The following is a 113541-nucleotide window of genomic DNA, read 5'->3' as shown; positions in this document are numbered from 1 at the left end:
TTGCTTGACATTTGCAAAACGCACACGTGTGGTGTCAGAGTTAAGTAGCACTCAGAGAGTATTGTGTATAAAGTAAGTGTAAACAATAGAGGTTTTTCCTTTACAATCTTACAAGGCAAGACTGAAGGCAGGAGAGAGAAAGCACAGTGGGCTGCTTGCTCAGAAGGCTTCAGTAGGAGAGCTTGGGGGGAACCTTCCAGAAAAGAGAAGAGGGCCTGGGGCTCTCCTGGTATAAAGGAAATGACACAAGGAATAAGAGAGGAAGGAACCCAGACTTCCACCTCTGCTGCACATCAGCCCCGGAAAACCAGCGGTCATCAGTGCTCATCGACCAGCCCACAGCCCAGCGGAGGAGAACTGACTTCCCAAATAGTCTCTCTTGGTAAAATCAATTTTCCCCTTGAAAATTGTTAATTTACCTCTTAAAAAACATAACCTCCATGACTTCATACTAGAAAACCCAACCAAAAGTTCAAGGAGGGTAGTAGTAACTTTGAGTCTTCCTTGTTCTGTATCTGTGACCCCAGTCCCACCTAGAAGCACTGACTCTGTGCAATGGATCAACTTCCACCAAAGGCACCCTTGACTCCTCTCAGCTGTCTGGCTTCAACCTGGCAGCTGCACCACAAAGATGTTCAAAGGAAAGGCGGGGGCGGGCGGGCGGGGAGGTGAGGGGGGAAACCCTCTGGTTAAGAACCAACCTCCAGACACTTCCCTGGTGGCCCAGTGGTTAAGACTCTATGCTTCCACTGCAGGGGCACAGGTTTGAGTCCTCCCTCGTCAGGGAACTAAGATCCTGAGTGCCCCGTAGTGTGGCCAAAAAAAATAAAATGAAATAACCTCCACAGTCTTTATTGAGAATGAAGAGCCATGGGCCGCTATGAATTATTACATCTTTCTACAGCTGTTCCCTTTTAAATATTTATCCTGGCAAACACCACCACCGTTTTTTACAACTTATTTTAATTGTGTGACTATTAAGCAAACCAAACCGTAAAATCAGCTCTCAGTGCTGAGATTTATGTGATTCATAGACCAGAGCTTATTAAAAAGGGAATCCACAGAGTGCAAACTAGCTTCACGAGTCCCCCCACGCTGTCTCTAGGCAGGTGTGAAGCCTTTTCCCTATTACTGCCTATGGCTTCCAAGCTTCCACAGTGGGTGGCATAAAAAAGAACACAGTCTACACAGTTCCCTGACTTTTTTTTTTTTTTTCCTCCTTTTGAACAATCCTGATGGGTGAAAACCGGAGGTCGGGGATGCTACAGTCTTAAAGGGGATGGGCAGAAGCTCTAAGAGACTCTCAAACAGGATCACTCCCCTGGAAGATTTAGGATCAAGGTCTCAGGGAAGGACTTAAGCATGGCATTTTGAATCACCAGCAAGCATCCTGCATATCGGGGGTTCCCATGGGGCTCAGAGGTGAAGAATCCACCCGCAATGCAGGAGATGTAGGTTTGATCCCTGGGTCAAGAAGATTCCCTGGAGGAGGGCACAGCAACCCACCCCAGTATTCTTGCCCAGGAAATCCCAGGGAGAGAGGAGCCTGGCGGGCTCCAGTCCATGGGGTCGCAAAGTCAGACTTGACTTAGCAACCAAACAACAACAACAATCCTACATATTTGCTACCAAGGTCCTTCTTCTTCTTCTTTTTTTCTTTGACATGCTGCATAGCTTGCAGGATCTTAGTTCCCCCACCAGGTATTGAACCCACGCCCTCAGCAGTGAAGGCGGAGTCCTAATCACTGGACCTCCAGGGAATTCCCCCAAAGTCCTTCTTGATTTGGATCATGGAACTGCTTTGAGACTCCAGTAGAAGTTCTCCCTCCAAAAATACACTACGCACAAATATTTATATAAAACTGCAAGGGGTTCAAGGACACCCCTGAGCCTATCCACAGATCCCATATGGGTCCACGAGCCTAGGTTATTACTGCTTTCACTGTTACCACCCAAGCTGCCCCCATTTCTCCCTTTCACGGTCATCAACTAACTCATTTTCCAGTTTCTCGACACAGCAGGCAGAGTGACAGCAATGTTGTTAAAACCTCATCAGATCATGTTACTTCCCTGCTCAATGTTACCCACTAGTTTCCCATTTCACCTGCAATAAAACAGCTTCTTTACTGGCGCAGAGGTTAAAGCATCTGCCTGCAATGTGGGATACCTGGGCTAGATCCCTGGGTCAGGAAGATCCCCTGGAGAAGGAAATGGCAACCCACTCCAGTATTCTTGCCTGGAGAACCCCATGGTCAGAAGAGCTTGGTGGGCTACAGTCCACGGTCGCAAAGAGTCGGACATGACTGAGCGACTTCACTTTACAGTGGTTTACAGGCCAGGGTCTGTCTTCAGATCTCCTGCTGATCTCATCTCCAGTACTTCTCAGCCTTAACTCTTGCTGCTCTAGACACACCCATCTCCCTGTGATCTCTCAAAAGGACAGGCACAAGCTGGCCCTGGGCCTTTACTTGCTACTCCCTCTCCACCTGGCTCCCTCCTTCATTCCTTCCGGTGTAGCCAACTGTCACTTCGTTGGCAAAGCTTTCCAGATTAAAACTCTGCAGTGCCATGAATGTATCCAGGCTGGGGAGTCAGGGGGAATGTACATCTTCTGAAATACCTCCAAGCACCAAACAGGTTGCTGTATCTGAAACACTGTATTTGAAACTGTGACCTACAGGAACTCACTGGCAGTCTAGTGGTTAGGACTCTGTGCTTTTATTGCTGAGGGCCTCCATTTGATCTCTGAGGCCCTAAGGTTGGAGAATGAAAATACCACAAGCCATACTTCCCTGGTGGTCCAGTGGTTAAGAATCTGCCTACCAATACAGGAGGCACGAGTTCAATCCCTGGTCTGGGAAGATTCCATATCCTGTGGGGTAACTAAACCCATGGGCCACAACTACTGAGCCCACCCTCTAGAGCCTGTGCTCTGCAGTAAGAGAAGCCACCCCAGTGAGAAGCCCCCACTGTCCACAGTTTGAGAAAGCCCACGAGCAGCAACGAATACCCACACAGCTGGGCATATAATATTAATAACTGTTTATTAATTAAATATAATAATGATAATTTAATAATCACTGAATAATAAAATCTTGTTGAAACTAATAATAATTTCAAAAATAAAAAGTCCCACAAGCCTATGCACTGCACAGCCAAACCCAGGAATCAAACTGGGATCTCTTGCATTGCACGCGGATGTTTTACCAGCTGAGCCACTAGGGAAGCCTGATTTACAGTATTAATAATATTGTAAATCAAAATACAATAACTTATAATATTAATGATAATTTAATAATTATTGAATAACAAAATACTGCTAAAATTATAAAAAGTCCAACAACCCGACCCAGTGCAGCCAAAAAAAAAAAAGAAAAAATAATAGTAATAATAAATGTGCAATCCCTATCCCGCCCTGCCTGACACCTCCTGTCCATCTCTTCTTTCTTTTTGTTCATAACACCCATCATCGTGTCTGACTCTTGTGACCCCAGCCCGCCAGGGTACTCTGTCCATGGGATTCTCCAGGCAAGAATACTGCAGTGGGTTGCCATTTCCTTCTCCAGGGGATCTTCCTGACCCAAGAACCGAACTCAGGTCTCCAGCATCTTTCCTGCTGAGCTACAAGCGACTATGAACGTGCCTTTTCCTTACTGTTTTCTATCTATCTCCCACACTAACCAGTTAGCTCCAGGAGGGCAGAGATTTTTGTCTGCTTTGTTTCAGTGCTATATTCCAGTGTTTGGAATAGTGTCTAAGCCAGAGTAGGCGCTCAATCAATACTTGACAGACTGATGACTAACTGAATGATTAAACTCTGCAGCACCATGAATGTATCCAGGCTGGGGAGTCGGGGGGAATGCATATTTTCTGAAATACCTCCAAGTGCCAAACAATTTGCTAGTTAATATATGTCATCTCGTTTAATTGCCACACACAATCCTAAGGGATAGTTTTATCCCCATTTCACCACGAAAACTGAGCCCCTGAGAAGTTAAAATAAATGAAAGTTATACACAGCCAGCAGTGGAACATAATTCAAACCTAAGTCTGTATGACTCCAAAGTCCCCCTATTCCCATCACACATCACCTCCTTCTCCTTGGTGGCAGCTCCCACTTCTCCAAGGTCAGGCAACAGCCAGCTTTCACACTTCATTCAACTGTATCTGGCATCTGAGTCAAAGATCATTAAGGGGTTCCTTGGAGCTCTAATCAAGCTTAATATTTATTTTTTTTAACATGCACGTATTTGTTTTTGGCTGTGCTGGGTCTACATTGCTGCCAGGGGGCTTTCCCTAGCTGCAGTGAGCGGAGGCTGCTCTCCAGTTGCAGTGCATGGGATTCGCATTGTGATGGCTTTTCCTGTTGCAGAGCATGGGCTCTAAGCCTCTGCTGCTGCTGTCGCTTCAGCCGTGTCCAACTCTTAGCGACCCCATGGACTGTAGCCCACCAGGCTCCTCCATCCATGGGATTTTCCAGGCAAGAGTACTGGAGTGGGGTGCCATTGCCTTCTCCCGGGCTCTAAAGCTTGGGCTCAGTGATTGTGTAACATGGCCTTAGTTGCCCTGAGGCATGTAGGATCTTCCTGGACCAGGGATGGAACCCATGCCTCCTGCACTGGCAGGCAGATTCTTAACCACTGGACCACCAGGGAAGTGCAAGCAGGACATTTAGAGCCTAAGTCTTTTTGCACATTTACATCCAACATGGTCAAAGATACAACATAATGAACATCCTCCTGAGGGAGGTTTATTACTCTCAGACTCATTCACTCACAGGTTTCCTTCATGTACTCATAAATACTGGCACAGTACCTACCATGCACCAGCTACTGTTCTAGTCACTGAGGATAAAAAGATGCATAAGGTACTGATGTCACAAGTTTGTGTAGTCTGGGTCGTGTTCTGTTGGACAGCACCACAGAAGTGGTGCTGGGGCCACTTGTAATTTGTTTTTGGCCACCTCATGACATCTTAGTTCCCCAGCTAGGGATCCAACCTGTGCCCCCTGCATTGGAAGTGTGTAGTCTTAACCACTGGACCGACACAGAAGTCCCCCTCTCTTGCAGTTTTATATTCTCTCCTCACTGCATTTTCAAAAAACTAAACCGTTAAAATTAATGTGAATAATATACTTATTGAACCTAACATATCGAAAATATGAACACACAATTAACAATGTATCTTACAGTCTTTTTTTGATAATACGTCTTCAAAAATTACTGTGTTTTACACTTAACAGCACATCTTGATTTGGATTTTTTTTTTTTTTTTTTGCCATGCTGCTTGCAGGATTTTAGTTCCCTGACCAGGAATTGAACCAAGGCACAGCAATAAAAGTGCCGAGTCCTAAGCCACTGGACTGCAGGGAACTCCCCATGCATTTTATTTTAATTGAAGTGCAATTGATTTATGTGTTTTGTTAGTTTCAGGTGTATAGCAAAGTGACTCAGTTACAGATACTTATTTTCTCAGATTCTTTTCCATTACAAGACATTGGGTATAGCTTCCTGTGCTATACAGCAGATCCTTCTTGTTTATCTATCTTATATACACTGTGGATACGTTAATCCCAAACTCCTAATTTATCTCTCCCCTCGCCCAGCACATCTCAAAAAGGACTGGCCACATTTCAAGAGCTCAATAGTGATGACAGCATCTAACAGCACAGGGACAGGGAAAAAGTCAGACGCAGTCTAGCAGACTTTCAAAACACTGTAGTAAATGCAGTGACAGAGTTCAGGACTGCTCAACCTCCAGAGTTGGCCTTGAACCTCCAGTGACCTTCCAGCCCCAGACCTGTTCATGCTGCCATACACAAGAGACTTTGCCCACTTCAAACAGTGACATCATGGCTGGCCTCAACCAACCAAACAATATAACCAAAACAAAATTCATCCTCTTACTCAAAATACCTCCTGCTCTCTCATATTCTATCTCAGTTAATGGCACCATTATCTATCTGTTCATTCAAGTCATCTTTAGACAAATGAGCACTTTACCTGGAAGGTAATTTAAAATTTAAATGCTTATCAAACAATGCATCCATCCCAACTAACTGAGCTTGTCCAGGGCACTTACTTTCATCTCTCACATGGGTCATTACAAGCACCTTTTTTCCTCCCCAGTTTTACTGTGAAGTAACTGACACATGTCACTGTGTAAGTCTAAAGTATACAGCATAGTGGTTTGATATGTTGTTGTTTAGCTACTAAGTAATGTCCAACTCTTTAGGGACCCCATGGACTGTAGCCCACCAGGCTCCTCTGTCCATGGGAATTAATCAAGAATACTGGAGTGGGTTGCCATTTCCTTCTCCATGGTTTGACAGAGATACAATAAAAAACAAAAACAGAAAACTTTCCTTAAAAACGTGAACCTCTTCACGAATTTTTATGGGATCCTTGTATTGTTCAGTCACTAAGTCTTTCGACTCTTTGCAACCCCATGAACTGTAACATACCAGGCTTCCCTGTCCTTCACCACCTCCCAGAATTTGATCAAGCTCACGTCCACTGAGTCAGTGATGCACCCTTGCATGGTGCCATGCTGATCTCTGTGTCATTCCATTTTCATGATCTGCCCAAGCCAGCACTGGTTGACTAATTCCCTCACTGCTTCCTAAGGCCCTTAATGGCTCTCCATCCTCTACATAACAAAGGGCATGATCTGCCCATAAAATTTTTTGAAAGCACTCCAGGGCATGCGGGATCATACTTCCCCACCAGGGACCCAACCTGCGCCCTCTGCAGTGGAAGCCGGGAGTCTTAAGGACAGGATCTTTTTTACAGACCACAGAATTTTTCCCAGGGTCTGACCTTTGCTTACCTAACAATGCCCAGTTGCTCTATCTTTCCTAAACCGTGAACAAGTTCTCTCACCTCCTCTGAGTTTGCTAACCTTTTGTAAAAACAGCCGTTACAATCTCTCAAAAAGTTGACCTTAAAAAAAAAAAGCTAACCTGAGGTTTAAAATAAATACACTTAAACAACACACCATCAAGGGTTTACTGTACCCATGACTCCTTAATACTGTATCTGTATCTATCCAGTGCCCCTTTTTAATTCAATACTTGCCAAATACTTACCATGTGCTAGCCACAAGACTGAGGGGTACACAAGACTGAGAGAATGCAGAAAAACAATATATCTTTGCTTTCCCCAAGCTCATTACAATATAGTCTCTCAACCAGTACCTTTAAGGACTAGATAATCTCTAACATTAAGAGCCAATGGGGTAAATTGGAAGGGGGTGGGGTAAATTCCCAGAAGTTGAGAACAGGATGCGCCTCAGGGCGCCGCCACATCCTGGGACCTCCGCTTTCTCCCGCCGCAGTGGCACTTCGCGAACCAACCGCAAAGACCAACACCTAAGCCCTGGGCCTCACTCTGAGCACCCGCGCCACCTCCCACGTGGCAGGAAAGGGGCGGGGACGCGTGGCGCGGCTGCGGGAGGGCGGGGCCTGAGCCTCTGCGCCTGCGTGCTGCAGCCAGCTCGAGGACCCGGATTTAAAGAGACAGGCACGACAACCGTCTTGGCTGCGCGCGGCATGTGGGCGCCTGGTCCGAGGCCTGAGGTGGCGCCGGAGCCGGGAAGGCAGGTGAGGAGGCGGCGCGGCGGAGCCGGCCTGCGGGAAAGGGGGGCGGCCGGAGTGCGGGGCTCGGCGCGGCCCGGGAGCCAGCCCCCTGGTCTCCTCCCCCGCCCGCCGGCTCGCAGAGCCCCGGGGCACACCCTCCGTGACGTGGCGGCCCCCCGGGAGCCCGCGGGGGTTGGCTCCCGGGACCCCCGCGGCCCCACGCCGGGGAGGCAGGGCGCCCCAGCGGGGCTCCTCTGGCCGGGTCCGCCCAGCCGCCGCCCGAGTCGGTGCACTGCGGGCGGAGCTCGGGAGTCTTTCTCTTCCCGCCGCGTCCCCTTGAGCCCAGCCCGGGGCTGTGCTCTGGACGCCCCTCCGGCTCGCGTCGAGGGCCTCGCCGCCTCCCGCCCTCCCCGCGGCCCCGGCGGGGAGCCGGTGCCCCCTTCCGAAAGGGGAGGCCCCTCCGGGAGCAGCGGCCGCGGGGCTCTCACTTCCCGGCCCGGCTGCGTTCGAGCCTCAACGGTTTCGCTTCTCGGCTGCCTTTGAGGAAATGCTGAGTGGCGGCCGCGGGGGGCCTGTGAGCCAGGCAGGGTTCCCCAAACGGCTCTGTGCCTCCTGGTGGCCCAGCGCCTCCCAGACCCTGCGGAGGGGAGGGCGCGGCTAGGTGCCCTCCCCCCGGCTCCTGGAGTCCTGGAGGCGGCTTTTCATAAATCGCTCTGCAGGAAGGTGGTGGACCCTAATGTTTTTTGTTTTTTTCTTGAGCGCCTCTTACGGGCCTGCTCTGCTTTCACATACTCTGTGGTTCAGCATCTAGGGGTTACAGAGCCCTTTGTGAAGTTTCTTGAAAATGTTGACTGTTTCTCCCCCGAAACGTACAAGGCTGAATGCGCACCTTTTGTATACATTTGCAAGGGAGTTCAGAGCCCTACCCCCCACTCCAATTCGCCCATCCACGGACCCAGTGTCATTTTCCCCCTTCCCTTGAGGTAGATGTTTTCCTTGTCTTAGGAATAAGGAAGCGGACTCGGGGAAGTTAAGGGAAATTCTCAAAAGATAACATAGTCCCAGAACTGCACGGTCACACTTGTGCTCGCGTCTCTGATTCCCATTTACCTGCTGTTCTCTGCATCACGTCTCACTTCAGCGAGTAAAGCCTGCTTTTCGTTATCACCCGCAAGCAATTTGACGACAAAGCCGGGTGCAGGCTGAAAGTAACTCCCAGTCTGTTGAAAGTTGAAACTGGGAGGATACTTTAGAAAATAAGGATAAAAGAAAGTGGGGGGATACTATGTGGATATGGTCCTTGTTTCCATGTGAATTGATTGAGCTCCTTTGATTCTTGCTGTCCAGTTACTTAAGCATTTCCAGATTGAAGTTGCAGAGTTATAACTCGGCTAATTGCACACAGGGAACCTTTGCTTAAAGGATAATCGCTTCATTGACTATATAAGGGTTTTATTCTTAGAATGACAACTCTCTGAGTTAGGTACTATTATTGTCCACATTTTACAGTTGAGGAAATTGAGGAACTGAGAGATTAAGGAAATTACCAAGGTCTTCTGGCCAGTGAGCTAGGATTTGAAACCATGGGGTTAGGTTTTAGGCTCCATTTAATTGCCTCTCAAGATAGGGCTTCTGATTAAATCCCAAATCTATATAGTGGCTTAATTATTTTCTGAGGATAACAGATATTTTATATTTCACATTAAAGACTTCTTGAAAATAATGTCTTTTTTTTTTTTTTTTTAAGCTGCACCACTTGGCTTTCGAGATCTCAGTTCCTCCTCCAGGGTTTGAACCCTGGCCATGGCAGTAAAAGGACTGAGTCCTAACCACTAGGCTACCAGGGAACTCCCAATGTAATTTTTCTTGATGATTAAAAAGAAACTTTAGAATCTTATTATGCTAAAGGGACACGACTGAGCGACTGAACTGAACTGAAGGCTAAAGGGTCACCATCCATTTTAAGGCTTAGGGTTTACTGGTGGCCTGAGAAAGGGTTTTATGTTACTTGAATTTTCTCGATTGTGATTTACTAGGTGGGCTGCCATCTATGGGGTCGCACAGAGTCGTGCACGACTGAAGCGACTTAGCACAGCAGCAGCAGATATACATTAAATAATATCTAAATGTTCAATTAGGTAATTGAACATCCTGTTGCAGACTGAATTTTCCTGTACTGGAATTGTTCATCCTGTAGGCAATAAATCTTTCATACCTGGTCTTCCCTGGTGGTCCTGTGGTTAAGACTCCGAGCTTCCACTGCAGGAGGCGCCAGTACGATTTCTGTTCAGGGATCAGACAGCAGCCAAAAAAAAAATCCTTCATACTTTAGGAAATGTTTGGTTGATCAGCATGGATCATTGTGTTATGATGTCAGCCTTTGAGGAAATTAGAAGCTCCTCTGTAACTCACTTTTCTGCCTCTCCCCCTTCTGTGCAGCTGTATGACTTTGGCTTTTAAGATCCTCTTCCCACCAACTCTCCGTGTACTCAGGAAAAAAGAACTGTGCCTATTCCGAGAACATCACCGGCCTGACATAAGACACTTTGGCCGGTGGTCAGAGACAGTTTTTTGTGGACACCACCTCCTCCAGAGAAGAAAGCCTGTTCCATCCTTCCAGGAAAGCAACCTGAGACCACGTGCCACCTGCCTTGTTTACTTGCCAGGGTCGCATGTGGGACTCTGCAGTGGCCCCTGTGAGATGGCAGAGCAACGCTTCTGTGTGGACTACGCCAAGCGTGGCACGGCTGGCTGCAAAAAATGCAAGGAAAAGATTGTCAAGGGCGTATGCCGAATCGGCAAAGTGGTGCCCAATCCCTTTTCAGAGTCAGGGGGCGATATGAAAGAGTGGTACCACATTAAATGCATGTTTGAGAAACTGGAGCGGGCCCGGGCCACCACAAAAAAAATTGAGGACCTCACCGAGCTGGAAGGCTGGGAAGAGCTGGAAGAGAACGAGAAAGAGCAGATAAGTCAGCACATTGCAGGTGGGCTGGAGAATACTGCTTTCTCATCTTACTGGCTCTGAGAGGCCACGAGATGAGAGTAGAGCCCAATTTCTTTCATCCTATCTTTAAGTTTATTGTTCAGAAATAACTTCAAACTCAGGAATTTTGCAAGAATAAAAATAGTACATAGTACAAAGAATGCTCATGTTCACCTTTTTTTTTTTTTTTCTGGCTGTGCTGTGAGGCTTGTGGGATTTTAGTTCTCTGACCAGGGATTAAACCCAGGTCCTCAGCAGTGAGAGTGCAGAGTCCTAACCCCTGCACCTCCAGGGAATTCCCTCAGATTTACCTGTTAACATTTTGCTCTCTGCTTTATCATTTGTGTTCATGTTTGTGCTCACTCTTTCGCTCTCTTTGTTACTCTCTCCTTCCACACAGGTGACTTTTTTTCCCCCAGAACCATTTGGGCATGCATCATGGTCCTTTGCCTTTAAATACTTCAATGTGTATATCTTAAGAATAGGATATCGTGACTGTAATACAGCTATCAACCAGTAAATTTATCTTTGATATAATGCTTTAATCTATCGTCTGTATTCTAGTTTTGTCAGTTGATCAGATAATTTATAACTTTTCTCTCCTTTCAGTATGGAATCCTGATACAAGATCAGGTATTGCACTGAGTTGTCGAGTCTGGCCTCCTTTAATCTGGAACATATCCGAGGTCTTTGTTTTCTTTCATGACATTGACATTTTTGAAGAAAAGAGTACCTACACTACTCCCTTTTCTCTCTCAACTTATTTTCTGTATGGACTCAGATTGCTACTTTTTCCTGGTGGCTTATCATTGTCCTGTACTTCATTAATTTGGTGCTAAATTGCCCCATATTTGGTCAGTTGGGAACCCCTTTGAGCTAGTTTTTGTCCTTGATGTCCAGATCACTTTTTAAAAATTGTTTTAAAGTACTCCCTTGCTTTCTGGCCTAACAGTATGCTCGCTCTTAGGATTACCTATCTCAGCCGTGAAATCAGCCGTTTCTCTGAAGAGTCCTTGTTCCTGTTAGTGGGGGAAATGGCATTAGAGACAAAAATGTTGATGCTCTGTGCCCTGAGTGCATGAGGTATCCTTGCTTCTGGGCCCTTTCAGCAGACAGAACTGGAAAATACGTGTTTGTATATACACAAAAACATATATGTGCACATACACGTGTATTCCAATGTATGCATATTTTAGAAATCTGACACTGATAAATCCAATTAGTCCTTTCTGACCTTCAGTGTCTTTGTAATATGTCTTCAGTTTAGTTCTAGTCAGTATAGGGGGACTAGAATGGACCTCTGTCCTTTTTCTTTGAGAGGAAAATGACTTCAGGGAGAAAACTAATACATTTTTTTTTCCAGCCTCCCTCCCGCCCTGCCCAGCCTTAGCCATTGGCTTCACCCTTTATTACTTCCGGACCCAGCTCATTCAGAGGAAGAAAAATACGAGGGAGAGTTAAACTGTCACACAGCTCAAATACTCAGCAGCTGCAAGTTTTCCTGCACGTACCAGATCAACATGATCTGTTTATCCAACTTCATTTTACTTTCTTGTTTATCTTTAAATTGGGGCTAATTCCATAAGCTGAGGTCCTCACATTTTATCTGTTGACACATGATTTCTGACTTCCTCTGAATAATCTGAAGGTTATATGTGAGATAGGGGTGGAGAGTATTGATGAATATTTAAGTTACTAATAAAAGTAAAGAATAACTGGGTCTTTTGTCCCTAGAACACCTTCTCCCCAATACCCTAATACCTATTACTTCCAGTCAAGACGACCAGCCAGCCAGCAGTCACCTTTCAATTAATACCATGGTAGTAACTTACCTAGCCAGGCTGTAAGAGCAATTGATAGAGTCTTTGAAAGCTTTCTCAGGGATTTTTCACTGAAAGATATTTTCCCTTCTTTTTGGGGTCCTACAGATCTGTCTTCCAAGGCAACAAGCACACCAAAGAAGAAAGCTGTTGTCCAGGCTAAGTTGACAGCCACTGGCCAGGTAGCATCTCCAGTGAAAGGTGCCTCATTTGTCACCAATTCCAATCCCCGGAAGTTTTCTGGCTTTTCAGGTAAGATAGGTTAGGGCTACGTGAGCTGTTGCAGTCCTTTTAATTAGGTATCCCGGGAGACCAAAATTTGGTACTCTGGTTAAGAGTGACCATTCTGTGCCATCTAGCCTGCTTAATACAGTTGACTATTAAACACCACAGGCGTTAGGGGCTCCAAATCCCCTGCGCAGTTGAAATTCTTTATCCGAGGTTCCACTTTCTGCATGGTTCCACCATACCCTCAGTTCTGCATCCCTGGATTCAGTCAATTGCGGATTGTATAGTACTTATTTGCTATTGAAAAACTGTGTGTGTAAGTGGACCCATGCAGTTCAAACCCATGTTTTTCAAGAGTCAACTGTAATTTGCTTTCATCTGAGCAGAGAGGTAATGGTCAGCTAATTCTCAGCAACCCACAATGTATAGCATTTCTTTGTATATTTTAATCTCTGTTGCAGCAAAAAGATGTTTGTTCTTTCAAGACTTTTTTCCCCTTGAAGTAGCTTACATGGATCAGACATTATTACAACCTGCTGTTTACTTCCTTGTTTGGGGTTTTTTTTTGTTTTTTTTTTTTAACATTCTTTTACTTATTTGGCTGCGCCATGTCTTAGTGTGGCACACGGGATCGTTCCTCTTTGCTGTGGAATGCAGCATCTTTAGTTTTGGCATTTGAACTCTTAGTTGTAGCCTGTGGGATCCAGTTCCCTGACCAGGGATCAAACCTCAGCCCCCTGCATTGGGAGCATGGAGTCTTAGCCACTGGACCACCAGAGAAGTCCCATCTTTGCTTTTTGATAATGGAAGAATCGTGAGGAATTGCATCCCTCCACTCGCCCAAATCGGAGATGAAAGTAGAGGAGCGAGATGTCCTGCATGTCCTTGTGTAGCAGACGGTGTTGGGCTGGGGCTTTTGCCTGTGTGGTTCCATTTGTTCTTCATTTAACGTTGGGGAGTACTTTTATTAGGCCCATTTTATGAATGAGGAGACCAGTGCTCAGCATCATTATGGAGTTTCTAATAGTTACACTGAAGTCTGTTTAACTTCAATACCTGTGCTTTTTTACCCTCCACCTTGTTACCTGTTTTATTTGGACACATTCTTTTGACTGCCTCAGCTAAAGAAAATAAAGTCAAAACTCAGGAGCTCAGAAGTTGTTTGAGGAGATTGCTCTGTATGAGTAAAAAAAGCCCGGACTTGAGGTCAGAAGACCTGGGTCCTGGTCTGAGCCTCTGTGGCGTCATCTGTGAAGTGGGAATGGCAGCACCTGCCTTGTGGACCCCACGGTGTCTCACAAGAATAAAGAAGAGAAAGTTGCAAAAACAGTGCCTGACTCTACGATTTTTTATCATTTTTAAACTCTGACGTTTCCTTGGTTTTTGCCTAGTGGTCAGCCAAAGATAGAAATATGGAAGAGTTCAGGTGTATTTCTGGAATAGCCTGGTTCTCAGGAGGGAATTTCAGGGAGGGCGGGTGTTCTATTTCTTCCAAGCTGCCGAACAGTGACACTTTGGAGATTTTGTCCCTTAAAGTCCTTTAAATGCCAGGTCAGAGATGAGGATAGATTTCTAATTTACAAACCCCAGGCAAGAAGACACTTGTATCAGCAGACAGCGTGGTAATGGCTGTCTGCTGCAAGCTTTCAGGGTGAAATTTACTTTGTAAATGGTCACAAGGAGGTAACAGGCTCACTTGTTTGGGTGTCTGGAGAAAAGTCCCCCTTGTTGCCTACCTTTTTTCAAGCTTTTATTTATGTATTTGTCTGTGTTGGTCTTAGTTGCAGCCTGTGGGATCTGGTTCCATGGCCAGGGATCAAACCTGGGCCCCTGCACTGGGAACACGGAGTCTTGGCCACAGGACCACCAGGGAAGTTCCAAATCTAGAACTTTCCGTTATTGTTGTTGTTGTTAGTCGCTCCATCGTGTCTTAACTCTTTGTGACCCCATGGACTGTAGCCTGCTGGGTTCCTCTGTCCACAGGGATTTCCAGATAAGAATGCTGAGCGGGTTGCCATTTCCTTCTCCAGGGAGTCCCTTCTGACCCAGGGATTGAACCCATGTCTCCTGCAAGTCTCCTGCATTGCAGGCAGATTCCTTACCACTGAGCCACAGGGGAAGCCTCCTTTTGTTTTTATAAGAAGAAAGAAGAAAAAGTGGTGATGGGGGTGATGGGGAGGGGCAGGGGGCTAGTGGCGAGCGACTGGGAATGCTTCTCTCCTCAGGCCTTGGTCTCCTCACCAATAAGAAGAGGTTGAACTAGATCATCTTTAAGGTTTCTTCCAGTTCCAACAATCTGCAGTAGCAGTAGTTTCAGAGTAACTAAGGCGTCCCTGATTTCTTTTTCCTTCCTGATTCCAACTTTTCTGGGTTCAGCTTTACAGTTGTTCGGAAATCATCCTGACCACTCTTGGCTTGAAAATGGCCCTTGTTCTTCAGTAAGCACTCATGTAAGAAATACACATCAGCTGGTCCTTTGCTTCAGTGTGAGGTGGTTGTTTCTTTACTCTTAATAGCTGTGAGATTTGAGGAAATCACTTGACCTCTGTTTTTTCACCCACAAAATAGTCCAATGATATCTACTCCCAAAGGGCTCTTTGGGGAGATTAAGTGAAGCTACACATAGAGAACAGCAGAGTGCCTATTAGTTTCTCTTGCTTCCTTTTCAGCAAGGCAAAACGAATCATCTCTCCCTTTTTGTCTCTCCAACAGCCAAACCCAACAACTCTGGGGAAGCCCACTCCAGCCCTACCCCTAAGACCCCTAAGACAAGTCTGTCCTCAAGCAAATGTGACCCGAAACACAAGGATTGTCTGCTGCGTGAGTTTCGGAAGTTGTGTGCCATGGTGGCTGAAAATCCTAGCTACAACACGAAAACCCAGATTATCCAGGACTTCCTTCAGAAAGGCTCAGCAGGAGGTGGGCCTCTAGCATCCTGGATGGGCTTCTCTCGAGAGCTCAGAGTCATGGCCAGCTTTATGGGCACGTGAACTGACAGTTGCACAGGCCTCGTGCTTGGTTTAATGCTCTGCTATATTGCTGTCTTGAAATTCACTGTGTAGCCAGGTCTGTTCCAAACACACGGGCATCTTTCTTCCTTCCTTACTCTGCCCCCTAGGAGGCCAGAAGAACCTATCCCATTCGACCAAAAGGAAAATTCACTCTCCTGTTTGATTTGGGTTTTGTGAGACACTTGCACAGCTTGAAATATAATCTCCCAACTGTGTTCTTTTTCATTCGTCTAAAAAATGATCGTTGAACATCTGTGATGTGCCCATCACTGGGAACACAACAGTGAAAGTCATGGCTCTGCCCTGCAGGAGTTCATCCAGGGGCTACGGGGAGGCAGACACACAGACCCCCAGCTGCCGAATGCCATGGCCTCTGCTGCCGTGGTGAAACGCACACCCTCCCCTGAGGGCCTGTGCATCGAGGCCAGCAATGCAGACATCTCTTTTGGTTCTTTGAGTTTATGTATTTATTTGTTTAAGCTCCATGTCTCAAGAAAGGTTTCTTCTGTCTCCTCCAGATGGTTTCCACGGTGACGTGTACCTAACAGTGAAGCTGCTGCTGCCGGGTGTTATTAAGAGTGTTTACAACTTGAATGATAAGCAGATTGTGAAGCTTTTCAGCCGCATTTTTAACTGCAACTCAGATGACATGACACGAGACCTAGAGCAGGTCAGAGAAAGGGGAGGGTAGGTGGATTCCAAGTGGGGTTCTGCGGAGCCAGTCACCTGCACTCTTTTTTTTCCTGGGAGAGCACATACTGTTTCAGAAAACTGAAACCCACTTGAGCAAGCTTTCATTATGAGAGGAGTTGAATGGGAGGCTACAGCTGTTAGTTTCACCAGGTTCTGAAGACTGGACTTAGATTACTGCTGAGCCTGAGAGAAAAACCTAGACTTCGAGGGTGGACCTTCGACTTCCCACTCTCTCTCCAGGGGCTCTTGTTCTAGACCTTTATTTGGCCTTACCATGTGGCATGTATTAATAGGGTCTTGGTTCCCTAAAAGGGATCGAACCTGTGACCCCTGTGTTGGAAGCTCAGCGTCTTAGCCACTAGCAGGGAATTCCCTCTGGGCCCTGTTTTCTCCTTGCTTTTTTTCCCCTTGTAACTTGGGCTTGCCATTCAGTTTTGGTTTGTTCATGACTCCAGCCTTGACATCTAGAAAGTTGCTGTCCAAACACCCCCGTAATCTGATGACTGTGTCTGTCTCGTAGTTCAGATTCTAACAGGACTCACATTGGCTTGACCCTGCATTAGTTCTTAGGTCACTTCTCAGCTGAGGCAGGCGGCCAGATCCTGTGGTGGATGGAGGTGCCCTTTCCAGGAGCTGTGGGTGGGATACATTCTCTAAACAGTGAAGTCGATATTTGTGAGTTTCGGACAGGAGCGGTGATTGAAATCTCTAATTCACCTGTAGTCATGAGGGCTTGGGGGTTATATATGGCCACTTTGGGGTTGCTGCATGGTATTTTGGTTTTTGGAGACAGGGTGACGTGTCAGAGACAATCAGAGTCTTCTTTGAGCAGAGCAAGTCTTTCCCTCCAGCTGCCAAGAGCCTCCTTACCATCCAGGAGGTGGACGAATTCCTCCTGCGGCTCTCCAAGCTCACCAAGGAGGATGAGCAGCAACAGGCCCTGCAGGATATCGCCTCCAGGTGGGGCACTGCCCACTGGGGATGGGCCTGGGGAGACAGAATCACTAGGAGGGAAGGTGTGGGAGTCCAGAACTTTGTCAGTTGCATGTGCCTCATCCCTCTAGGTGTACAGCCAATGACCTTAAGTGCATCATCAGGCTGATCAAGCATGACCTGAAGATGAACTCAGGGGCAAAACACGTGTAAGTACCAAGTCCTCGATGGTGGAAGCTGCCCACTCCCTGTGTTGTCAGCTGGTGTCGGAGACTTGGAAGCCCCGATTTGGGTTTGAGTCCTGATTCTGCCGCCGTCCTTCCTGTGGGACCCGTCAGTTGACCTAGCTCAGCCTCCATTTTCTCATGTTAAAGGGAGATAATAGTACCCTTTTCACAGAGTTGTTAGAATCAAACACAGGGAATATGTCCAATAAGTATGAGTTGCTTGCCCACGCCAGTCACCTCTTTGGTAGGGCAGCATCCAGGTAGCATGGTATCTCAAAAGAGCTGAGTTTTCCAAGATCTTTTTCTCCTGTGACAGTCTTTAGACAATAGGACATAACTGCTTCCCCATATATTGGGATTCATGGGTCCCAATATATGGGGAAGCGGTTATGTCCTGTTGTTGCTGGACATGATATGTTGCAGCATATTGCTGCTATCTAGAGCAGTAAGGTCAAGAACAGTGGTGTTTGTTTCCTTGCCCCTGTCGGCCTCGGCAGGCTAGATGCGCTAGACCCCAATGCCTATGAAGCCTTCAAAGCCTCACGCAACCTGCAGGATGTGGTGGAGCGGGTCCTCCGCAACGAGCAGGAGGTGGAGAAGGAGCCAGGCCAGAGACGAGCTCTGAGTGTCCAGGCCTCTCTGATGACCCCAGTGCAGCCCATGCTGGTAAGGACGTTGCTCTTGCCCTGCTTTCTGCTCCTGTGTGAGGTTACTACCCTTCCCTGTGAGATCTGAGAGGGTATGATAGTGAAGGCCCCGCAAGAAAGATGGCTGGAAGATTTGGGGGAAGGAAAAGTAGAGTTGCAGGGGGTGTTTCTCCTGGGGGAGTCTGGCAGAGGGGGAGATAGTGTGAGCAGTGGAAAAACCTGAGAACTCAGCCATCTCTGCCCTCAGCCAGCTGTGGAATCTTAGGTGAGGTCCTTAGTCTCTCTTGATCCTTTTTTCTTACGTGAATGGTGTCTGAAGTGTCTACCCTGAGCAGTTCATCTGTCATCTTTCCTGAAGTCAGGGGGATGTGTGCAGTAACTCCTGAGTCTCTGTGACATGCCCCAAAGTAGCTCTGAGAGTTGGTGACAGAGCCAGCCTTCATGTGAGGGGGTACTTTGGCTCTCCTTTTTTTTCTGGAATGAGAAGAAGCTTAAGGAATGAAGACCAGCTCTCCTTGGGCCTCTGCTTGTTTCATGATAAATGGGATTTCCTTTCTGGCGTGGGTTTTCCTGTGCAATAGGACAGTCCCCGCCTGCCGCTGTGCCTGCTCTGAGAGCCTTTGTATTGTTTCAGTGGGGTACACTGCTTTCTATGAAACAGCCTTGTGGTGTTTTCCTGAAGTCCTAGTCTAGGGTTCTGTGTTGGGATAGCCAGCACCAAAATAGTAAGATCTCCACTTGAAGGACAGGACCAGTCACCTCCATTAGTAGACTTTCTGATTTTTATAAGAATTTTTTTGGAATCTGTTCCACAGTCTCATTTGATGCATGGCATAACTTATACTGGGCTTCCCTGGTGGCTCAGTGGTAAAGAATCCACCTTCCAATGCAGGAGACGCAGGTTTGATCCCTGGGTCGGGAAGATCCCCTGGAGAAGGAATTGGCAACCTACTCCAGTATTCTTGCCTGGGAAACACCATGGGCAGAGGAGCCTGGCGGGCTACAGTCCATGGGGTCAAAGAGTCAGATACAACTTAGTGACTAAACAGCAACAATCGGTTACACGGCTTCCTGGTTACCACCCAGGCTTTGGAGTTGGGTCTAGATTCACATCTCATTCCTGCCCTTCACTAGCTGTGTCAAAGAAAGTGGGCACATAACCTCTGTGAATTTCCGTTTTCTCATTCATAAAGTGAAAACAATATATCAGAATAGGACGCTGCCCAGCCTTTTCACTCCCTCCTGCCCTGAGGGTGCACTCTGGCTGAGGGGCCCCGGGCTTCACGCTGTCCCTGCCGAGCCACCTCTCTGGGAAGAGCACCTTAAGTCTCCAGGCTTGTCTCCCCCTCCCCTGCCCCCAAGGCTGAGGCCTGCAAGTCCATCGAGTATGCCATGAAGAAGTGTCCAAACGGCATGTTCTCTGAGATCAAGTATGACGGGGAGCGAGTCCAGGTGCATAAGAAGGGGGACCACTTCAGCTACTTCAGCCGCAGTCTCAAGCCCGTCCTGCCACACAAGGTACAGAGCCCTTCCTTTCTGCCAGGACTCTTCTACCTGTCTCTAAGGATCTCAAAGCCTGTGTTCCGTTGCCATTTCAGCTCTGGTGCAAAATAGAATCTGTTTTGTATTTGTTGAATAGAAGAATGTATTGATTTATTCATTTTTGGAATCTTCCAATAATGTGGGGCTGCTCAGGAGGAACAGCCCGAGAGCGTAGCTGGGGGTCAGCCATTGTGGAGCCTAGGGGCAGTGACACCAGGACACCGAGTTTAGCTGGTGCCTGTCGTCTGCCTTTCTAGGTCCTGTGTGCTCCCCCTGAGCTATGTCGTGGCTCGGGTACAAAGAACTGTTAGGCAGTCAGTCATTAATGTATTCAACTTTTTTTTTTTTTTAATGTTGTGTCTGCGCCACACAGCATGCAGTATGTTAGTTCCCCCACCAGGGAGCAAGCCTGTGCGCCCTGCAGTGGGAGCACAGTCTTGTCCACTGGACCACCAGGGAAGTCCCCTGTTCAACAGATGTTTATCAAGGGTTTATACCAGGCGCTGTCGAAGGTAGTGGGCATCCAGCATTTAATGAAAAATTTCAAAAAAGGACGGAAGCTCTGTGCCTCCAGGGGCTTACATTCAGACGTAAACACAGTCCCATGGGGGCTTCTGAGACCCCGGCTTCTGCCCTTAATCAGGGGCATTCAGAACCTTGCCCCTCAGCCCTTCTCAGCTCCCGGGGCCTCTGGGAGCCCTTGGGGGTTGTCCAGGGAAAAGCAGTGGGGACAGCTGGCTCGGGTAGCTGGGGCATGGGTAGCCCTCCTATCCCTGCTCCCCCTTCTGTCTGCTCAGAGTCCCGGGGGAGGGGACGCTCACACCCTTGCCCAGCCTCGCCTGCCTGGGCAATCAGGCAAGGCCGTCAGTTTTGAGTGTTTCTGAGAGCTGAGCAGGACCTCTTTGCGAGCATTAGTGAAGACCCTCCTCATTTTTCTCACTGCTCCTAAGGGAGTCCATTTCTCTCTTTCCCTCCTTTTCCCACTGGTCTGTTCTCCTGCACAAATCCTGCCTGCCCACCTTCCCTCCCTCTGTTCCGTGTTTGTCTGCCTCCCTTCTTCCCCTCATTTTCACCTTCAATCTTTTCCTTTTTCCTGCAAATTCTCTGCAGCCAATAGAAACTGACCCCGAGGTGAGCTGACCTCTTCCAGGGTCTGGGCCGAGGTCCTGAAACAGCTGATTGTTCCTGTCTGGCCAGCTGCCAAGACCTAAGTCTGTTTGCACATCAGCCAGGCTGGCGCTTGTTGTGTTCCGTGTTCCCTCGGGGCCCAGCTTCAGCTCTCTGTGTCCTGGCTCCCTCTGAGTGACCCTTCTGCCTCCAGGTAGCCCACTTTAAGGACTTCATCCCCCGGGCTTTCCCTGGGGGCCACAGCATGATCTTGGACTCTGAGGTGCTCCTGATCGACAACAGGACAGGCAAACCACTGCCCTTTGGGACCCTGGGAGTGCACAAGGTACTGGTTCAGGCCCAGTGAGCAAGAGTGAGTGTGTGCGTGAGTGTGCCTTCAGTCCAGACACAGAGGGCTGTGTCGCTGACTTAGGGTCAAGCTTCATCTTTGGATTGGTACTGACTTTAGCCCTAAGTTTGGGTATGTTTTGTTTTTGTGTTTTGCATAAGAAGAGCTTATAGTGGCACCTGGCTTATAACTGGGTCAGTCTCCACTTAGGATGTGTCTGCCAAGTGCCCTTGTGGCCCAGGGGCTTCACAGCACAAACACGCGTTATGTACCACACACTTCAGAGGGTCTGTGAAAGTGGACTGCTTCTCCCGTGTGTCCCTCATGTACCTGCTACCTCATTTTCCCTTACAGAAAGCTGCCTTCCAGGATGCCAATGTCTGCCTGTTTGTTTTTGATTGTATCTACTTCAATGATGTCAGCTTGATGGATAGGTGAGGAGTCTATTTTTGATTCCTGGGTAGGGAGGCGGGGGCCCGAGATTGGAAAGGAGAGAGGGCAAGGAGCTGGTGCAAGTGCCTCTGGGCCCAGGAGCTGCAGTGGGAAGGAGCGAGAGGGAGCACAATCACTGCACAGCCGGCTCCCCATTCAGTGTTAGGAAGAGCCAGTATGCTGACGAGATCTTGACTCTGAAAGCTTAAGTCAGAGGAAACCCCGCCACCCGAGGCAGAATGGACTCTTGACGAGACACCGACTACGAGCACTGAAGGGTTTCCTTACCTCTTCAGAAGCGCCTCTGGGTGCATAAGGCAGATGAATTTCAGTTCAGAGGCTTTAGTCTTGGGAGAGGCTGACAACCAGAAGCTTGGGATTGTCAGGCTGTGTGGTTGGGACCACCTTCAGGATAACTCACAGTCTTGACCTCTTGAGTCCCAGAAACCATTTGGCCCCCTCCTCCCTTAGAGAGGCATCCCTGCCCCCACCCCCACCCCAGCCTCCAGCCCTGAGTGTGCAGGGGGAGACAGAACTGCCAGGGTAGGAGCTGGGGTTTGGGCTTGAGGTCCTGGGGCCTGTCCGCCTGCTGACCCAAGCACAGCCCACCTGGGGCCTGGAGTGAGACAGGGTGCAGCGAAGGAGAGTCAGGGTTATTTTTCAAACGGGACCAGGGTTTACACAGTCTGTCTGGGCTGAGGAGGTAGAGACAGGACCTATAACAATGAAGTAACTCTGTGCCGCAGCTCATACCATCAGTCTTTGGTCCCAGTGGAGCCCTGGTCATCCTGGGCGGGCAGAACTGATAGGCACGAGGGCCCGGAGCCATGGCAGACCCAGGCCTCTCAGGAAGCCAGTCCATCCTTGTCCCCTCTCCTCAGAGCTGTGGGGAACATCCTGGCCTGACCTCAGCTCTCCTGTCCCCCTCAGGCCTCTGTGTGAGCGGCGGAAGCTTCTTCATGACAACATGGTGGAGATTCCCAACCGGATCATGTTCTCAGAAATGAAACAAGTCACAGTGAGTGAGGATCCCACCCTCGGCAGTGTCCTCGTGATTTGAAAACAAAGCAGAACACCGCATGGGTCAGACGTGGTTGGGAGGATGAGTGTTAGTTATTTTCTTAAGAGGGAGGCTGATGTGGATACGAGCAGACCTTGGAGATACTGTGGGTTTGGTTCTAGACCACCACAGTAAAGCAGTATCACAAGAAAATAAGTCACATAACTTATGAATTCCCAATGCATAGAAAAGTTACATTAACACTCCAGTCTATTAGGTGTGCAATAGCATTATGTCTAAAAAAACAACGTACATACCTTAACTAAAAATACTACTAAAAAATGCTTACCGTTATCTGACATTTTGTTAAAAAAAAAAAAAAAAGGAAAATACAGTATCTGCAAAATGTGGTAAAGCAAAGCACAGTAAGACAGGCTCTGCCGGTGTTCGTGTGCTGGTCCCCACCTGGCAGGGCAGGGCGTGAGAGGTCCTTCCCAGGTGGGCGCCCAGAGTCGCCGCTGAAGCAGCTCTGGTTGGTCCCTGCTCTGCTGGCCCTTTTGTTCCTTGTATTCAAGTCAGGGTGTTTGCAGCAGGCACTTGGCTAGTGTGTGAGAAGGAACCACCTCTGCCTCGCTTCCATAGCCCTTCTCTGTTCTCACATCAGTCTCAGTGTCTCTCCTGCTCTCCCCCAGAAAGCTTCCGACTTGGTGGACATGATCAACAGGGTGATCCAAGAGGGGCTGGAAGGGCTGGTGCTGAAGGACGTGAAGGTAAGTTGGTCACATCCTTTGCTTTCTTCCGCCCTGGCCAGGACGTGGCTGTGGCAGTTTGAGGTGCTGGCGGGGGTGCCTTCGCAGGATTCTGGATGTAAAGGCTGGGTTTGTTTTTGTGTCCTGAGTGCCTTGATGGAGTGGGAGGGCACTGCGACGGATCCAGGGTGTCTTGAGAGCAGGTAAAAAAGCCCGCCCTTGCAGAGCCTCCATTCTCATTTGTGGTCTCTCTCTTGCTTGCTTCCCCTCAGGGTACATATGAGCCTGGAAAGCGTCATTGGCTGAAAGTGAAGAAAGACTATTTGAACGAGGGTGCCATGGCCGACACAGCTGACCTGGTGGTGCTTGGGGCCTTCTACGGGCAAGGGAGCAAAGGTCAGGGTGGCCTCTGGCCCCTGGGATGGTGCTTCTTTGAAAGGCACCACTCAAGGCATAGGCCGGCCTTTTTCCTGGCTGGACGTGCTAGCACGGCCAGTTATGACGTCTGGAGCTCTGGCTTAGGGGCCCTGACCTTGCCCATGCTGCCTCAGGCAGGAACAGGGAGCGCTGCGGACCCAGGCAGGGAGAGGTCAGGCGAGAGTGCGCTGAGCTCACCGGCCCAAAAAGACACCAGCCACTGTTTCTCCAAGGCCTGGTGGCTTTCTCCTCAGGGAAAATCTCCATTTCTTAACGAGGGGAAGCTGGGGTCTGAGGAACTAGAAGTCGTGGCATCTTTTCCTGGGTGCCAGACGCCATTCAGCTCCTTTTAGCCCAGCATTCAGTGTGACTGTCCCGAATTCACTGAAGTTGGGACTCAAAAGGGTTAACCTCACACGGCTAGTGTGGATCCAGGTGATCTCCAAGGCTCCGACGCCGAGGCCCCAGCCCCTTCCTCCGCAGGCTGCCTCTCACAGGGCCGGCAGGTGCCCCCCCACCCTCAGCCCAGTCCCTCCTCCCCGCAGGTGGCATGATGTCCATCTTCCTCATGGGCTGCTATGACCCGAGCAGCCAGAAGTGGTGCACCGTCACCAAGTGTGCAGGAGGCCACGACGACGCGACGCTCGCCCGCCTGCAGACGGAACTGGACATGGTGAAGATCAGCAAGGTGAGGGGGCCCTGGGGCCCTGGCCTCTGGACCAGCCATCATTTCTGAGACGGGCAGTGTTGTGGGGCATGGCGGGGAAGCTGTAGGTCTCGTTTGTCTGTCTCCACAGAAAAGGGCTGCTGCTTGCATAGGAGCAGTGCTAGGCCCTCAAATCCTCTGAGGACCTACCCTGTGGAAACTGGCCTGTGTGCCGTCCAGGCCACAGCCTCTCTGGGCAGGGAGGATGCCAGGGGTGAGGGGCAGCCTTTTGTGATAAGTCACCTCTTCTCACAAGCCTGCAACCAAGAGCGCGTTTAAGTCCTGTTTTGGCAACAGCCCAGGACAGCATCTTTTCTCCTCTAGGATCCCAGCAAGATACCCAACTGGCTGAAAATCAATAAGATCTACTACCCTGACTTCATCGTTCCAGACCCAAAGGTATTATCCCGTGGCCGGGGGTCCTCCAGCCCCCAAAATGAGCTTGTACATACTCTACTGCCACAGAGACGTCATCTCAGCATCGCTGACAGTCCACCCCAGGATGGGGAGCCAGGGGACAGGCACAGAAAAGACCAGTCAACACTGAGGGGCATCCTCACTAGACAGGAAGGGCCTCTCCTTCCTCGAGTCACACGCGGCCTGGCCCAGTCCTTCCTGCACTGACAGAGAGCTGAGGCCCAGGGAAGAAACAGGGCTCCCTAGGCCACACAGCATCGGCAGTGGGGCTAGAACTTGTCTCCCTGCTGTTACCCACTGCTGTTTCAGTTGTAACTGTGCTCTGTTGCTTTTAGCTGGGCTTCCAGGTGAGGCTCAGTGGTAAAGAATCTGCCTGTCAAGCAGGAGACACAGGTTCAGTCCCTGGATCAGGAAGATCCCCTGGAGGAGGAAATGGCAACCTACTCCAGTATTGTCAGGAGAATCCCATGGACAGGGGAGCCTGGCGGGCTGCAGTCTATGGGGTCACAAAGAGTCAGACGCAACTTAGCAGCTAAACAGCAGCATCAGCATTGCTTTTACCTGATGGGAAGGTGTTTTCTACTTAACCAGTGAATGACCTGACTTCTCCTGACAGAAAGCTGCCGTGTGGGAGATCACAGGGGCTGAATTCTCGAAATCTGAGGCTCACACAGCTGATGGGATCTCCATCCGATTCCCTCGGTGCACCCGAATCCGCGATGATAAGGACTGGAAGTCCGCCACGACCCTCCCCCAACTCAAGGTGCCGGCGACTGGGCTGCGTGTGTCCTGCTCCCCCCTCTCCCGGCTCTGGCACCCAGCGCACCTGACCCCCTGCGTCCTCCCCTTCTCCTTTCTCCAGCATGCTGAGAGGGGCCAGGAGGGCAGTTACTAAAAGGGGAGCAGCGCGGCCCCTGGAGAGAGCTCTGCCTGCACCAGGCCCCCTGGGCAGCCCTGGACCCTGTCTCTCAGCCTCCTGGGCAGGACTTGCCCCCCAGGCTTCAGTCTCCACGTTGCTGAGAAGAACTGGGGAACAGAACAGTGATCTGTGCAGATTACTCCAGAAACTGGGCCAGAGCTAGAAAAGCACCGAGGAGGCCGGCTCCCTTGGCCTGCTGCGGTCCTCCTCCCCTCGTTTTCCTCAGCCCGGGCACCTAAGACACCACACAGACCGCCTGAGCCCCGAGGCTGGGAAAGGAGGGGTAACGCGACATTCTCCCCCTCTCAGGAGCTGTACCAACTGTCCAAGGAGCGCGCGGCCTTCGCCATAACGGCCGGGGACGAGGGGAGCTCCGCCACAGGGGGCAGCAGTGGGGAGAACGAGGGCACCTCAGGGCCGGCTGTGCCTCACAAGGCCCCAAGAGCCTCCCCCAAGCAGCCTCCCACCAGCGCCAAGAAGGCTGGGGGCAAGCCGGGCGGCTGCACCAGCAGAGGTGGTAAGGAGGGAGGGGCTGGGGCACTGAGGAGTGGACAGGGACCCCATCTCCCCGCCCAGCCCTGAGGTCCTGGGACCCCCTGTCCACTGCAGCTGGCATTGGCTGTGTTCCTGCTGTGTGTGCATCCGACGGCTAGCCGCTGATCTGCAGGTTACCCTCCTGCTCTGCACACGTGACAGGGCCCCCGAGACCCCATGGGAGCTGGGGATGAGCCGCCTCTGAGCTCAGGGCTCAGCGGACAGCCCTTCCTGTCTCACCCGTGCTGATATCAGAGGGGCCTGCCCTTCTCTTAGCTCCCCTGACTTCAGGGACCATTATCACTGCTTCTGCCCTCTCGTGGTTCTCACCCTGAGCTCTCGCCTGTAGGCAACCTGCCAGCTGCAGAGCCCTCCCCTGTGAGAGCGGGAGTGAAACGGAAGGCTCCTGATGTGACCCCGTGCCAAGCCAAGGTGAGGGCGAGCGCCCCGTGTTCCCAGCCCTTTGCATTTGGACACTGCGCAATGGGCAATGTGTGGCCAGGCTGACTGCCCGCCCCCGCCCTCCAGCAGCACCCTGGCCTCGGGCAGGGCCGCAGTCCGCTGGCTCCACCCTGTGCCCTCTCGTTGCCTTGCAGAGGCGGCCAGCCAGCAAGCGGAGAGGAAGGAGAGCTGTGCCCACAGGCAGGAGATAGAGCAGCCAACAGGCTGCAGGGACCTGCCCAGCTGCCGGTCCCAAATCCCGGTTGCCATTAAAGGGGAGAAAACCCAGCCTGGGTGTGGGAGTGCAGCCGTGTGAGTTTGTGAACAGGGCCAGCCAGTGAGGAGCGGGAGAGGGCGCTGGTTCAGTTGACCGGCCTCCTCCTCTCCTTTCCTACTCCGTTGTCAGTTTGGTTTGACAACCACTATTGAGCACTTACCAAGGCCAGTAACTCGGTTCCACCCTGGAGGCACTGCTGGCTCAGAGGCAGATAGAGGTGTTGGCATCTGGTCACCACAGGGAGGCTGTGCCACCCCCGCCCCCCGCCCCGAGGCAGTCAGTGTGGAGGTCACGACACCCAGGCCCTGAACCGTCACCATGGCACCCAGAGGACTTTGCAGTCTTTCCCCTGCCTGAAGCCCTGGAGCCCATCAGTCACGAGCAGGGCTCCCGGACCCTCGGCGCGCACAGGACTGCTCGTGGGTCAGGCAGCATTACTCCGGGCCCACAGGCCCTGCCCACCAGTCCTTGGGTGGTTCCTGAGACGTGCGCTTCCCCTTTTCCAGGTCCCTCGTGGGGGACCCGTTCCCTCGCCCTTCTCTTCCTCTCAGCAAGGATGGAAAGGCATGTCGGTCTTGCGTAACCTGGAGTGGCCGGAGGATGGGGGTTTTGGGTTTTTTATCTTTACTTGGCTGTACCAAATCTTAGTTGTGGCACACGGGGTCCTTACTTGTAGCATGTGGGACCTAGTTCCCTGACCAGGGATCAAACTTGGGCCTCTTTCACTGGGAGCTCAGTCTTCGCCACTGGAGCACCCAGGGAAATCCCAGGATGGGGGTTTTAGGCGTTACCTTTTCTCCTGTAAACACTTTCCCGGTGTCCTGACCGCTAGTCTCTGTCTCTCAGCTCCTTCCTGAGCCAACCGCCCCAGCCCAGCCCAGCCCTGACTGCTGTGCGTTTGCAGGTGCTGCTGGACATCTTCACTGGAGTGCGGCTCTACCTGCCGCCCTCCACGCCAGACTTCAGCCGCCTCAGACGCTACTTTGTGGCATTCGATGGGGACCTGGTACAGGAATTTGACGTGGGCTCAGCCACACACGTGCTGGGTGGCGGGGACAGGAACCCCGAGGCCCAGCAGGTCTCCCCCGAGTGGATTTGGGCGTGTATCCGGAAACGGAGGCTGGTGGCTCCTTGCTAGGACTGCCGCCTGCCCCTCCCTCGTGTGTACTCCCGGCCGGGTAGCCGGTTGAACCCAGGGTGGGGGCCGCTATCTTCTCCAAGCTATGCATCTTCCAGAGCCCACCAGCCCCGCCTACTGTCTTCCAGACTGGAGTGAGTTGCTGTGTGCCACCACTGAAGTCAGGTGCCAGTTTACATAGGTCTTTCAGATAGGGTGCTGGTTTTGACCTTTTTTTTCCCCTATGAAAAGCTTTTTAAAAAAAAAAATGGAACCCTCTCAGAGTTATCTGTGTCCTTCCCCAAACACCTCCTGTAATTCTAGTGATTAAGGAATGGAGGGGAGGCTGGCTGTTGAAGTTCCCCTTCTACTTCCAGGCTCCTTTTAAAGTTGTATTTAAAAGAGTATCCTCAGAAATGCTTATAGTGGGCAAAACTTGTATTCCGCCTGGCCATTTTTGCCAGGAATGAAATTGTATCTGAAAGAAAACAAAATGGATTTTTATGTCTCACTTCTCCGTGTTCTCCTATTAAACAGTGTGTGGGTCCTGTTTTGAAGGGAGGGGACCAGGAAGGACGGACAGGGAGGTGGTGTGGGCTCCGGGGCCACGGGCTCAGGAGGAGCTGCCCCTACCCCACCTGCAAACAAGACCAAAAAGCTCTTTAGAAACCCACCTGAGGACAGATCTCCACAGCCTGCTTACAGAGAATGGCTCCTGTGCCACTTGAGGTGGATTTATTTGAATAAAGAGAAAACAATTGAGCATAGACGAGTCCAGTTCAGTAGAACTTTCTATGGCACTGGAAGAAGCGTCCTGGAAACCACTGGCTGACGGGAATCAACCACCTTCAGCTGCTGAGCATGTGAAACGTGCCGGTAACACAACCGAGGAGCTGAATTTACATCTTCATCAGCTTCAAGTCGCATGAGGCTAATGACGCTCACCGTGGACATTGCAGGTACAGACAGAGCTGGTTTGAAGCAAACCCTGAAACTAAACAGCTGTAACCCTAGAGGCATACAGGCCGGAAGTGCGCCTAAATCATGAAGTTGCTGAAAAGAGTAAGTGAACTGAAGGTGCAGCTGCACACATGGTGACCTGGAATTGGGAAGCCCAGGTGTGTGGTCCTGACCCTGCTTGGGAGGGTGGGCCCTGGCCTCTGCCTACAGGGCTGTCACACACCACCACAGCCTCGCGCCCGCGCGTTACTGTGTGCACTCCGGTCTGAGTGCAGGCTGCTCACCTCAGCATCTGGTTCTGAACTGGCTTCCATCTAGTTCTAAGGGTCCATCCTGTTTTTGCTTATCAACAAGTTGGCAGGCTGCTTGTCCGACCCCTGGAAGTGAGGTTGCTCTGGAGCATACCTGAGTCAAGAGGCTAAGCAGGGGCCACTGCCTACCCCCTGCCTTCCAGGGTAATCAGCTAAGGTCGCTTCAGCCTGTCTGACCTGGGTTCCCACCTGCTGCTTGCAGTGTGTGAGGAGGAAAGGAGGGGGCACCCTGACACTAGGCCAGGACATTTGGGGTTTCTGAATGGGCACCATTCAGTCTGGCTTCACTGTGGAGAATAAGACAGTTTTTATTCTATCCTCTGGAGACAAAAGCTGCTGCTCCTCTTGAGCACTGACCTACATAAATTTTCACCCCCTCTCCAGCCTCCTCAGGCCAAGCAGCTGGACAGAGCTCTCCTCCCAGGATTTTGCCTTTGGCTTGGCTGGTCTCCAGAGGGGTGCACCCATGCAGCAGAGGGGGTCGTTTCAGTCATGAGCTCGGCCCCTCCTCACCTCGCTGGGTGTGTTACCTTCAGCTCACCGTTCAAGGTGTGGTTTCCTTCCAGTCTTTCTGATCCATGTTTCTCTTTGCTGCTGAGATTATGTATGATTTTATATCCATGTACTTCACAGACCATAAGCAACATCATCTTAAACCTCCCCAGCAGGGTGCTGGAGGCCTGCCCTCCTTTGAACCTTTGTTTACTTGCTGGTTGGCAGCAGGCAAGAGGTCACCTTGGGTGCTGAATGGGTCAGCCTCCCAGAACAACGAGGACAAAGTGCTGTGGCTCAGCCTTGAGCCTCTACGCCCTTTTGGCAAGATTCCTTCCTTCTCCAGTCACAGGGCAGATCTGCACTCAGTCCGGCTCTCCCAAAGGCTGTGCTCTCAGGAGTCCCCTCCCCTGTGCACCTGCTCTAACAGGCATACCGACCTGCCTGGAGACACAGGGCACCCTGCCCTCGAGGCCGGGCCAACCTCTGAGCCACAGTCCAGCCAACACAGCTGTTCCCACAACTCCAGCCATCTCCCAGGGTCACCTGAAGACACCTGGGCACCCCAGCTGCCCTCAGACTCCTTCCCACCCACATCTTTAAGGTCTGCTTCTACCAGATGGCTGTCCGTGTCTGAACTCTCTTCATGCTGCTATCTGGGTTTGGTCCTTTTTCCCGCCCAGTTCCCATCCTCTTCTAGGCTTTTCCATGTCCAAGGCCACGTGACCCAAGCATCTCCAAAAATAACGCAATCTCACAAGAGCAGGGCTATGTGCATACAGCCTGGGATTAGCCTGTGGCTTGTGAACGCATGTCAGTCTTACCTCTGGCGTCCTCACACTAGATCGGACAGGCATCTATGTTGAAACTTTATTACAAAATTATAAAGCAGAGCTCTGTAACAAAAAATACACAATTGGGTTTGGTCTAACACCCAGGTAAGTCTGAGAAAATCTTAATATAAGCCACTTGAAATAACACATTCACGTCCAAAAGATTTCAACAAATTTATACAATATACATTGAACACTAATTCCTGTACAGCTTATTCTTTCTAGTTTCGATCCAGCTATTCCAATGTATTATGAACCAGTCAGCTGTCCTATCTTTTAAAACAAGTCACAATTGAAATCTCAGAACAATCAGCAAAAGCCAAGGGATAATGGAAGAATTGGATGTTTCCATGGTAATTAAGACCAAGGATCCATGAGGGGCAGGAGAGAGCATCCAAGGATAAAAATCAAGTTTGCTACGTAGGTTAGATAGTAACTGAAATGGGATCTTAAGAATTCCCAGCCTTTATTTGGTGTAGTAATAAAGATACAAAGTGCGGGGGGGGGGGGGGTGCTTAGGGTTAGGTGGTTTTAACACTTGTTCTTCTAAATGGAAACCTTCACCAAAAGGGATTAGAAGACTTAAAGGCAAGTTCTCCTAGAAGAGTAAATGACATCAGTTCTGATTCTGACTGAGGTTACAAACCAACCATCAGGATATTGTTATGTCTAAGAGGGAAACTGGGAGGTAGGGAGTGGTAAGGCCTCAGCAGAGAAAACAAGTTTTAAGCAGGGAAACAGCCAGCTTCTGCCCTGAAGTTATTGCTGGGTTGTCGCTGAGCTGCTATGTGCAGACCTGTTTCACAGTGAAACTAAGGAGTAGCTGAATTCTTTGTTAAACTGGTAGGCACCACAAACTATAGTATTTACTGTCCAGCAGAAAGATGGTGTCTTCACAGGGAAATCTCTATCCCTCCCCCAGTTCCTACAAAGGCTGTAGCCCAGAATCACACTAGGACTTGGTATAATGTCAAGGTAGGTGGTTTAGTGGTTGATGGAGAGAAAGCATTAAGCATATCCTGTACCAACCAACAGGTGCCCTTACAGGTTTCCCACTGCTTTCCAAAGTCATGATTGGTTCTTCTGGTCTGAGAGATCTCAGCTGCACGGGGTGGGGGTAGGGGTGACTGCCAAAGCCCTCAGCTGTCTGAGGGTTTGCATAGCTCATCCAACGGTAATGGTGGCGCACAGAGCTCTTCTGATACTGCACAGAATATATGTTTGTGCTTGGCTAAGCTTCTCCAGCAAACCTGAGCTCTTGCAGTGGTGAAGAGACCCTGAGAGGGCTCAAGAACAACACTCACTCATTGCACGGCCCTTCCTAAAGAGCCAAGGGAATGCTTCTTCCTGACCTGCCCCTAAATCAGCAGGCTGAGAAAGGAAATGGGAGTCGACCTGGGGAACAGAGACGTGCAGCTGTCTGCTCGAGGGCTGATGCCTCCGAGTGCTCAGTCTTACATGCTTGTCTGACTGGAGTAGAGTAAGGCCCTTTGCCTAAGTCTCTGTGTCTTCAAGTGAGACCATGTTTAAAACCTCCATGGGCAAGAGCGACCTCTGCTCAGGGGAAAATCGTTTAAGGCTGTCCACTGGAGACGTCAAAGCCAAGCAGACAGCCACTGCTTCCACCCAACGCTTTCCCTTTTCCTCATCAACTGAGGATGGCACAAAGTCAGACCCCAGGAGGAGAAGCAGAGGTGACCCACGTACTGTCACACAGACTGGAATCTCCCAGCAGTCTGAAAGCCAGATGCTTTGCTGACTCCCAAGGTCAGCTCGGGAGAGGGATAGCTTCCCATCCCAGCGCTTAAGGAAGCAACTCTTAATGACTGAAGGTTTTCCAATTGCATTTGCGTTTCATTTCTCACCAGAAATAAGTTTACTGGTCCAAATTGCTGTCCCTGGGAGGATCACTATTGGTCTGGTAAACTACCATCTTTTTGGTCTAAAGAAACAAATGAATTTTAGGTAAGGTATCAAGAGACTTTAGCAAAGGTCAGTTAAAGCACAGAGAGCCACAGAGACCAGAAATGAATCCAGATGTGCCGGGGAGGAGGAGAGCCGTTCCCACCAGGACTCCTGGTGGGTGAAACCGAGGAATGCCGCTCAGGGGGGTGGGCGGGCTACAGGAGGAGGAGTGAGACTGTTTAGGTTTGCAGAGGAAGGGAGGAAGATGTGGTCGAAATCCTGGAAAGTCCTCTCCATCAGTTACCATCGTCACCCCAAGATCACCGAAACAGGGACTGGCCTGTGCGACCTGTACCAGTTTCCACTGGCCTGGGGCTCGGCCAGCCGCACAGTGTACCTCTGAAGCAAGACAGGCATGCCCAGAGATGACACAGCATCTTTGCTCGCCCTGGTCTTGGGAACACTGCGCATTTTCTGGTTAGCTTGCCCGTCTGCAAGCCGCCAACTGTGGGCCCAGACACCTGGAGCTCTGTCCCCGTAAGGCACTGCAGAAGCCAGCACAGGCCCTCAGGATCGGAAGACGTGCACGGCCCGGATCACGTACTGCCGGCAGATGGGGCACTCATTCATGCGCTTGCCGCACTTGGTACAGGTGACCATGTGGCCGCACTCCAGCAGAACACAGTCGATGGGCGAGTCCATGCAGATCCGACACAGGTTCTCCTCCAGGCTGGACGGCACTGCTCCCCCTGGACGCAGAGCAGAAAGGAGAGTAAGGGGCACAGCCCCCCAGACCCACACACTTCCCTCAGGGAGAAGGAAACGTCTCCCTAGGAACTAACTCCACCTGCTTGTTTAATCTGCACCTCCATAGGTTAGGCTATAGATTTGAATAGTCGAGCACTTGTAGATCAAAGACATCCCAGAACATGAGAATAAGGCAAAGGCCTCAAAGCTTAGAAAGAAGTAACGTTCAGACAACTGAGGCTGTAATAAGGCCAGGGAGTGCCATGGAGGGACTCGATATTCCCTGAGGCAGAACATGCTGAAAAGATATAAAACTGGCTGAGAAGAGTTTAGGCATCAACAGAATTGTAATGAACTGCTCATGAAGGATCATGAGACTCCTCTGTAAACATACCCCCAACTGAATAAAGAAAGCCGAGGATTGCAGGGCCCCGACCCGCTTCCCCAGGCTTCCTTGGAGGAGATGCCGTGGTGCCAGAGCCCAGCAGAGACTATGGTTCTGTCTTCGCTGCTTCCCACACACACTTCACCCACACCCCTGTGACTGCTCCTCAGTGCTTTCAGAATTCGTGAGTTTGCTCCTTGTCTCCCCCACTAGAAGATGGGCTCCTAAATTCAACAAATGGAATCAATTTCTATTGAGATAATAATATACTTAGTATCTGCTGTGTGCTCTGAGGGCTGATAGTCGTCTTGAATCCCCAAAACCAGTCCTGAGGTGAAAGTGAACGCGTTAGTTTGACTCTTTGTGACCCCATGGACTATCGCCTGACAGGTTTCTCTGTCAATGGTATATTCTCCAGGCAAGAATACTGGAGCAGGTTGTCACTTCTGCCTCCAGGGGACCTTCCTGACCCAGGGATTGAACCCGCGTCTCCTGCACTGGCAGAGTCTTCACTACTGAGCCACCCGGGAAGCCCCAACAAAAACTATGAAGTAGGTACTCACGTTACTCATTTTATGGGTGAGGCAAGTGAAACCAAAGGGTTAAATAGGTTGCCCAAAGATTCAAATCCAGGTAGGCTGGCTTCTAGGAAAGTGGCCTGAGGGCAAGGGCTGTGAAGACAGTACTAACTGCTCAGCGCACAGTTCTCAACAAGGCTAACTTGGCTTGTGCGAGTGGGAAGACACAGTGGGCATGACCTACATCCGGGGTCAGCTGCAGGAACAGAAAAACCTTCATGTACCCAAACCCAAGCCTTCCCAGCATGTTTAAAATGGCAGCCTGAATCAGGTAGCCATAAACAGGGAACTGGTCTTATAACAGCCACCTCTACGGTCCCACAGGCAGCTCTCATACTCCACTGCTTCTGCGCTTTCTTTACCTGTTCCTTGGACTATTCAGAAAGTCAAGAAACACAAGGTGGGCGGGCTGTGAGGCAGTGAAGCCTATTTACTCCTGTGAGGAGCTGGTGGCCCTAACAGGGAACGTTTGGAAACAACTGAACTATATAAACACCCATATATATAAATAGGAATACCTATATATATAATAGGTATGAGCTATATAATAGCTCAACCATAAATATATAGATGAGCTGGAGTAATTTACAGAATTTCATTACAGATTACTTCTGTCAAGATTAACAAATTCATTAACTCAGTTGCCAGCATTCTCCCAGGGAATCAGAAAGACCCCAAGTGGATGGCCAAACTTTGGTATCAGGTGAGGGTCTAGAACTCCAAATGCTCAACTCTTGGGAATGTATCAGCCCGAAGATCGTGCCCCATTCTGAGCAATATGGTGAGAGCTCTTCCCCAAGAAAGGATGTTCTCAGAGTGGTGTAGGGGCCTGAAAAGCACTTTAAAACTTTTTCAGAAGACACTCCAAATTTGTCAGTAAAATGGCTGTAAAGCCTTGAGGCTTTCACAAAAAGGCCTAGCATGTTTTAGAGTGATTGTCTCTGCACTCAGATTCCTGCAGTGCATTCTGGGGGTGCCCAGAGACCTGCGGGTGGTCTTTAACATACAGGCTGGTACATGGCAGCTGAGTGCCACGAAGCACGCTATTCACACAAGGCTCTCAGCTCACCACCCCTGCTTTTCAGTTGGTACCAGAAGCTGATGAACATCCCAAGTGATTTCCCTGAAGGTACACAGAGACCCTCCCACACAGACCAAGATGGAGTGAAAGCTATGGTGCCTGAGCCCCAGGACTATGGGCAATGCACCAGAAGTGCCACCCCTTGGCTTTGCCGAAGATTTTACAGAGGCTGGCTTCTGAGCTCTGACCACCAGAGGCCTGCAGATCAGGCTGCCCGAGGTGTCCTGCCACTCCACCCTTCGCAGGGACGGGGATGGGAATTTCTAAAGATGCTGAGGAGCCCTGGTTCCCAGTGAACATCCCCCCCAGCACCGCTCCCCCACCGGGATGTGGATATGCTCAGAGTTCTCAGACGGCTAACAGGAGTAAGGGCTGAAGGGGAGGAAGGAGAGAAGAGTGAAGGGCCTCAGCCTGATGCCAAACAGGAACAGCTACGTACCGTTTTGGTCTTCAGCGCTGCACACTGCAAAGGGAAGGAAAGAAGGCGTCTGAATATGTTGATGACAAGGAAAGCCTCCAGCCACCCTGGCTGAGTTTACTTCCGAACTCAGGCTGCTCTCCTGCTGGGAACGAGGCCACCCTCCTCAGACCCTCCACACATGGGAGACTCACCCACCGCCCCTGCTGGGGTGTCTTAGAATAAGGGCTTCCACTGCTTTGCCGTGAACAAAACTGCCAGGCAGGAAGGAGATTACACAAGCTCAGTGTTCTTTTTTCCTACCACATCGGAAGCCGGCGTTAAAGTCAAGAAAGGAGGAACAGTCTGCCCTGGTCGGCCAGGGAGTCTGGGTGCGACTCCCCAGAGGAGCCATCTCCTCGTCCCTCCTTTGGGGAGGTTCTGGGGACCATCCAAAAGGGAAGAGCCTGTGATCAGGTGACCAGGCAGATGTCCCCTAACTCTGATGAATCTGAGCTCCTGGGAGAGGAGAACCTGAATCTGACTTCAACCACTGTGAGCAGGCAAGTCAGCACAACATTGACTTGCAGGAGCCCAATCAGCTGGGGAGCGACTGGGTGAAATTTCAGGAAATGCGGAGTTCTAAACTACACTCGTCTCTCTCCTGCAGGGCTTCTCTGCCTTGATTGGTACAGTCTTCATCTTACCATAAATCGGCAGCACGGTCATAATAGCAAGTTTTTTCTTCCCCAAACTCATTTGACCACAGACCTTGTTTTACTCTGCATCACTGAAAATGATACCATGGCAAATGCTTTGGAAAATGAACAGCCCCAGGGCAGGCAGGACACACAGTGTGCCAGCACCTTGGGTACAGAGTTTGAGCATGGCCAGAGGTAGTGGTGAGTCTGACGGGGCGACATACGGCGGGAAAGGCCATGGACTTAGACCCTGAAATCCTCAGAGCCAGCCTCGGCTCTCCAGTGAAGGGAAGATGCTAACAAGGCCTATTTCACAGGCTGCCCTGCAGAGTAAATACACATACACAATGCCTGACCCCCACCCGGGCCCTCAGCTCCAAAGGACAGTTGTTATTAGAGGACGCAAACGCGCAGGGTGGCTGGCCCCTTCCTCAGCTGAAGCGTGGAAATGGAGCAGGCCGCTGTGGCCTCTAATGTGCAGCAGCAGGCGCCCTGTGGCTCTGTGCCGCCGCCGCCCGCACGGCCGCTCACCCAGGTGCTGGAGGCCCTTCTGGTCCTTGTACAGCCGTGTCACCCTCTCCATCAGTTCCCACTTCTCACAGCAGCCCTTGTAGTTGACAAAGTTGCGAGCCAGGATCTCCTTGAGCTGTCGCACGGTGAGACCTTCGATGTCCTCCAGGTCGGTCAGGTCAGAGAGAGAGGCCCTCCGGCCTGGGACAAAGCTGTCCTCTGAGTCGACGGACTGCGAAGGCCAAGATGGGATGGGTGGGCTCCACTCTCCCGCCCCCACCCCGGCTCTCGCTCCCAGGACCCCAGAGCTCTCAAAACTCTGTGCTTTTGGTGACTGGCCTCAAGGGAAGCAGGAATGGGGGCACATGGAGGATTACGTGGCCCCGGCTCTACATCGCAAGACAGACCTCCGTCTCTTCCTGACCCAAGGGCTGTGCTCAGGCCCAGAGGGCCACAGCCCCACCCCCAGTGGCCAGGCGGGAGGAGCAGCACCAGCTAAGGCAGGGGGTTTTGGATCCCAATTGCTCTACTGACTGATGCTGAGCAGCACCCGGCACGATGCTCACCTCTCTGGGCCCGTGTGCCCCAGGCTTCCCATGGAGATTAAACGAGGCAGCACAAGAGACTACCGTGCGTGGTCCGGGTCTTTCTCCCCCGGAGAGAGTTCTGCTTTCCCACAGAAGAAGCCTGCTTCCCACGCAAGCATCCTCTCTGCACACTGGAGACCACAGCTCTGCGGCCCCACGGCAGTGCCCTGAACTCCCTCTCATCTTTCCTCCTGATTATCTGACCTCCTTCTCCTGACAATGGCCACTGTGTGCTGGAAGCAGAGGAAAAGAACAAGACTGGCACAGCGGCACCAGGAGCCTGCCCTCTGGCTGCTCTCCAAGTCAGCAGACTGGAAACCAACGGGCTGTGCCGCTCCGCAGCCTCCACTGGGACACGGACGGCTCCCAAGGTTCACCTGAACACTCACACTAAACGCCACCCCCGCAGACAGGATTTCGGGACTGTCATCACAGCCGGCTCCTCCCCTCTCCCCTGTGAGGCTGCCCAGAGGGTCCTGACATGAACAGCAGTGAGAGCAAAGGCAGACGCACAGACCCACAGGGCCCACCTGGGTCTCGTCCTCAGCAGGGGCTCTGGCTGTGCGCTCCAGGTAGATGGGCTCCTCTTGGTCCTGAGACACATGGCCATTGGCCTGTGGGGAGAGAAAGATGCCATCACATCTGCAGAGCTGTCCCAGGGACGGCATGGGGCTCTTGCCAGCTCACGCCACATCCAAATGCATTCCCATCTCCCCGGGAACCTGGAGTCTTGCATAACAGCATTATAGAAGCCTGACTCTGTCAGGCAGGGAAGCGACATGCATACATTTCAACTCTAGCCAGGATGGCATTAACTACCACTCACCGTCAGTGTCGGCTCAGCTTGCACACTCCCGAGTGGAAGGAAGATCCCACGGCTGCTCCTCTGCCGGACCGCCGTCAAGTCCGTTCCCGACACTGACGCCACAATGCCAGCCCTACAACTTCCACCCACCATCCCTGGTTTTGCACCCAGACCCGTGTCAACTCTTTTCTCCCCAACTGTTCAAACTATGTCTTCGCTTCTGCCACACGAAATCTCCCCGGCTTCCTCATCAGGCCCAGATGAGATCAGTTTCCAGACCCTCACCACCCCACCCGTCTCTCTTCTGGCTAGTCACTCCTCTCATTAGAAATTCTAGAAATATGCTCCAACCAGTAGGGCAGACTATTACTAAGAGCTGTCTTGAAACCCAGTCAAAAATTATTTTAAGGCATCAAATAGTCTATTAGCCTGACACTATATAAGACTAATGCCTATGCTTAAGAAGTTTCATTCGGCTTAGAATTCTAACCTCTCAAAAGGTTTCCTCTGGGTATTCCTTCAGGTTTTGCCAGAGTAGTCACAACTGGGACCCACCTAATCCCAGCACCACTGAAGCCACAAATCCCTTCCTAGATCCTCTCCACCCACTGCTCCCAAACAGGCGAAGGGTCTGGTGTGAGCCCAGAGCAAAGAGGTGTCCAAGCTCACAGGCCTTTTCCACTGGACTCTTCAGAGAACCAGCAAAGGGACAGCCTGGGAAACCAGTCACTCACTGCCCCCCGCTGCTCACCTCAGATTTGAATGCCTAATATGGAGCTAATTAAGAAAAGACACGCAACCACACAGAAATGAAGAGTAGAAATAACAACCGTCACCAAAAATGCCAAGTGACGATAAGCTCCTGTACGCAGCACATGCGGGCAGAGATGCTTCCCAGACAACGTCCAGTTTTCTCTTAGCTTTACATCAGTGTGATACCCACTGACCTCCTCGTATCACCTTGGAGTTACAAGAAGCCATTCGGAGCCTAACCTTTTCCTAAGTAGACAGTTTCTATATGTCTTCTCTTTGCCACAAAAGAGAAACTCGATCTCGTGCTGCAAAGTATGCTCCTGTCTTTTCAGCGTGTCCACTGGCTGAACCCAAATCTACAGTGAGTGTCTGTCCACAGTTAGCTTTATTCCATGCGCTTCCTTCACTAACAACTACCGCCAGGGCGTTACAGGCACAGGAAAGGGCCCTGGTGAGGCGAGCACTACCAGCAGACACACAGCCTTCGTGCCGCTAGCTGCGGAATCGTCAGGCAGCCCTGCACGAGCTCCTGCGCTTGCCCTGTTTTTCTGGCTGGCAAAATGTGGGCCTCACCAGAATACGGGATGTGAGCTGACCTGAAGGCCTTCTGGAAACATCAGAGGAGAAGCACCCAATGAGCCCTGGTACACGGTGTGACCTATGCGTGCAGTCTGCAAACTTCTGATTAATGAAAGGAATCCACCTGAAGGTTCTTTCAGGGGAAAAAAAAAATTCCCTCGAGGCACTCTCCTGGCTCCCCATAAACATAGAGAAAACCCTGGACCAAGCAAAGGGAGGAAGTCATGGCAGGCGGCCCAGCCTGTCCAGCAGACAGAGCAGAGCTGAGGGAGAATGAAGCCCCAGAGTGCGCTGGGGAGAAGGCCAGCTCAGGCCGACGAGGGAGTTGCATGCATGTCCTGCAGGTGAAGCTTGCAATCACAGCGGCCTTTATGGCTCAGTGCTCGTCGGAGCTGAATCAGGGGCCCTGTCCCGGCAGAGGCGGGGACCAGAACAGGAGACAGCAGCCCTCCACGTCCTGTGCAGGAGACAAGTACACTGGCGCATGCTGGCTCTGGGGAGCTCAAAGCCCTTCAGACGTGCGGTCACGCCGCCAGTCAGTCCTCCCCACATCCTGGCAGGAGCCAAAGTGGTCTGGATTACTAACCTCATCGCCTTGTTAAAGGCTCAAACCTCCCACAAGTGACCAGAGAATCAGTGCCCAACTGGATGTGGAAACTGGATCAGTTCAGTTGAGTTGCGCAGTCCTGTCCAACTCTTTGCGACCCTATGAATCGCAGCACCCCAGGCCTCCCTGTCCATCACCAACTCCGGTAGTTCACTCAGACTCACGGCCATCAAGTCCGTGATGCCGTCCAGCCATCTCATCCTCTGTCGTCCCCTTCTCCTCCTGCCCCTAATCCCTCCCAGCATCAGAGTCTTTTCCAATGAGTCAACTCTTCGCATGAGGTGGCCAAAGTACTGGAGTTTCAGCTTTAGCATCATTCCTTCCAAAGAAATCCCAGGGCTGATCTCCTTCAGAATGGACTGGTTGGATCTCCTTGCAGTCCAAGGGACTCTCAAGAGTCTTCTCCAACACCACAGTTCAAAAGCATTAATTCTTCGGCACTCAGCTTTCTTCACAGTCCAACACTCACATCCATACATGACCACTGGGAAAACCATAGCCTTGACTAGACGGACCTTTGTTGGCAAAATAATGTCTCTGCTTTTGAATATGCTATCTAGGTTGGTCATAACTTTCCTTCTAAGGAGTAAGCGTCTTTTAATTTCATGGCTGCAGTCACCATCTGCAGTGATTTTGGAACCCAAAAAGATAGTCTGACACTGTTTCCACTGTTTCCCCATCTATTTCCCATGAAGTGATGGGACCAGATGCCATGATCTTCGTTTTCTGAATGTTGAGCTTTAAGCCAACTTTTTCACTCTCCACTTTTACTTTAATCAAGAGGCTTTTTAGTTCCTCTTCACTTTCTGCCATAAGGGTGGTGTCATCTGCATATCTGAGGTTATTGATATTTCTCCCAGCGATCTTGATTCCAGCTTGTGCTTCTTCCAGCCCAGTGTTTCTCATGATGTACTCTGCATATAAGTTAAATAAGCAGGGTGACAATATACAGCCTCAACGTACTCCTTTTCCTATTTGGAACCAGTCTCTTGTTCCAAGTCCAGTTCTAACTGTTGCTTCCTGACCTGCATACAGGTTTCTCAATAGGAGGTCAGGTGGTCTAGTATTCCCATCTCTTGAAGAATTTTCCAGTTTATTGTGATCCACACAGTCAAAGGCTTTGGCGTAGTCAATAAAGCAGAAATAGATGTTTTTCTGGAACTCTCTTGCTTTTTCCATGATCCAGCGGATGTTGGCAATTTGATCTCTGATTCTTCTGCCTTTTCTAAAACCAGCTTGAACATCTGGAAGTTCAGGGTTCATGTATTGCTGAAGCCTGGCTTGGAGAATTTTGAGCATTACTTTACTAGCGTGTGAGATGAGTGCAATTGTGCGGTAGTTTGAACATTCTCTGAAAGGCATTGCCTTTCTTTGGGATTGGAATGAAAGCTGACCTTTTCCAGTCCTGTGGCCACTGTTGAGTTTTCCAAATTTGCTGGCATATTGAGTGCAGAACTTTCACAGCATTATCTTCCAGGATTTGAAATAGCTCAACTGGAATTCCATCCCCTCCACTAGCTTTGTTCATAGTGATGCTTTCTAAGGCCCACTTGACTTCGCATCCCAGGATGTCTGGCTCTAGGTGAGTGATCACACCATCGTGATTATCTTGGTCGTGAAGATCTTTTTTGTACAGTTCTTCTGTGTATTCCTGCCACCTCTTCTTAATATCTTCTGCTTCTGTCAGGTCCATACCATTTCTGTCCTTTATCGAACCCAAATTTGCATGAAATGTTCCCTTGGTATCTCTAGTTTTCTTGACGAGATCTCTAGTCTTTCCCATTCTGTTGTTTTCCTCTATTTCTTTGCATTGGTCGCTAAAGAAGTCTTTCTTATCTCTTCTTGCTATTCTTTGAAACTCTGCATTCAGATGCTTATATCTTTCCTTTTCTCCTTTGCTTTCTGCTTCCCTTCTTTTCACAGCTATTTGTAAGGCCTCCCCAGACAGCCATTTTGCTTTTTTACATTTCTTTTCCATGGGGATGGTCTTGATCCCTGTCTCCTGTACAATGTCATGAACCTCATTCCATAGTTCATCAGGCACTCTATCTATCAGATCTAGTTCCTTAAATCTAAATCTCACTTTCACTGTATAATCATAAGGGATTTGATTTAGGTCATACCTGAATGGTCTAGTGGTTTTCCCTATTTTCTTCAATTTAAGTCTGAATTTGGCAATAAGGACTTCATGATCTGAGCCACAGTCAGCTCCTGGTCTTGTTTTTGTTGACTGTATAGAGCTTCTCCATCTTTGGCTGCAAAGAATATAATCAATCTGATTTCAGTGTTGACCATCTGGTGATGTCCATGTGTAGAGTCTTCTCTTGTGTTGTTGGAAGAGGGTGTTTGCTATGACCAGTGCATTTTCTTGGCAAAACTCTATTAGTCTTTGCCCTGTTTCATTCCGTATTCCAAGGCCAAATTTGCCTGTTACTCCAGGTGTTTCTTGACTTCCTACTTTTGCATTCCAGTCCCCTATAATGAAAAGGACATCTTTTTTGGGTGTTAGTTCTAAAAGGTCTTGTAGGTCTTCATAGAACCGTTCAACTTCACCTTCTTCAGCGTTACTGGTTGGGGCATAGACTTGGATTACTGTGATATTGAATGGTTTGCCTTGGAAACGAACAGAGATCATTCTGTCATTTTTGAGATTGCATCCAAGTACTGCATTTCGGACTCTCTCCTTGACCATGATGGCTACTCCATTTCTTCTAAGGGATTCTTGCCCACAGTAGTAGATATAATGGTCATCTGAGTTAAATTCACCCATTCCAGTCCATTTGAGTTTGCTGATTCCTAGAATGTCGACGTTTACTCTTGCCATCTCCTGTTTGACCACTTCCAATTTGCCTTGATTCATGGACCTGACATTCCAGGTTCCTATGCAATATTGCTCTTTACAGCATCGGACCTTGCTTCTATCACCAGTCACGTCCACAGCTGGGTATTGTTTTTGCTTTGGCTCCATCCCTTCATTCTTCCTGGAGTTATTTCTCCACTGATCTCCAGAAGCATATTGGGCACCTACTGACCTGGGGAGTTCCTCTTTCAGTATCCTATCATTTTGCCTTTTCATACTGTTCATGGGGTTCTCAAGGCAAGAATACTGAAGTGGTCTGCCATTCCCTTCTCCAGTGGACCGCATTCTGTCAGCCCTCTCTAGGTCCTAATCCTCCCACTGTTCCCCAAGTCAGGTGAGTAAAAGGCTCACTGAGGCACTGAAGTGTAGCTACAGGACGTCAGCACGCCCTGGTGATGACAGTGATCCTGGCACTTCAGAGGTGGTTAATACGTGCTCACTGAATAAACGAACGCATGGAAAAATAGTGCCTAGAGACCCAGCACCTGGGAGCCAGAGGCTGCCGCTTCCTCCCCCAACCCTTTCCTCTCCCCACCATGAGCACCTAGTCTGCAGAGCTGGCCCACGTCCTGTCAGTCCTAACCTTACAGGGTCCCCTGGGGCCACACACACACAGCTTCCAGCTACTTCCCATCCTCTGTCCAGTGCCTCTCCCACTGGAGGCGGGGGACCACTTCCCCCGTCCCCACCCCAGGCCTCTGGCTGAAGCCTCCTGCCTTGCCGGTGCGGGGTCCTCCCCCGCTCTCCACCAAGTGTGTGGGTGTTTGCTTCCTATCTTACAACTTGACACTAGGCTTGCTGTCTGACACCCTATCCTTTACTCTTTCACCCCCCTCAACCCTCTCTCCTCAGTGATAATAACGATGCTGTTTAGTCACTAAGTCGTGTCTGACTCTTTACAACCGTATGGACTGTAGCCCACCAGGCTCCTCTATCCATGGAATTCTCCAGGAAATACTGGGGTGGGTTGCTATTTCTTTCTCCAGGGGATCTTCCTGACACAGGGACAGAACCCAAGTCTCCTGCATCGGTGGGTGGATTATTTACCACTGAGCCACCTGGGAAGCCTGAGGTCCACTGGCATCACTCTAATCCAACAGCTGGTTTCCACATCTACCTTCCCCCTCAGAAGGGCTTTCTCAGCGTAGAAGCAACATAATCCTCGATTCTGTGCCTCCCGTGCCTGGTTCATAATTCAGTCCATGTGCTGCCCTGCACCTTCCATCCCCAGGCCCTGCTGGGATGCTGATAAGGCCGCCTACTGTTCAATAGCCCTGCAAGCACACCCTAGCCCAGCCAGCGCGGGCAGGAGCTGCCGTGCCCGTGTCTCGGTCACAGTGTTTTCCTCCTCTGTCTCGCCTCCACATACTCTTTTTTTGGCCTCACCACGCAGCACGCAGAATTTCCCCAACCAAGGATCAAACCTGTGCCCCCTGCCCTGGAAGCTCGGACTCATAACTGCTGGACCACCAGGGAAGTCCTACGTGGTCCTTTTTCTCCCTGGTGCCTTGTGACTATCACTGAGGCACCGAGTTCCCCATCGGCCCAAGAAGACCATGGGGTGAGAAAGCAGGAGGGTAATTTGATCAGAACCAAATGTGGAGACCCAACAGTGAATTTTCTCAAAATGTTTCTAGAACAACCAATTTTTTAGAACTCCCTAACTGGGATAGGAACCTATTACAAAGACAGAAAAATACAAAAACCCAGTACCGTGCATCCGTTTCTCTAAGAAAAGCCCAAACGTGAGTCTGAAGTCCAGAAAACGCCCTCCGTCGGTGGGAGGCAGAAAGGCATCCAGTCACCCGCGCACTGAGCCCCTCTCCCACGGCGCGGAGGGAGAGGAACTGGAACCTGCCCTGGAGAGACGGGAGGCCGCACTGGCCGTACCTGCTGCCGGCCCTGCGCCTGGCCGGGGGGTGCAGACTGGAGGCCGGGTGAGGTAGGCGGCACGGTGCTGGTGTGGGGCCGGGCGAGGAAGGCCTGCTGCTCCGGGAAGTCGGGGCCCAAGGGGGGCGCCTGAGTCCTGCCCTCCTGGGAGATGACGGGCTGCTGGCCGAGCACCAGGAACACCAGCTCCTCCTTCTCCCGGCACATGTCGGTAGAGATGTCGTGGAGGCTGAGATAGTCCCTCAGGTCCTTCACCTTCATCTTCATGAGCTCCTCCCGCCGGAAGTCCGTGGCACGGAAGCGCTGGCAGAGAAGGCAGAGGCGGGGCCCGGCCCCCACTTGGCTCGAACAGCTGGTACAGAAGTTCTTCTTACAGTCCAAGCAGGTCTGCTGCTTAAGAGCGAGAGGCAGAGGAAACCACGTCAGACCGCGAGGACAAGACAGAGCGTGACAAGGGCTGGGCACGACCGCCCCTGTGACTCGGCCTTTCACCGAGCTCCTGCCCTACCCAGGGGTCGGGCCGCCGGGCAGAGTTTAGGGTCAGAGCCCCGCGGAGGCAGCAGGGCCCCCGCGGGTCTCCGGCAGCCAGAGGCAGGGCGCCGCGGGCAGGACTCCACTGGCGGCTCACACCACTCATGCTACTCACCAGTAGAGAAACAGAGGCTGTTAACTGAGAGTAACAGCTTTAGGATAAGAAAAGCCCCGCCTTTACGAAGTCTCCCTCCCCCATTTCTTGTGGTGTCACCTTGGGGCTGTAACTTGGCCTCTCTGGCCCTCAGTTTCCTCATCTGTAAGGTAGAGGGTGATGAAAGCAACTACTTCATAGGACTGTTGTAAAGTTAAGAGATAATGCACTTAGCATATCCCACACGTGAGTCTTCCATAAGTGTTTAGTGTTTTAATTATTATTTCTAGGAAATACAAGCCAATGAGAGAGTCAAGATTCAAATCAGTATCGTGGAGCAACTCCCCTTCAATAATTGTATTTTGTTCTATACTTCTCAATACTGTACAATTATAATCTTTGATAATTACTACTCCAAAAATATATATATTATTAAATGACTGAGGGGCTACTATGTGCCAGAGCTGGACTTAGCTTATCATTCAGTTCTCAAAGCGACCCTGAAAGCAGGTATTTTCCTGCCTCCCTGCTTCCAGGACAGAGCATCCGCGGCCTGGAGAGAGGAAGGCGGATCCTGAGGGGCAGGCAGGGAGCAGTGGGTCTGGGGTCCACACCTGAGGCGGTCTGGGTTTGCTGCTCACGCTCATGCTCTTTCCACCAGGCCACGGGACTGACTCAGCCCCACGCCAGCCCCCAGCCGTGCTGAGTCAAGGGCCTGGCTCTCCCTCTCGGAGCTCCTGGCCCAGGGCTCCGTCTGCAGACGCTGGGGCCCAGGCCCCCACCCTGCCCAGGGAAGGCCCACTCCAAGTGCTGGGAGCGCGGGGCTGCGGAGAGCAAACCCAAGACAAATACTTAGTCAACGACAGGAGGCCCTCCGGACACGAGCGGGGAGCTCTCGTCTGTGGAAGTACAGGGTGTCTCGGGCAGCTGACGAGAGGGCCGGGCAGACGAGCTGGCACTGCCTGGCAGCAGCTACTCCCGGGATTGCGAACAACACAGGGCACAAGGGCGTGCTCAGCCCCCAGGAGGCAGCTCCTGGCCCCTCGGCCCGGAGGCTGAGCGACCGCAGGGACATCTGATGAGCCCTATTCCGGCCACGAGCGGGCCACACACCACCACAGGGGTGAGCCCTGAGCCCCCAGCGCTGGTCCTGGAGGGGTGCTCACTAATCCTTTAGAAAAATTAACAACTTTTCATCCTGGGGTGACTTCAGCATTAACCTAAATTTTTCTTCCCCCTCTTTTCTAAGTATAGAAAGCTGTTCAAGCAAACAAGAATGCCCAGGAGACTCAGATTCCCAGAGTCGAAATCACAGCCCCTTTGGTGTGGTGCTGAAGGAGAAGTCTGCAGAGCAGAGGGGGTTATATTTAGTCTTTTCTAAGTGTCATTCGGAGAAGGCAATGGCACCCCACTCCAGTATTGGAGAATCCCATGGACAGAGGAGCCTGGTAGGCTGCAGTCCATGGGGTCGCTACGAGTCAGACACAACTGAGCGACTTCACTTCCACTTTTCACTTTCATGCATTGGAGAAGGAAATGGCAACCCGCTCCAGTGTTCTTGCCTGGAAAATCCCAGGGACAGTGGAGCCTGATGGGCTGCCATCTGTGGGGTCACACAGAGTCGGACACGACTGAAGCGACTTAGCAGCAAGTGTCATTCGAGCAGTAAAGGGAAGCGAACATAACGCTGTGACTGCTGACACTTGGAAGGACACATGTCAAGCTCCCTCACTCTCCACACAGTGATAACCACACAGTACAATGTTCACACGGCTGCACACACTTTAGAACAGTTCTGGGACCAGTCGCCACTCAGATGGAAAGGAGATGTTTTGGGGTATTTGGGGGGGTTGGTCACATCTAAAGCTTTTCTAGTGGGTGATGAGATGTGTTTAGGATGATACAGTGAAATTACAAGGCTTCCATGTCATAAAGCTGTAGGTCCTGACGTGGAACATTGCTTACATCGGTACAGTTTTGACAAGACCTAGCTTGACATAACTGAACAGCCCTGAGTTGCTCCATCAGCCAGATCTAAACAACAGCCTTCTACGGTGTGCAGTGTACTGGATACCAGATCAGAAAGCAAAGACAGCAACCCACCCGGCTCCTCTGCACCCCCCAGGGGCTCTGAAGTCCCAGCATCTGAAACACACCCGACAGGAAGCAGTAAGCCAGTGCTCGCTTGAGGCTAAAACCCCAATTTGAAGAGTCAGGAGAGAACAAAGGAGAAGGAAAAGGCAGCTGTCAACAAACGCTGGCAGAACAAGTAAAGGAAACACCTAAGTATAAATTCCAGCAAATGGCACACACTGAGTAGCGAGGTGGCAAGAAAGATGACCTAGGGGAGCCCGGGTGCCCGCAGAGACACCCAGAGCACGGGGGGCCAGCACAGGTGCTGGCGTGTGGCTCCCCCTGCCACCCCACCCTTCCTCTGCTACCCCCCACCCCAGCCCCGTTCCCTGGCACAGGCCAGGCCGACGTTCTCAGCCCTCCTCCTGCCGTCCTGCCCAGAGGCAGCCCCTCCTGGGAGGGAAAGGGCAGCAGGGACATGCTAGGATTAAGTCCTGGCTGGCTGCGTCCCCGCTGGGGGAACTTGTGCACAACAGACAGCTTCCCAGAGCATCAGATGCTCATCTGCAAAGTCGGGTGCTCAGGACTGCTCAGTGGCCAAGAATCTGCCTGCCGATGCCAGAGACACAGGTTCGATCCCTGGTCCAGGGAGATCCCACGTGCCACGGAACCACTAAGCCTGTGTGCCTACACGTACTGAGCCTGCGCTCTAGAGCCAGGGAGCCGCAGCCAACCCTCAGGCCCTAGAGCCCGAGGTCCACAAGAGGAGCCACGCCATGAGAAGCCGTGCACCGCAACTAGGGAAAAGCCCTCGCAGCAGCGCAGACCCAGCACAGCCCCAAATAATAAATACACAAGTAAACTAAAAGTCGGATGCTCAGCCTACCTCGAAGGACTACTCAGGTACTACATGAGCTAATGCACGGCGAATCTCAGCATGAGGTAGGCACCCCACACATTAACAGTCACCTCTAGTTCCCTTCCCCTTGGGCCAAGACCGAGGAGCCACCCCCTCTTTCTACTCTGAGACTTGATTATCTCTTCCATGTCTAAAAACACAATCTTCCTGCCAGGCCACCCTATCCTCCCCTTTCTCCAGTTGGTCAACTAAAGAGGCTAGGCGCCAAACCCCCTCCAAAACCGTCAGGGCTGCATGCAGGTATCACCAGCACAGACAGGATATATCGCTTCCAGCCAGTCCTGTCCTGCAATTTCCGAAACTGGAAGCTCCAGGAAGCCAGGGCTCCATATTTTTCACATCCTCTCTTATAAAGTCCTTAGTGCTCACTGGGCTTTGTACCAGTGAGAATTCAGCAAATACTGACCACAATGAAGAAGGAAAAAGAGACAGGAGGATCCATGTCATCATTTCAATTCAACCACTTCAAGAAAAGACATTTTGAAAGCTTGCAGCTGTTAAATGTCAAACCCTTGAGATAAGATGCCAATCCACTTAAGCATGAAATTACAAGTGCAAAACTCTCGTAGGAGAAAACATCCTTAACATTCACAGAATTCACTGTGAATTACACAAAATTAATTCGTCCCCTTGTGGCAAGCAAATATTGTACCAATAACCATCTTTTACCTTCCAAATGGAACTCTGTTTCCCCCTACAGAAGCTCTTCTTGGGACTTGCCTGTTGGTCCAGAGGTTGAGAATCTGCCTGCCAATGCAGGAGACACAGGTTCGATCCCTGCTCCAGGAAGATTCCACATGCAGCGAAGCATCTACTGAGCCCATGTGCTGTCAACTACTGAGCCTGCGCTCTAGAGTCTGTGCTCCGCAGCAAGAGGAGCCCGAGCAACGCAGCTAGGGTAGGTAGCCCCCACTCACCGCAACTAAAGAAAGCCCAATCGCAGCAACAAAGAACCAGCACAACTAAAAATAAACAATTTTTTTAAAAAGTTCTTCTTCTTGGTACAGAAGCTTTCTTCCCGCCTCCTCACACAGCTGCGCCTTTGCCCTCATCTCCCTGTCAGCCTTCAAGCTCCCTACTGTGGAGGGATGATTCTCTTCATCTTTACCTTTCCAGCCCAGGCAACGCCTAACACACACTGAATAATCTATTTTTCACTAAATAAGAAAAAAATTACTTTATTTTTTAATTTTGGCCACGTCAGGCAGCTTGCAGGATCTTAGTTCACCGACTTGGGCTCGAACCCACACCCCCTGCAGTGGAAGCGCAAAGTCTTAACTGCTGAGCCACCAGAGAAGTCCCTGGAGTTCCTTATTTTACTCAGTGTCACGCCTTATTTTAGTCAGACTGATACCCTGCCTTCTTCAGTTTGACCTTCTCCTCCATTTCATCCGTCTTCGTCAGTCGTGTGCCCTTGTATCTTAGTAGCTAAAGTGCCTTTTGTGTCCGAGTCTCTTCTTTCTCATCTGTAAAATGGGTTGACAGCCACTCCTTCACAGGGTTCTGGCACAAAGAGCTGGTCACCAGATCGAAGCTGCCTGGACCGGTCTCGGCCTCCCCCAGACCAGGCTCTGGGCACTTCCCGCTGGTGTGCAAGAGCTGCCTCAGTGCCTCTCCTACGGCTCCAGCAAACCACCCTCCTCGTGAAGCCATGTCCACTCCCTGAAACAGGGTCAGCCAGGCTGCTGCTTTGTTCAGAACCCTTCAGTGCCTCCCTGTGGCCTGGTGGCTACAGGCTCCTTCCTGTGGAAGCCCAACGCTGCTGCCCTCACTCCCCAGTCCCCTGCACCCTGGAACAGGCCGTGCACTCTTCCCAGGTCCAGCCTGCATCTGCTCCACCTCTGGTGCTTTTACCTCGGCCACTGGTGCCAATCAACAAGCCTCCCTCGTGACTAGAATGATCCATTTACCAACAGTGCCGGGTGACCTAATACTTAACTTATGCAACTGACTCTCGTTCGTTCTTCGTAAATGGGGGCCTCCTTAACCAGACGGTAAGCTCCCCAGGGGAACGCCCTACGTCTTGGCCCTCTCTCCACAAAGCATGACCTCTAGCTGCTAGCACGCTGCTGGGACAGAACCGGGCCCTCAGTGAAACTCTTCAGCGTTGGAAATGCCAGCCGTAGAGTGATGAAAAGTAGAAACTCTCTGATCTACTTCCTCTTTTGCAAATTCTTCTCAACAGTCCAGTCATTCATTCATTCATTTGAAAAACTGTATTGCCCACCTCCCATATCAGTCTAGACAGACACTGGGAAAAACTTGTGGGCAAAACCGACAGAATCCCTTACTCTGTACCATCTGAGAAGACAGGCAATCCACAAACACATGTATGTTGGGTAGTGAAAACCGCTATGAAGAAAATAAAGCACCTTCCCATCCCCACCCAACCATCCCTCTTTCTTCTGGGGCCGGTTCCCCCATCCATCCACTTTCTCTCTTCTGGCTGACCAACGTCAAAAATGTGCTAGATCTCCTGATTCTCCCAAGTTTGTTTGTTTTTTTAAATTGGAGGATAATTACTTCACAACACGTGACTTTTTACCGTCCCTCAGTATGAATCAGCCACAGGCATATATTTGTCTCTCCATCCTGTACCCCCGCCCTTCTACACCCCAACCCTCCAGGCTGTCACAGAGCACCAGCTTTGGCAGCCCTGAGTCACGCGTCAAACTCCCAATGCTGACCTGTTTTACATATGGTAATGTATGTTTCAATGTTATTCTCTCAGATAAGCTCCCAAGTTACCACCACTTATCTGTGCTTTCTCTCCATTTCCACTCCAGAGTATAACTGACTTTAAAAAAAACGAAAGGGGGGGTGTCAAACCTACTGCAAATTCATGCTGCTGCTTTTCTTTTTTTTTTGTCTGTGCTGCATGGCTTGCAGGATTTTAGTTCCCCAACCAGGGAGTGAATGGGAAAGTGCAGAGTCCTAACCACTGCACCACCAGGGAATTTCCCATGCTGCTTCATTCAGACAAGGGTTTTCCCTATTCCTTTCTTGCCAGTTACTTTGCCACTTCTACTGGTTGTTCCTAGCATTGCTCACAATGTAGAGATGCACGTGCTCTGACCATCCAACAGACTCCTGATGTGCTTATGGAGTCCTTGAAATGACTGATTTAGATAAGGAGGACAATTTCTTCATCTGTTAAATAGGAAGACATAACAGTAGCATGTACGTTACAGGGTGGTGTAAGGATGCAGGGACACCACGCATCTGAAATGCCTAGCTTGGTGCCAGGAACAGGACCCCACAGCCCTCCTTCCATCACCTCCGATGCTTAGTCCACCCACTGTCTCCACCCCCAGCAGCACTGAGACCGCATGGCCCCGAGTTCCTCCTGCTCTCCACCTCAGTCTCCATTTTCGGACTGAACCCCTCAGTTCACGTGTAAGAGGGGCGTCCCTGCCCACAGAGCCACAGCCACCTGGCTTTGGCAGCCTCTCCCGCTGAGTTCTAAGTGACTGGGGTAGCCGAGCAAATCACAGCAGAGCTTGGCTGTGTGCTCCCCTTCCCCGCGTGGCAGTGAGGTACAGGCAAAATGCAGCCTGCGAGGCAAACTGCCCATCCTCCAGCACCTCACAGGCACAGAGGGGTGGCTGGTCAACACTGCGAGCTGCAGAAAGTCTGACACGCTCTCTTCATGGGGAGGACTTGAGAGTCAGAGACATATGTTTGAATCCTGGCTCTGCCTTTTAATAACCATGCAGTTGTGGGGCACTACCTACGCAGAGGGGAAAGAATGAGTATCTTCATGTCTAAGAAGATATTTGTCAGGAACTTGACAGATACAGTTTCCTTTTACTGTTAAACTTTAAGCCTTAGTTTCTCATATGTAAAGTGGGAGGTCAAGGCCCCTGAAACCTACATCAAAGAATGTCCCTGGGGGTCCAATGGTTAAGACTCTGCGCTTCCAATGCAGCGAGTGCAGATTCAATCCTCAGGCAGAGAATTAAGATCCCAAATTCCATGTGGCACGGCAAAAAGAAACCCAAAACAAAAAATCTACATCATAGAGGTCCTGTGAGGATTAAATGAAACCAAAACTCTACAAATCACTTAAAATAGTCCCTGGCATACAGCAGATGGTTTAGAAAGTATTTTTTTCCTCTCAAATTTCCCATTACCGTCACTGGAACATCACCTCCTGGGCTGCACAGTTCTCATTCTGTAGAGTTTTTTCCCAGGTCAGGGCCTTCAGGCCCCCAGCGTGCTTGCCCAGACAGAGGGGAAGTGCACACCCATGCATATCATCGGCCCAGCCAGCAATCTCACTTCCTGCCCACTACTCTGGAAACCACTAACATGCATTTTAAATAATATGGCTACAGTAAATAAATAAGCTCCAGTCTTCACCTTGTCAGGGTCCTGATGTATCTGAGATGTTCCTGACACTGCCCTCAATTAAAAGAACAAGTTCATCTAGAGTCAGGCTTTTTACCACGGCATTTAATGAAGGAACAGCAAGTACCTGCTGCACCCCAAGCATCGCGCCGGGCCCCCTGAACAGCTTAGCTCACTTTATTCCCAGGACACTGTGAGATGTGATTTACATACAACTATGATGGCATCCGGTCCCATCACTTCAGGGAAATAGATGGGGAAACAGTGGAAACAGTGTCAGACTTTATTTTGGGGGGCTCCAAAATCACTGCAGATGGTGACTGCAGCCTTGAAATTAAAAGACGCCTACTCCTTGGAAGAAAAGTTGTGACCAACCTATATGGTATATTGAAAAGCAGAGACATTACTTTGTCAACAAAGGTCCGTCTAGTCAAGGCTATGGTTTTTCCAGTGGTCACATATGGATGCGAGAGTTGGACTGTGAAGAACGCTGAGTGCCGAAGAATTAATGCTTTTGAACTGTGGTGTTGGAGAAGACTCTTGAGAGTCCCTTGGACTGCAAGGAGATCCAATCAGTCCATTCTGAAGGAGATCAGCCCTGGGTGCTCTTTGGAAGGAATGATGCTAAAGATGAAATTCCAGTACTTTGGCCACCTCATGCGAAGAGTTGACTCATTGGAATAGACTCTGATGCTGGGAGGGATTGGGGGCAGGAGGAGAAGGGGACGACAGAGGATGAGATGGCTGGATGGCATCACCAACTCGATGCACATGAGTTTGAGTGAACTCCAGGAGATGGTGATGGACAGGGAGGCCTGGCGTGCTGCAATTCATGGGGTCACAAAGAGTTGGACATGACTGAGCGACTGAACTGAACTGAACTGAACTGATGATATCCCCACTTCAGAGTTGGGAAATGAATCTCAAGAGGTGAAGTCATACAGCTAGGAAGTGGCCAAGCTGCTATCTGAATTCAGATCTGCTGCTGCTGCTGCTGCTGCTGCTAAGTCGCTTCAGTCGTGTCTGACTCTTTGGGACCCCATGGACTGCAGCCTACCAGGCTCCTCTGTCCATGGGATTTTCCAGGCAAGAGTACTGAAATAGGGTGCCATCGTCTTCTCCGGAATTCAGATCTAGCTGTGTCCAAATCTCTGCCGAGATGCTTTGCTTTTGCTTGGTTAGTTTTTTTTAGGGGGGTTGTTTAGCCATACCTTGCAGCATGTTGGATCTTAGTTCCAACTCTTTGCAAGTTTCAACTTAGCTCCAACTCAGTTTGGATCTTAGTGCTGACTCTTTGCAACCCCATGGACTATACAGTCCATGGAATTCTCCAGGCCAGAATACTGGAGTGGGCAGCCATTCACTTCTCCAGGGGATCTTCACAACCCAGGAATCGAACTCAGGTCTCCCATATTGCAGGCGGATTCTTTACCAGCTGAGCCACCAGCCAGGGAAGCCCTTAGTGCCCCAACCAGGCGTCAAGCCCACGCCCCCTGCACTGGAAGCGCAGTCTTCACCACTGGACCACTAGGGACGTCCCCTGCTTAGTTAGTTCTGATACTCGTGTGGAAGGACGGGTCGGGTCTGGGTTGCCAGCTCTGCACCGGCAAAGGGAAGGGCAGGCATCAAGGAGGGAAGGCCTGCCCGAGGACCCGTGGCTACACTGGCTGAGCAGGCCCAGAAGTCGACACTCACCTTCCTGGCCATGCTTGCGAAGTGAGTCCCACACGCCTTGCAGCTTGGTTCTGAGCCCGTGGGAGAAGGGAAGGAGCTGTACCCAGGGTTGGAATAGGCCTGTGTCCTGGCTCCCTGGGGCGGTGAGGCCTCCTCAGGCTGTCCATCCAGGCAGAACCAGTTGCAGCAGGTTGCCCACATGATAAGATCTGATGCAAGGAAGAAAGGGGAGAAAGGTCAGAATTAAAAAGACACACCTCAACTGGGTTCCCACCCCCGCGGGCACAGGTGAACCGCCATATAGGTCTACACCTGCCGCCAGAGGCAAGGTGAGGACGGGCTTTCAGGGGCCACATCCGCATCTCCCCCCGGCTGCCCTTCCAGTAAAGGGCACGCACAGACAGCTGCCGCCAGGACAGGCCAGCTCGAGTGGCCGAGCCGACCTGCTACCTTTGAAAGGGTGCTGAAGTTTCTTTGGGTTTCATCTGAGATCTTTACTTCAAATAACATCTTTTGTCTTAGCAATTACACGTGGCCTGACAGCTCTGTCATTCAGGAACATAACCTTGCCCCTAGAGCTCAGGCAGAAAGAACTCTATCCTACATTTCCACACTCAGACTGACATGGGGCGGAGGGATCAGTATTTCCTTTACTTAGATGAGGCAACCCAGGCTCAAAGGAATCAACGTCATACCTAATTACAGAGAACTGAGATTCGGAAAACCCAGTTCTTCTGACCCTCAACCTAACGTTCTTTTCCCTGTATTACGGTGCTCCCTGCAGAACTCGCTGACAGCTCTTACATGTGTACCTCCGACTCGACATCAGCTTCTACCACGGCACCTGTAATACCTGCAATACTTATGCTTTTTTCTACACCTAGGCCATCCAATCTTTGAGGGCTGCTGCTGCTGCTGCTGCTAAGTCGTTTCAGTCGTGTCTGACTCTGTGCGACCCCATAGACGGAAGCCCACCAGGCTCCCCCGTCCCTGGGATTCTCCAGGCAAGAACACTGGAGTGGGTTGCCATTTCCTTCTCCAATGCATGAAAGTGAAAAGTGGAAGTGAAGTCGCTCAGTTGTGTCCGACTCTTAGCGACCCCATGGACTGCGGCCCATCAGGCTCCTCCGTCCATGGGATTTTCCAGGCAAGAGTGCTGGAGTGGGGTGCCACAGGGACCACTTATTCACATCAGTCCTGTGCACACAGCAGACGCTCCACAGATATTGGCTTCCTTGCTGAATCAGTGCCTCTGCGGACTTCTTAAGAACTTTTGGGTTATTATTCCCATTCTAAGTATCAAATATAGGAATTAGGGGCAAGGGGGTTGATGCTTTTTTTTGAGATCACCGAACAAAGAGGATCCACTCTCTCAAATGTCAGAATAAACTAAACACTACAAGGGGTTCCACTAAAATGCCAAGTGCTGCTGTGATAAAGTAAGATGTGCTGTTCTCAGTAGACTGAGGCAGTCAGGGTGACCTTGTAGGGGATACGCTCAAGGGGATAATGAATGAAACATGTAGCATATTCATAATCAGCTCACACAAAAGAATGGTACTTTCAGCTCTGCCTCCTTACTCACTGAAAGTGCCTTTGTTAGCTTGGAGTTCAAAGACCGTAGTGAGCTGGAAGAACTAAGAAGCCACTGGTTCCACCTTAGTTATTTTTTAAGAGGAAAAGAGGAAGGCCGAGCACAGTGAAGGAGCTTCCTGGTTCACGCAGATATGACCTTCAACCTCATGATTACTCCAGAGTCTTTCCAGCTTCCTAACACTGCCTCCAACACATGCATTCATTTCTGTAGGCATATCCCATTAACACCTGTCTCAGCTGCCTGCCTGTGACCCTGAGAGCAGGGACCATGACAGTCATGCAGTGCCTGGCAGATGGGCGGCTCAACCAGGACTCCTGAATGAATGAATCGCATGCAGTATTTAAAGCTTAACTAACCACACAGGCATTCTGCTTCCTGCACGTCAAAAACACATCTCTCTGGCTCACTGTCACTCGTCTCAAGACTCTCAGTTCCCAGAAAACAGGGACCTAACCTGCCTTATGAATTCACATGGTATAATGCAGCCAAGAGCAGTTAAATAAGCGAGTTATTTGTTGGCAAGAGACTGGAAGCAACAGCAGAGTATTAGCCCTTTGAAAGAGGAAGTTTGTAACTCTTCAAAAAAAAAATCACCTGTTGAGCTTCCCTGATGGCTCAGAGGTTAGAGTCCACTGGCCAGTGCTAGACAAACAGACTCAATCCCTGATCCAGGAAGATCCCACATGCCTCAGGGCAACTAAGCCTGTGCAACACAACTACTGAGCCTGTGCTCTAGAGCCTGGGAGCTGCAACCACAGCGACCTGCACACCCTAGAGCCCGGGGTCCACAAGAGAGGCCCCCGCAGAGAGAAGCCCATACAGCAACTAGAGAGCAGCCCTTGTTCGCCACAACTGCAAAAAAGCCTGCTCAGCAGTAAAGACCCAGCACAGCCAAAAATACAAATAAATACATAAAATTACTTCTTTAAAAAATATAAGAAAAAGACCTAAAAAAATCCCCAAAAAAGATGTTTATGGAAACATCTGAAACAGTGTGGAATAATACAAAGATCATAAAACCTGGAACCAGAAGACTTGGGCTATTACCTACTGCCAACAAGTCGCGGCCTTTCTGTGCTTCATTTTTCTCGTCTGGACATTCTTCAGTCCGTAAGGCACTAAATGAACCTCAGTGACTGTCACTAGCATTATAACAATGCTGTCACTGCAATCTCTCTGGGAAGGAGCAAGTAAAAAGTAAGCCTAGAGGGACTTCTCTGGTCATACAGTGGCTAAGACTCCACATTCCCAACTCAGGGGGGCCCAGGTTCAACCCCTGGCCTGGGAACTAGATCCCCCATGCCGCAATGAAGATCCAGGATCCCGTGTGTCACAACTAAAACCCGGCACAGCCAAGTAAATAAATAAAAATAAATAGTTTTTTAAAAAGTTAAACCCACTGATTTCACCACAATTACCATTTGGCTTTCCAGGCTTGTCCCAAACGTGGACAGATTTCTGACAGAGTCAGCAGGATGTGTCAATTAACAGAATGAGGTGGGGGGAGGGGAGTAGCAGAACAGCCTGGAGACAAGGCTGTGGGTGGTTCACGAAACTTGTCAGAACCTCCGCTCATTTGTGCCTGCAGCCTTTAGAGGGGCCAGTGCTTTGATCGAGCACCTGCCCTCATGGAGTTCATGTCTAATACGGGAACTAGAAATGTAAAACCAAACACTGAAATTTCAGGGTGCTTTAACAGAGGTCTGTGTAGTGCAAGGGGGTGTGTGCATGCTCAGTCGCTTCAGCAGTGTCTGACCCCATGGACTGTAGCCCACCAGGTTCCTCTGTCCATGGGGTTCTCTAGGCAAAAATACTCAAGTGAGTTGCCATGCCCTCCTCCAGGGGATCTTCCCGACCCAGCAATCAAACCCACATCTCCTGTATCTCCTGCATTGCAGGTGGATTCTTCACCCACTGAGCCACCTGGGAAGCCAGGGGGTGGGGGAGTGAGGGGAGCAGGGAAAGGGTGACAAAGATGAGAACAATGATCAGCTCCGTCCTCCGGGGTGGAGGAGTGACCAGGGAAGACAGACCCTATTGAGACAAGCTGGGACATGGGACCCTTTGTCGCAATGCCTGCACCAGGATAAACATCTCCTCGAACCACAAAATACAAAGAAAACTGTAAGGGATTAAAAATAACCTTGTGCATGTGTTGAGGCAAATTATGGGCAACAAGACACAAAAAGACCAAAGACACAACACAGCCACTTCTGAAGAGCTGGGGTCAAAAGCAGGGCACTGAGCCTGCCCTCTGCACACAATGCCACCCAACAGGCAGGCAACCACCCAGACCACCCTTCCAGCCAGCCCCAGGAGCCACCCTTCCCTGCCCACACCCACTGAAGGAAGAGCTCTACATGCCCCTCAGCAAGCAGGCAAGGTAACCTGCTGCTTGTTCTCGCTGCCTCCTGGGGCAGCAGGGGCCCTAATAAACCCTTGCTTGGATTTCTTGTCTGGTCTCTGATCAATTTCTATTAAGGAGACCAAGAACCCTGCTCAGTAACACTATTATGGGCCAGAAAGTCAAGAGCAAAAAGACTTTTCAAAAAAAACAAAAACAAAAACCAACAGCATGGACCAGGACATGAAAGAAACTACAAAATGCTCAGCTGGGTCAAAGATAAGGGTAGGGATGGACGAGAGTACAAGTAAACGCAGCCACTCAAAACCTTGTATTCCAGGACTTCCCTGGTGGCCCAGTGGTTAAAAAACTTGCCTGCCAATGCAAGGGATGCAGGTTCAGGCCCTGGTCAAGGATGATCCCACCTACCGCAGAGCAACTGGGCCCATGTGCCACGACTACTGCGCTTGCGCTCTGGAGCCCGCAAGCCCTTAACTACGGAAGCCTGCGTGCCTAGAGCCCCTGCTCCGCAACAAGAGAAGCCACCGCAATGAGAAGCCCGCGCGCACCGCAACTAGAGAGTAGCCCCCGATCTCTGCAAATAAGAGAAAGTCCACGTGCAGCAGTAAAGACCCACAGCAGCCAAAAAAAAAACCACCCACAAAACTTTGTATTCCTTGGTAAGGAGGCTGGAATTTATCCTATAGGTAGCGGGACACCATTAAAGGTTGAGGCCACACGAGGCTTTGTGATCTTACCTGTATTTTAGAGTGGCCACTACAGCAATAAGCAGTGTGGAGGACCAATCTGTGAGGGGCGGGTGGGAAGGAAGATATGAGGATACGGGCAGAAGAGAAAGGGACAGAGATCTGTGACAGACTTAGCAGGATGTGGCCATGAACCGAAGAGCTGGGGGCGGGGAGAGAGACCGGCTCTGAGTGACACAGCAGGAGCGAGAGTAGAATCCCTGATTGAGCTACAGCCCTCAGGAGGAGCACGTCTGCGGAAGGAGGGGTAGGTTAAGACTCTGAGTTTTAGTACCTGTGGGGGTCTGCGGATGTACCGCGTCCGCTGAAAATACAGGCCTGGGGATCCTCACCTACTGCAAAGTACCAAAAGCCAGAGAGGGGCAGGAAGATGGTTAGACCGTCTGGGGCAGAAGAGAGGACGGCCTGGGAGAGCTCTCAGGAACATGTGATCTAATGCGCAAGCAGCGGAGAACCAACCGGCGCAAAGGAAGGAACCATGCTCAGAGGTGGGAGAACTGGAAGACTGTCTGGAATTTCAAAAAGAAATGTTCGACGCTGGCAAATGACTCAGAGAGTAGAATGCACAGAGGAACATGATGAACCTATTTTTAGGAAACTGAGTGTGCTCCATGCCCCAGCCGTTTAGGAAGAGAGAAGCTGATGGATAACCATAGGTTGGGAAGCAAGTGAGAAGTGAGGAGTTGCCAGACTCTAAGGATAAATTTTTCTCTCTCGAAACTTTTGACAGTGAAGGGAAGAGAGAAGGCAGCAGGTCTCAAGATAAGAGAAACGCAGACGTATTCAGAGACCACAGAGGAAACCCCACAAAGACTCAAAGCTGACAGAGGAAGGGAAGGGAAGCTGGCAATAAATATGGGAACAAGGGCCATGAGGGAGAGAAAAGTGACCAAGACATGGGGGTGGATTCCCCCGGGGCAGGAGAAAGGTCACCTCTTTCCCCAGAGACTGGAGCAGAGGTGAAGACAGATGGGCTCAAAGCTAAGCTGACAGCACTAGCAAAGAGAGATGAAGAATGAAATATTTAACCACAAGAAGAAGGAAAAGGGTGGGACAAATTAGAGACTGAGACTTATATACACTATTGATACTGTGCATAAGATAGATACTTTGGCCACCTCATGCCAAAGAGCCAACTCTCTGAAAAAGACCCTGATGCTGGGAAAGAATGAGGGCAAGAGGAGAAGAGGGCAAGAGAGGATGAGATGGTTGGATGGCATCACTGACTCAATGGACATGAGTTTGAGCAAACTCAGGGAGACAGTGAAGGACAGCGAAGACTGGTGTGATGCAGTTCATGGGGTCACAAAGAGTCGCACACGACTTAGCGAACGAACAACAATAAGATAGATAACCAAGAACTTACTGTAGAGCACACAGTGCTCAATGGTGACAAAGAGGGCTTATATGTATACAGATAACTGATTCACTTTGCTGTACAGCAGAAACTAACATTGTAAAGCAACTATATACTGCAATAAAAATTAATTAAAAAAAAAAAAAGAAAGAGGTAAGGACTTGGCCACATCACGGGTAGACCCCACTGGGTAAGGTACCATTGGGAGGGAAAAGTGGAGAGGTGGCCAGCTGTGTAGTATTTCAGTTCCTGTGCTTTCACAAGTGCTTGGGAAGCACCAGAGGTGCTGGGCCCCAGGGAGTCCAAAAGTGATTTCCACAAGGTCCTTGCCCCCGTGGGGACTCTGTCCCCATCAGGCATGATATATATAGCTCAGCTCAGCTCTCTGGGTACAGTAGCTAAGAATCTTCCTTAGCTGGGAGTCAAGAGGATCTGTCTTCCTCAGCACTATTTTCATCCTCTTAACTTTGGCTCTAATCTCAACTGCCTCCTCTGAGCAGCTCTGAAAGAAAAAGCTGTCAGCCTGTCCCAGTATTTGGCTGCACTTACAAGGAACTGGTTCTATGGGAAGATGTGAAATTTGCCCCGTGGTTACTCCACAGGCCCCCATGTGTGGGTGGAGAATGTGGCCTCATTCTGGGGATGTGGACGTGTGGGCAAGGGGTCACAGGGGAAGAGACTCCAGTGCTAAAAATAACTGAGGCCGGCCCAGCCTAACAGAACAGGTTCACCAAGGTTAGCAGACAAGGCTTCGACTCTCTGTGATGTGTATTTAAATACCAAGACACATTTCTTAATGAGAGTCGTGCCAAAATGGAAAGCCATAAGCCTAAATAACAACTATGATGTTGTTGTCTACTCACTAAGTCTCATCCGACTCTGCAACCTCATGGACTGCTCTGCATGGACACCTCCCCATGGACTCTGTGACCTCGCCAGGCTCCACTGTCCATGGGATTTCCCAGACAAGAATACTGGAGTGGGTTGCCATCTCCTCCTCCGGGGAATCTTCCTGACCCAGGGATCGAACCCACTTCTTCTACATCCCAAGTGGCGCTAGTGGTAAAGAATCCGCTCGCCAATGCAGGAGATTCAAGAGATGCAGGTTTGATCCCTGGGTCAGGAAGACTCCCTGGAGGAGGAAATGGCAATCCACTACCAGTATTGTGGCCTGGAAAATTCCACAGACAGAAGACCCTGGTGGGCTGTCCACGGGGTACCAAAGAGTCAGACATGCCTGAGCACACACACACACTCCTGCGTTGGCAGGCAGATCCTTCACCGCTGAGCCATCAGGGAAGCCCAAATAACAACTATACCCAGGGTTATTTCAGGAAGGGAAAGCCAAGGTTTATCATTTTAACACTGCCAGACGAAACACTTTTCTCTGGGGAATATGTTTCATCCTTCAGCTCTCAACAGAGACACACATGTGGCATCCAATGATGTTCCTTAAGGACAGAAAGTGGAACCACCTGTGGGGTGTACAGAGAATTTTCCCCCAAAAAATTAAAGTAAAAAAGAATTCTCCCTGACTGGATACATGTACGTGGTTGGCTGAGTCCCTTCGCTGTTCACCTGGAACTAGCACAACACTGTTAATTGACTATGCTGCTGCTGCTGCTGCTAAGTCGCTTCAGTCGTGTCCGACTCTGAGCGACCCATAGACGGCAGCCCACCAGGCTTCCCATCCCTGGGATTCTCCAGGCAAGAACACTGGAGTGGGTTGCCATTTCCTTCTCCAGTTAATCGGCTATACCCCTATACAAAACAAAACGAATTCTCCCTACACTGACAACTTTGAACAATTTCCCTCTGTGAACTGCAAACTTCCTCCTGATATGCAAAGAAAATTACCATCTAACCTTTGCCAAGGGCTTTAAAATTCCTGCCCCAACTTCCCTCACCCTCTTCAGAAAAAAAATGGACTTGGCAATTTAATTTTCAAATATAGTTTGACTGCTCTCTTACTAAGTTTGTTTGAAACCTACTAGGCTCTCCTCTTCCCATTTGCCTAAAGGGTAAAAAAGGTGGAAGCTGTAGGGCTGGGGTGAATAAGTAAGTGCACCATTCCCGTAGAAGAACCCTGTGGTCTGAGGCCAGAGTGGCTAGCTGGCACATGGGGTTCTGTCAGCTTAGTAGACCAAACCCTGTTGAACAGGAAAATGACAGTACTAATAACAGGGTAAGATAAATGACCTATTCCAGGTAGGCTGAGTACAGCCACAGTTAGAGGTGAGAAGGCAGATAATGTGATTTGTCCCTGTTAAGTCCTAGAATCCGAAGTAATTTGAAAACAATCACTTCTCCAGTTGCCCGCCCACCTAACACAAATGATTTTAAGTGGGATCAGGGGTGGCCATGGACTTTCCCATGGAAGACAGAAGGGTCAGAATGTCAGCATCCTAGGAAAATCTCCAAGTCTGCAATGCAACTTCAAAACCATCTTGCTAACCCACCAAAATCCAAGTCACTACACTTGAGGTCCCCAAGGTTCTCATCCAGTTTCTTCAGAGTTTAGTTAACTGCTCTGTGAGCCAAGGTACTTCTGCAAAAACAGGCTTTATCCCGATACACAGACAGCAACATCTTGGAATTAAGATACAGTGAACCCGCTGTATGTTGTCACCACTGTTTAGTCACTAAGTCGTGTACAGCTCTTTGCGACTCCACAGACGTATCCCGCAAGGCTTCTCTGTCCATGGGGTTTCCCAGGCAACAGGACTAGAGTGGGTCTTCATTTCCTCCTCCAGGGGATTTTCCTGACCCAGGGATTGAACCCGTGTCTCCTGAACTGACAGGCAGATTCTTTACCGCTGAACCACCAGGAAGCCCTCTCGAACGCACTATATAAGACATTGTAAAAATCCTTTGAAAAAAACCTAATTAAAATGCCCCCGTCCTCAAAGAAGTATTTTTTATTTTTTTTAATACATACTTTTCTGACATGGATTCCCTGGTTGCTCAGATGGTAAAGAATCCACCTGCGATGCAGGAGACAGGGGTTCGATCCCTGGGTCAGGAAGATCCCCCAGAGAAGGAAATGGCAAGCCACTCCAGTATTCTTGCCTGGAGAATGCCATGGACAGAGGAGCCTGGCGGGCTACAGTCAACGGGGTCGCAGAGAGTCGGACACATCTAAGCAACCAACACTTTCACTTTCAGACACAGCAAATGAGAAAATGGCTAGTTGCAAGCCTTACAGAATCATCTCCGGTTTTTTGAGGGTGGTTTGCTTGCCATCACTACCATATTGCTAGAATTGTCAAAAGCATCTATGCGATTAAGTGTAGAAAGGAAAGTACCCCCATGTTCTGCATCATTAATATAGAATGGGCTTTGTTTCATCTGTATATCATCCTTAAAAAGCAATTAATATACAACCGCAATGACTTTGAAAGAAAATGCTACAAAAAACCTATCAATATGGCTTAGCCATGCCTCTTAGAAATAACTGTAGAAGTAATTACATGTTCTAAGAAGTAAAGAAGAAAGCACCATTCTCCCCTGGAGGAATACGTCTCATCTCCAGCCACTGAGCTCGGGTAGGCAGCACCTGGTGTTATCTCATGGTCCTCACAAGAGTCTGGCAAGGTAGGTTAGCTAGTCCCATTTTCAGGTAAGAAAACCAAGGTTCAGAGAACATAAGTAACTTGCTTACCTAAAGGTCATACCCAGAAGGTAGTAAAGCCAGAACGTGAACCTAAGTTGCTTAGACCCTAAAGCCCACACTCTGTAAATCACAAGAAAAGTGTTCTCAATTCCACCCCACCCCTGCAAAAAAAAAAAAAAATTCAGGGCTTCCTTGGTGGCTCAGGAAAAGAGGTAAAGACTCCCTCCACCTGCCAACGCAGGAGACAGAGGTTCGATCCCTGGTCTGGGAAGATGCCACATGCCAAGGAGCAACTAAGCCCGTGCACGACAGCTACTGAGCCTGTGCTCTAGAGCCCAGGAGGCGCAACTACTGAGGCCCCCGAGCCCTAGAGCCTGTGCTCGCAGCAAGAGAAGCCACCGCGATGAGAAGCCTGCACACCACTAGAGAGAAGCCCACTTTTTCCAGAGAAACCACTGCAACTAAAGAAAAGTCCGCACAGTAATGACCCAGCACAGCCATAAATAAATAAACTTAAAAACAGTCTGTCTGCCCTGCCGCCCGTTCCCCTCTGAGCTCCTGGTTTCTAACTCTACCAGAGATTTCGCATTGGCATATGGGCACTGTCCAGGACCTCTCAGTTCAAAAAACTCTTCCCTGTCTTAAATACAGGTTACAACCACAGAGTGTTACCACCAAACACCCACCGGAATGGCTGAAATGGAAACGACAGACACTAGCAAGTGTTGACAAGGATACAGAGTGACTGGAACTCTAACACTGCTGGCAGAAAAGTGAACTGGCAGCACCCCTTGGGAAACACACATATTTACACACATGGAGCTTTGCAATTCCACTTCCAGGTATACACCCAACGGAAACGTGTTTCTTAAAAGAAGTATACAAGAATGTTTGTAGCAGTACTGTTGTAAGAGCCTCAAGCTGTAATTCAATACAGGCAAGCCTTTCGGTTCCTCAGGGACACCAGGCTCGCTCCTGCCTTGGGGTGCCCACACTTGCTCCCCCGCTGCTGCTACTCTTCTTCCCAACCTCAGTCTCTGCTCAGATGGCACCTGTTTGGAGGCATCCTCACCGAGGCGTCCTCCTCAGTCACCCACTTGCTCGGTGCCCTTTCGGTTTCCTTCAGGAGAATGATCATACTCTGTAGTTACATCTGTCTGTTTACAGTGTAAACTCCAAAGGCAGGAACCTCATCTGTCTTCACGTCTCTATCCACGTCACTAGCACAGGGCTTTTATAGCAGGCCCCCAAATAACTTGCAGAATGAACAAATGGAGAAATAGTCCATACTTTATCAATACAGCCTGAGAGACAAGGACTAGTTATCTCTCCTAGGGGCCCAAAGCATCTTGGCAATGTTTATAGTGATATAAGGTGACTACAACAAAGTCCTTTATCAAAAACAAAGGTAGCTTTTGGACTTCCCTGGTGGCTCAGCTGGTAAAGAATCCACCCACACTGCAGGAGACCTGGGTTCTATCCCTGGGTTGGGAAGATCCCCTGGAGAAGGGAACAGCTACCCACTCAGTATTCTGGCCTGGAGAATTCCATAGACTGTAGACCCCATAGTCCATGGGGTCGCAAAGAGTCGGACACAACACAGCAACTTTCACTCTCATGGGACTTCCCTGGCAGTCCAGTGGTTAAGAGACCACACTTCCACTGCAGGGGGCACGGGTTCAATCCCTGCTCGAGGAACTAGATACCACATGCTGCACGGTGTGGCAAAGAAACTAAAAAGCAAAAAAGAAACAGGACTTCCCTGGTGGATGCACTGGATAAGAATCCACCTGCCAGTGCAGGGGAGATGGGTTAGATCTCTGGTCCATGAAGATTCCACAGCCTCAGAGCAACCAAGCCTGTACACCACAACTACTAAAGCCCGCGTGCCTAGAGCCTGTGCTTCTCAATAAGAGAAGCCACTGAGATGAGAAGCCCATGCACACAGCTGGAGAGTCGTCCCTGCTCTCTGCAACTAGAGGAAGCCCGAGTGTAGCAATGAAGACCCAGTGTAACCAAAAAATAAGTATTTTTTCTTAAAAAAGAAACAACAACAAAAAGGTAGCTTGCCTTGGACAAGCTCCGTAAGTTTTCTGAGTCCGTTTTCTCACCTGTATGAGATGGGTAACACCTCCCCTGCTGGTAACTACAAGGATGAGAAATAACCAAGTGCCCAACCTACAGTACATGCTCCACAAACAGCAAAACAAAATAAATGGTCATTAAACTATACGTCATTACGAGTGTAAAATGGCAACAGCCGGGCTGTTCAATGGCGATTATTGGCTGGCAAACCCAATGTCCCTCACCCCCTCTGGTCACACAAAGCCCGAGTTCCCCACGGCCCAAGGGACTGGGCTGGACAGGGCCTCTGACACAGCTGATCACATCACCCACACAACAAAGACATAATCATTATCTGGAGATCTCACCTAAAGTTTAAAATCATCTCTCAGCTTGGAAGGCTGCTAAGTTTTAAAAAGAAGTTAGTGTGGAAAGAAACGTAAATTCCCTCAAAAACTGTTTAATGTAAAAAAAAACAGGATCTTGGAGTTGCAAGTGGAATTTTCCAGGAAACCTGCCTGACCGGGGTCTGTCCCAGAAGGGGAAGATTTAAAATGCTGTGACAACACAATGAGCATAAAGTAGGGCGGCGTGGGCCTTGTAAGCAGGCAGCCTGCGGGTTCACCACACTACAGATTGGTCTCCCTTGCTGGGTATGGGATAAGGAAGCATGTTCTCTGTGGTACTGGGACTGTCTCTGAGATGTTTATTTCAGAATGAAGAACTCAGAACACCTAAGTCACAGAGGAGACAAGTATCCTGTGCAACTTTAGAACTCCAAGACCTGAACGGGAGCAACTACTCTGCTGAGGTGGTGTACGGACTGGACATAAACAGCAGAGACTTCAAGGCTGGAACATTTCCAAAGCTAATGCGGGTCTTCCATCCTCCAAGGCAGTCCTTTGGATGTGGGTAACAGAAAATGCATTTCCTAGATAAGATTTTCCTTTCAGGCTGAATTTTTAGAAAATAGAAGAGTAAAAGTATATATATAAAAAAAATGAAGTTACCAACTATGTTTACTTTGGTTTTAGGCTCAGTCAGTGCGTACACGCATGCTCACTCGTGTTCGACTCTTTGTGACCCCATGAACCGTAGCCCTCCAGGCTCCTCTGTCCATGGCATTTTCCAGGCAAGAATACTGGAGTGGGTTGCCATTTCCTTCTCTGGGGGTAATCTTCTTGACCCAGGGATTGAACCTATATCTCCTGCATCTCCCTCATTGGCAGGCAGATTCTATACCACTGGGCCACCTGGGAAGCCCAGACTCAGTCAGACTTGACCTTAAACCCTAGCAGTGAGGAAAGGAAGGAGCTGGAGGAAGCTGCTTCTCCGAATGTCACTGCAATGGATACACTCGCCTGAACCTCCCGGGCTGGACACAGAGTAGGTGCTCAGTACGGAAGGAGCAGACTTTACTGGGCTTTCAGTTTTGCACGGAAGGCAGCATTAGCCGTTCACTGAATGGCGGACACCAGAATAAGGCACGGAACTAACGGGGATCGAGTGTGTGCCTCTCTCCAGACCATTTCCGGAGCCTGCATCCACACCGAGACGTCCTTTCAAGGCACCTGGGTCTGGCTCCCCTCTCCTCCAATCCCCGTATTACGCTTCAATACAAAAATGATCGAAGCTTCCGTGAGGGGATTCCCTGGTGGTCCAGTGGTTAGGACTCGGCGCTTTCACTGCTGAAGGCACAAGTTCAATCCCTGGTCAGGGAACTAAGATCCTGCATGCCAGCACCACACAGCAAAAAAAAAAAAAAAAGCTTGGGTGGGAGAGAGAATCGCCTGTGCTGTTATTTGAGGCACAGGCAAGGGGAAAGCTAGGGGGAGGCATTCAGATTCGAGGCTCCTGAAGTCCCTCCTCAGATGATCCTAGAAATGTTTATTTTTTAAGGAAAAGGTAAAAACACTACAGAATACTTAACATGAGCCAAGTGAGTTGTTATATTTCCATCTAGTGTCTCATTTAATACAATAATGCAGCCAAAAACATCAGAACTGAAATGCTCATTTTGTAAATGAACACTGGGCTCGAGAGGGACCAGGGTAGCACCAAGAGACAGCGACCGGATTTAAGTTTGGGTTCTCTGAGTCCTCTGTGGTCCTACAGAAAGTGGGGTGAGGGGCTGCTCTCACCATCCACATCCCCCACCCGGAGCAGCAGGGCTTCAAGGGCCTGTGCACTGGGAGAGGGAGGGGAACATCAACCAACGGTCGGCCGGGAGAAGATTATGGACAGCCTCTCAAGGGGGCGGCGGGGAGAAGTCCATCACACCAAATCCTGCCCCGCTCCAGGGACGCCCAAAGGGGAACCTACGCACCAAGGCAAGCTTCAACACTTGAGGGCCTTGTGAGAGGCACCGCAGACAGAAAAACCCTCCCTGGGAAGCCAGAATTTTAATTCACACGTCCAGAAAGTCATCTTCATTTCCTGCTCACTACCACCTCCGGGCACCACTGCGTCACGCAGACATCCACTTCCTGAAGATAAAGCTCTTCCTTGACATTTGGAATGTGTTTCAGTTTCTACTCTTGCCCACCTGTGCTGTTCCCGTAGAGGACAGAGGGCTTTCTGACTTAACTGTCTCAACTACAACCAATGCTCTATCATCTTCCCTTTTAAGAAGTGCTTTCACTGGTAACCACTGAATAAATGAAAATCAGTCATTGGTGCTCTGGGGCCCAGCTACCCTGCTATGCCTTCAGTCCGCCAAACGCCAAGCTTACTGCGGCCTCAGGAACCTCCCCCCAGCTCCTCTCTCAGCCCCAGTGACCCTGCTCCCACCCTGCCTCCTCCAGCGGCACTTACTTCCTCAGGGGAACCTTCTGGGCCCCGTCTGTGCTCTCACAGAGTCTTGAACGCCTCCTGACAACTGTCACACATTCATCTGCTCAGCCCTCGTCCAGCCGCTAGTGATCCCAAAAGGACAAAACCTGGCATGATCCCCACACGACACGGCGAGTACATTCTCAGAGGGTGAGCGTTGCGGCAATGCCGCGTCGAAGCACCTGGCTGACGGTTTGTATGATTCTTTCTAGAGTGTCCGTCTCCCATGGTTAGGGAGCAGAAAGTGAAACAGGAAACAAAAGCGAGTCACTTTATAGCTTTATTTCCAGCCTCAGTGCCAGGCAAATGTGATCATCAGGTATTTGCTGAAGTCTGACTAATGATAACAGCATCAGGGCTCTCAAAGCTGGGGGGAAGGGACAAACATTCGCTCCTGAAAACTCCACCATAATAATTCCAGGGTGGTGAGCAAATGACAGGTTTTCAACCCATAGAACCACAGCAGTCCCTTTAAGGAAAGCTCTCTTGATAACGTGCCTACCTCACACATCCTGAAGATAATTTAGGCGTCTGCTAAGATTGCTTGAAAAAAAGGAAAAAGAACGGGAACAGACTGACCTTCGAAAAGTAATAGAAAAATGTTACAACTGGCAGTTATTACAGCATTAAAAAACCAGAAAGGGAGAGCCTGGAAGATGGACACGTTCTTCACTTCCATCCCGCCCCTGCATCCGAAGGCAAAGAAGGCATCAGTGCCCTCCTGGAGGCTGTGGTCTGAAACGGTGCTGCAATGGAGCTGCAAAGAATACACAGGAAGATGAAAAGAGCACATGGAGAAGATAACAGAGAAGAGAAATGAGACAGACTTTGACCAGACACAGTCCAAGCAGACCTCTGCCTGTCGCTACTGAGCGCACAGCCTGCACCAGGTGGGACAGAAAGAGGACAAAAGGCAGGTAAGAACCAGAACAGCACAGGGTCGAAGGGGGAGAAAGGGTTACAATGACAACAAGAAGGGAAGAAGGAGAGGGATTTCACTTTCCACCAGTAACAAATGAGCTCTTTTTCTGAAGTGGTAACTGTTTGTTGTAAACAACTGAAAAACATACATAATAACCACAAGTTATAAATGTTCCTGGAAACTCCCTGGTTCCAACTAGTGGATGACACATATCTGCAGAGGGACCTCAGCATCTGCTCTGAAGTTCAGGGGAAAGTAATTCTAACCAATGGAGCTGCGCCAAAATAGCACCCTCGGGGTCTGACCGATTAGATGGCTGCTGCTTCGCCCGGCTTTCAGGAGAGACGACAGGCTGAATGGTGCGACGGAGAAACCTGCGCATTTCTTTTCTGCCCCTGCATTCTGCCCCGAAGGGCGAGTCAGTCAGGGAAGAAAGCAGTGCAGAGTGAAGTCTTTGACAACACTGAAAACAGAATAAACGGATCTGCAGTTTAATTACTGAGGATCCTTCTTTCCATCAAAACTGACGACGAAGACCACCAAGATGAAGAAGACTCTGCTTCTCCCTGTTCTCTCAGTGCAGGGGACAGATTTACCAGACAAGCTGTTCCGCACCTTCTGACTGAAGAAGTTGCTTTCACTAGATACTGGGACTGACTACCTGGTAACTGAGCTGAAAAACATACACAGAGGGAGGGACCAGTTGAGGGGGTTTGTAGCCTCCTGTGCCCTGGGGAAAGCCACAGCCTCCAGACAGGGATCCTGTCTGGGATCAAAATGATGTACTTGATGTGACCAAATGTACTGGGCGTGGAAAGAACAAAGACTCTAGATTCCTCCATACTTTCTTCAAACCTTCATTTCCTCAAGAACAACAGAACCTGCTTCACTGAAACGGTAACTGAAAGGACTAAAATAACAAGCATTTACACTGGGCCCTAGTACATAATAGGTGCTCACTAAAATAATTTAAAGAAACTCTAAGGTTACTTGTGACAATTTATCTGCTATATCCCCTACTTCAAAAAACAAACAAACTGATACCTTTAATAGGGCTTAATCTAGTCTTCCAAAGATCCTCTAAGAACTAAATGACTCCAGTTCCCTCCCACCAGCTCTTAATTTATAATCCCTGAAGAACTGTCTCCAAGGTGGTCAGAAGTGGTTTACCAGAAGTGCCTGCCAGCCTGCTTAGTCACCCTTCAAAACCCTACAGACTGCAGCCCATCAGGCTCCTCTGTCCATGGGATTTCCCAGGCAAGAATACTGGAGTGGGTTGCCATTTCCTACTCCAGGAGATCTTCCCGATCCAGGAATCAAACCCACGTCTCTTGCATCTCCTTGTATTGGTAGGCAGATTCCTCACCACTGAGCTACCTGCGAAGACCATCTAAAGTGCAGCCCTACACTGCTACATTCCTTCCAATTCAACCCCATTGCTAATGAATTTATCAATTTTCCCCAAAGCCCAGAGACAGCTTAGACTTTTCTCCCTTAGCTCCTCAATGCCTCTCAGTTAACCAAATTCAGAGAGGATTGGAAGATACACACTTCTGGTCCCCCAGCTGGGTGCTCTGCAACTGTGTGCTGCACTCAAGTCAGATGGGACTTGGGGACAAAGGCAGGACGAATTCAGACTAACTCCTTAAGACCTTTGGGTGGTTCGATGTATATAATCTCAATCTGAAAATTATGCCGACTTTCTGAAATGTTGTCTGCTCACTCCGGGATGTGAAATGCCCAGTATCTATGCCAAGAAGCAGAAATGGAGATTTCTAGTTCACCTAGGACCACAAAGAAAACCTTGTATTCACTGCACACTATCTCCTTGTGAAGAAAACCTGCGCTTCCCCGGCCTTCAGGTCTCACTCTTTGCCTATATATCCCGCAACACAGTGCAAACTGCCTCGTGTTCACCACTCCTTGACAGATTCAGGAAAACAGACACCCATCCCGATACCAGGAAGAGATGCTGCTTTCATGGATGTTGGGATGTGCTGCTACTTTTATCCATCTGCTCCTTTGTATTATCAATACAAAGTACCAGAACAGTCTTCTTTGCAATGTGGAAAGGATACAGATTACACAAAATAATATTACCCAAAGCTTCACCTGCCCTGAACTCATGAGTTCACCAAAATGGTGCTGTTCTAAAATAACTCAAGCATTTTTTAATAATCCACAAAGACCCTGAGAGAGACATAATAAAGCAGATTCCACAGTGGGAAGCAATGAGGAATGGGGAGTCAAAAAACAGGAGTTCTGAAGATTGTTTACCAGCTGAGTGACCCCCAAGCAAATTATTCCAGAAACTTGCTGAGGTGTAAAACAGTTCAGCAGTTACAATTAGATCCAGCCTCCACATTCAAGGAAATTTTGAAAGACTAAAAAGACCCTGCAGTTATTTGTAAACTACCTAACTCAGGAAACACTCAAAAGGAGATTTAGAAATCCTGGAATTCAATAAAAGGAACCTGTAATTTAAAAAGTGACTTAGAGGCTAAAATTTCCTATTGTTATCAAAAAATAAATAACCAAATACAGCGTGAATCTCACATCTATCAAAAGTAACAGATCAGCAGTCAATTCAGGGGTTTCATTTTGTAAAACACAGATGTAATATGGTGTAGGCTAGGAAGAACCACATGTGCCGGGAAGAGTGACCTGATCCCCAGAAAAAAAAAGATATGCACCTCTATTAAGGCAAGGGCAGTATAGGTCTTGTTGCCTTAGCTCCTTTTCAAAGCAGAAACAGAGACTCTTCAGCCAAGCTCATCTCTTGACTTACTAACCACACCAAGCTTCAAAATGTAGGCGTACAAGTCACAGTAAAGACAAGCACATCCTGTTTGCACTTGACTTCCTGTTCTGGGCCATCTGATCGCTTTACAGGGCTGCTCCCTAGCCACAAATGGGTAACCTTTCATATCTGCCAAACCACTGGTTCACTGGACAGCATTTCAGTGACAACAGAATACACAGTTCTAGGAGTCGGGTGAAAGATGCACCTAAAAAGCACCCCAAACCCATCATCAGCCTCTCAGACACTTCCTGGATTCCCCAGGCTTCTTCATACTGACATCTGACTTGGAGTAAACAATAAAAACTTAACACAAATAGTGCTGAGATAAGAAAAGTAAGCCTGGAATGAAACTTAGGATGTGAGGGCTGGGAAAAAGAACAAGAAAACTTGGAGATGTTTTCATTATTAAACATTGGCTTCTTTTCAAATGTCAAAGGAGCAGCTCTCTGTCGGCCAGTCCCCAGTGAACTGATTCTCAGAAGGGAACCTCGCCGAGCGATCGCAACAGTTAACAGGACCCTTCAGGTGAACTTGGTCCCTGATCCAATCTGCTACCAACCTCAATCTACTTTTCAGCACTGCAGAAGCCTTCAGTTTCAGAGACCCAGAGCCTCCACTTCAAGCCAAACTTCCACTGTTTTCAAAGAGCCCGTGGTTCCCCCAAGCCACATTCAGCGTTGGGAATAAACGCTGGACAACGAATACCCCAGTTTTTATGGACGAGTCATTTAGCGTCTTTGCGTCTGCTTTTCCATCTGGAAAAGAGGACAATTGTACTACATTCATCTCTAATGTCTCTTCCAGCTGTGGAAAAAATGCAGGGATTCATCAGTAACAGCAGAAGATTCTGTGGCTTCCTGCATTATTCCCTTGGTCAACAAGATCCTCTAACATCCCATACCCCACAGTGTGAATATACACCTTGATCTACCTCCTGAGCACCCAAGGATTTTTTATCCCATTCCCTTGAAATAGATATCAGAAAGTTTTCCACTTGAAAGCCATATATTAACAAACCTTGAGGACTCTTCTTTACACATGGTCTTTTCATTAAGATCGGAATGTAATCACCACTTGGTTCCCATGTTGGTCATAGGATTCCTGGAGAGAATCTGGAGCCACAAAGGATGGAGAAAACTGACCAACAACATGTGGTACTCCCTCCCACACAGTGACTGCTAATGGAGAAAGAATTAGGCAAATCTGGGTAAGAAAAGGGAGTGGCGAACACAAGTTCGGTGAGTCAGTGCAAAGAAAGAAAGAAGGAAAGCAAAGGAAGAAGAAAAGCAAGCAAGAGGGAAAAAAGCTACACCAGTGAGCTTTTTTCTTAAATCTGAAATTCTGCTTATCCATTTATCCAACAGATATCCACTGCCTACCATGTGCAGGGAACAGAACTAGAGTCTAGAGGAGAAACAAAGGTCAACCAGATAGACCTGCTCAACGATGTTATGGTCTAGCAGGAGAGAGAAAGGCATGTACACAAACAACTGAAATATACGGCATAAAGTGTGCTGTGCCATAAAGGAGATATAAAAGAATCCTCCACTGTGAGGCTCAGAGGAGGAAATGATTACGCCCAGGGAGAGATAAGACAAGGCTTCATAGGAAGAATGACATTTCAAGCTGAAAACACCACAGAAACAAGGGCACGCAAGTAGGAAATCAAGGACACAGTTTCGGTGAGTAACTAGATTTGATTAGAGACGTAAGTGGCCATGAAGGGAGAGATGGTAGTAATAATAATAGCTAAATGATCCAGAGAGCCGGGGCTCAACTGGACAGCTGGATTGGAGCCAAACCGAGTATTCCAAAATCAGACTCAGAATTTGAACTTAAACCCAGTGGAGAAGGGACAGGAGCAGGGACTGGAGCTCAAGGAATCCCATAATTTAACCCGTAAAATTAAGATAATAAACTCATCACAAAATCAATGTGTGCCGATACCTGAAGTCCCTCCAAAGAGATGCAATGTCTTCCAAACCAAAAGCAAAGAAGAAAGGAGGGTAGAAAGGCTTGGATGATGGCATTCATATATTTAAACCAAGAATACGGTCACATCAAAATGTGGTCAACAAAGGAACCTAGAAAAAAATAGAAGGGGCCACACTGACTCAGAACCAAGCAAGGCAGAGAAATACTGCAGTAAGCTAACACACCATCCTCTCTGCAGTGGGACAAGGTCTTTCATGAAGCTTAATGGAAACAGCATATAGCAGCAGTTATGGGTATGGGTCAGATAGCATCACTGACTCAATGGACATGAATTTGAGCAAACTCCGGGGGATAGTGAAGGACAGGGAAGCTTGGCGTGCTGCAGGCTATGGAGTAGCAAAGAGTCAGACACAACTTAGCAACTGAACAACAGCAACAGGGGTATGAGTTTTTGGAGTCAGAGGGCCTTGGTTCCAACCTCAGTTCAGCCTCTTACCAGTTTGAACAGAACCTCGGTTTCCTCTGTAAACTGAGGATAACTGTGTCTCCTTTGCCGGAGGATCACTGAGAGAGTTAAATGTCCTCCTTCAGGCAAAGCATTTGGGGTGCTACCTGGCACACAGCACACCATCAAGAATCTCAGCTTTTTTGTAACTGTGCTCTCTCCTACCAACTATCCTATCACATTAGTCCATGCTCACGAAAGCAAGCCTGCTATTATTAAACATCAGTTTTCAGATCTCTTGATATTGAACAGCAATGTCCCAGACAAATCCAGGATCCAGTCAACAGGAAAGGAATCCACTTCAAAATAAAAATTGGCATTCCACATTTCCTCATAGCTCAGTTGGTAAAGAATCCGCCTATAATGCAGGAGACCCAGGTTCAATTCCTGTGTGGGAAAGATCCCCTGGAGAAGGAAATGGAACCCACTACAGTATTCTTGCCTGGAGAATCCCATGGACAGAGGAGCCTGACGGGCTACAGTCCATGGGGTCGTACGAGTCGGACATGACTTAACGACTAAACCACCACCACCCCTCTGAGCTCAGTCACTCAAGCCTGAACACAACCCTGTCTCCAAAATCCTGATCATTTCCAGGTACAAAACGAAATCCATTTAGGAGAACCAGACCTAAATTGTAATGCCCAAAACCCTCAGACGGCTTCCTGAGATGCTACATGGAGCTCAGCAGGCCAGTCCTGCATGATGCCACCTCCAATCTATAATGAGCCAACCTGGACAATACGCTCCCACACCTCTCCTTGCCTTCCACCTCTCGCACACCCTCCAATCACACACTGTGGCGAAACACTTTATCCATCTCCCTCTCTAACCTTCTACAGGTCACAGAGCCTATCTTATCCGATCTTATCCATCTCTGCATTCTTTTGCACCACATCCCAAAATGCTGTGCATCAAACAGAACCACGATAAATATTTGTCATAACAATGAACTTCAAATACGACTTTTCTTAGATCCATTTTGATCTGCCATTCCCATATTCTGAGGCCCTCTTCCAATTTACTGAATTCTTATTCTACCCCTTTCGTCCCCTTCCTTTCCTCAATCTCTCCACACCTGAGCTACCAAATGTTACAGAAAAGTCAGAAGACTTTATTTACTGGGTTTCCAACAAGTTCATACAACTGGGACCAAGCCATCCTTGGGCTTGGAAATCTTTATTCATCTCTAGTTGATGTCTCATAGCATCTCTCTGAAGAGCAAAGCCATGCAGGATTTAGGACATGGGACCTGGAATCAGACAGAACTCAAAGTCTTCCTGTGCGGCCTCAGCTGAGGTGCTTAGCTTCCCTAAACTTCATCTTTCAGATCTATAAAATGTAGGACCTAAATGAGGTAATGAACCCAAAGCCTTAACAACACAGTAAGAGCTCAAAATATGGAAACCATTACTCTTTTCTCCTTTGTCTAAGAATCTTCCAACCCCTATGCCCTCTTCCACTCTTTCTTTGTCAGATAACCAGAAGTCTCCTCTTCTACTTCACCAAAATAATTCAGCTGGGTCCCATCCACTGGAGAGTCAATGGTGGTACAGTGGAGAACGCTGGGGTCAGGAGTTCATCTGAAGCCTCAGATTCCTCAAACTGCAGAATAGTTATTTTAATCTGTTCCTTGTAGAATCACTGTCAGCTTTAAATGGAAAAATATGAAAAAGCAGTAAGCAGAAAAAGAGCAGGGAGAATAAGGGAAGTGATAAGGCTTTCAAGTAAAACAGATCCAGTTTCAAATTCCAGTTCTATCACTGAACTTGTGTGATCTAGGGCAAGTTAATTTCTCTAGACTTCATTTTCCTGTCTGTAAAATAGGGGAAATAACTTCACAGGGTTTTTAAGAGGTTTAAAACACTGTGTAGCCTAATTGGCATGTTAATTTCCCATCCTTCTCTCTACCTTTTGTTTTCTTTACATCTCAATCACCAGACCAGTAGAATCCACCATTTTTGACCACTGATTTAAAAAAAAAAAATTTAGCACATCTCCAATATATTTATATTTAACAGCAAATTAGACAAGAATTGTACGAAAAAGCTCTTAATGACCCAGATGTGTGGGTCTGGGTCATTGGTGTCGTCACTCACCTAGAGCCAGACATCTTGATATGTGAAGCCAAGTAGGCCTTAGGAAGTATTACTATATACAAAGCTATTGGAAGTGATGAATTCCAGCTGAGTATTTAAAATCCTAAAAGATGATGCTATAAAAGTGCTGCACTCAATATGTCAACAAATTTGGAAAACAGCAATGGCCACAGGACTGGACAAGGTCAGTTTTCATCCCAATCCCAAAAAAGGGCAGTGCCAAAGAATGTTCAAACTACCGTACAAGTGTGGTCATTTCATGTGTTAGTACAGTTATGCTCAAAAGCCTTCAAGCTAGGCTTCAGGGGTACATGAACCAAGAACTTCCAGATGTACAAGCTGAGTTTAGAAAAGGCAGAGGAACTAGAGATCAAATTGCTAACATTTGTTTGGATTGTAGAGAAAGCAAGGGAATTTCAGAAAAACATCTACTTCTGCTTCATAGACTACGGTAAAGCCTTTGTGTGGATCACAACAAACTGTGGAAAATTCTTAAAGAAAGGGGAATACCAGACCACCTTACCTGTCTCCTAAGAAATCTGTATGCAGGTCAAGAAGCAAGAGTTAGGAACCGGACGTTGAACAACTGACTGGTTCCAAACTGGGAAAGTAGCACATCATGGTGTATATTGTCACTCTGTTTATTTACCTTATATGCAGAGTACATCATGGGAAATGCCAGGCTGGATGAATCACAGGCTTGAATTACGATTGCCAGAAAGAATAACAACCTCAGATACGCAGATGATATGGCAGAAAATGAAGAGGAACTAAACAGCTTCTTGATGAGGGTGAAAGAGGAGAGTGAAAAAGCTGGCTTGAAACTCAATTTTCAAAAAAACTAAGATCATGGCATCTGGTCCCAGCACTTCATGGCAAATAGAAGAGGAAAAAGTGGAAGCTTTCTTGGGCTCCAAAATCACTGCGGACAGTGACTGCTGCTATGAAATTAAAAGACTCTTGTTACTTGAAAGGAAAGCTATGACAAATGTAGCGAACGTATTAAAAAGCAAAGACATCACTTTGCTGACAAAGGTATGTATAGTCAAAGCTAAGGTTTCTCTAGTAGTCATGTAAACATGTGAGAGTTGGACCATAAAGAAGAATTGATGTTTTCAATTCTTTCTTTCAGTTGATCGCCGAAGAATTGATGCTTTCAAACTGTGGGGCTGGAGAAGACTCTTGAGAGTCCCTTGGACTGCGAGGAGATCAAACCAATCAATCCTAAAGGAAATCAGTACTGAATGTTCACTGGAAGGACTGATGCTGAAGCTGAAGCTCCAGTACTCTGGCCACCTGATACAAAGAGCCAATTCACTGGAAAAGAGTTGGGAGAACATCTTTCCCTGGTGTTGGAAAAGATTGAAGGCAGGAAGAGAAGTGGGTGGCAGAAGATGAGATGGTTGGATGGCATCACCGACTCAATGGACATGAGCTTGAGCAAACTCCGGGAGATGGTGCAGTCCATGGGGTCACAAAGAGTCAGACACAACTTAGCAACTGATCAACAGCACTACACAAACAGTGTTCTATCTAAAGCATAATACTAAAAAGAAATTTCAAAGGCTAAGATAAAAATATAGAAAAACTTAGCTCTAATAATTTCTTCCCATACTCCAAAGGAAGGTTATATCTGTCTGAAGAATTTGGAAATTGATCTTGGAGATCACCATACTTCTATGGAAATTGTTTTGAGACAAAGGTAAACAGAACAGACTTGGTATAGCTCCCAGCACCGTGAACGACACAGAATACATGCCCAGTAAATACTGGTCCATCACAGATGTTAGAAAGCCTGCCTCTACACACACACTGCTCTCTACACACACGCTTGCACAAAGTGAGCTCTCAGTTCAGTCTCTCTTCCTCTTCAATCCCCAGCTTCCCCCAGAACAGATGGTGCTCCACTTCACTTCCACATCACACAGTTGTTCATGAACTCTGCTCCTCTCTGCTAAAAGCCCTTTCTCCAAGGTCATCAATGATCTTGTGATGACTAAATGCATGGCTTTTTCCTACATCAAACCTCGACAACCTCCCAGTTACCAATGACCTAGCTTCTTCTTCCCTTTGGTTCCCACTGAAAACACAATAGTCTGGCTCTCCTTTGAAGACCCATTTTCCTCCCTGTCCTTCCCTGGCTCCTCCTTTTGTCCCCTGAATGTCCCCTGGGGCTCTGCACTAACCATTCTTGCTTTCCTTCTCTAGTGAATGCTATTGGATTTACTTTTAAAATATATCCTGCAAACATCCCACCTGTGTCCATGGCCAGACCCTGTCTTACATGTCATTATCTTTCTCAAGAACTAGAGCAAACTCCTCCTCACTGACCCCTTCGTGTTGTTGTTGTTTGGTTTTTTATATTTGTTTATTCATTTCTTCTTGGCTGAGTCGAGTCTCAGTCACTACACGGGGGCTTAGTTGCCCATCAGCGTGTGGGACGTTAGTTCCTTCGTCCCCTGCATTGGCAGGCCAATTCTTAACCACTGCGCCACCAGGGAAGACCCTAGCACCCTCTTTGCCACTCTATTCTCCACACAGTAGTCAAGGTAAACTTCCCTTTTAAAATATATATTCTGGAAAAATAAATAAAATATAAAATACTGTTACTCTCCTGCTTGAAAGCCACCGTGCCCTCTTGTAAAGCCTAGACTCCCTATGTGGCCCACAGAGGCCCCAGGTGATCTGGGCCCTGCCTGCCTCTCCCACTTTACCTCATGCTGCCCACTCCCATCAGGGCTTCCCTGGTGGCTCAAACCAGTCTGCCTCCAGTGTGGGAGACCTGGGTTCGATCCCTGGGTCGGGAAGATTCCCTGAAGAAGGAAATGGCAGCCCACCCCAGTATTCTTGCCTGGAGAATCCCATGGACAGAGGAGCAGGCTACATGGGGCTGGCAAAGAGTCGGACACAACTGAGCAACTGACACACACAGCCACCCTCTTTACCCGCCATCACTCCCGTCCACCTCTCTCTAGACCCTTGGTGGTCTCCTTTTATTTTGACTCCTTCAAAAAAAAAAAAAATTCATGTGTTACTGTGGCTCCTCTCCTGCCAGGAGCATCCTCCAGAGCTCTTCACAAAGTCAGCTCCTTATCGGTCAGGCTTCAGCTCACCCTCCCGACAACGCTATTGCTGGCACACAGTGGAAGCTCACTAAGTATCTGGTGGACAGATTCCTCCGTCTTAGTCAGACAACTCCAAATCCAAGTATCTGGACTCAATCTCACCCTTCAGTGTTAGCAGCAATTTCCAAATGCCTGCTCGACAGCCAGACCTCAAATCTAGCACACCAAGGACACTCAAAACCAAACCCTTCATCTTTCCCAAACAAGTTCCTCCAATCTTCTGAAATTATATGGGTAACATAACCCACAATTTCTGCTTCAGGAATGTGAATTTCCCATTCATTTGCTACACCTGTCCAAAATTCTAATCACCCATGAAAACCAAATTCAAACCTCACTCCATTCACTCACGTTTTCAATCAACCACTTATTCATTCAACAAATAGTTACTGAGTACCTTTTATGAGACAGACACTATGTTAAGATACTGGAAAGCAAAGCAGACATACATTTATCTATTATATACCAGTCAAATAATCACACAAATATTTCATTATAAACTAGGAATTGCTATGAAGGAGAAAGTGCTATGAAGGAAAAGGAACTTTGAGAAAACATAAGCGAGGCATCAAGAAACACTCCTTTGGTGATCTGCTGACTCGGTGAGATGTAATTCACAGGCTCCAGCCTGGAAGGTGGAGGCTGCCAGGCAAAGCTGTCATCAGCCAAGCCCTAGAAGCACGAGGACACCAGCAGGCCTGTTTTAAGGTACCTGCCATGCTTCTTCTTCGTTTCCCTGTTTATGTGGCTGCCCTAAGTCTTAGTTGTGGCATGTAGGAGCTTCAGTTGCAGCATGTGGGCTCTAGTTCCCAGACCAGGAATCAAACCAGGGCTCCTGCATTGGGAGCCAGACGTCTTAGCCACTGGACCATCAGGGAAGTCCCCACCTGCCGTTCTGCTTCATATGCTACACCTGCTCGATCAGTCTTGTTCCCTCCCCTCACCCCAGCCTCATTTTACTGACAGTTACCTGAGAGAAAGGACGCAGAACGTGTGAACACCCGCAGCAGATGCTGAGTCACATGTGTGATACCTAAGGAGACTGTGCTTATAAAAATCTCCCAGATGACTCTGACACGCAGCCGAGTTTGTAAAGTATACGCCCAAACTACCTACTCAATAAATATGTATTGATATAATTATCTCACTTAAAATCTATAAGGTCAGTGTGGTCAATTGTTTCCAAAAGTGACCACAATAACCCCAAGCATGCTGCATGCCCTTCTGCAGTGTGACTTTGACACTCTGCCCTGTAAGAGGTGGCGCCCATGTCCCCTCCCCTTGGATGCGGGCTACATTGTGTGACTTACTTTGACCAAAAAAATGGGGCAGAAGTCTCTGTATGAAACATGGGCCTAGACCTTAAGAGGTCCTGCAGCTGCACTGTGGCCCCCTGGAAAGCCAAACAGCACATGTAAAAGCTGCCCAGCCTGGATTAATGAATCACGAGAGGCCGTCAGAGAGAGGGACCTCACGGAGGACAACCAAAATGTCGCAGCCAACAGCACCAAGGCCCAGACACGTGAGTGAAGTCATCTTGGATCACATCAGTGGAGCAAAGCAGTACGTCCTCCTCCTCTGATTTGTAACGCACTGAATCACAAACAAAATGTCATCTGAAGCCACCAAAAGTTTTAGGACGCTCTGTTACACAGTCATGTATAATTAACAGTCAGAAATTCAACACTCTTTCAGCAGTCATTCAAAGGTTTCCCAACTTTGATGATCAAGAAACTCTTTCTCATATTCATTAAAATCACTCCTCCTTCAATTGAAGCCCATTTCCTCTGAAATCTTTGAAGTACAAGAAGACCAATTAATCAAAATCCTCCTGGCAAAAACTGTTCTTGTACTTGAAGATGGTAATCAGCCACCCCTCAGCTCTTGCTTCTCTAGGCTAAAATCTTTTTTTTTTTTTTTTTAACATATAACAACAAGGACTTTTTTAAAAACTTTTAAATTATTTTTATTCCTCTCTTAAGTATGGGAGGACCAAAATTGGATCCCACATGCCAGTATAGACCAGAGTTTATGTCCCAGCCCCTGATGGTTCCTCTTTTTATAATCAAATTACACAGTCCCACATATGGCATGTTAGTCCCCCAAAAGTTGTGAATAAACATAATCATTTACTGGAATTAATGTGGAACTCCTTCTGTTCTTAACACTCAGCTTATCCCATTTTGTGATGACTCCCTTCACTCCTCAACCTGGTCTGACACTCCACTATTGAGTAGATTTTAATAAATTCTAGATACGTGAAGCACAACAGAAAAGCTTGGGAGGCTGGAGTGGGCGTACCATTCCTTTGGAACAAGGTCTCCGACAACGGTCCAGGCCTCTTCAAGGCCAAGCAGGCTCTAGGTACCTCCTCCATCCACCCTGAAGATAAAGTGACCTTACAAAAGGATAAGACCTTCAGCACTCACCTATTGAGCAAAGGCTCCTTTTCTGTCCGGGCTCCCCTGGTGGTGCAGTGGTAAAGAATACACCTGCCAATGCAGGAGACGGGTTCAATCCCTAGGTCAGGAAGATCCCCTGGAGAAGAAAATGGCAACCCACTCCAGTATTCTTGCCTGGACAGAGGGGCCTGGCAGGCTACAGTCCCTGGAGTCACATATATGGACATGACTTAGCAACTAAACAACAACCACCTTTTCTATAGAACCCAAGGTATATTTAAGTATAAAGAGAGAAGCCAGGTGCTTACAGCAGTGTAAAAACATGTTTTCCCTCTGAGTCTTACATGAATGTATGCTTCAATGTCAGAAGTAGCTTTACAATCACCGATAAAATAGGCATAATAAAGCCTTCCCAACACAGGGTCTTATAGGTATCAAATAAAATGACAGAAGGGAATAATTCTGTAAGGTACAATACTACTTAGGTGATGATCCAGAACTAGGTTTCAGGAAGTCCTATCAATCTTCCAATTTTGGATGGTAACCTGAGGGTTCCAAGTGACATATACAGAACAGGCACTATAGGCTCAAGTTCATTGAACAGGAACCAAAACCACGCTTTCTAACTAGAGAGCTTATGGATTTTCTAATACTGCCAAGTCTAATAAAGATGTTTAGGCTAGTGGTTTGACCTTGGGGATCTACTTCAGCCACTGTCTGATGGTGCTAAGTTTTAGGTCAAGGACCAGGTTCAGTGAAGGAATTCAACAATCCAGCAGAAGAGACAGGCTTTGCTGCAGAAGTTCAAATAAGGAAGAACTCTACCAGAGGAAGTCAGGGGAAGTGTAACATATGAACTACGTCTCCCAGGGAATGACTAACTTTGCCTGTCAGAGAAGGAGGGACCCCCTAGGAAAAAGCAGTGTCCTAGAAGGATGTGGTATAATCAGGGACTGGAAAAATTAAAAGGTCAGTGAGGTTGGAGAAAGGAGAAATGGCCGGGAAAAGGAGAGGGAGGAAGATAAAACAAGTAAGAGTTAAGACTTCCCTGGTGGTCCAGTGGTAAGAAAGACTCTGCCTTCTAATGCAGAGGGTATTGGTTCAATCCCTGGTTGGGGAACTAAGATCCCACATGCTACAGAGTACAGCCAAAGAGTAAAAAAAGGAAAAGGAAATAAATTTTAAAAATTAAAAATAAAACAAGCAAGAGTCACAGGTAGGGTACGGTCAAACTGTAAAGGATTTTACCTCTCCAGCTAAGGAGGAAACAGGGACCCAACGCCACTCTGACATCCTGAGAATAAAAAGATTAGATTTGGCCTTTAGTAACACAACTTTCATAGAAGGCAATGGCACCCCACTCCAGTACTCTTGCTTTGAACATCCCAGGGATGGAGGAGCCTGGTGGGCTGCAGTCCATGGGGTCGCTGAGGGTTGGACACGACTGAGCGACTTCACTTTCACTTTTCACTTTCATGCATTGGAGGAGGAAATGGCAACCCACTCCAGTGTTCTTGCCTGGAGAATCCCAGGGATGGCGGAGCCTGCTGGGCTGAGTCGGACACGACTGAAGCAACTTAGCAGCAGCAGCAACACAACTTTGGCAACAAGAAATGAGAAGTATTGGAGCAGAGGAAGATGCAGGGTGACATGACAAAAGCACATAAGGTCTGATAAAGCTCTGAACCAGAAGTTACAGAAGCAAATTCCTAGAGGCAAAGTATGTAAAATGCGACATCTTCATTGTGTAAGAGCGGGCAGTATCCGTAACCCTGGCAGAGAGCAGGCCCTGCCTAAGAGTGTTCACACGCAAAATTTTAAGCTTCGGGGCTGGTTAAACAAAATATCTAGTTTTTGACCTCTGATAAATGAAAGCAGTACAGGGGAATGAAGAAAAGACATACATCAAACAGCACTCCGATATAATCGAAAGGGTTGAGCAACCTTAGACTTAGCATATTTAGAGACGTGAGGCATAAGGAGAATGAAAGAAGAAGGTTTGGTGCATATAATCAACAGACTTCAAACACACAGCAACATAAGCAGATAACAGATACTGAGGAGGGGAGAAAATGACTTGTTCTATACGTGTTGAATTTAAAATGGCTTTTGAATGACCCTGGTAGCTTTGAACGACCCAGCTGGACAGAGCCTGGCAAGATTTGTCAAGCTGGTATTACTTAGTCATAAAAAGGAACGCACTTGACTCAGTAACTAATAAGGTGGATGAGCCTAGAGCCTGTTATACAGAATGAAATAAGTCAGAAAAACAAATATCGTATATTAATGCATGTATGTGGAATCTAGAAAGATGGTACTGATAAACCTATTTGCAGGGCAGCAATGGAGATGCAGACATAGAGAACAGATTTGTGGACACAAGAAGGGAAGGAGAGGGTAGGACGAACTGAGAGAAGAGCACTGAAAACTATGTATGCAAAATTAGATAGCAAGTGGAAATTTGCTATAAGACGCAGGGAGCTCAAAGCCAGCACTCCATGACAACCTGGAGAGATGGGATGGGGTAGGAGATGGGAGGGAGGTCCAAGAGCGAGGGGACACACGTATACCTATGGCTGATTCATGTTGGTACATGGCAGAAACCAACACAATATTGTAAGGCAATTATCCTCCAATTAAAAACAAATAAAAATTTTTTAAAAAAGACTTGTCAAGTTGGAAGTAAGGATCTGAAGTTTGGGAGACACAGCTGGGCTGGTAAGGCACACCGAAGACAGACAGCTGAATTCATGGACCTATCTTAGGTCTTTAGAGGAAGCGGGCGGGAGAAGAGGGAAAAGAAACCCAAGACAGAGCCCTGGAGCATCTCGACATTTATGGACTAACCCAAAGAAAATGAGAATAAACAATGGAAGGATGCTCTGGAGCCTCAAAGCCACAGGAAGAGGGTTGCTGGGGGCGGGATAAAAAGAATGGTTTGATAGTGCCAAATGGTAGGCAGAGATTAAGTGAGCTGGAGGCTGAAATCAGGACCAGGACACTGGGTCTGGAAATTAGGAGTTTCCTTGCAATCTTCAGGAAAACAGAAACAGGGTGATGGGGACAGAAGTCAAAGTAAACAAAGAGCTGCTAACAGGATCAGAGCTGAGGAAGCTCAGTGTAGGTTCATGATCATGCTCCCCTTCCTGAGAACTGAACCTGTGCCAAGCACACTGGATATAATTCTAACAAAATTGGTGCTGCTTCTCAAACATATCCTGTGATGGAGGGAAACACAGGGTTCTCCCGAGCACTCACCCAGTCTTGGTGAGTAAGAGGAGAAATCACTTCCCAGAAGTGATTTCCAGGCTAGAGCCAGTTGGCTGGCTTATGCTGGGTCAGGGTGTCTCAGAGAGGGCTTGCTTTTGCAAAGGCCTGAAGTAAAAGAGAACACAGACCCTGCAGGGGTAACTGCAAGGAGCAGGGGCAAACTTGAAGGGGCGGATGGATTACTGCCCAGTGATGAGGCTGGAGCTCTATGAAGCTCAGAGATGAAGAACAGGAAGGAAATTGGGCAGCAGTCTGAACAGAGTGCGGGAAGAGGGGAGGTTCTTCGTAACACGTCGGAAACGGCCTGCTAAGATCGTGTTCTCTACAGTTCAGTAGTCTCGGTCAGTAAGCAGAAAAGCAAATGTGCCTGCCCCTCTCTAACAATGGGTTATTGTGACTAAACTATTTCTTACAAGACACAGAAAGAACAGAGAATACCAGAGCAAAAGACAGATAAAACTGTAAACCTAACATTTTTTATTTCTCTGAGGTTATATAAAAAACGGTCTTATTAGGTCCAAAACCACATCCCAGACAAAATGAAACTTTTCCCCTCACGTCCCCTCCGAAGAGCTCAAGGACTGACTTTCAGACAACCAAATCAATCTGGCGTTGACTCACATGTGAAGACTAAGGCTCACTCCAGTTTCTGCTGCAGCTCGGTCTAGCTCGTGACACTCAAGAGAAAAGAGTCTGGGGTTACCTGCTTTTGCCTATTTCAAAACATGGCCAGGGCAGCCAGCCAGCTGCCTCCGGTTCCTGCCGCTGCTGAGGTCCTCGGAGCCCCGTTGAGATGAGATCATCTCGGGAGCCAACAGCAGCGGCTTTCAGGCAGTGAATGGTGCTGCCTGGGGACGTATCTTTGGTAAGCAAGATTGCAACAGAGCAGGCGGTTTACCCAGGGCAGTGCTGACTCATGCCAGGCAAGACTATTTCCCAAACAACTCAGCCTGAGCCAACCGCAATCAACTGCAACCCAGAAAAGAAGAGGTGCCCCACTGATTCTTTTTTTAAATATAAAGTTAGTTATCAGGAGGCAGGTGGACCTATTCCCAAGCTGCTGATCATCAGGGAAGCTCCTGTGGCCAGTCACCTTCTGAAATTTCACCTGAAAACAGCCTCGGGGCTCAGGACAGCAAGATTACTGAAATTCTGCAGATTACCCCAAGAAGCAGATAAGGAAGTCACTTCACGTTTACAAATTGGAGCATCTGGGTCAGAGGACTGAGGGAACGTGCCCAGTCAGGGATAGATGGTCAAATCATTAGAGTGAATTTTGTCAGTTCTGACCAGGCTCGTTGCTCCTTCCCCATCAGGCCTTCTTTGACCTCTCTGATTCCAGAGACAACTCATGTTCTCTAATTAACACAGATACACGGGAGGGTTGTTGTTATTGTTGTTTAATCAGCTGCCATATATTCTCTATGCTAAAGCTAAATTATCCACCATCACACCTACTAGATGTTTAAGGAACCATAAGAGGCTGTGAAAATCACATTAACACTTCTAACAGAATAAAGAATCCTTAAATTTATGGCAAGTTTCATTTATTGGTCAGCTTATTAAAAAAAAAAATGGATTCTAGAACAACTGGCTCATCAACAGCTATTAATTATTATTGAATTTGCCCTGACAGGCTAGAACTGGCAGTGGTGCTAGACAAAGAAAACAAAAGATGAAGTCCTTGCTTCCCCTGTGTGTTCACTTGACAAGAAAGAAACTAGAGTTCGCATCAGATCCTTCTGTTCCCTGCTCCAAATTTCCCACAGTCATCAGCTATTCCTCAGCATGGACTCTCAAAGCCACCACACCTAGCCTTGTTCATCCCGTCAGGTAGGTCTCTCAAGGCATCGACTCTGTAGCTGCCAGTCCAGTCTGTCCTTCGGTAAACGTTAGGATTCATTAAAATGTACACGTAGATTGTCAGAATTAGGGTTTCAAAAACTATGCTATTTAATCCAATTCCTTTTCACGGAGCTAGTTAAAAAAAAAAAAAGGTATTTATCCAACTCAATGTCCCTTAATTACATTATTCCAGCAGGATAACCATGCTGGGCTTTTAGAAGGTTTTATAAAATGTTCCCTCCTTTATTTCCTCCCCCTCAGTGTTCTCCTTTTTTCAGAAAATAGCTGTGTTTAAAGAAGTTTTCCTACAGTATGTTAATTAGTCTTTCCAATGACAGAAGCATCTCTACAGCAGCCAACAGCCATTATCTCATGGACCACACTTTAAAACATATTTCTGTCATTGACGATAAGTCACAAACATCCTAAGATGGAGCAGTTCTCAAGGTACACAGAGTAGAGACAAATACGGAAACAAAGACAGAGGATTGTTAGACGCTTCTGACTCACTCTAAATTAGCAAACTTTAAATGAGGAAGGCAAAGTCCAGATGGTTCTGTGCCCAGGAAATAAATGTAAACGATGTGAGGAGCAACAGAAGCATGGGAACTTCCTAATTCTAAGATAAGCACCGCTCAGCAGGTGAGGAGGGCCGTTTCAGATTACCCTTTCCCTCTGTGGGATTCTGCACAGTTCTGAACAGTTCCCCCAAATATAACCACACTCCATCCGCATTCCCTCTTTTAATCGGGAAAGGCTGAGAATTACAGATGGACAACTTTAAAAAGATGCTACATTTGAACTAATAGCTTCAGGCACTTGAGATTTTGTAAGGTTAAATGGAAACTCTAAGAATGTGAGACTGGGGGACCTCCCTGGCCATCCAGTGCAGAGGGCATGGGTTCGATCCCTGGTCAGGGAGTGAAGATCCCACATGCTTCATGATCAAGGAAATAAAACATAAAACAGAAGCAATAAAGACTTTTAAAAAATGGTGCACATTAAAAACAAAATCTTAAAAAAAATGAGCATATGAGACTGTGTGAGAAATAAGCAAGATAATTGTGGCTTTGTGCTTAAGTTCTTTCAATATACTATCCTAAAACTCAGAGGAAAAAAAGTATATATATAAATAAAAAATAAAACTCAAACAAGTAATTCAGCACGCAAGGCACTACAGGTTTACTTCTGATGTGTAGTCATAAGAGATATTTAATATACGCATGTGTGTATGTATGCATTTGTGTGTATGTACATATACACACACACTCTCTCTGTGCAAACATCATACCCATTGTTTTATGTGAACAGAAATATGTAATGTCATTTATAGCCCACCTTTGGGGTTTTTTTTCTGATAGATCTTAACATTTTAAACAAACAGGTGTCAAAAGAAATTAAAATACTCATTTCTTAGGATTCTGTACTCTTCCAAATCCATAGAAAGTTACCAAATATGTACAAAAAGATATAGAAGCGAACTGAAATGGGAGCAAATCAAGGAGGTATTTTAACTTTATCAATGTTTGAATGCTCTTTTTACAACAAGCATATATTCAAATATTCCGCAGCTGATTGCTGAAGAATTGATGCTTTTGAACTGTGGTGTTGGAGAAGACTCTTGAGAGTCCCTTGGACTACAAGGAGATCAAACCAGTCAATCCTAAAGGAAATCAACTCTGAATATTCATTGGAAGGACTGACGCTGAGGCTGTAACACTTTGGCCACCTGATGGAAGAGCCGACTCATTAGAAAAGACCCTGATGCTGGGAAAGATTGAAGGCAGGAGGAAAAGCGGAGGACAGAAGATGAGATGGTTGGATGGCATCACCGACTCACTGGACATGTCTTTGAGCGAACTTTGGGAGATAGTAAAGGACAGGAGAGCATGGCGTGTGCGGTTCATGGGGTCCCAAAGAGTCAGACACAACTGAGCAACCGAACAACAAATTTAAAATCCAGTTTAAAGTTTTAAATTGTTTACTGTTTACGAACTACTTGAATCTTTTCCCCTTCTCTTTCCTCTCCACGCACCCCTTTCACCTGCTTCACCATTTCTGGCGTTCTAAGTAATACTGCACATTTCCTCTTTTTAACAAAATTAATCTTATTTATGTCCCCATCCTTCTATTTTTTCCCCCACATCCTTTTACCGATTGAGAAGACAGTGAATTGATAAACCAAAATTTCCAGGAACCAGTGGCTTTCCTACTTTGTTGATGATTAGAGACATTGACAAATTCTAATCCTGGATGTTTAGGAATCTCATAACTCCCCCCCTTTTTTTTTCTTTAGAGTACCTACTCTTCAAAAAAGACAATGAATGTCAACCAAATAGCAATCATCTAATAAATCACAGAAATTAAGCATGAAAAATGAAGAGGACTTTAGGATACTTAAGAATCAACTCTAGGGGTACTTGAGAATCAACAGGGGTGCTTACTGAAAAGTTATCACTTCCCAATCCAGTCTCTCAGATACTCTGAATTAGCAGAAGTGGAAGGAGGCCCCAGAATGGGAATGTTTAGTAAGCATCTCCCTTTCCTAAGTGACTCTGATACAAACAGCCCTTGGGTCATGTTTTGAGAGACAGGTCATAGTTCTGTTCCTTAAGCACTGTAAAATAAAGCGTGTTTCCTTTGGTAGTATTGTTACCACTCCCTCCCCCAACCCCCCACCCCCACCAAAGACCCCCAAACTGAACAGGAATCACACAGAGCAGGTCTTAGACATTAGTCCCCTCACCCACAAGAACCATCAAGAATATAACAACTGGACTTTCCTGGTGGTACAGTGGATAATAATCTGCCTGCCAATGCAGGTGTTCCATCCCTGTTCCTGGAAGGTTCCACATGCCTCAGAGCAACTACTGAGCCTGCGCATTCTAGAGCCCATTCTCTACAACAAGAGAAGCCACTGCAGGGAGAAGACCATGCCGAGAGAGCAGAGAGCAGGCCCTGCTGGCCACAGCTAGAGAAAACCCGTGCACAGCAACGAAGAGCCAGCACAGCGAAAATAAATAATTGTTTTAATAAGACTATAAAACAACAGTATTTATTTTGGATCAGCTTTTTCTTCAAGCCTCCAGAGGCAATTATCCTAACTACTCTTAAGGATTTTCGCTGTCACCCACAGCCCTGTTAGACGGGGACGTTTTCACACCTGGGATGCAATACAAGAGGCTTAATGGAATTTTTACAGCTGTGAAAATTAAAGTTCACTTGGCTCAACAGAATAGTTAAATACAACAAAGGAGAAAACCTCCCCGAAGGCATGGGTTGAAAGGAGAGGCTTTCAATTTTCTGATGAGGCAGTTTTGCCCAGAAATTCAAACCATGGGGTGCTATAGAGCTCATATGTCTTGCAAGTACCCAGATGCCAACTTATCACCACAGCATCAGCCGTCGCAGGCTTTCTGTAACGTTTGGAAGCACAACCCTGTGGGATAAGATGGCCTCTCCTGGGAGTCAGAGGCTGTCGCCACAGCAGGGATCTTTCCATCTTGGGGCCAGAAGGACCAGGCAGTCGGTCCCTTTAATCTTTAAAGAGCCACTTTAGTGTCTGGATATAGGGCCCGACACTGAATGAGGCTCAACCCGCTCGCTTCACAGCTCTGTGCTACAAAACCACCCGCGAGCTGCGGAGGGTGTGGGTGCAAGCCAAGCCTGTCCCCGCGGGCACAGCTCCCACAGTCTGTTCTATAATGTAATCTGGGCACTTTATTACCCACTGCGGCGTAACACTTCAAAGGACAGGAAGGTATCTGATACCAAGGGCACTGCAACTGCCTACCTCGGGCACAGTGAAATACCGGGACTGAAGGAGGAGCAAGACCAGAGGAAGGAAGACTCCAAAGCCGACAGGACACAGTCTGACGACCTGATGACAAGACTGGGAGAAAGGAAGTCTGTGACGTGAACAAACTGCTATCCTGGACAGCTCTCTTTAGAAACCTGGCAACAGAAATCTTGGACATCACTGGATGGGTGTAATTTTCTATACAAAGCTATTTCTTAATTTTTTTTATCCCCCTGAGCTGCTAATACAGAAGAAGGGCAAGGAGAAGGCCCCTGTCATCAAATTCCATCACCTAAGCAACCCCAATAGCTTCATAATGAAGTGACTGGTAAACTCATGTCCTATTCCCCAGGAGCCACCCTCTCAGAACAAAGATCCTGTAATTGAACTTTGAAGATTTCCTTAATTCACAACTCTTTTTTTTTCTTTTAAAGATATTTTTTGGGAACTTCCCTGCTGGTTCAGTGGCTAACACCTGGGTTCGATCCCTGGTCAGGGAACTAGACCCTACATGCCTCAAGGAAGACTGAAGATCCTGCAGACCAGTACTAAGACCCAGTGCAGACAAATAAACATTAAAAAAAAAAAAAAAAAGATTCTCTTGATGTGGACCATTTTCAAAGTCTCTATTGAATCTGTTACAATATTGCTTGCTTTATGGTTTGGTTCCTTGGCCCTGAGGCATGTGGGATCCTAAATGTCTGAACAGGGATCAACCCCCACTCCCTGCACTGGAAGGCAAACTCTCAACCAGTGGACCTCCAGCAAAGTCCCCATAATTCTTATTTACTCTGTAGCTCTGGATTCGTCTCTTCCCCAAATACACATCCACATATTCTCTCTCTCTCTTTCCCCTGCCCATCCTCTTCTCATTCTGTCTCTCCTTAGGGCTCATGCTCTGCCTCCAGTAAGTCAAACTTCCTAAATTTTTCACCCGGGTTTCCACTAAAAATTCCACCAGATAAAGTTACCTTCCTTCAGCTTCCTAAGTCTAGAGGACCTTTGTTGACACATGATTCATCTGGATGGGTGATTGCTAAGCCATGCAGATGAGATTACCTGTTCACCTACAGTTACCCTTCATACTGGCTCTGTAGGCTATGGAAATAAAAAGGGTAAGACTTCACAGCCCGAACGTCCCATCAAGGTAATCAAAGTAATGGAAGAGGCAGAGAAGACAGACAGAGATTTCAAAACAAACACCGAGTTGCACATCTCACAGCACTTAAGAAAGCGCTCCATCTGACCAACAGCCAGAGTGGACAAGTACCCAGAGGACTACACACTCTCTTAATGACTACTGCACTCACAGTTCTTGCTTCCCTCAAGGCTCTGCAAGAGATTACATCATAAAGTCAGACTTGCATTATTTACAACAGACTGGAGAGACAGAGCCCAACACCTAGAATTCTAAGGATTTACTTGCAAATATAGCCACACACTTATTTCAATTCAAACTCAAGTAACAAGGAGTAAAAGACATTATTTGGGTCTTTCAAAGTTATCACTCTCATCTTATTTACAATAAAACAAAAGGAGTTAGAGAAAGGAACCCAAAGTTTTGTGGTGGCTCAGACGTCTGTTTGCAATGCGGGAGACCAGGGTTCAATCCCTGGGTTGGGAAGATCCCCTGGAGAAGGAAATGGCACCCCACTCCAGTATTTTTGCCTGGATAATTCCATTGACGGAGGAGGCTGGTAGGCTACAGTCCATGGGGTCGCAAAGAGTCGGACACAATTGAGCAACTTCACTTACTTCACTTGAACATTTAAAAAAGAATCACAGGGCAAAATGCCCACAATATACCATCCATGGAGGGGTTGCGGGGGGATCAGTACAGGCAGCAGGTGGAGAACACACACACGGAATACGTACATACATATAGAGAGAGACACAAAACATAGCTCAAAAGCCTAGAGCCACTCAATAGTAGTTACTTTCGGGAGGGGTAAAGGTTTACTCTCTGTTTCCTACATACACTTTTGTGCTATTTTAGTACTTAAATGAGCAGCGTAAGCTAATTAACATTATCAGAAATGAAGTAAATAAAGTTCCTAAGATCACTGGACAAAGAAAATGAAATTTGAAGGACAAATTGTTCAGAACAATTTGAACAAGTTCTTAGGGCCATTCTGGGCCAAATTTTCAGCATATTTAAGGCTGCATTCACTGAGGTAAACCTGTAAAGAATTAACCAGAATTCAGTGTTGGGAGAGCAGTTGGTTCATTCATTTGTCATTCTGAGGCAGATGCAGAGATGTGCCAGGTCCTACCAGGTAAGGGGGAATGTGAGTCTCACGCTCATGGTCCATGCCTCCCCCAAGGTTAGTCTTGGTTAGTCTTCCCTCTCTTGAGGACACCAAAGTGAAAGTGAAAGTCACTCAGTCCTGTCCAGCTCTTTGCGACCCCATGGATTTTACAGTCCATGGAATTCTCCAGGCCAGAATACTGGAGTGGGTAGCCCTTCCCTTCTCCAGGAATCTTCCCAACCCAGGGATTGCACCCAGGTCTCCCACACTGCAGACGGATTCTTTACCAGCTGAGCCACCAGGGAAGCCCAAGAATATTGGAGCGGGTAGCCTGTCCCTTCTCCAGCAGATCTTCCCAACCCAGGAATCAAACTGGGGTCTCCTGCATTGCAGGTATGGATTCTTCACCAGGGCAGAGGATTAAAAAGGTCAACAGACCACTGACCACTGTCCTGAGACACAGCCACACGGAGGGCTAACCACAACTCAAAAATCTCTGCTCTCTGTCAATCAAATCAGTTTTACAAGCAATCTGATGAATTTAAAAACCAGATATGCTACTTGTTTTAAAAAGTTTAAAAATGGGAACAATACCAAATGCTGGCAAGGATGCAGAGAAACTGGATCTCATACTCTGCTGGTGGGACAGACTGTAAAATGGTACAGTGCTGGGCAAAATAGTTTGGTAGTTTCTTTAAGAGACTAAAGATATACTTACTCTGAGACTGAGCAATTACATTCCCAGGCACTTAACCCAGAGAAATTAAAACCTGTATTCACACAAATACCTGTATACAAATGTTCATAATGGCTTTATCTGTAACAGCCCCAAACTGGAAACAACTCAAATGCCTGACAATAGGTAAATGGTTAAAAAAACTGTGATACATCCAAGGCATAGAACACAAACTTATGGCTACCAAAGGGGAAAAGGGGCGAGAGAGAGATAAATTAGGAGTTTGAGATCAGCAGATACAAACTACAACATGTAAAATAGATAAAACAAGGTCCTACTGCACAGGGCACAGAACTATACTCAGTATCTTGTGATGAACCATAATGGAAAAGAATATATATACACACACACGCACACACACACATATATAAGCTGAATCACTTTGCTGTACACCAGAAATGAAAACAACATTGTAAGCCAACTATACTACAATTAAAAAAAAATAGTGACCCATCCATACTACTTAGGCTATTTAGCAATAAAAAGCATTATTAAATACAACTAAATACAACATGACTAAATACAACTTGGATGGAAGGCGTCACGCTAAGTGAAAAATGCCAATCTCAGAATGCCACATGTTGTTACAATTCCATTTCCATAACATTTCAAAAAGGATAAAATTATAGAGATAGAGCACAGATTACTGCCAAGGCTTAGAAATGTTGGGGGAAAGGGACGTACGTGACCATAAAGGTGCAATTACTAGTCCAAATATCCAACCACTATGGGGAAATAAGGAAGGTGAATCATTTGTAAGGCAAGTGTATTTCATATTATTCTGCTGTCCCTTCGACCCAGAAATAAAAAAGAAAAAAAGATTCTTTAAGTGTGGGTTGGTTGCTGGCTCAACCATTTGAAGTGTATCTCAGGTGCTGCCTGTGCCCCATCCCTCCTGGGGCTTTCTCAGAGCTTCCCCGGGGCCAGAAGCAAAGAGCCAGGAGGCAGCAGAGGCAACCCACGTAGAGTGAACTCTCACCGCAATTTCAGCTCAGCATGCAGCCGAAAGTGCCCTGCTTGAACTCAAAAGCACCAGAGAACTACAGCAATTAGACAAATAAACTGTGAAAGATGTGGTTACCAGACCGGGTAGGCACCCCACACGAGACAGGCTTCTCACTACAAATAGCCTTTGCTACAAAAGTCTCTAAAACATGAGGGTGAGGTTGGTGGAAAAAATGTCAATGATGCTTCCTCTGTGATTCTCTCAGCCAGTTATCACATGTATAGAAGCAGGACATACGCCTCAAAGGACACAAGCCTCAAGCTCAAAATTTTACTTTCTGTGCTCATCTGGGCTTCTTCCTGAAAGTGACCTACCACCATTACTCCACCATCACTTACAACAGGAGAACCCCTGGGGTAAAATTAGACATAAGGAGAAGTACTGGATGGTTATAACGACCCAAGTCCTCCGCAGGTGGGCACACAGCCAACAACATGCTATTCTACTGAACAGTCACTAACCAGGAAAGAAAAGGCCCAGGGAATCAACAGTCTCATCATAACCACCCCTACCCATCCCCACCCCAGTGAGAAAGACGGAGTTTGTTCTAGAGATGCTTAAAGGAAAAAAAAAGCTGGACTTAACTTAGACACAGGTAATACCATTCTCCCATTTCTAGGTCTCCCAACTAGGCAGGAACAACCATAGACATTCTGGAACCAGAAACACAAATTGTTTCCCAAAGTGTTAAACAATGCTTGTCCAAAGGCCCCAGTAGAGCTGGTAGTTTAGACAGCTGTGCTAGGAGCCACAGAAGCTGCATTTTGTAACTAGTACTGCTTCTGAACAATTGAAACTTTCTCCAGAGCAAGTCCAAACACAGGGAGCAGTGTTCCTCGCAAACATCCAAACAGTTGCATTATTGTTTAACCACCAAAATAACAGCCCTAATAATCTATCAAGTTTGACATTTCATCCAACCAAGCAATTAAACCAGGACGAAACGCATGGATGGAGAGGTTTCCCCTCACCCTGCACGCCCCCTGCTCCAAATCAACACTCATTTTTACATTATGGCCACAAAAACTAATCATGCTTGCTCCTATTTATAAAAGGGTTCTAAAAATCAAGCACTCTGAAGTGCCTCAAACAAACGGCAGACCCTTAAACATTATTTTCTGTCTCCCACCTTTAAGCATCTATATTAACTGTAAGCCAAGTTACAGGCCAGAAAAGTTGGAAATGCTTTTCTAATATTTAGTCAAAAGAGGTAAATATCCTCCTGATGTTGGTACCAGACTCAAGGTCTATCAACATATTCTTAAATACATTAAGAGTCCTGGGACTCCCCAGGTGGTCCAGTGCTTAAGAATCCTCCTACCACAGCTGGGGATTTGTATTCAATTCCTGGCGGGAACTAAGATCCCACAAGTCTTGGGGCAACTAAGCCCGCATGCCACAATCACTGAAGCCTGCTCACCTAGAGCCTGTGCTTTGCAACAATAGAGGCCTGCACACCAAAACTAGAGAGTAGCCTCAGCTCACCTCAACTAGAGAAAGCCTGCGCACAGCAACATTCACTGCAGTAAGGGGAAAAAAAAAAGGTCCGTCCTTACCTTTTCTCATCTAGTAGGTCACCAAGTGGTAGAACCCTCTCCAGGTAAGGGAGTTCTTAGTTGGTTGCTTCAATTATAGGTAGCCTATCAAGTCCCTGAACATTTGTTGGAAAGATTGATGCTGAAGCTCCAATACTTTGGCCACCTGATGGGAAGAGCCTACTCATTGGAAAAAACCCAGATACCGGGAAAGATTGAAGGCAAAAGGAGAAGGGGGCGACAGAGGATGAGATGGTTAGACAATATCACCAACTCACTGGACATGAATCTGAGCAAACTCCGAGGGATAGTGAAGGACAGGGAGGCCTGGTGTGCCACAGACCATGGGGTCTCAAAGAGTCAGAGACGACTTAGCAACTGAACAACAACATCAAGTTCCTAAGATGTCCTCAGAACTACCTAGAACAATGCTTCTCAAAGTGTGCACTACCCATGGAGATCTGTAGTAAGGTAAACACAAAAAATTCATAGTAGGTATACACTGCTGTGCATCCAAGTGTATGACTTTCTGGTAATTCATTTTTCTTGTACTTTATAAAAATATTAGTTGGCAATAGACTGGATAAGCACTTCACAAAGCTGGTCCTTCACCACAGTTTCAGAAGCACTAGCTTTTCACTTACAAAAATGCCAACTGTGTCATTTATTGTTCTGAAGGAATCAGAGCATTCTTGCCCTATCCTACAGCTTCGGATTTAAGGGCAATTAGAGAAATCTATGTGCTTTCCAGGTGGCGCAGTGGTAAAGAATCTGCCTGCCAAGCAGGTTCGATCCCTGGGTTGGGAAGATCCCCTGGAGAAGGGCAACCCACTCCAGTATTCTTGCCTGGGAAATCCCATGGATAGAGGAACCAGGCGGGCAACAGTCCATGGGGTTGCAAAGAGTCAGACAAACACGACTGGGCATGCACACACAGGTGAGGAGAAACCAATAAGGAGGTACACCCTGGTGTAATCTCATGGAAACAGTATCCACTTAGACTCAACAGACCTCATTGCTGGTCTGCAAGATCCAACTAACGGAGACTCTAGGTGAACTGGAGATTTTTTTTTACTTCCCTATGCCTTGAATTCCTCCCCCGCAGAATTTTTAAAGGCAGCCCCCCAATATCGGCATTTCTCAACATTGTTCATTTTTTTAAATGTGTGGTTCCTTCTGACAGCAATACTTTTTTCGAGTGTGGGCTGCAGATAAGCTACATCAGAATCCCCAGCTTCATTCCCAAATTCCCAGATTCTATAGCTGTGGGCTAACAACCAGGAAACAGCAGTTTTTATAGGGACCCGACAGCAGTTTTTATAAGTAATGGGAGACTCTGACACTTACGAAAACTCTGATCTACTGCAATAACAATCTAATGCCTCTAAGAATTTTTTTTTAAAAGGTCATGATTTGAGTGTAATCCCTGATAAATTACTTTAGGTAAAAAGTATTTTTTAAATCAGTATATTAAAACTTACAGAAAGCAGACTTCCCTGGTGACTCAGGAATGAAGAATCCACCTGCCAATGCAGAAGACACGGGTTCCATCCCTGATCCAGGAGAATCCCACATGCCAAGGAGCAACTAAGCCCGTGCGCCACAACTATTGAGCCTGTGCTCTAGAGCCCAGGAAGCGCAACTATTGAGCCTGTGTGCCACAACTACTGAAGTCTTTGCACCCTAGGGCCTGTGCTCTGCAACAGGAGAGGCCACTGCAATGAGAAGCCCCTGCAACCCAGCTAGACAGTGGCCCCCACTCACAGCAACTAGAGACAAGCCCGTGCAGTCATGAAGACCCAGCACAGTCAAAATTAAAAAGACAAAAAACTTACAGAAAGCATATTTTAACATGCTTTTATATCAGTAATACGTAACAGCAAATTTCAACTTTTCCCCATTAGGGGGAAAAAAAACGCTGTTTGGTTGGGAAGACCAAATGTATATTAAGATACACGTACACATTTACAGGCTATGGTATCAAGATCTGCTTTCTTGACATGATACTCAGAACTCTCAAATTTTGTACCAGTCCCCTTCCAAACAAAACTAGTGACTTATTTTTATGTCTGTGCTGTTTCTGAAAACCTGAGAAGAGAGATTTCAGGCAGCTATTTCTGAGCGTTTCCACAAATAACAGTGCAGGTGTGGATAGTTGATATCTCAAAAACCAAATTAGATGTAAATGTCAATGTATTTTCATTTTTAATATTAGTTTTGGTAGTACAGGAGACATGGTAATGTGCTGTACAGAAAAGTTTATTCAGATAAATAAAATTTAGAAACCTGATGAGGAGCATCTGGGATGAAGCTGCAGAAGTATCTGCTGCTGCTAAGTCGCTTCAGTCGTGTCCGACTCTGTGCGACCCCATAGACGGCAGCCCACCAGGCTCCCCCATCCCTGGGATTCTCCAGGCAAGAACACTGGAGTGGGTTGCCATTTCCTTCTCCAATGCATGAAAGTGAAAAGTGAAAGTCAAGTCGCTCAGTCGTGTCCGACCCTCAGCAACCCCATGGACTGCAGCCTTCCAGGCTCCTCCGTCCATGGGATTTTCCAGGCAAGAGTACTGGAGTGGGGTGCCATTCCCTTCTCCGGCAGAAGTGTCTAAAACCCCACGAATTGGCTGGTTCACGTCACTATTCCTCAAGCTGCCAGTATGCAACTCTGTCACCAGTCCAGACAGCTGGGAAACACTGAACTAGATCAATGGGCGTGGGAGTGATGACTCAGAGTCACCTGGAGTGCTGGGTCCAACCATATGGTAAGGGAGGTAGGCAGGGTGGCCGTGCCCTTGTCAAGCCCTCTGGAAGCACTGGGGTAGTCCCTCCCTACCCGCTCTGCAGCAAACACTGGCCAAGGTAAACTTCAGATGTGACACAGGATGACTATGCAGGTTTTTCCATCGGTATAGGACAAAATGACCAAGAATGGCACCTAAATCTAATCACGCTCAAGAGGTAGAGAGGCAGACAGACGTGAAAAAAGGCCCAAGAATTCTCCTAGTCCCTGTTATTCCCACCCCACGCTCCCAGCACAAAATTTTAACCCCTAACTTCCTCTGCACCTCCATAAAGTCCAAACTGCCCAAACCACGGCTGCTGGTCCGCAAAAATCATTCCCGAGGCAATCCGCCCTCTTCCTGAGAGACATTCTGGATTAAGGATTCCTCAAACTGGCTGAACAAAGCTGCACCCACTCTCTCCAAAGCCCTGGAAAACACTCCACTCTTTCCCCAAATCAGAACACTCCTTTCATCCAGCATTTTCAAATAAAGGCTCACCCTCTAGTGGATCTTCTTCCATGCCTTGAAGATAATAATTCAGCATGATCAGGAGGAGGTGTAATTCACTGGCTAAGGAACCACTGACTCAAGACCCAGGAAAAGGTTGGAAGACAACCTAAGATAAGGTCTGGTTATTTCTCAAGCAGATATCTTAATCAGGAAGAAAGTTTTTTAGTTTTTTTTTTAAAGGGAGGAGGGGGAGGTGGAATTCACAGAAATTGCTGGAGGGACAAGAAGCTTTCTTATTGTATAAAATATACTGATTCATATGCCTTATTAGGACTAAGACTGGAAAGATTTTTCAAAGTAAATGAATAGGGGAAAACAAGAAAAAGCCGGGATGGGAGAGGAGGCTGCTCCATTTCCTTAAAAAAAGCTTTTCTTCTAAATCTTTTAACATAATCCAGCAGTTGCAAACAAACAATGGTGCTGATTACTAGCTAATTACGTTTAACCACTAGGGGTGGGGGTGGGGGCAGCAGAGCCTCCAGTAGGCCTAACTTCCTGTAAATTTCAGGATGACTAGGCAGTATTTCATCAAAGTGGATCAAGACAGTTAAAATGTTTCAGCAAATCAATCTGGCTCCAAGTCGTCCAAATGGGGTGGGCTTCCCCTACCCTGAGAACTGGCCTGGTGGAAACAAACGGTTGTCCTAGGAGACCTGACTACTGCATGCATGCTCCTCAGCCCTGTTTGTCTCTTTGTGACCCTATGGACTGTAGCCCGCCAGGCTCCTCTGTCCATGACCACTCACTCCACAACCCAGAGATAATGAAACCATGTTCTTACATGCCGTTCTAGAAAAACCATGTGAAGGTCAACCTAGGAGATGCAGGCTTAATCTGTAGCACTGGAGAAGAGGCAGCTTTTAAAAGTCAAGTAACATCAGCTCAAAAAAATTCTGTAAAGTTCAAATTCAGCACATGCGTGCTGAAAGAGGCTGGGAGAGCCAAAAGATTTTGCTTATCTTTTTACAGGAGAGGACAATGGAGAAATTACCAGACCAACGTCACTTTCCCTTCAGAAAAAAAAAGTTAGCAGGCTTAACCGAGATAAAAACCTTCATAGGTCATAACTCCATGAAATCAGCAGCCTAGTGAGAATCTCTCCAAGAACGCTGTAGGAAATTAAGTGCGGATTAGCGTAATTAAATGTAAAGTCTCCTTGAGAGCGACTTCTGCTCCTGAAGACTACAGCCATCTCTGTGAAACGCATCACAGCCTTTTCACTTTCACATCAGGTCTGCACACGCTATGATCTAAAAAGAACAGAGTGGTGATTTGAGGAGAGAATTAAGTAATACAGCTTATCAGAGAAAACCACTGCATTCTCTAGTCTTCGCAAAAGTTCACACGCTCATGTAATATACTGTAACTGTAATATACTTAGGGGTTTTCAAAAATTACACACATTTCCTCAAAAGAGATAGAGTAAAAAATAGAATCACGGGGTGAAGGCCAAACATTGTCTCTTCTGAATGCTTGAATAGCCAATTATGGGTCTTAATACATTAATTCTAAGAGAGGAAAAGAGACTATTACAGGAATGTTGAGTAAGATATCTTCAAAACTGCACCCTCGGGCCTAAGTCCGTTGGACTCACAGTAAAATCACCCCCTCAAAAAAGCAGTTTTATGCAAAATTTTGTATTTTAATTTCCCAGCTGCCAAGAGAAATATATAAGGAACAGAAATTAAACTAATTATGTCAGCAGCACAGTGAACAAAACTTTAATTGTATTACACACAAGTTAGACATTGCCGAACAACACAAAGGCCGTTAAGGGCAGAAACTTCTTTAGAATATAAATGATTCCTAATCAGTATGACAAAAATTAGTCTGGGCAATAAGCAGATTCACACATGGAAAAATCCAGCCAACATCCTAATTCAATACAAAAAAAAATGAACGTAGAGTATAAGAAACAAATCTCCAAAATGGCTTAAAATCACTTGGTCATTTACATATGTTAGATCATTAATAGGTCCTTTAAGCCAGTATTGTACTAATCAGCTTTTTTAACCTCCTGCCCACAAAAGATCCTATTCATTTAGCTGGGTGGACAGGTGTTAGCAACCAGCAACCTTTTTTAGCCTCAGAGTTCCAGCGGCCTGATCTGTGATTACTGTGGCCATGATTAGCAAGTCGAAAGGAAAAGGCAGTTTAGAAAGGGGGAAAGGGAGGAGAGAGGGAAAGAAGAAAAAAAAACCAAAAAGGGAGGTGGGGGGAGGAAGATGAGAAAAGAAAGGGCTGTCAGGTGCTATTTACAGCCCCCACCCCCACCCCCACCCAAGCCTGGGAGCCGGAGTTGAGCTCCCAGGCTAACGGCCCAGACACTGGAGGCAGAATTTGGATAATGTCATGAATTTATTCCCGCAGACAGTCATTCTGGATATATGCCTACACTCCACTCGTTCTAAGAAAAAAATTTTTTTCAAGTATCTGTGACTCATTCCTCTTTACCATATTCTCACCTTCTTGAGTCCTCACTCTTTCATATGTTTTCTAAAAGAGCTGACCGAGTAGATATTCCTGGAAGGAGACAGGGGGAAGGCCGGATTTCGAAAGATATCTGAAGCCTACGGAACAAAAATCCTCTGAGAAGAGAATGTTCATTGAGCTCCATACAATGTACAAAGAAGAGATTTGCTCTCTTTTCATCCACTGATCAATGCTACCAGGTTATTATTTTCATCTGGCAGATGAAGAAAAGGAATCCAACAAAGGTTAAGTGATGTGTCTAAAGCACCCGCGAGTTTGATCCCTGGGTTGGGAAGATCCCCTGGAGAAGGAAATAACAACCCAATCTAGTATTCCTTGGAGAAGGCGATGGCACCCCACTCCAGTACTCTTGCCTGGAAAATCCCATGGACGGAGCAGCCTGGTAGGCTGCAGTTCACGGGGTCTCAAAGAGTCGGACACGACTGAGCGACTTCACTTTCACTTTTCACTTTCATACTTTGGAGAAGGAGATGGCAACCCACTCCAGTGTTCTTGCCTGGAGAATCCCAGGGACGGGCGAGCCTGTTGGGCTGCCATCTATGGGGTCGCAGAGTCGGACACGACTGAAGCAACTTAGCAGCAACTTAGCAGCTAGTATTCCTGCCTGGCAAATCCCATGGACAGAGGAGCCTGGCAGGCTGCAGTCCATGGGGTCACAAAGAGTCAGACACAATTTAGGGACGAAACAACAACGAAAGAAGCCCAGCCAGGAGGTGGAGGAGCTGGGACTCAAAGCCAGGTTCGTCTCTTTTCTCAACTGTTACATTTCCCCCAAATTTAATTCCCTAACATATTTAGTGCCCCATTCTGCTTTAACTCAGAGGGTTCTGGATTTCACCTTTTCTTCCTTCCATGAACTCGGCAAAGGACCTGTGACTAAATTTTATTGCCTATTAAGCATCCATCATGTCCAATAAGCGCTTCAGTTAATGTAGAAATGAAACATCTGGCAAACTGGCTTTATTTTAAAATCTTACATACAGAGGATGACCAGGCAGCTCTCCTATGCAACACCGATCAGAACTAGATTTGACTACCCGTTCAGTCCTCCAGTGGTTTCCACATTATCATTCATTTGTCCACTCAGGAAATACAGGAAGCTACTCTCCCAACCCTCCCTCATGACTCCTGACAGATAATACGGCAGACAGGGCCCCTCTGGAAAGTAATTTACATAAAAGTTATAAAAGCTCTTTGTTATCTGTCATGACTCGGAAATGGACTATTCTAGCAAATCAAACATCCTGAATAACATAATGACGCTTTTAAAGGGACTACCAATTTATAAAGAATTTCAAAGCAATGCAACACTAGTTCCTAAACCCGGTTGCAGATCAGAATCACACGGGAGCTCTTTGTAAGTAGCTGCCCAGAGTGGCTTTTAAAATACAGATTCTCGGTCATCACTTATCCATGCAAAACAAAAAGAAAAAAAAAAACACTTCAGGAGGTGGAGCTGGGAAATCTGTATTTTATAGAACCCCTCAGTGTCAAAACTGCTATGTAGCGAGTGAATCTTTTAAGGAGTGGCTGGCTTTGGGAACTCCTTGTAATAAAACTCACTTTTTAGTTAAAAAGGCTAAAGCTACACTGAATACAATGTGACCTTGTTTTGATGATTTGGGAGATCTTGGGTTTTCCCGTGCCTCTGGGTCTTCATTCACTAGCCACTGTACTGGCAAAACCAGAATAGAAGAAAAGGTTAAGAATAATCGTACTGGTAAAAAGCTGGAAAAACCAGCTTTTGTTTTCCTATTAGATTTTTAAAGAGCTGATTTTCCCCAGAGGAAACTCAAGATTTTTATGCTTGCCTTGAAAAAGGAAAATGTTTAAAAACAGGTAGATTCTCTTAACGCTCAACTGCTCCAATTCTGAACATTAATGGGCCCAAATGCATCAAACATGTGGAATAGTCACCCTGAACTAGAAAGCAGAGAAACTTCATGACAGTCTTAACAAAGATAAAGGAGGATAATGGGTTTAAGCTAAGAATGGCATCATGAGGATTAAATAAAACTACTGTCCTGACCACAGCAGATAAATCCTGGAAACTGGGAGAGCTAAAATCTTTCAACACGTAAGGCCAATGATTCCAACCCATCTAGGACGGCTTTCATCTAAGATACAATAGGATACTCTATTAAGAGCCCAACAGGTTTTAGGGGTTTAAAACTCCAAGTAATATAAACTCACAAAACAAGAAAGGGACCACACCATCTCCCTATTGAAGGAATGGGAATTTGTGATTGCCTACAAAAAGACTGTCCTTCAGATTGCCAGAATCTTTCTTACAGAAACACAAGTCACACCTACCAATAATCAGTAACCAAACAAAAATAATAACCAGTAACCACTACCAAACAATAATGAGGAAGCTCACACCTCACGGCTTCAGCAACAGCAATTTAAACTATGCATTCTCATTAAACTCTAAATTATAACTCAGTTCTGTATTGCAGGTTATGAGATTTTAAGGTGCAGAGGTTAAATCTTTCCTCTCAAAACATAAACCCTATAGCCAGTACAAGTTTCATACAAAAGTCTCTAATCTTTTAAAACAACAGCAGTATTTATTAAAGGTTCTAAGAATAAAAAATCAAGGTGGAATTAGTTTCCTCAACACTCCTTGGGTTTACAAGGGTGTTTTCAGAAAGTTCTAGGCACAACACATTTTGTGCACTAAACATCACAATGGACAGGTAATTAGGGAAGAAACTGTACCCTTTCTTTGTTATTGCTGCTGTTTGTTTTGTCTTTTTAAATGCTGGTCACTGAAAATGCTTTTTCCACTGCTATCTTAAGATAGTGCTAAGCAGAGTGGTATCAACTGGCTTGGTCATGAGAAAGTTTTGAAAACAAATTAATTTCTAACCTTTTGGAGAACAGCTCTCTTTTTGTGCATGTTATTTTAGCAATGGGTTAAATTAAGTCGATTTCAAAGATTTACAATCCCTGACCCTAAGGTAAACAGTCGGGATAACAGCTATCTTCCTGATCAATATGGAAGTTTCTAGCGGGCTGATCTTCCTAAACAGACATTAAAATGTGTGTGTGCGTGTCCAAGATTACATGGAAACCTTCTTCATGCACAATCAAGTTATTACAGTTAGGCCTGCCACATCAAACTGTAATTGTCATACCCAATTTGCAAACTTAAGAAAATAACACCTCTAAATAAACTGTAATATATGACTTGTATTCTGAAGTCCGGAATTATTAGGAAATACGCTATAGAGTTTCAGAAATGCTTGCCATCATCTATTTCCTTGAATGTGAGGCAAAACAATCAAAAAAGGATAAAGAAGTCGTCAAACCTGAAATCCCCTGAACTAGCTCCCAACCCTAGAATTCCATACACAAACTCGGCCAGCACCGTGTCCCCTGCCTGCTTCCATTCCTAGAAAAATGCTCCCGTAAGTGGACAACCCTGGCCACACTATCTTGAACTGTCACTGGAAAAACAACTACTCCGCACACAGTTGCAGCCAACAGGGGGTGACAAGAGGGGTCTGCCCTCCAAGCCATCTGTAAAACGGGATGGGCAAGAAACTTTCTTAGAAGGCCACGCAACACCTGGGGATGTTTGCTCCTTACGTTCTGGTGACCTTTAGCCAGGGGGCAAAGTCACAGTTGTGGGTGAAGCCCTCTGTCGGAGCTAACAGTAACTCTGCCCTGGGGTAGACAGGGAGGAGCACAGTACACTCTTCCTTGATTACACAAGCAGTTTTCCCCCTAGAACAAATGACAGGCCAACAGAAAGGAAAAAGTATACTGTTGTTTCTATCTTCAGCCAGCCTGACATCAAGCTCTGAGCAGGCAGAAGCCTGCGAGGCTGTGGCTCCCCGGGTCGAGCACTCTTCCCCATGTCTGGTCAAATGTCTCGTGGGCAACCCAGCTGCAGAGGCCCCACCGTTCCTCTCCGTCTTGGCCACTGGCGACCTCATACAGGTTACCTCAGGGGAACAGAAGACAATTTCCACCAGGGGCCCCTAGGTGGGGAGGGGGGCACGTGGGTGGGAGAAGCATAGCCCCAAACTTCTCCATCGAGCCTCCGAACTCCAGCCTCCACCTTCTTCCGAGAAGCCCGCGGGGCTCCTGCCCTGGAAAGTAGGGTCAGGCTAGTTCCTGAACGCAGGCCGCCGCGCGCACCTGCCTCAGTTTCCTCTGCTTCAAAAGCCGCATCTTTCCCCCCCACCCCCACAAGCCAACTGAACCTGCCGATCGGGTAGGGCGTTTGGAGATATATGATAACACACGGCTCCCGTTAGTGCCCCCACAGGTGAAGTGCTTCTGTGAGGGGCACTTTTTAATGGGACAGGTGCGGGCTACCTTGAATGCGCAGACTTTTCAGCGACGGAGGGCTTCCCCTCATCCCCTGTGGGCAGCGAGCGTCTCAGGCCGCGCCCCGCACTGAGGAGGCGCCCCCCGCCCCCACCCAGGACCACAGCCTGGCGAGACCCCGAGGCCGAGCAGCGCTCCCCCACTCCGGACTCCCCTAGAAGCCCAGCCTAGGCCGGGCGCCCCGCGGACCCCAGCGCGGGCGCCGCTGCCTCCTCACCTGTCGCGGCCGCCTGCCCAGCCCCGCACCTGGGAGGGGAAGGGGAGGGGAGGGGAGGGGCCGGATCCGGGCCGCGGGCGCCTCAGGCAGGGGCGCTGCGGGCTGCGCCGCGGCGGCGTCTCCGGGGCTGAGGGGCGCCGGGGGGCGGTCGCCACATCCTCGCGGGCGGCCCCAGGAAGTTGGCCCCCCCGCCGCCCCTCAGCCATCCCTAGCCGCCGGGGCCGGTCGCTCCCGCCCCTCGCGCAGGCCCCGCCCCTCGCGCAGGCCCCGCCCCCGGCGCGGCCCCGCCCCCTCGGGAGCGCGCCGCCGCCGCTCCTGCCGCGCCCGAGCCACCATAGAGAGGCGGGAGGCGCGCGGCAGACCAGAGGGCGGCCTCCGCACGCGCGCGCCCCCTGGCGGAGCCCCGGGCCGCGGGCTGCCGACCCCGGCCCACGAGCCTGAGCCCCTGTGTATGGCGACCCTACTCCGCTGTCGGGGCATCTGCTGCTTCCAAGTCGACAGGGGTCACCGCACTCTGCGCGGGAGCTGAAGGGTCCAAACCGTGGTCCAGCTTGGAGAGCGTAAGCAAGCCCCGGAACATCGCAGAACTCGTTTCAAAAGAAAATTTTGAAAGTTGCCTCACTTCCATATCCCATTGTTCCTCACCACAATGGCTATCAGCAAGTGATGGCTCCCCCAAATTACAATGAAAGAAACCCAGGCCCATCGGGGTTCACTATCTAATTCAAGGTCGCATGATTGGGAGCTATTAGAAGCCAGATCTGAAGGACATCAAAACCCACGTTTGTCCCGTGCACTCTATGGCACCTCCCTCTCAAGCATTTCCCAGTCTAAAGTGAGGAAACTCCTCAGAGGGAGGCCCTGGTAGAATGAAGATGACTCTGTAGGGAGGAACCCACCCCAGCCGTTCATCATCAGCTGGGTACCTTTCAGCAGGTACTTAACATTTCTGAACTCTCCTTGCCTCATCCCTGAAGAAATTGGTACTGTTGGTGTGAGGCAGGTTGGTATGAGGATTAAATAAACCAATACATATATTCAGAAGTGCTTAGCAACTATAAGGGGGCTTCCCTGGTGGCTTGGTGGTAAAGAATTTTGCCTGCCAATGCAGGTTGGTGAGTTCCATTCTTGGGTCTGGAAGATCCCCTGGAGAAGGAAATGGCAGCCCACTCCAGTATTCTTGCCTGGATAATCCCGTGGACAGAGGAGCCTGGTGGGCTACAGTCTGTGGGGTGGCAAAGCACAACTGAACAGCTGAGCATACACACAGTAAACTATTAATACAGAGCACTAGAGTTGCATGGGGAATTGTTACCCAAGGTGGACTAATCTTATACCTTAGTTTCCTATGGAGACCTCTCAGGGCTGTCCTGAACAGTTTGTATTTTAACAAAAGTAATATCACAAAGAAAAATGGAGTAAAGATTATATCATTTATACATGCAGTCTCTGTCACTTTAAAAGTATTATTTCCAGTCTTTACAACCCAGCAAACTGAGTACTATTATTCCCATGTTATTTTTTTTCAATATTTATTTATTTGGCTGCAGTGGGTCTTAGTTGTGGCATGTAAACTCTTAACTGTGCAGCATGTGGGATCTAGTTTCTTGACCAAGGATCGAAACCCAGCTCCCTGTACTGGGAGTGAAAAGTCTTAGTCACTGGACCACCAGGGAAGTCCGTCAGTCAGTTCAGTTCAGTCGCTCAGTCGTGTCCGACTCTGCGACCCCATGAACTGCAGCATGGCAGGCCTCCCTGTCCATCACCAACTCCCAGAGTTCACTCAAACCCATGTCCATCGAGTCGGTGATGCCATCCAACCATCTCATTCTCTGTCATCCCCTTCTCCTCAATCTTTCCCAGCATCACAGTCTTTTCAAACGAGTCAGCTCTTCATATCAGGTGGCCAAAGTATTAGAGCTTGAGCTTCAACATCAGTCCTTCCAATGAACACCGAGGACTGATCTCCTTTAGGATGGACGGGTTGGATCTCCTTGCAGTCCAAGGGACTCTCAAGAGTCTTCTCCAACACCACAGTTCAAAAGCATCAATTCTTCAGCACTCAGCTTTAGAGTCCAAATCTCACATCTATACATGACTAATGGAAAAACCATAGCCTTGACTAGATGGACCTTTGTTGACAAAGTAACGTCTCTGCTTTTGAATATGTTGTTTAGGCTGGTCATAACTTTCCTTCCAAGGAGTAAGCATCTTTTAATTTCATGGCTGCAATCACCATCTGCAGTGATTTTGGATCCCCAAAAAATAAAGTCAACCACTGTTTCCACTGTTTCCCCATCTATTTGCCATGAAGTGATGGGACCAGATGCCATGGTCTGTTTTCTGAATGTTGAGCTTTAAGCCAACTTTTTCACTGTCCTCTTTCACTTTCATCAAGAGGCTCTTTAGTTCTTCTTCACTTTCTGCCATAAGGGTGGTGTCATCTGCATATCTGAGGTTATTGATATTTCCCCCAGCAATCTTGATTCCAGCTTGTGCTTCCCCCAGCCCAGCATTTCTCCTGATGTACTCTGCATATAAGTTAAATAAGCAGGGTGACAATATACAGCCTTGACATACTCCTTTTCCTATTTGGAACCAGTCTGTTGTTCCATGCCTAGTTCTAACTGTTGCTTCCTGACCTGCATACAGATTTCTCAATAGGCAGGTCAGGTGGTCTGGTATTACCATCTCTTGAAGAATTTTCCAGTTTGTTGTGATCCACACAGTCAAAGGCTTTGGCATCGTCAATAAAGCAGAAATCGACGTTTTTCTGGAACTCTTTTGCTTTTTCGATGATCCAGCGGATGTTGGCAATTTGATCTCTGGTTCCTCTGTCTTTTCTAAAATCAGCTTGAACATCTGGAAGTTCACGGTTCATGTATTTCTAAAGCCTGGCTTGGAGAATTTTGAGCATTACTTTACTAGCATGGGACATGAGTGCAATTGTGTGGTAGTTTGAGCATTCTTTGGCATTACCTTTCTTTGGGATTGGAATGAAAGCTGACCTTTTCCAGTCCTGTGGCCACTGCTGAGTTTTCCAAATTTGCTGGCATGTTGAGTGCAGCACTTTCACAGCATCATCTTTCAGGATTTGGAATAAATTAACTGGAATTCCGTCACCTCCACTAGCTTTGTTCGTAATGATGCTTTCTAAGGCCCACTTGACTTCACATTCCAGGATGTCTGGCTCTAGGTCAGTGATCACACCATCATGATTATCTGGGTCATGAAGATCTTTTTTGTACAGTTCTTCTGTGTATTCTTGCCACCTGTTCTTAATATCTTCTGCTTCTGTTCGGTCCATACCATTTCTGTCCTTTATTGAGCCCATCTTTGCATGAAATGTTCCCTTGGTGTCTAATTTTCTTGAAGAGATCTCTAGTCTTTCCCATTCTATTGTTTTCCTCTATTTCTTTGCATTGATCACTGAGGAAGGCTTTCTTATCTCTCCTTGCTATTCTTTGGAACTCTGCATTCAAATGGGTATATCTTTCCTTTTTCTCCTTTTCGTTTCGCTTCCATTCTTTTCACAGCTATTTGTAAGGTCTCCTCAGACAGCCATTTTGCCTTTTTGCATTTTTCTTGGGGATGGATTTCTGTCTCCTGTACAAGGTCATGAACCTATTCCCATGTTATTAATGAAGATCTTCCTATTAAGAAGTTTACCCAAAGCCACACAGTTAGGAAAAGGCCAAACTTGAATTTGAAACCAGGTCTTTGCACCACCAGGAACACATGGAAAGACTGGCCTGCTAGCAGCCTCCAGCACCTGAATTAACTGTGCCCATCTTTTTCCTGTCTGGCTATTTCGGTCACTTTCCTTGATGCACTGCCTCGTTCCCTCTGCTTCTCCCCAGGGGTTTATCTTCCCCCCACAAAGGCATTTATTGTCTCCTCTTTTCCCTTCTCTGACTCCTTTTCTCTTTAGATGCCATCCTCTCTTATTTCTGAAAGAGCTTTGTGACCCGTGATTAAGGCACATCTATTCCCCACCCAAACTCTCCTTCTCTTGATGTTAATTATTATCATAGAAAGTTAATAGGTCCAGAACAAGGATGGGGTGAGACCCAGAGACGTCTGTTTGTAAGCTTAGTTTTTAAGCTTAAGTGCACAGTTCCAAAAGGGAGTGCACTTAAGCCACCGATGGGCCTGATAATTGGAGTCAGAACTCACAACATCCTATGGAAATCATTTTTTGTGGGCCCTCTGGTCCGTATTACAGCTAAATCATTGAAATGCTGCTAACTAATATGCGTGTCGCTAAAGCAAGGAGGGGCTCAGAGCTGCATTTACCCACACACCTCCTTTCTCCACCTTTCATATTATCACCATCATTATTTTTCATCTTTATCGTGCCCTTCCGCAGAGGCACTCCATAATGTACCCATTGTGCAAGTAATCTGAAATCCTTTTCAGCAAGCAATAGTATTTAGTAGTAATAAAACACTAATTTGTCTACCAAGTGACATATTTATAGGAGCTGTTTACTTTGACGTATTTTTATTATTTCTACTCATTTGCTAAGTACCTTCCGATACATATTTATGAAGCACGTACCTTTCCCCAAACGGCAATGAAAAAATAAATCATATTATTTCTTGTATTAGTAGCAGAGTGGCTTGTAAGTCCTAGAGCCCTGATTTTTGTTATGTTTGGCAAGAGCTGGAAGAATTAATGGTGATTGAGCACCTACTATGTGCCAGACTCTGCAGCAAGCACTTTACATAAATTATCTGTTTCATTTCCTGAGACATTTATTTTACCAATGAGGAAACTGTAATTCCTCTGCAACATATATTTTACCAATGAGACAGAGACATTACCTTGTCCAGGTAATTTAGCCAGGAAGAATCCAGCAAGGTTTTGAACCTAGATTTTCTCCTGACTCCAAAATCCCAATGGAGAAGGAAATGGCAACCCACTCCAGTATTCTTGCCTGGAGAATCCCATGGACAGAGGAGCCTGGAGGGCTACAGTCCATGGGGTTGCAGAGAGTCAGACACAACTGAAGCCACTTAGCATGTACATATAGCTGCTTCACAATGTTGTGTTTCTACTGATAGTTTCTACTGTATAGCAAAGTGAAGAGCTATACATATACATATATCCTCTCCTTTTGGGATTTCCTTCCCTTTGAGGTCACCACAGAGAATCAGGTCACGTTCCCTCTGCTATACAGGAGGTTCTCATTAGTTATCTATTTATACACAGTATCAATAGTGTATATATGTCAATTCCAATCTCCCAATTCCTCCCACCCTTCTTCCCCCCTTCGATATCCATACATCTGTCTCTACTTGGCAAATATCACCTGTACCATTTTTCTAGATACCAAACGTGTTAATATACAATATTTGTTTTTCTGATTTACTTCACTCCATATAACAGTCTCTAGGTCCATCCATGTCTCTGCAAATGATCCGACTTTGTTCCTTTTCACGGCAGAGTAATATTCCATTGTATCTATGTACCACATCTTCTTTAGCCATTCCTCTGTTGATGGACAGCAGAGGTTTAAACTAAGCTCAGGGCTCTCTGCAACTGCACTGGTCACACTACCATGAAGTGGGCCTTGCCTGCACAGAAGGAAGCTGTCACCAGTTTCTCCCAGGTATCCTAAGCCTTTCAAGTAATATGCA

General features: G+C 47.9%; 2 protein-coding genes and 1 long non-coding RNA gene across 11 annotated transcripts; 2 read left to right on the top strand and 1 right to left on the bottom strand.

Moving 5' to 3' along the window:
* The first annotated feature begins 7515 nt into the window (after positions 1-7515).
* Positions 7516-28639, top strand: LIG3 (DNA ligase 3). 3 transcript variants are annotated; one of them, XM_061390376.1, is made up of 20 exons: positions 7516-7600; positions 10016-10563; positions 12491-12634; positions 15323-15529; positions 16140-16291; positions 17108-17274; positions 17379-17456; positions 17972-18140; positions 19484-19639; positions 20985-21116; positions 21474-21553; positions 22482-22569; positions 23244-23321; positions 23573-23696; positions 24263-24405; positions 24748-24822; positions 25457-25603; positions 26069-26276; positions 26643-26725; positions 27916-28639. In XM_061390376.1, exons 2-20 carry the CDS (start codon positions 10020-10022, stop codon positions 28147-28149), a joined length of 3009 nt encoding a protein of 1002 aa, XP_061246360.1. In that variant the 5' UTR covers positions 7516-7600; positions 10016-10019; the 3' UTR covers positions 28150-28639. The 3 variants fall into 3 exon arrangements, with proteins under 3 accessions (XP_061246360.1, XP_061246359.1, XP_061246358.1); XM_061390375.1 differs by having other exon boundaries at positions 26890-28639; XM_061390374.1 differs by lacking the exon at positions 7516-7600 and adding an exon at positions 8207-8299.
* Positions 28640-30747: 2108 nt separating this feature from the next.
* RFFL (ring finger and FYVE like domain containing E3 ubiquitin protein ligase) lies at positions 30748-108124 on the bottom strand. 6 transcript variants are annotated; one of them, XM_061390387.1, is made up of 7 exons: positions 107900-108124; positions 54772-54959; positions 45110-45502; positions 38146-38229; positions 37050-37260; positions 35860-35883; positions 30748-33378 (listed from the first exon to the last, which is right to left on the bottom strand). In XM_061390387.1, the coding sequence occupies exons 2-7, from the start codon at positions 54949-54951 to the stop codon at positions 33197-33199; spliced, it is 1074 nt and encodes a 357-aa protein (XP_061246371.1). In that variant the 5' UTR covers positions 54952-54959; positions 107900-108124; the 3' UTR covers positions 30748-33196. The 6 variants fall into 6 exon arrangements, with proteins under 6 accessions (XP_061246371.1, XP_061246374.1, XP_061246376.1 ...); XM_061390390.1 differs by lacking the exon at positions 107900-108124 and adding an exon at positions 87089-87179; XM_061390392.1 differs by lacking the exon at positions 107900-108124 and adding an exon at positions 78112-80024.
* LOC133231805 (uncharacterized) lies at positions 66828-92741 on the top strand. Of its 2 annotated transcripts, XR_009731239.1 has the most exons (4): positions 66828-67400; positions 81218-81421; positions 81680-88218; positions 92464-92741. It is a non-coding gene; the product is annotated as an uncharacterized LOC133231805 (long non-coding RNA). The 2 variants fall into 2 exon arrangements; XR_009731238.1 differs by having other exon boundaries at positions 81218-88218.
* Positions 108125-113541: the final 5417 nt, after the last annotated feature.

This window comes from Bos javanicus, chromosome 19, assembly GCF_032452875.1.
Source record: "Bos javanicus breed banteng chromosome 19, ARS-OSU_banteng_1.0, whole genome shotgun sequence".
Lineage (NCBI taxonomy): Eukaryota > Metazoa > Chordata > Mammalia > Artiodactyla > Bovidae > Bos > Bos javanicus.
The sequence above is the reverse complement of the archived record's forward strand: the minus strand, read 5'-3'. Positions and strand labels throughout refer to the sequence as shown.

Excerpts from the sequence above, each read along its gene's own strand:
- LIG3 (XM_061390376.1), top strand. The coding sequence starts at position 10,020 with ATGACTTTGGCTTTTAAGATCCTCTTCCCACCAACTCTCCGTGTACTC. Across the intron at positions 21,117-21,473 it reads GGACCCTGGGAGTGCACAAG|AAAGCTGCCTTCCAGGATGC; the intron begins GTACTGGTTCAG and ends TTTCCCTTACAG. Across the intron at positions 24,406-24,747 it reads ACATGGTGAAGATCAGCAAG|GATCCCAGCAAGATACCCAA; the intron begins GTGAGGGGGCCC and ends TTTCTCCTCTAG.
- RFFL (XM_061390387.1), bottom strand. The coding sequence starts at position 54,951 with ATGTGGGCAACCTGCTGCAACTGGTTCTGCCTGGATGGACAGCCTGAG. Across the intron at positions 45,503-54,771 it reads TCGCAAGCATGGCCAGGAAG|CAGCAGACCTGCTTGGACTG; the intron begins GTGAGTGTCGAC and ends CTCGCTCTTAAG. Across the intron at positions 38,230-45,109 it reads AGGCGCAGGGCCGGCAGCAG|GCCAATGGCCATGTGTCTCA; the intron begins GTACGGCCAGTG and ends CTCTCCCCACAG.